At 44.5% G+C, this 142,335-nt stretch overlaps 8 protein-coding genes across 11 annotated transcripts; 3 read left to right on the top strand and 5 right to left on the bottom strand.

The window, feature by feature from the left end:
* Positions 1-29,630: 29,630 nt before the first annotated feature.
* Positions 29,631-55,409, bottom strand: stim2b (stromal interaction molecule 2b). Its single transcript, XM_079295924.1, has 12 exons — positions 54,272-55,409; positions 41,535-41,665; positions 36,243-36,354; positions 35,958-36,069; positions 34,988-35,103; positions 34,702-34,879; positions 33,986-34,163; positions 33,432-33,593; positions 32,659-32,759; positions 32,274-32,512; positions 31,947-32,187; positions 29,631-31,728 (listed from the first exon to the last, which is right to left on the bottom strand). Exons 1-12 carry the CDS (start codon positions 54,402-54,404, stop codon positions 31,179-31,181), a joined length of 2,253 nt encoding a protein of 750 aa, XP_079152050.1. The 5' UTR covers positions 54,405-55,409; the 3' UTR covers positions 29,631-31,178.
* Positions 55,410-57,110: 1,701 nt separating this feature from the next.
* tbc1d19 (TBC1 domain family, member 19) lies at positions 57,111-68,722 on the bottom strand. Of its 3 annotated transcripts, XM_079295545.1 has the most exons (21): positions 68,564-68,722; positions 68,337-68,409; positions 68,148-68,193; positions 67,292-67,367; positions 67,044-67,118; positions 66,750-66,813; positions 65,921-65,967; positions 65,709-65,819; positions 65,470-65,542; positions 64,709-64,747; positions 63,356-63,468; positions 62,550-62,624; positions 62,303-62,365; positions 60,352-60,436; positions 60,122-60,166; positions 59,819-59,851; positions 59,583-59,692; positions 59,376-59,467; positions 59,034-59,149; positions 58,861-58,931; positions 57,111-58,028 (listed from the first exon to the last, which is right to left on the bottom strand). In XM_079295545.1, exons 1-21 carry the CDS (start codon positions 68,657-68,659, stop codon positions 57,954-57,956), a joined length of 1,578 nt encoding a protein of 525 aa, XP_079151671.1. In that variant the 5' UTR covers positions 68,660-68,722; the 3' UTR covers positions 57,111-57,953. The 3 variants fall into 3 exon arrangements, with proteins under 3 accessions (XP_079151671.1, XP_079151670.1, XP_079151672.1); XM_079295544.1 differs by having other exon boundaries at positions 59,583-59,851; XM_079295546.1 differs by lacking the exon at positions 64,709-64,747.
* Positions 68,723-70,254: 1,532 nt separating this feature from the next.
* cckar (cholecystokinin A receptor) lies at positions 70,255-74,572 on the top strand (the record flags this gene model as incomplete). Its single annotated transcript, XM_079295035.1, has 5 exons — positions 70,255-70,375; positions 70,936-71,187; positions 72,626-72,887; positions 73,103-73,230; positions 73,968-74,572. The coding sequence occupies 5 exons, from the start codon at positions 70,255-70,257 to the stop codon at positions 74,570-74,572; spliced, it is 1,368 nt and encodes a 455-aa protein (XP_079151161.1).
* Positions 74,573-79,550: 4,978 nt separating this feature from the next.
* rbpjb (recombination signal binding protein for immunoglobulin kappa J region b) lies at positions 79,551-105,822 on the bottom strand. Of its 2 annotated transcripts, XM_079295023.1 has the most exons (11): positions 105,737-105,822; positions 89,192-89,230; positions 85,212-85,307; positions 83,621-83,786; positions 83,279-83,453; positions 82,606-82,743; positions 82,191-82,303; positions 81,517-81,657; positions 81,245-81,400; positions 81,036-81,139; positions 79,551-80,346 (listed from the first exon to the last, which is right to left on the bottom strand). In XM_079295023.1, exons 1-11 carry the CDS (start codon positions 105,754-105,756, stop codon positions 80,004-80,006), a joined length of 1,491 nt encoding a protein of 496 aa, XP_079151149.1. In that variant the 5' UTR covers positions 105,757-105,822; the 3' UTR covers positions 79,551-80,003. The 2 variants fall into 2 exon arrangements, with proteins under 2 accessions (XP_079151149.1, XP_079151148.1); XM_079295022.1 differs by having other exon boundaries at positions 81,036-81,400.
* Positions 105,823-126,356: 20,534 nt separating this feature from the next.
* Positions 126,357-128,221, bottom strand: smim20 (small integral membrane protein 20). Its single transcript, XM_079295658.1, has 3 exons — positions 128,073-128,221; positions 127,556-127,612; positions 126,357-126,882 (listed from the first exon to the last, which is right to left on the bottom strand). The coding sequence occupies exons 1-3, from the start codon at positions 128,179-128,181 to the stop codon at positions 126,839-126,841; spliced, it is 210 nt and encodes a 69-aa protein (XP_079151784.1). The 5' UTR covers positions 128,182-128,221; the 3' UTR covers positions 126,357-126,838.
* Positions 128,222-128,355: 134 nt separating this feature from the next.
* man2b2 (mannosidase, alpha, class 2B, member 2) lies at positions 128,356-133,766 on the top strand. The gene is made up of 19 exons (XM_079295145.1): positions 128,356-128,555; positions 128,728-128,874; positions 129,114-129,219; positions 129,303-129,475; positions 129,682-129,797; positions 129,941-130,118; positions 130,211-130,409; positions 130,515-130,705; positions 130,798-130,969; positions 131,104-131,240; positions 131,422-131,696; positions 131,790-131,981; positions 132,071-132,314; positions 132,404-132,514; positions 132,590-132,782; positions 132,876-133,022; positions 133,128-133,240; positions 133,343-133,460; positions 133,548-133,766. The coding sequence occupies exons 1-19, from the start codon at positions 128,439-128,441 to the stop codon at positions 133,649-133,651; spliced, it is 3,033 nt and encodes a 1,010-aa protein (XP_079151271.1). The 5' UTR covers positions 128,356-128,438; the 3' UTR covers positions 133,652-133,766.
* Positions 133,767-134,915: 1,149 nt separating this feature from the next.
* LOC306796806 (uncharacterized protein) lies at positions 134,916-136,882 on the top strand (the record flags this gene model as incomplete). The annotated part of the gene is made up of 7 exons (XM_079295874.1): positions 134,916-134,949; positions 135,197-135,268; positions 135,362-135,433; positions 135,514-135,701; positions 135,885-136,135; positions 136,407-136,604; positions 136,758-136,882. Exons 1-7 carry the CDS (start codon positions 134,935-134,937, stop codon positions 136,880-136,882), a joined length of 921 nt encoding a protein of 306 aa, XP_079152000.1. The 5' UTR covers positions 134,916-134,934.
* A 361-nt stretch (positions 136,883-137,243) lies between these two features.
* LOC306796624 (uncharacterized protein) lies at positions 137,244-141,533 on the bottom strand. Its single transcript, XM_079295662.1, has 3 exons — positions 141,408-141,533; positions 139,061-139,795; positions 137,244-138,947 (listed from the first exon to the last, which is right to left on the bottom strand). The coding sequence occupies exons 1-3, from the start codon at positions 141,418-141,420 to the stop codon at positions 138,859-138,861; spliced, it is 837 nt and encodes a 278-aa protein (XP_079151788.1). The 5' UTR covers positions 141,421-141,533; the 3' UTR covers positions 137,244-138,858.
* Between the last annotated feature and the right edge of the window lie 802 nt (positions 141,534-142,335).

Genomic DNA, 142,335 nt, shown 5'->3' with positions numbered 1-142,335 from the left:
ATGTCGAAAAAAGTCAAAAACGGTCATAGTATAGCATGTCGGAAAAAGTCAAAACGGTCATAGTATAGCATGTCGGAAAAAGTCAAAAACGGTCATAGTATAGCATGTCGAAAAAAGTCAAAAACAGTCATAGTATAGCATGTCCAAAACAGTCTAAAACAGTCATAGTATAGCATGTCGGAAAAAGTCAAAATCGGTCATAGTATAGCATGTCGAAAAATGTCTCAAACGGTCATAGTATAGCATGTCGAAAAAAGTCTCAAACGGTCATGTCGGAAAAAGTCAAAAACGGTCATAGTATAGCATGTCGAAAAAAGTCAAAAACGGTCATAGTATAGCATGTCTAAAAAAGTCAAAAACGGTCATAGTTTAGCATGTCGAAAAAAGTCAAAAACGGTCATAGTATAGCATGTCCAAAACAGTCTAAAACAGTCATAGTATAGCATGTCGAAAAAAGTCAAAATCGGTCATAGTATAGCATGTCGAAAAATGTCTCAAGCGGTCATAGTATAGCATGTCGAAAAAAGTCAAAAACGGTCATAGTATAGCATGTCGAAAAAAGTCTCAAACGGTCATGTCGAAAAAAGTCAAAAACAGTCATAGTATAGCATGTCCAAAACAGTCTAAAACAGTCATAGTATAGCATGTCGAAAAAGTCAAAATCGGTCATAGTATAGCATGTCGAAAAATGTCTCAAACGGTCATAGTATAGCATGTCGAAAAAAGTCAAAAACGGTCATAGTATAGCATGTCGGAAAAAGTCAAAAACGGTCATGTCGAAAAAAGTCAAAAACGGTCATGTCGAAAAAAGTCAAAAACGGTCATAGTATAGCATGTCGAAAAAAGTCTCAAACGGTCATGTCGAAAAAAGTCAAAAACAGTCATAGTATAGCATGTCGAAAAAAGTCAAAAACGGTCATAGTATAGCATGTCGAAAAAAGTCTCAAACGGTCATGTCGAAAAAAGTCAAAAACAGTCATAGTATAGCATGTCGAAAAAAGTCAAAAACGGTCATAGTATAGCATGTCGAAAAAAGTCAAAAACGGTCATAGTATAGCATGTCGAAAAAAGTCAAAAACGGTCATAGTATAGCATGTCGAAAAAAGTCAAAAACGGTCATAGTATAGCATGTCGAAAAAAGTCTCAAACGGTCATGTCGAAAAAAGTCAAAAACGGTCATAGTATAGCATGTCGAAAAACGTCTCAAACGGTCATGTCGAAAAAAGTCAAAAACAGTCATAGTATAGCATGTCCAAAACAGTCTAAAACAGTCATAGTATAGCATGTCGGAAAAAGTCAAAATCGGTCATAGTATAGCATGTCGAAAAATGTCTCAAACGGTCATAGTATAGCATGTCGAAAAAAGTCTCAAACGGTCATGTCGGAAAAAGTCAAAAACGGTCATAGTATAGCATGTCGAAAAAAGTCAAAAACGGTCATAGTATAGCATGTCTAAAAAAGTCAAAAACGGTCATAGTTTAGCATGTCGAAAAAAGTCAAAAACGGTCATAGTATAGCATGTCGAAAAAAGTCAAAAACGGTCATAGTATAGCATGTCGAAAAAAGTCTCAAACGGTCATGTCGAAAAAAGTCAAAAACAGTCATAGTATAGCATGTCCAAAACAGTCTAAAACAGTCATAGTATAGCATGTCGAAAAAAGTCAAAATCGGTCATAGTATAGCATGTCGAAAAATGTCTCAAACGGTCATAGTATAGCATGTCGAAAAAAGTCAAAAACGGTCATAGTATAGCATGTCGGAAAAAGTCAAAAACGGTCATGTCGAAAAAAGTCAAAAACGGTCATGTCGAAAAAAGTCAAAAACGGTCATAGTATAGCATGTCGAAAAAAGTCAAAAACGGTCACAGTATAGCATGTCGAAAAAAGTCTCAAACGGTCATGTCGAAAAAAGTCAAAAACAGTCATAGTATAGCATGTCGAAAAAAGTCAAAAACGGTCATAGTATAGCATGTCGAAAAAAGTCTCAAACGGTCATGTCGAAAAAAGTCAAAAACAGTCATAGTATAGCATGTCGAAAAAAGTCAAAAACGGTCATAGTATAGCATGTCGAAAAAAGTCAAAAACGGTCATAGTATAGCATGTCGAAAAAAGTCAAAAACGGTCATAGTATAGCATGTCGAAAAAAGTCAAAAACGGTCATAGTATAGCATGTCGAAAAAAGTCTCAAACGGTCATGTCGAAAAAAGTCAAAAACGGTCATAGTATAGCATGTCGAAAAAAGTCTCAAACAGTCATGTCGAAAAAAGTCAAAAACGGTCATAGTATAGCATGTCGAAAAAAGTCAAAAACAGTCATAGTATAGCATGTCCAAAACAGTCTAAAACAGTCATAGTATAGCATGTCGGAAAAAGTCAAAATCGGTCATAGTATAGCATGTCGAAAAATGTCTCAAGCGGTCATAGTATAGCATGTCGAAAAAAGTCAAAAACGGTCATAGTATAGCATGTCGGAAAAAGTCAAAAACGGTCATGTCGGAAAAAGTCAAAAACGGTCATGTCGAAAAAAGTCAAAAACGGTCATAGTATAGCATGTCGAAAAAAGTCAAAAACGGTCATAGTATAGCATGTCGAAAAAAGTCTCAAACGGTCATGTCGAAAAAAGTCAAAAACGGTCATAGTATAGCATGTCGAAAAAAGTCAAAAACGGTCATAGTATAGCATGTCGAAAAAAGTCAAAAACGGTCATAGTATAGCATGTCGAAAAAAGTCAAAAACGGTCATAGTATAGCATGTCGAAAAAAGTCTCAAACGGTCATGTCGAAAAAAGTCAAAAACAGTCATAGTATAGCATGTCGAAAAAAGTCAAAAACGGTCATAGTATAGCATGTCGAAAAAAGTCAAAAACAGTCATAGTATAGCATGTCGAAAAAAGTAAAAAACGGTCATAGTATAGCATGTCGAAAAAAGTCAAAAACGGTCATAGTATAGCATGTCGAAAAAAGTCAAAAACGGTCATAGTATAGCATGTCGAAAAAAGTCAAAAACGGTCATAGTATAGCATGTCGAAAAAAGTCTCAAACGGTCATGTCGAAAAAAGTCAAAAACGGTCATAGTATAGCATGTCGAAAAAAGTCTCAAACGGTCATGTCGAAAAAAGTCTAAAACAGTCATAGTATAGCATGTCGAAAAAAGTCAAAATCGGTCATAGTATAGCATGTCGAAAACGGTCATAGTATAGCATGTCGAAAAAAGTCTCAAACGGTCATAGTATAGCATGTCGAAAAAAGTCTCAAACGGTCATAGTATAGCATGTCGAAAAAAGTCTCAAACGGTCACAGTATAGCATGTGGAAAAATGTCAAAAACGGTCATAGTATAGCATGTCGAAAACAGTCTAAAACAGTCATAGTATAGCATGTCGAAAAAAGTCAAAAACGGTCATAGTATAGCATGTCGAAAAAAGTCAAAAACGGTCATAGTATAGCATGTCGAAAAAAGTCTCAAACGGTCATGTCGAAAAAAGTCAAAAACGGTCATAGTATAGCATGTCGAAAAAAGTCAAAAACGGTCATAGTATAGCATGTCGAAAAAAGTCAAAAACGGTCATAGTTTAGCATGTCGAAAAAAGTCAAAAACGGTCATAGTATAGCATGTCGAAAAAAGTCAAAAATGGTCATAGTATAGCATGTCGAAAAAAGTTAAAAACGGTCATAGTATAGCATGTCGAAAAAAGTCTCAAACGGTCATGTCGAAAAAAGTCAAAAACGGTCATAGTATAGCATGTCGAAAAAAGTCTCAAACGGTCATGTCGAAAAAAGTCAAAAACGGTCATAGTATAGCATGTCGAAAAAAGTCAAAAACGGTCATAGTATAGCATGTCGAAAAAAGTCTAAAACGGTCATAGTATAGCATGTCGAAAAAAGTCTCAAACGGTCATGTCGAAAAAAGTCAAAAACGGTCATAGTATAGCATGTCGAAAAATGTCTCAAACGGTCATAGTGTAGCATGTCGAAAAAAGTCTCAAACGGTCATGTCGAAAAAAGTCATAGTATAGCATGTCCAAAACGGTCATAGTATAGCATGTCGAAAAAAGTCAAAAACGGTCATAGTATAGCATGTCGAAAAAAAGTCAAAAACGGTCATGTCGAAAAAAGTCAAAAACGGTCATATGAAAGCCATTCAATCACGAGAGACTTCAATAGAATTTCACAATAATTTATGACACATTGTACAAATTTGAAAGATGCAACGTCTTTGGCAAATCGACTCCATCTTGAAGGAAGACAATCAAGGGCTGGGGGCGACCGTGGCTCACTGGGTTAAGAGGGTCGTTTGGGAACCGGAAGGTCAACAGTTCGATCCCCGACTGGGACGTGTCGAAGTGTACCTGAGCAATACACTGGCTCCCTGGGCGCCGATCAATGGCAGCCCACTGGTCCCTATATACAGGGATGGGTCAAATGCAGTTGTCAAATTTCATGTATATGACAATAAAAATGGTTTCTTCTTCTGGTGATGCTGAGGTCGGATAAGGCATAATCCCACTGGAGTCCAGTCACTGGTCGTAGTAGTGCATGTCGAAAATTATCACATTAAAGCCATTCAATCAGGAGAGACTTCAGTAGAATTTCACAATAATTTATTTCACATTGTACAAATTTGAATGGTGCAATGTCTTTGCCAAATGGACTCCATCTTGAAGGAAGACCAGTCTAAAACGGTCATAGCATAGCATGTCAAAAACGATCATAGTATAGCATGTTGAAAAAGGGTCATAGTCTAGCATTTCGAAAAAAGTCAAAAACAGTCATAGTATAGCATGTCGAAAAAAGTCTAAAACGGTCATAGTATAGCATTTAGAAAAAAGTCAAAAACAGTCATAGTATAGCATGTCGAAAAATGTCTCAAACGGTGATAGTATAGCATGTCGAAAAAAGTCTCAAACGGTCATGTCGGAAAAAGTAATCGTATAGCATGTCGAAAAAAGTCAAAAACAGTCATAGTATAGCATGTCGAAAAAGTCATAGTATAGCATGTCGAAAAACGTCAAAAACGGTCATAGTATAGCATGTCGAAAAATGTCTCAAACGGACATAGTATAGCACGTCGAAAAAAGTCATTGTATATCATGTCGAAAACAGTCTAAAACGGTCATAGTATAGCATTTCGAAAAAAGTCAAAAACAGTCATAGTATAGCATGTCGAAAAATGTCTCAAACGGTCACAGTATAGCATGTCGACAAAAGTCAAAAACGGTCATAGTATAGCATGTCGAAAAAAGTCTCAAACGGTCATGTCGAAAAAAGTCAAAAACAGTCATAGTATAGCATGTCGAAAAAAGTCAAAAACGGTCACAGTATAGCATGTGGAAAAATGACAAAAACGGTCACAGTATAGCATGTGGAAAAAAGTCAAAAACGGTCATAGTATAGCATGTCGAAAAATGTCTCAAACGGTCATAGTATAGCATGTCGAAAAAAGTCTCAAACGGTCATAGTATAGCATGTCGAAAAAAGTCAAAATCGGTCATAGTATAGCATGTCGAAAACGGTCATAGTATAGCATGTCGAAAAATGTCTCAAACGGTCATAGTATAGCATGTCGAAAAAAGTCAAAAACGGTCATAGTATAGCATGTCGAAAAAAGTCTCAAAAGGTCATGTCGAAAAAAGTCAAAAACAGTCATAGTATAGCATGTCCAAAACAGTCTAAAACAGTCATAGTACAGCATGTCGAAAAAAGTCAAAATCGGTCATAGTATAGCATGTCGAAAAATGTCTCAAACGGTCACAGTATAGCATGTGGAAAAATGTCAAAAACGGTCATAGTATAGCATGTCGAAAAAAGTCAAAAACGGTCATAGTATAGCATGTCGAAAAAAGTCTCAAACGGTCATGTCGAAAAAAGTCAAAAACAGTCATAGTATAGCATGTCGAAAAAAGTCAAAAACGGTCATAGTATAGCATGTCGAAAAAAGTCAAAAACGGTCATAGTATAGCATGTCGAAAAAAGTCAAAAACGGTCATAGTATAGCATGTCGAAAAAAGTCAAAAACGGTCATAGTATAGCATGTCGAAAAAAGTCAAAAACGGTCATAGTATAGCATGTCGAAAAAAGTCAAAAACGGTCATAGTATAGCATGTCGAAAAAAGTCAAAAACGGTCATAGTATAGCATTTCGAAAAAAGTCAAAAACAGTCATAGTATAGCATGTCAAAAAAAGTCTCAAACGGTCACAGTATAGCATTTGGAAAAATGTCAAAAACGGTCATAGTATAGCATGTCGAAAAAAGTCTCAAACGGTCATGTCGAAAAAAGTCAAAAACGGTCATAGTATAGCATGTCGAAGAAAGTCTCAAACGGTCATGTCGAAAAAAGTCAAAAACAGTCATAGTATAGCATGTCGAAAAAAGTCAAAAACGGTCATAGTATAGCATGTCGAAAAAAGTCTCAAACGGTCATGTCGGAAAAATTCAAAAACGGTCATAGTATAGCATGTCGAAAAAAGTCAAAAACGGTCATAGTATAGCATGTCGAAAAAAGTCAAAAACGGTCATAGTATAGCATTTCGAAAAAAGTCAAAAACAGTCATAGTATAGCATGTCGAAAACGGTCATAGTATAGCATGTCGAAAAATGTCTCAAACGGTCATAGTATAGCATGTCGAAAAAAGTCTCAAACGGTCATGTCGAAAAAAGTCAAAAACAGTCATAGTATAGCATGTCGAAAAAAGTCTCAAACGGTCATGTCGGAAAAATTCAAAAACGGTCATAGTATAGCATGTCGGAAAAATTCAAAAACGGTCACAGTATAGCATGTCGAAAAAAGTCAAAAACGGTCATAGTATAGCATGTCGAAAACGGTCATAGTATAGCATGTCGAAAAAAGTCAAAAACGGTCATAGTATAGCATTTCGAAAAAAGTCAAAAACAGTCATAGTATAGCATGTCGAAAAATGTCTCAAACGGTCATAGTATAGCATGTCGAAAAATGTCTCAAACGGTCATAGTATAGCATGTCGAAAAATGTCTCAAACGGTCATAGTATAGCATGTCGAAAAAAGTCTCAAACGGTCACAGTATAGCATGTGGAAAAATGTCAAAAACGGTCATAGTATAGCATGTCGAAAAAAGTCAAAATCGGTCATAGTATAGCATGTTGAAAAATGTCTCAAACGGTCATAGTATAGCATGTCGAAAAAAGTCTCAAACGGTCATAGTATAGCATGTCGAAAAAAGTCTCAAACGGTCATGTCGAAAAAAGTCTCAAACGGTCATAGTATAGCATGTCGAAAAAAGTCTCAAACGGTCATGTCGAAAAAAGTCAAAAACAGTCATAGTATAGCATGTCGAAAAAAGTCAAAAACGGTCATAGTATAGCATGTCGAAAAAAGTCAAAAACGGTCACAGTATAGCATGTGGAAAAATGTCAAAAACGGTCATAGTATAGCATGTCGAAAAAAGTCAAAAACGGTCATAGTATAGCATGTCGAAAAAAGTCGAAAAAAGTCATAGTATAGCATGTCGAAAAAAGTCTCAAACGGTCATGTCGAAAAAAGTCAAAAACGGTCATAGTATAGCATGTCGAAAAAAGTCAAAAACGGTCATAGTATAGCATGTCGAAAAAATTCAAAAACGGTCATAGTATAGCATGTCGAAAAAAGTCAAAAACGGTCATAGTATAGCATGTCGAAAAAAGTCAAAAACGGTCATAGTATAGCATGTCGAAAAAAGTCAAAAACGGTCATAGTATAGCATTTCGAAAAAAGTCAAAAACAGTCATAGTATAGCATGTCGAAAACGGTCATAGTATAGCATGTCGAAAAATGTCTGAAACGGTCATAGTATAGCATGTCGAAAAATGTCTCAAACGGTCATAGTATAGCATGTCGAAAAATGTCTCAAACGGTGATAGTATAGCATGTCGAAAAAAGTCTCAAACGGTCATGTCGGAAAAAGTAATCGTATAGCATGTCGAAAAAAGTCAAAAACAGTCATAGTATAGCATGTCGAAAAAAGTCATAGTATATCATGTCGAAAACAGTCTAAAACGGTCATAGTATAGCATGTCGAAAAAAGTCTAAAACGGTCATAGTATAGCATTTCGAAAAAAGTCAAAAACAGTCTAAAACAGTCATAGTATAGCATGTCGAAAACGGTCATAGTATAGCATGTCGAAAAATGTCTCAAACGGACATAGTATAGCACGTCGAAAAAAGTCATTGTATATCATGTCGAAAACAGTCTAAAACGGTCATAGTATAGCATGTCGAAAAAAGTCTAAAACGGTCATAGTATAGCATTTCGAAAAAAGTCAAAAACAGTCATAGTATAGCATGTCGAAAAATGTCTCAAACGGTCACAGTATAGCATGTCGACAAAAGTCAAAAACGGTCATAGTATAGCATGTCGAAAAAAGTCTCAAACGGTCATGTCGAAAAAAGTCAAAAACAGTCACAGTATAGCATGTGGAAAAATGACAAAAACGGTCACAGTATAGCATGTGGAAAAAAGTCAAAAACGGTCATAGTATAGCATGTCGAAAAATGTCTCAAACGGTCATAGTATAGCATGTCGAAAAAAGTCTCAAACGGTCATAGTATAGCATGTCGAAAAAAGTCAAAATCGGTCATAGTATAGCATGTGGAAAAATGTCAAAAACGGTCATAGTATAGCATGTCGAAAAATGTCTCAAACGGTCATAGTATAGCATGTCGAAAAAAGTCTCAAACGGTCATAGTATAGCATGTCGAAAAAAGTCTCAAACGGTCATGTCGAAAAAAGTCAAAAACGGTCATAGTATAGCATGTCGAAAAAAGTCTCAAACGGTCATGTCGAAAAAAGTCAAAAACGGTCATAGTATAGCATGTCGAAAAAAGTCAAAAACGGTCATAGTATAGCATGTCGAAGAAAGTCTCAAACGGTCATGTCGAAAAAAGTCAAAAACGGTCATAGTATAGCATGTCGAAAAATGTCTCAAACGGTCATAGTATAGCATGTCGAAAAATGTCTCAAACGGTCATAGTATAGCATGTCGAAGAAAGTCTCAAACGGTCATGTCGAAAAAAGTCAAAAACAGTCATAGTATAGCATGTCGAAAAAAGTCAAAAACGGTCATAGTATAGCATGTCGAAAAATGTCTCAAACGGTCATAGTATAGCATGTCGAAAAATGTCTCAAACGGTCATAGTATAGCATGTCGAAGAAAGTCTCAAACGGTCATGTCGAAAAATGTCTCAAACGGTCATAGTATAGCATGTCGAAAAATGTCTCAAACGGTCATGTCGAAAAAAGTCAAAAACAGTCATAGTATAGCATGTCGAAAAAAGTCAAAAACGGTCATAGTATAGCATGTCGAAAAAAGTCTCAAACGGTCATGTCGAAAAAAGTCAAAAACAGTCATAGTATAGCATGTCGAAAAATGTCTCAAACGGTCATAGTATAGCATGTCGAAGAAAGTCTCAAACGGTCATGTCGAAAAAAGTCAAAAATGGTCATAGTATAGCATGTCGAAAAAAGTCTAAAACGGTCATAGTATAGCATTTCGAAAAAAGTCAAAAACAGTCTAAAACAGTCATAGTATAGCATGTCGAAAACGGTCATAGTATAGCATGTCGAAAAATGTCTCAAACGGACATAGTATAGCACGTCGAAAAAAGTCATTGTATATCATGTCGAAAACAGTCTAAAACGGTCATAGTATAGCATGTCGAAAAAAGTCTAAAACGGTCATAGTATAGCATTTCGAAAAAAGTCAAAAACAGTCATAGTATAGCATGTCGAAAAATGTCTCAAACGGTCACAGTATAGCATGTCGACAAAAGTCAAAAACGGTCATAGTATAGCATGTCGAAAAAAGTCTCAAACGGTCATGTCGAAAAAAGTCAAAAACAGTCACAGTATAGCATGTGGAAAAATGACAAAAACGGTCACAGTATAGCATGTGGAAAAAAGTCAAAAACGGTCATAGTATAGCATGTCGAAAAATGTCTCAAACGGTCATAGTATAGCATGTCGAAAAAAGTCTCAAACGGTCATAGTATAGCATGTCGAAAAAAGTCAAAATCGGTCATAGTATAGCATGTGGAAAAATGTCAAAAACGGTCATAGTATAGCATGTCGAAAAATGTCTCAAACGGTCATAGTATAGCATGTCGAAAAAAGTCTCAAACGGTCATAGTATAGCATGTCGAAAAAAGTCTCAAACGGTCATGTCGAAAAAAGTCAAAAACGGTCATAGTATAGCATGTCGAAAAAAGTCTCAAACGGTCATGTCGAAAAAAGTCAAAAACGGTCATAGTATAGCATGTCGAAAAAAGTCAAAAACGGTCATAGTATAGCATGTCGAAGAAAGTCTCAAACGGTCATGTCGAAAAAAGTCAAAAACGGTCATAGTATAGCATGTCGAAAAATGTCTCAAACGGTCATAGTATAGCATGTCGAAAAATGTCTCAAACGGTCATAGTATAGCATGTCGAAGAAAGTCTCAAACGGTCATGTCGAAAAAAGTCAAAAACAGTCATAGTATAGCATGTCGAAAAAAGTCAAAAACGGTCATAGTATAGCATGTCGAAAAATGTCTCAAACGGTCATAGTATAGCATGTCGAAAAATGTCTCAAACGGTCATAGTATAGCATGTCGAAGAAAGTCTCAAACGGTCATGTCGAAAAATGTCTCAAACGGTCATAGTATAGCATGTCGAAAAATGTCTCAAACGGTCATGTCGAAAAAAGTCAAAAACAGTCATAGTATAGCATGTCGAAAAAAGTCAAAAACGGTCATAGTATAGCATGTCGAAAAAAGTCTCAAACGGTCATGTCGAAAAAAGTCAAAAACAGTCATAGTATAGCATGTCGAAAAATGTCTCAAACGGTCATAGTATAGCATGTCGAAGAAAGTCTCAAACGGTCATGTCGAAAAAAGTCAAAAATGGTCATAGTATAGCATGTCGAAAAAAGTCTCAAACGGTCATGTCGGAAAAATTCAAAAACGGTCATAGTATAGCATGTCGGAAAAATTCAAAAACGGTCATAGTATAGCATTTCGAAAAAAGTCAAAAACGGTCATAGTATAGCATGTCGAAAAAAGTCAAAAACGGTCATAGTATAGCATTTCGAAAAAAGTCAAAAACAGTCATAGTATAGCATGTCGAAAAATGTCTCAAACGGTCATAGTATAGCATGTCGAAAAATGTCTCAAACGGTCATAGTATAGCATGTCGAAAAATGTCTCAAACGGTCATAGTATAGCATGTCGAAAAAAGTCTCAAACGGTCACAGTATAGCATGTGGAAAAATGTCAAAAACGGTCATAGTATAGCATGTCGAAAAAAGTCAAAATCGGTCATAGTATAGCATGTTGAAAAATGTCTCAAACGGTCATAGTATAGCATGTCGAAAAAAGTCTCAAACGGTCATAGTATAGCATGTCGAAAAAAGTCTCAAACGGTCATGTCGAAAAAAGTCAAAAACGGTCATAGTATAGCATGTCGAAAAAAGTCTCAAACGGTTATGTCGAAAAAAGTCAAAAACGGTCATAGTATAGCATGTCGAAAAAAGTCAAAAACGGTCATAGTATAGCATGTCGAAAAAAGTCAAAAACGGTCATGTCGAAAAAAGTCAAAAACGGTCACAGTATAGCATTTCGAAAAAAGTCAAAAACTGTCATAGTATAGCATGTCGAAAAAAGTCTCAAACGGTCACAGTATAGCATGTGGAAAAATGTCAAAAACGGTCATAGTATAGCATGTCGAAAAAAGTCAAAAACGGTCATAGTATAGCATGTCGAAAAAAGTCAAAAACGGTCATAGTATAGCATGTCGAAAAAAGTCATAGTATAGCATGTCGAAAAAAGTCTCAAACGGTCATGTCGAAAAAAGTCAAAAACAGTCATAGTATAGCATGTCGAAAAAAGTCAAAAACGGTCATAGTATAGCATGTCGAAAAAAGTCAAAAACGGTCATAGTATAGCATGTCGAAAAAAGTCAAAAACGGTCATAGTATAGCATGTCGAAAAAAGTCAAAAACGGTCATAGTATAGCATGTCGAAAAAAGTCAAAAACGGTCATAGTATAGCATTTCGAAAAAAGTCAAAAACAGTCATAGTATAGCATGTCGAAAACGGTCATAGTATAGCATGTCGAAAAATGTCTCAAACGGTCATAGTATAGCATGTCGAAAAATGTCTCAAACGGTCATAGTATAGCATGTCGAAAAATGTCTCAAACGGTCACAGTATAGCATGTGGAAAAATGTCTCAAACGGTCATAGTATAGCATGTCGAAAAAAGTCAAAAACAGTCATAGTATAGCATGTCGAAAAAAGTCAAAAACGGTCACAGTATAGCATGTCGAAAAAAGTCAAAAACGGTCATAGTATAGCATGTCGAAAAAAGTCAAAAAGAGTCATAGTATAGCATGTCGAAAAAAGTCAAAAAGAGTCACAGTATAGCATGTGGAAAAATGTCAAAAACGGTCACAGTATAGCATGTCGAAAAATGTCAAAAACGGTCATAGTATAGCATGTCGAAAAAAGTCAAAAACAGTCATAGTATAGCATGTTGAAAAAAGTCAAAAACGGTCACAGTATAGCATGTCGAAAAAAGTCAAAAACGGTCATAGTATAGCATGTCGAAAAAAGTCAAAAACGGTCATAGTATAGCATGTCGAAAAAAGTCAAAAACGGTCATAGTATAGCATGTCGAAAAAATTCAAAAACGGTCATAGTATAGCATGTCGAAAAAAGTCAAAAACGGTCATAGTATAGCATGTCGAAAAAAGTCAAAAACGGTCATAGTATAGCATGTCGAAAAAAGTCAAAAACTGTCATAGTATAGCATTTCGAAAAAAGTCAAAAACGGTCATAGTATAGCATGTCGAAAAATGTCTCAAACGGTCATAGTATAGCATGTCGAAAAATGTCTCAAACGGTCATAGTATAGCATGTCGAAAAATGTCTCAAACGGTCATAGTATAGCATGTCGAAAAAAGTCTCAAACGGTCACAGTATAGCATGTGGAAAAATGTCAAAAACGGTCATAGTATAGCATGTCGAAAAAAGTCAAAAACGGTCATAGTATAGCATGTCGAAAAAAGTCAAAAACGGTCATAGTATAGCATGTCGAAAAAAGTCTCAAACGGTCATGTCGAAAAAAGTCAAAAACAGTCATAGTATAGCATGTCGAAAAAAGTCAAAAACGGTCATAGTATAGCATGTCGAAAAAAGTCAAAAACGGTCATAGTATAGCATGTCGAAAAAAGTCAAAAACAGTCATAGTATAGCATGTCGAAAAAAGTCATAGTATATCATGTCGAAAACAGTCTAAAACGGTCATAGTATAGCATGTCGAAAACAGTCTAAAACGGTCATAGTATAGCATTTCGAAAAAAGTCAAAAACAGTCTAAAACAGTCATAGTATAGCATGTCGAAAAACGTCAAAAACGGTCATAGTATAGCATGTCGAAAACGGTCATAGTATAGCATGTCGAAAAATGTCTCAAACGGACATAGTATAGCACGTCGAAAAAAGTCATTGTATATCATGTCGAAAACAGTCTAAAACGGTCATAGTATAGCATGTCGAAAAAAGTCTAAAGCGGTCATAGTATAGCATGTCGAAAAAAGTCAAAATCGGTCATAGTATAGCATGTCGAAAACGGTCATAGTATAGCATGTCGAAAAATGTCTCAAACGGTCATAGTATAGCATGTCGAAAAAAGTCAAAAACGGTCATAGTATAGCATGTCGAAAAAAGTCTCAAACGGTCATGTCGAAAAAAGTCAAAAACAGTCATAGTATAGCATGTCCAAAACAGTCTAAAACAGTCATAGTACAGCATGTCGAAAAAAGTCAAAATCGGTCATAGTATAGCATGTCGAAAAATGTCTCAAACGGTCACAGTATAGCATGTGGAAAAATGTCAAAAACGGTCATAGTATAGCATGTGGAAAAAAGTCAAAAACGGTCATAGTATAGCATGTCGAAAAAAGTCTCAAACGGTCATGTCGAAAAAAGTCAAAAACGGTCATAGTATAGCATGTCGAAAAAAGTCAAAAACGGTCATAGTATAGCATGTCGAAAAAAGTCAAAAACGGTCATAGTATAGCATGTCGAAAAAAGTCAAAAACGGTCATAGTATAGCATGTCGAAAAAAGTCAAAAACGGTCATAGTATAGCATGTCGAAAAAAGTCAAAAACGGTCATAGTATAGCATGTCGGAAAAAGTCAAAAACGGTCATAGTATAGCATGTCGAAAAAAGTCTCAAACGGTCACAGTATAGCATGTGGAAAAATGTCAAAAACGGTCATAGTATAGCATGTCGAAAAAAGTCAAAAACGGTCATAGTATAGCATGTCGAAAAAAGTCAAAAACGGTCATAGTATAGCATTTCGAAAAAAGTCTCAAACGGTCACAGTATAGCATGTGGAAAAATGTCAAAAACGGTCATAGTATAGCATGTCGAAAAAAGTCAAAAACGGTCATAGTATAGCATGTCGAAAAAAGTCAAAAACGGTCATAGTATAGCATTTCGAAAAAAGTCTCAAACGGTCACAGTATAGCATGTGGAAAAATGTCAAAAACGGTCATAGTATAGCATGTCGAAAAAAGTCAAAAACGGTCATAGTATAGCATGTCGAAAAAAGTCAAAAACGGTCATAGTATAGCATGTCGAAAAAAGTCTCAAACGGTCATGTCGAAAAAAGTCAAAAACAGTCATAGTATAGCATGTCGAAAAAAGTCAAAAACGGTCATAGTATAGCATGTCGAAGAAAGTCTCAAACGGTCATGTCGAAAAAAGTCAAAAACAGTCATAGTATAGCATGTCGAAAAAAGTCAAAAACGGTCATAGTATAGCATGTCGAAAAAAGTCTCAAACGGTCATGTCGGAAAAATTCAAAAACGGTCATAGTATAGCATGTCGGAAAAATTCAAAAACGGTCATAGTATAGCATTTCGAAAAAAGTCAAAAACGGTCATAGTATAGCATGTCGAAAAAAGTCAAAAACGGTCATAGTATAGCATTTCGAAAAAAGTCAAAAACAGTCATAGTATAGCATGTCGAAAAAAGTCAAAAACGGTCATAGTATAGCATGTCGAAGAAAGTCTCAAACGGTCATGTCGAAAAAAGTCAAAAACAGTCATAGTATAGCATGTCGAAAAAAGTCAAAAACGGTCATAGTATAGCATGTCGAAAAAAGTCTCAAACGGTCATGTCGGAAAAATTCAAAAACGGTCATAGTATAGCATGTCGGAAAAATTCAAAAACGGTCATAGTATAGCATTTCGAAAAAAGTCAAAAACGGTCATAGTATAGCATGTCGAAAAAAGTCAAAAACGGTCATAGTATAGCATTTCGAAAAAAGTCAAAAACAGTCATAGTATATCGAAAAATGTCGAAAAATGTCTCAAACGGTCATAGTATAGCATGTCGAAAAATGTCTCAAACGGTCATAGTATAGCATGTCGAAAAATGTCTCAAACGGTCATAGTATAGCATGTCGAAAAAAGTCTCAAACGGTCACAGTATAGCATGTGGAAAAATGTCAAAAACGGTCATAGTATAGCATGTCGAAAAAAGTCAAAATCGGTCATAGTATAGCATGTCGAAAAATGTCTCAAACGGTCATAGTATAGCATGTCGAAAAAAGTCTCAAACGGTCATAGTATAGCATGTCGAAAAAAGTCTCAAACGGTCATGTCGAAAAAAGTCAAAAACGGTCATAGTATAGCATGTCGAAAAAAGTCTCAAACGGTCATGTCGAAAAAAGTCAAAAACGGTCATAGTATAGCATGTCGAAAAAAGTCAAAAACGGTCATAGTATAGCATGTCGAAGAAAGTCTCAAACGGTCATGTCGAAAAAAGTCAAAAACGGTCATAGTATAGCATGTCGAAAAATGTCTCAAACGGTCATAGTATAGCATGTCGAAAAATGTCTCAAACGGTCATAGTATAGCATGTCGAAGAAAGTCTCAAACGGTCATGTCGAAAAAAGTCAAAAACGGTCATAGTATAGCATGTCGAAAAATGTCTCAAACGGTCATAGTATAGCATGTCGAAGAAAGTCTCAAACGGTCATGTCGAAAAATGTCTCAAACGGTCATAGTATAGCATGTCGAAAAATGTCTCAAACGGTCATGTCGAAAAAAGTCAAAAACAGTCATAGTATAGCATGTCGAAAAAAGTCTCAAACGGTCATGTCGAAAAAAGTCAAAAACGGTCATAGTATAGCATGTCGAAAAAAGTCAAAAACGGTCATAGTATAGCATGTCGAAAAAAGTCAAAAACGGTCATAGTATAGCATGTCGAAAAAAGTCAAAAACGGTCATAGTATAGCATGTCGAAAAAAGTCAAAAACGGTCATAGTATAGCATGTCGAAAAAAAGTCAAAAACGGTCATAGTATAGCATGTCGGAAAAAGTCAAAAACGGTCATAGTATAGCATGTCGAAAAAAGTCTCAAACGGTCACAGTATAGCATGTGGAAAAATGTCAAAAACGGTCATAGTATAGCATGTCGAAAAAAGTCAAAAACGGTCATAGTATAGCATGTCGAAAAAAGTCAAAAACGGTCATAGTATAGCATTTCGAAAAAAGTCTCAAACGGTCACAGTATAGCATGTGGAAAAATGTCAAAAACGGTCATAGTATAGCATGTCGAAAAAAGTCAAAAACGGTCATAGTATAGCATGTCGAAAAAAGTCAAAAACGGTCATAGTATAGCATTTCGAAAAAAGTCTCAAACGGTCACAGTATAGCATGTGGAAAAATGTCAAAAACGGTCATAGTATAGCATGTCGAAAAAAGTCAAAAACGGTCATAGTATAGCATGTCGAAAAAAGTCAAAAACGGTCATAGTATAGCATGTCGAAAAAAGTCTCAAACGGTCATGTCGAAAAAAGTCAAAAACAGTCATAGTATAGCATGTCGAAAAAAGTCAAAAACGGTCATAGTATATGTCAAGTTCTCCCCTTCTTTGTGCAATCTCCACTTGAAGGAGTTGGACATCTACCCAGAGTTGCTGGACTTCACTCAATAACCACACTTTTCTTTTCCTCTTATCTTCTTTTATTTTGTGATTTCAAGGTTTCAGGTAAGTCGGTACTTTGCAAGTAAGCAAGTAGTTTGCAAGCAAGCAGGTAGGTAGGTGAAAAACCTTTTGAACCAATAAACAAGAAAAGGGTTGTTTTTACAATGTTCTGGAAAATATACATTTTTAACAATTATTTCCTTTTCCCTCTTAAATTAAACAAAGTGCGACATAAATTCTCCAACTGTTATTATTAATGCATTTAGGGATTTCATTAAGTTAACTTCAGATTTTAAATATTTTACATTTACTTGATTTAAATAATGCCACCACAATAATATAATATCATAATCATTTTAACTAATTTCTCTGCTACATATAAGCTCACTAAACAATCATGACATCATTAAATTATGAATGAGAATCAAACATGACACACACTGGCATTTATAGGGTTAACGACCGCACTGCCGGTTCGGCCCCGTGGCTAACACTAGCGGCTATCGCCTGCACAAACATTTACATTCAATTGTCCGCTGGGTCTCCTGATGGGCTTGGTGTCTTACCGGCTGCCTCTCTGGCGTTTGTAGGTCTGTTTGCACGGGGTTGGATGTTTTTGCGCTAAGCATTGCTTCAGTTTGCGGCTTCGCTTCACTTCCTTCCTTCCTTATTGATGTTGTGTGCCACCTCATTTATAGTCCGTGCGGCAACTCGGACTGCCGAAAGGTTCCTTTCCGGTTTGCAACATGAGTTCATTAATTATTTCTTTAGTTTGACTTCACACCTCCCACTCGATCTTCGCCTGGAAACGGTGTGAAGATCGACAGCTTCAAAGGCAAACTTGGTTCTCCCTTCCCTGCTGCGTTTGACTTTCTGCCTGTTCCTCTGCAGGTAATAGGACAACGAGCCGCCTGACGTCCCTGTGAAGGACGGTGGCTTGGATCTTTTCCCTCCTGATTTTGGGAATTGACTTGCCTTTCAGAGCTCTCGTGACAGGGACACAGTAGCTCGGGAAAACTCTTACATTGACGTCCCTTACAACGCCTTTATCATCTGGGGTCGTGCCGATGACTCTGCCAAGCTTGAACTGCCCTCGTAGCGCATTCTGGTCACACAGCCACACAACATCTCCAATGGCAACATTTCTTTGTTCAGTATGCCATTTGCTTCGGACAAATAAGTTTGGACCAGCGAGTTGGCTCCAGCTCCTCCAGAACTTGGTCACCTCCGACTGCATAGCTCTCAGTCTTTTGTACGGGTAGTTGTGAAAGTCAAAGGTTTTCAAGTCCCCACTTTGAGAGGCCCGGCCCAGTAGGAGAGTGTTGGGTGTGACATACTGAATGCAGTCCTCTTTGCTCTGTACTCTTGCGTCAATTGGACGCTCATTTGCTAGGTTGGCTGCGATGTAAAGAGTTGTCTGGAACTCACTGTAGCTTAGTGAAGCCTCATTCCCAAGATTCTGGAATGCCCTCTTTACAATTCGCACAGCAGCTTCTGCAGCACCATTCCTGTGTGGAGAGTCGGCTGGATGGATTTTCCACTGCCACTCAGTTCCATTCCTTGCTGCGGTCTCTTCAAGGTTTGCTTTGTCTAGGTCCAAAACCCTGTAGAGCTCCTCCAGGACTGGTTTTGCTCCAATAAAATTGGTGCCTGGGTCCGACCACATCTTTCTTGGATGACCTCTGATTGCCGTGAACCTTTGATAAGCCATTAGGAAGCTTTCAGTTGACAGGGTGTTTGCCAGCTCGGTGTGAATGGCTCTGCTTGCCATGCAGCAAAAGACAACTCCCCAGACCTTAAGTGTCACTCTTTTCTTGACGTCATCTTTAACTTGGTAAGGGCCAAAGAGGTCAACTGATGTGAACTCAAATGGCGCAGCAGGTTCAGTCCTTTCTGGCGGCAAGTCAGCCATTACTTGTTGACACGTCTTTGCTTTTCCTCTCCTGCAGACCATGCAACCATCAACAACTTTTTGTGCGATCCTCCTCCCTTTGATGACCCATGCCTTCCTCCTCATTTTTAGGAGGGTTCCAGCTACTCCCTCATGACCTTCATTGTGGGCCTCTCGAGCTATCAGCTCGGACACCCAGGCGTCATAGGGTAAGAGGGGGATGCTAACTTGAGCTTCCTTGAAGCTTTGTATCCGGCCTCCACAGACCAGTAGCCCAGTGTCTTTGTCTTTGTGGACCACAAGCCTGTCTAACGTAGTGCCAGGGAAGGTTGTGTTTTCTTGCGCTGCAAGAAAAATGTCTCTCAGGGCATCCTCTCGTTCCCTTACAGAGATAACTCCTGTGGAGGAGATTGCCTCCCACTTTGGACTCTCCGCAGCTTGGCTTCCTTTGCCAAACTGTTTAGCTGCTCTCCAGATCCATGCAACTGTCTTTACCAGACGGCTCAGAGTGCTGTATCTCCTGACATCCACCAGCGTTTGGATTGCAGACCCTGCAGGTAGCCTCCGTTGCTCTGTTTGTGCCTCCTGTTTCAGTTTGTGTTCCACTTGCTGCTTCTTAGCCTGAGCTCTGGTCAGTGCAGCAGCATATGCCTTTTTTTTAAGTTTTGTGACGTTCTCCCTGGCAGTGGCTGCGAGTTCTTTGGCTGATGTGATTGGCCACTCCTCCACTGGCAAGCTTAGAAACTTTGGACCTTTTTGCCACTCTGAGTCCTCATCGAGATATTGATGGCTGGCTCCTCTTGTTATAATGTCGGCAATGTTTTGTGGGCCAGGAATCCACCACCAATCCTGGACCCTTGTGTTGCTTTGAATCTCCCCGATCCTATTTGCGAAGAATGTTTGATAGCCATAGCTTTCCCGTTGTATTGCACCAAGGATGGTCTGGCTATCAACAAAATGGTACCACCTCTGAATCTGGATTCGGCTGTGCAGTTCAAAGTACTTTTTCAGCCGTGAGGCAAACACTGCTCCACACATTTCTGCTTTGACAGCATCCCCTCCTTGATCCAAAGGAGTAAGTTTTGCTTTGGACTCCACCAGCCGGATGACCGGGCCCTGGTCTGAACTCCATCGGAGGTACATCACTGCTCCATAAGTATGCTCGCTACCGTCAGAGAATGTGATCGCCAGGGGACCATCAGTAAAGCTTGGGGGAGTCAGTGCTCTGGTGAACTTGACTTTGGCAAGTTGGCCGTACTCCTCAAAGAGCTTTATTGCGTCCTCCCTGAGTGCATCTGAGAGCGCAGTATCCCATGAGTCCTTTACAGGTGCACTTCCACCCTTTGCTTCCTGGAATGCCCTACGTACCAGGATAGCTCCCTTCTGCTTGATGGGAGTTACCAGGCCGACTGGATCATACAGCCCTGACACTTGGCTCAGCAGTGCTCGCCGAGTCAGGGGGTTGGGTGTTTGGGCTCTTATCTGCTCCTGCAGAAGGTTTTGGCTGAGTCTCATCTTTTTCTTTCTCTTTGAGAAGTTTATTCCCACCATGACATGGAGTTTGTCCTCTTCTACCATGTAGCCAAGGCCGAGTGCTTTATTATCCTCCTCTCGCATCTGGTTTGGTAAGACCATGGTCTTTTCCGCAGCCTTTTCCAGCTTGTCACTGCACTCTTTCCTCCCACTTTGCTCAGAATAAACCCAAGGTTTGAGCTCGAACCCGCCAGCTTTCAGAATCTGTTGCACATTCGCCGTGATGGTTTTCAGCTGGTCTAAGTCATTGTGGGACGTGAGAATGTCATCAACGTAGCTGTCTTCTTGAATAACCTGCCGTTCCTCTTTGAGGTGAGTGAAAGGTGGGAGGTTGGCAGTTTCACGCATTGCAAGCTGTGCGATGCATCCTGCTGGCTTGTCACCGATGTTTACCCTGGTGATTGCATATTCCCCCAGCTCTTCGTCCTCTGAATCACGCCAAAGGAATCTATGCAGGTGCATCTCCTTTTCTTCCAGCCAGACTGAGTTATACATCTTCTTTATGTCCCCCAGAGCAGCATGCACTCCACCCCTGAATCTCAGGAGCACTGCACGAATCTGGTTGAGGACATCCGGGCCTTTCATCAGTAGGTCGTTCAGGCTCACACCTCTGAACTTTTGACTACTGTTCCAAACAAGTCTCACAGGGGTTGTGACAGAGTGGGGGTTTGGAGCAATGAGGTGACTCACATACCATACTGGCCCATGCCAGTTGATCACTGTGTCTCTGGATAACTTGGTTGCAGCTTTCCAATCTATCATGTCATGGACTTGAGCAGTATAGGCAACTTTCCATTCAGGTTCTTTGGCCAGTTGCTTTTCCGTCCTGAGGAATGTGGCCTCCACAGTCCTTTTATTGTTCGGCAGGGAGTCTGGGTTCTCTACCCATGGATATCTGGTATGCCAGTGTGGTTCTTTGCTGTGGGCGTCTCCTGTGACGTAGGTGAGACCATCTTTCACCACTTGGAGTTCTCGCTCCTCGGCAAGAGTCATTTCCTTGCCACCCGGCTGACAGTTCCCACAGCGGCAGCCTCCACACTTTGGCTCACAGCCTGCGCCGATGCTGTCCCATCTCCACCACTTTAAAAAGTCTTGGTTGATGGCTGAAGTGCTTGATTCACAGAGCTGGATGGTGCCTTGATTATTTGCCAGCGGACCCTCTGGGACCATGCTGGTGAGTTGTTCCTCATATCTTGCAGCCGCTGCTCTCATCGACCTCGCAAAGTGTGTCTTCGACATGTGAGCTGACACGGTGAGTTCTTCAAAGAGTTCAGGATGCGTTCCTCCCACTGTTTTCCCCAGTGGACCGTCCCACAGCACAAGGTCTCCAACAGCTCTGATCCTCTGTGGCGCTAGTTGACCTTCTTTGTGGCTAATGAGCAGACTTATTTCTTTAGGTCTCCGGAGTTCATCCAGCGGTGCATCTGAGAAGAATCTCTGGAGCTCCTTTGGTTCCACATGTTTATGTATCTCTGCAATGCTGTCCAGTCCATAACACACCAATTGGTGGGCTCTGAGAGTGCCTTTTGGTGTCTTCACTCTGATCTTGAGGAGGTATCGTTTCGTCTCTACACGAACCTCCATGCCCCCAACTCCATGGACGACAAGTGCGACTTCTTCATTTTTGAGGTTTAGCCTCCTTGCAGTCTTGTGGGTTATGTAATTGGTGTCAGAAGCCAAATCGATTAATGCTCCAATTTTCTGCCCAGCGTTTGCTGTGACCTCGACAAGCATCATCAGTACTGGCAGCTCTCGAAGTCCGCTTTCCCCTAAAAGGCTTGGTTGGTCTTTGACAGTATTGAAAGCCCTGGATGCAGTATTGGAAAACACATTTCGGCATTGGTTTGCCAATTCAGGTGAGAGTTTCCCGAAGAAGCCCTCCTGCTCCTCTGTGTACTTCCTCCTGCCTTTATCCCCTTCCGGACCGAACCTGCTCCTCTTCTCCCGATCGCTGCTTCTCTTCTGACCATCGCTGCTTTTCTTTGCCTCAGCGTTGGGGCACAGATAGAAGTGATGCTCAGGAGTATCTGCATCCTTGCAGTCCTGGTTTCTGCACAGGAATCCAGGTTTGCACTGTGAGCCATCGCCATGAACCTCCAAACATCTTTTACATGCTCCCAACCTTTTTACTGCAGCTCTCTTCTCTGCTAGTTTCAGCGCTCGGAACTGTCTGCAAAAATAGATCTTCCACTTGTGTTTTACATCACTGCAGACCACACACCCTTCCTGGTCGTTGCTTGATTTGGTTGACTTGGTTCTGGCATATCTTGGCTCCACCTTGGTTTCTCTCTTGTTTGGCTCTTCCTCCATCAGTTGCTCAAGCTGTTCATATATGCTCTCCTGGTCTTTGAGGAATGCCAAGAGACCGTCGAACCGACCTCTTGAAGTCACATCATTCCTCCTGTCAGCTGCATACACAAGCCATTCCTTCTTGAGTGTCTCCGGGAGTTTACTTTCAATGGACTTAGTCACAAGGGGATTTTTTATAGCACCTGTGTCTCCAAGGTCACTCAAATCTTGAAGTGCTTTTTCCACAGTTTTAATTAAGTCGACGATTTTCCGTGGCTGGTGACTTTTGACAGCTGGCATCTTCTGTATCTCCTCCACTATTTCTATGGCAATGGATGTTTGGTTGCCGTAGCGGTTCTCTAGCACACGGAAGATGTCATCAGATGTGTTGTAAGCCGTGAGCCGAAGTTCTCGTGTGATCTTATCCTCCAGGCTGTCTAGTAGCTGGACCTTTTTCACTTCTTTTGAGCCTGTTGGCTCTCCCTGACTCTGCAGCGCTTCCCAGTCCTTCTTCCACCTGTGAAAATCACGTTTGATGCCACCAAACTTGGGGAGGGCTGTTGGCTTTAGCTTGATGGTTGGTATCCGATAATTAGATGTAGCTCTCACCTGGGCTTGTCTATCAGTATCCTCCTTTATGGTTGCTTGTATGAAGTCAGCCTTTCTGGAGACCATCAAGGGGACGTGAAGTTCGAGCTCTCTCACATGCCTCTGAAGCTCCCCCTGAGCCTCTGGTGGGGCCCACTGCTTCCATCGGCCATGCGTGTCCTTTGCTGTTCCTACCAACCCTTTCAGTTGGTCCAGCATGAATTGATACGCTTCCTGGTTAATGTTTGGTTGCACAGCAGCGACGCGTTCGCATGCTGCCTCTGCTGCTTGTAGTGCTATAGACATTTCCCTACTTCCAAAATTGACCCAAAGAGTCTTCTGGACCAACCTCTTGACCTCCTTCAGCTTCTCGTGGCACTCATTTGTAGTTTTTTCCAGGTCGGCTTTTTCCTGCTCCGTTAACATGACTTCATCCGTTTCCAGCTCTGCTTCGAGATCTGCAATAAAGCCAGCTTCCAGCTCATCATTTGCCTCCATGACGTTCTCTCCTAGTGCCTTGAGTTTGTTGAAACTGTCTCTGAGCTCTTCTTCAGACATGTCCGTATGTGACCGGGTTATACTGTTGACCAGACGGGAAAACACTCTTTTGGCTGTAGTTCTTTCAAGTTTCAATTGTTCAACTGATTTTCCAGCTTCTTGATTAGCCATGTTTACTTTTATTTTTAAGGTTCTTTAATTGTGAATTTGACAAGTGGAGTTTCCAATGGCGCCTTTACTGTTGCTTATGGTGCTTTATCCTCCACTCTTTTTCCTTTCCAGGATTCCAGGTTTTTTGCTCCTGCTGTTCCAGCTTTAAGCTCCTGTACTTTTTCCTGGCCAGCTTTATGGTACTACCGGTTTTTCACTGTCAAGTTCTCCCCTTCTTTGTGCAATCTCCACTTGAAGGAGTTGGACATCTACCCAGAGTTGCTGGACTTCACTCAATAACCACACTTTTCTTTTCCTCTTATCTTCTTTTATTTTGTGATTTCAAGGTTTCAGGTAAGTCGGTACTTTGCAAGTAAGCAAGTAGTTTGCAAGCAAGCAGGTAGGTAGGTGAAAAACCTTTTGAACCAATAAACAAGAAAAGGGTTGTTTTTACAATGTTCTGGAAAATATACATTTTTAACAATTATTTCCTTTTCCCTCTTAAATTAAACAAAGTGCGACATAAATTCTCCAACTGTTATTATTAATGCATTTAGGGATTTCATTAAGTTAACTTCAGATTTTAAATATTTTACATTTACTTGATTTAAATAATGCCACCACAATAATATAATATCATAATCATTTTAACTAATTTCTCTGCTACATATAAGCTCACTAAACAATCATGACATCATTAAATTATGAATGAGAATCAAACATGACACACACTGGCATTTATAGGGTTAACGACCGCACTGCCGGTTCGGCCCCGTGGCTAACACTAGCGGCTATCGCCTGCACAAACATTTACATTCAATTGTCCGCTGGGTCTCCTGATGGGCTTGGTGTCTTACCGGCTGCCTCTCTGGCGTTTGTAGGTCTGTTTGCACGGGGTTGGATGTTTTTGCGCTAAGCATTGCTTCAGTTTGCGGCTTCGCTTCACTTCCTTCCTTCCTTATTGATGTTGTGTGCCACCTCATTTATAGTCCGTGCGGCAACTCGGACTGCCGAAAGGTTCCTTTCCGGTTTGCAACATGAGTTCATTAATTATTTCTTTAGTTTGACTTCACAGTATAGCATGTCGAAGAAAGTCTCAAACGGTCATGTCGAAAAAAGTCAAAAACAGTCATAGTATAGCATGTCGAAAAAAGTCAAAAACGGTCATAGTATAGCATGTCGAAAAAAGTCTCAAACGGTCATGTCGGAAAAAGTCAAAAACGGTCATAGTATAGCATGTCGAAAAAAGTCTCAAACGGTCATGTCGGAAAAATTCAAAAACGGTCATAGTATAGCATGTCGGAAAAATTCAAAAACGGTCATAGTATAGCATTTCGAAAAAAGTCAAAAACGGTCATAGTATAGCATGTCGAAAAAAGTCAAAAACGGTCATAGTATAGCATTTCGAAAAAAGTCAAAAACAGTCATAGTATAGCATGTCGAAAAATGTCTCAAACGGTCATAGTATAGCATGTCGAAAAATGTCTCAAACGGTCATAGTATAGCATGTCGAAAAATGTCTCAAACGGTCATAGTATAGCATGTCGAAAAAAGTCAAAATCGGTCATAGTATAGCATGTCGAAAAATGTCTCAAACGGTCATAGTATAGCATGTCGAAAAAAGTCTCAAACGGTCATAGTATAGCATGTCGAAAAAAGTCTCAAACGGTCATGTCGAAAAAAGTCAAAAACGGTCATAGTATAGCATGTCGAAAAAAGTCTCAAACGGTCATGTCGAAAAAAGTCAAAAACGGTCATAGTATAGCATGTCGAAAAAAGTCAAAAACGGTCATAGTATAGCATGTCGAAGAAAGTCTCAAACGGTCATGTCGAAAAAAGTCAAAAACGGTCATAGTATAGCATGTCGAAAAATGTCTCAAACGGTCATAGTATAGCATGTCGAAAAATGTCTCAAACGGTCATAGTATAGCATGTCGAAGAAAGTCTCAAACGGTCATGTCGAAAAAAGTCAAAAACGGTCATAGTATAGCATGTCGAAAAATGTCTCAAACGGTCATAGTATAGCATGTCGAAAAATGTCTCAAACGGTCATAGTATAGCATGTCGAAGAAAGTCTCAAACGGTCATGTCGAAAAATGTCTCAAACGGTCATAGTATAGCATGTCGAAAAATGTCTCAAACGGTCATGTCGAAAAAAGTCAAAAACAGTCATAGTATAGCATGTCGAAAAAAGTCAAAAACGGTCATAGTATAGCATGTCGAAAAAAGTCTCAAACGGTCATGTCGAAAAAAGTCAAAAACAGTCATAGTATAGCATGTCGAAAAATGTCTCAAACGGTCATAGTATAGCATGTCGAAGAAAGTCTCAAACGGTCATGTCGAAAAAAGTCAAAAACAGTCATAGTATAGCATGTCGAAAAAAGTCAAAAATGGTCATAGTATAGCATGTCGAAAAAAGTCTCAAACGGTCATAGTATAGCATTTCGAAAAAAGTCAAAAACGGTCATAGTATAGCATGTCGAAAAAAGTCTCAAACGGTCATAGTATAGCATGTCGAAAAAAGTCTCAAACGGTCACAGTATAGCATGTGGAAAAATGTCAAAAACGGTCATAGTATAGCATGTCGAAAAAAGTCAAAAAGAGTCATAGTATAGCATGTCGAAAAAAGTCAAAATCGGTCATAGTATAGCATGTCGAAAACGGTCATAGTATAGCATGTCGAAAAATGTCTCAAACGGTCATAGTATAGCATGTCGAAAAAAGTCAAAAACGGTCATAGTATAGCATGTCGAAGAAAGTCTCAAACGGTCATGTCGAAAAAAGTCAAAAACGGTCATAGTATAGCATGTCGAAAAAAGTCTCAAACGGTCATAGTATAGCATGTCGAAAAAAGTCTCAAACGGTCACAGTATAGCATGTGGAAAAATGTCAAAAACGGTCATAGTATAGCATGTCGAAAAAAGTCAAAAAGAGTCATAGTATAGCATGTCGAAAAAAGTCAAAATCGGTCATAGTATAGCATGTCGAAAACGGTCATAGTATAGCATGTCGAAAAATGTCTCAAACGGTCATAGTATAGCATGTCGAAAAAAGTCAAAAACGGTCATAGTATAGCATGTCGAAAAAAGTCAAAAACGGTCATAGTATAGCATGTCGAAAAAAGTCAAAAACGGTCATGTCGAAAAAAGTCAAAAACGGTCACAGTATAGCATTTCGAAAAAAGTCAAAAACTGTCATAGTATAGCATGTCGAAAAAAGTCTCAAACGGTCACAGTATAGCATGTGGAAAAATGTCAAAAACGGTCATAGTATAGCATGTCGAAAAAAGTCAAAAACGGTCATAGTATAGCATGTCGAAAAAAGTCAAAAACGGTCATAGTATAGCATGTCGAAAAAAGTCATAGTATAGCATGTCGAAAAAAGTCTCAAACGGTCATGTCGAAAAAAGTCAAAAACAGTCATAGTATAGCATGTCGAAAAAAGTCAAAAACGGTCATAGTATAGCATGTCGAAAAAAGTCAAAAACGGTCATAGTATAGCATGTCGAAAAAAGTCAAAAACGGTCATAGTATAGCATGTCGAAAAAAGTCAAAAACAGTCATAGTATAGCATGTCGAAAAAAGTCAAAAACGGTCACAGTATAGCATGTCGAAAAAAGTCAAAAACGGTCATAGTATAGCATGTCGAAAAAAGTCAAAAAGAGTCATAGTATAGCATGTCGAAAAAAGTCAAAAACGGTCACAGTATAGCATGTGGAAAAATGTCAAAAACGGTCACAGTATAGCATGTCGAAAAAAGTCAAAAACGGTCATAGTATAGCATGTCGAAAAAAGTAAAAAACGGTCATAGTATAGCATGTCGAAAAAAGTCAAAAACAGTCATAGTATAGCATGTCGAAAAAAGTCAAAAACGGTCATAGTATAGCATGTCGAAAAAAGTCAAAAAGAGTCATAGTATAGCATGTCGAAAAAAGTCAAAAACGGTCACAGTATAGCATGTGGAAAAATGTCAAAAACGGTCATAGTATAGCATGTCGAAAAAAGACAAAAACGGTCATAGTATAGCATGTCGAAAAAAGTCAAAAACAGTCATAGTATAGCATGTCCAAAACAGTCATAGTATAGCATGTCGAAAAAAGTCAAAAACAGTCATAGTATAGCATGTCGAAAAAAGTCAAAAACGGTCATAGTATAGCATGTCGAAAAAAGTCATAGTATAGCATGTCGAAAAATGTCTCAAACGGTCATAGTATAGCATGTCGAAAAAAGTCTCAAACGGTCATGTCGGAAAAAGTCAAAAACGGTCATAGTATAGCATTTCGAAAAAAGTCAAAAACGGTCATAGTATAGCATGTCGAAAAAAGTCAAAAACAGTCATAGTATAGCATGTCGAAAAAAGTCAAAAACAGTCATAGTATAGCATGTCGAAAAAAGTCTCAAACGGTCACAGTATAGCATGTGGAAAAATGTCAAAAACGGTCATAGTACAGCATGTCGAAAAAAGTCAAAAACGGTCATAGTATAGCATGTCGAAAAAAGTCAAAAACGGTCACAGTATAGCATGTGGAAAAATGTCAAAAACGGTCATAGTACAGCATGTCGAAAAAAGTCAAAAACGGTCATAGTATAGCATGTCGAAAAAAGCCTCAAACGGTCATGTCGAAAAAAGTCAAAAACGGTCATAGTATAGCATGTCGAAAAAAGTCAAAAAGTCATAGTATAGCATGTCGGAAAAAGTCAAAAACGGTCATGTCGAAAAAAGTCAAAAACGGTCATAGTATAGCATGTCGAAAAAAGTCAAAAACGGTCATAGTATAGCATGTCGAAAAAAGTCAAAAACGGTCATAGTATAGCATGTCGAAAAAAGTCAAAAACGGTCATAGTATAGCATGTCGAAAAAAGTCAAAAACGGTCATAGTATAGCATTTCGAAAAAAGTCAAAAACGGTCATGGTATAGCATGTCGAAAAAAGTCAAAAACGGTCATGGTATAGCATGTCGAAAAAAGTCAAAAACGGTCATGGTATAGCATGTCGAAAAGTCATAGTATAGCATGTCGAAAAAAGTCTAAAGCCGTCACAGTATAGCATGTCGAAAAAAGTCAAAAGCCGTCACAGTATAGCATGTCGAAAAAAGTCAGTGTAGCATTAATTTAGGATTTTTTGTTACACATTTTCAATCTACTCTGCAGGTTTTGTTTTGAATATTTTCATTATTAAAATCACGATTTATTCATCCCGAAGCTTCTGAATGGCTTTAATATATTCTTTCACTCTTGTCATAACTGCTTTGGTGATTTGGATATGATGTACTATTTAAGGTTATGCTGAAACAAGATGATATTTTGGCTGATATGGTTGCTTTCACTTGATGCGCTGCTGACATCATGTGGCCTTCACAGTAACTGCTTCTATGGGGTGGGGGCATTAAGGAAGGGGCGGTGTGAAAGGCTGGTATTTGTTGCTGTGTACAGCAGTGCCCAAACACATTCATCACCGGCAGACTTCCCAGCTCCACTCCAAATGTGCCCGAATTGATGAACCATCACCTCAAGTTCCATCACGTTCACTTTCTATTGATAAAGCAATCATGCATGCTCTTCTTCTGTGTATCACCCCCACTCTCAAGACAAATGGGGGTGTCGGAATGATATTTTTCCCCACACTTCTGCGCTCGGCTTTGAGGAGGGTGTGGACTTGAAATGGACCAGCTGGTAAACATGACTCTACAACATCTATGATGCCTCCATTTTTTTTATTAATTCTTCTACAGTATACAAATATTCACACAGAAAATGTTCTCAAAAAAACCCCTAATGTCTCGTAAACATTCATATATGCTCGTCTTCCATTTCCTTCATTGTATTGCCACAACCTCATCAATATTCTAAAAAACACTGGATCATCGTGTCGTCCCGTCACCCAGACACACCTCGTACACGCATCGTCCCCCTGACATTTCCTCGCGCCGCCTCCGTCACGTGACCCCTCGTCGTGTTACGCTGCAGCAGTGACAGCCAGGTCACTGAAGGAAGGCAGAAATCACAGTGTGAAGCAGGGGCTCTCTTGACATCAGTGCGCTCGGTGCGGGCCCAGAGTTGAGGAACGGGACCGTATTGCATGGGTCTGCTTCGAGCTTAGGGAAGGGCAGGTGATCTGTTAAAATAGTTCCTTTATAGACATATGATTCTTAGTGTTTGTCTCGTAAATAAAACCTGGAAACAAAGATGATAGAGGCCACATCGTCACATTACATTAGAGACTGTTTTAGACTTCCTGGCACTCGTGTATCCCTTAAATGTAGTATGAATAAGGCCCTCCAACCACAAAAACAGATTTGACCAAAATCTGGCAATGACACCCAATTTTACAAGGGGAACCCATATTTAAGACAAAGAATGATATGTAGGTTTGGCTACAGGACACAGTTAATCAAGTAGTAAGGGACAGCTAGATTTTACAAAAGATTATTGGTGTGGGTTAAATCTGCATATTCAATAAACCTTCTCCAGTAAAGATCAGTTCATACAGTAGGAATCCCTATAAATCTTTTCAAAAACATCTATAAGAACATAATCACGTGAAAACAAATATATATATATGTGTATATATATTGAGAGATCCATAAGCAGTAGCATTGAAGACGCATCACATCATTTTGGCTCTGGCATCATGTGCTGCGTCTCCACTGCCGCCGGCCATGTAATTCCTCTCATCTCTATATGTAGTCCGCAAGCAGCGGCTCTTTCCCAAAATATCAGGAAAGCAGTAGTGCAACGAAACGTTTAGCAGGATTTCTTTTTTTTTTTCTGAAAGGAAATTTGTCAAACCCCTTCATCAGATGCAATCCATAATTTGAACAGTGAGGAATAGTTGGGACACAAAAGTGTGTTTGTTAAGATATCTTATGAGCTGTTTGTCTTGGTGATGTGCATGTAATGCTGTCCCTACTGAACGTGTGACTTGAATACCTTCAGGAGGAACAGCAAACATCATTCTGTACGGACTGCACCTTTAGACCCTTACACTTTTCGGCTGTCTGGATGACAAATAGCATGACCTTTCCCTGTGAGTGAACTAAAAAAAAAAGGCATTGTTGAAAAATAAGGCTCCCAGTCTGAGGAGTCTAAAGGCACCCAGACTGAGCTACATTCCATCTTTTGATGAACAAAAGAAGAAAATACCAAGGAAATGTTTCAGCTTACAGTGATGTCCATTTTTTAGTATTAGGGCTAAAACAACTATATATTAAATTTTTCTCTCTCATACACTAACCTCACTCTGCCACTTATTTTTTCTTCTTAAATAAGCTTTTGATTTTAGACGAGGAGCGCTTCATTTTCTCGCCATTGTCGCTGGAGTCCTGGGACGAGGTGCTCTGGAGCTTGTGTTCCCTTCCCACACTCCGGCCCTCCGAGTCCAGGGAGGTGAGGGACGGGTAACGGCCCACGTTGGGCAGCATGTTGGCGGGCAGCTGGCCGAAGCTGTAGGACTTCTCCAGGATGCCGTTGTACATGCCCTTGCCTGACTGAGACGACTGTGAGAAGGTTCGACTTTGGGACTCGGGCAGGACGCGGGTGATGTCGGGCGAGCACTTGTGCGCAAACGGGTGGTGCTCCAAGGCTGGGGAAGGCGAGGGGGTGGTGGCCGGGGTGGGAGGGAGAGGAGGAGGTGTGGAGTCCCTGAGACTGCTGCTGCTGCTGCTGCTGGTGGACGCAGGAAGCTCGGGACTCTGGGTAAACAGTAGCAGCTCCTCGCGAGAGATCTTGCGGTATGGGGTGTCCGAGCCCGGTGAGCAGGGGTTGTGCAGCTGCTTGCTGCCCTCCTGAGCCGGTTCCCTGAGGAGAGCAGATGCACCGAGGTCACAACGATGCGCGAACGAATTTCAGTTACTAATACATTAGTAAGGAAAATTGGGGACAAACTGCAGGAATTAAAGTAGGCAGAATATGCACTTTAATTATGTTCGACATTAACCCTCCACATACTAGATGGCACCCAGTAACAAATGGCAGTTTAACCCCAAAGCATCTGTGTGAATGTCTGGATAAAACACCTGTGAGTCCAAACTGTGAAACCGTTCCGCGGCGTCCCGGCCACCGCTACGTACCCCCTCCTATCCGAGCTGAACACGATATGTTCGTCGTCTGCCTCGGTGCGATAGGAGAGGGACGAGCTGGCCATGGACAGCAGGTCGGGGTCCGAGGACTGCGGAGAGCTCAGCAGGCTCCGGCGGGAACGACACAGGCTGCTGCTGCTGCTGCTGCCGGTCAGCGAGGGCCGGATCAACGTGGCCGCTGGGGGAAAGTCAAAGAGGACGAAATGGGGATTATACTTCATTTCACCACATTGATCTGCGTCGCAAAATCCTCTGCCGTCTTACTGTGGAACTGTGGAATGATGGGAGGCATGTCCTCGTCCAGGTCATCCACTCCTCCTGCGATGGGGTAGGGGGGCACCGAGACTCGGGGCATGACCACCCAGCTGTGGTCTGAGTAGAGGCTGGCCGTCAGGCTCGGCAGCCCCGAGTTATTGACGACAGGGAAGTTGCAAAGCTTCTCAATCTGCTGCCAGCGGTGCAGCCGCTCCCTCAGGCACGCCGTTACCTCCGACAAGGCTTTCCTGAAAAACACAATGTAGTGAGCAGCGGGTAGTGGATTGATCCTGTTTCTGATTAAAGGAGGTCAGAAGCAGTCTTTGCTTTGATTCATCAGGAATTAGACAGTTTTGGCACTCGAGCCTGTTTGTGTGTTGATATAGTTTCTTACTTTGCTTCGAGGATCTTGTGGTCCACCTCATCCAGGGATGAACTGTGGGCGACATGAAGGGTTCCAAAAACAGAACCTCTCTTCTTCTTTATTTTCTCTGCCTGGGATTCAAAAACACACAAAACACGGAGAAGATTATTTTAAGAGAAATGATCATTGATCAACTTTCACTCACTTCATTCAATTATAAAAGGTTTTTAAGGGTTACTGTTGTTTGGGTATTAAATCAAATTGGAATTTAGAACAGGGTGGAAAAGTGTTTGTTAGCAGCTCTCTCTGAGCTGAACATGAAGGAAGTCTGGCTGATATCAAGTAATTAACTTCAAGGCTTCCTGTGAATTTTCAAGTTAATCGAGTTTGGCCAGATGCAAATTACAATGAAGAATTAATGACAAACAAATGGAACGCTTAATACTATAGTCGAGCCAGATTAAAACATATCAAATAGAATGTGATTAAAACTTATTTTATTTTGCTGACGTGAATACAGCTTTCTACGTTACATAAACATGATTTACTGCTCATTTACCAGGTAGCGACAAGAAGAGATGGGCAAGGCACAGCTCCATGTACTTTAGTTTGTGACAGGCGATATAAAAAAAAGCTGTGGATACACGTCTTAGACTGTCAATCTGAAGCTAAGCTAATCTTCCGCAATGTCACATGCTTTAAATAAAATGTACATAGCAGCTGAAATCAAATGCATTTATTCCACAATTGGAATACGTCCAATTCAAATAACTTAAAAATCGAGATGAGTGAGATGACGCTACCTCGTCTCTGGCGACGCACAGCTGAAACTCTGCATTCTGCTTCTTGATGTTGTAGTATTGAACCTCCACCTCGTGCGTGAGCTGGAGCCACTTCTGGAGCGCTTCAGGCACCGACCGCTCCGAGTGCATCTCCTTCTCCGCTCGCTTCAGGGCCTTACGCACCTACGGGGGGGGGGGGGGGGGGGGACAACCACAGATCCAATCCACCAAGTCACCGATGTTTGAAAAGTCACCGATCAAATGCTTTAAGTGAGGGTGACTTTCACATGGATGAAGAGTAGAGAACTCATTAGATATGTCGCTGCTGTATTTCCTATGTGTGGGGAAATCTTGTGGTGATGCAAAAGAGCTATTTTGTGGAATTTAATAAGAAGAACATGAAATGAATCTCGTCATTTCAAGGTGTTTTAGCAGAAGTCATTTACATTCATATGCAGCGATACATTAGCCATTCGACTTGAATTTGTAGATACTGTGCATTTGAATATTTGAGTAACAATAAATCTCTTTTCCAAGAGGCATTCAGGGGCAGTGGGTAATCTGGAAGGCCCTACCTGCACGAGCTCTTCCTCGGCGTATTTGAGCCGGCTGAGCTCACATTCAGCGCCCTCCCGCAGCTCCCGGAGCCGGTAAGCCTCCGTTTTGGCCCCGTTGATCTCGTCCCTCATCTTCTGCTCGAGGTTCTGCTTCTCCACGGCCACCGTCCGGTTCTCCTCCTGAGCCTTTTCCAGCCTGGTAGATGAGGCAAAGTTTCGACTCAGTAAAATGTTGAACACGCAATATTTTTTTTAAGTGAGCCACGAATCATAATATATCTAGTATCTAGCACTGAATGTAATATCTTTGACGTTTTCGAATAAAGCTTTGAATGTCTGTCATATTTTATGATGTCTTCATCCGAATAAAATGTGGGAAAAAAAAGATTTTTGTGCCGCAAACAGGAGAGCGAGCACTCGTCTTTGACCGCAGTGAAAATATTGTTTTTGAAAGGCCAACAAATATGGATTGAAGCAGAATATTTTTTTTAGATTAAAAAAAAAAAAAAAACTAGGGCTGTCAAATTAGCCTATTTTGAATTAATCATAGAAAATAACCCCCCACAAATGCAACTGTGTGTGTTTTAGAGAAAGAGTAAGACAGAAGGTGGACTACTGTACGTAATGTCTCTGTAAGTTATGATTAACTCACAACAGCGCTGCTTTGCTGAACCTGTACAGCCGGTACAGCCTTCATTACATGAGTGTCCATCGGATGCATTTGCTTCTCTTACCGGCTCTGCAGGTCTAAGAGGCTTTGCTCTGCGTTTTGCAGGCTCTCCAGGTCCCTCATCATCTGAGAGATGTGCACCTTGCTGGATTTGTTCTGCACATACGCAAACCAGCAGCCCCCGACACCAATCACGATGGAGACCATGAGGATGAAGTCTTTCATCCAGTTATGCTGTGCACCTGCAGAGATGAGGAAGGAACAGGAGGAGACGGGTGGTTGTAGCAAACGCTGCATATTTTATTTAAGTTGATCCGCTTTTGATATTAAAAAACACGTTTCACACTTACGGAGAGGAGGGCCAAAAAGCACCGCATCTAGTGCCTTTAGGTTTAACTTTTGTTTGTGCCGCTGGTCTAATATCTTCAACTGCATCGACATGAACGACGGTTCATTTGCCGCAATTCTGAAATGTGGAGAAAAAGAAAAACCTGCATTAAATACTGAATGTCTATCTACACAGTATATTCCTCCAGGAGGAGAAAGTATGTGAGAGAATATTATTATGTTGTCCGTGCGACAAAAAGCTCAGTGATTTATGAAAATATGGATTCTTTACCGCTGTCACTTAGGTCTCACCACCACCATCTTAAAGGCTCAGACAACATGGCAGCCCGTGGAAACTGTGACATCACTTCATGAGTCAGCGCCCATCATGCCCAGAGGCGTAACATGAACCCCCACCGCCCACCCCTCGGTCTACTCATGCCGTGAGTCACATTCCACAAGCGTCTCACTAACGGCCGACTTTCTTCTGTGACGTCGGCACTGACATTACTTTGTGGACAGTTTCACCTTTACTAGGAATTTTGGATATATGCTGTGTGTGCTTTAAAAGACTAAATGATGAAAAAAGTCACGATGAATAAAAAAAACATGTACAGGTTATAATGGTTGCATTTAAAATCATGTAACGACAAGTGTGTGAGAAACCTTTTCTTATAAAACGAGGAACAAAGACCTCTTTTTCTCCCATGTGTTGCCTGTTTCGACCAGCAGAGGGCAGCATTACCCAGAGTAATGAAATCTAAAGGTGCCTTTGAGTATTGTAACAAAGATCTTAATAGTGCTGCTGTTCATGAACACATGTCCCTGCTCACCAATGGCACACAGCACAGCGTCTTAATTAGAGGCAAAGAAATTACACGAAGCACTGCAACCGCAGAACGACAACAACAACGATGCTCATCTTATTATCCGTATTTCTAACGGGGAACAGGGACGCATTTAACTGCTCCTGTGAGCGATCTATACACCAACCGAGGTAAAGTGTTCCCCGTGACCCGGAAGTCCCGGAAGTTCTTCTCGTACTGCGGCAGCTCCACCGACTCCTTCAGCCACTGCACCGAGTCCTCCACGGTCCAGTTGTGGACTGGATCAGGGGAGAAGAAAGGGAGATCAATACTTCACTGCTAACGCACTTAGCGGACGCTTTCATCAACAGCAACCAACAGAGTAACGGTGCACGCTCTTTTTAGCAGTGAAGAAAAACGTCATCGTCCTCTGTCTCCGTGTTATCTTTTCCTACTTGACCTCTTGCTTTACCTTCAGAGGACTTCCAGCCCTTCCACAGCTCCTCCACGGTGATGTGCTGGTCTTCACGGTGCAGGTTGCTGTGCTTGTTGGTTTGCTGCTGCTTCATGTCTTCTATTATAAACTAGGATACAAAGAAAGGCAGAGTTGAGTTTCCCCGAGGCTTTTCAGAAGGCGTCGCAAAACGTATAGATTCGTTGGTTTACAGCATTTTGAAGCTGGGGGAGACAACTTTGGAAGAACAAAAAACCCAGCAAGAGTAAAATCCACTGCACTGGCAGAGTGGATGCAGGTAAGTTGGGCAGGTAGGTAAATAGCCAATTAGGCCGTCCAATCAGTACAGTCCTAGGACAGCCACAGACGCAGCATATGGGTGTCATTGATTGCTGCAGGGAAGTAAAGATAATTTCAACAAACATAACAAAACAATGTTTTAAAATAAACTGCTTACCCTAGCTGTAAAATTGGTGTTTTGTTACTCAGAACTCTGTGCTCGTATGTGTGTCCATGTGTGGTTTTGACAGAGAGCTGTAAAGAGTTGGCTTTGCCTAAAAGTCTGGCTTTGGATCACACGCATGCTTTATTTTTTCGCTCTCCTTTCTTCCTTTTAGGGACTTCGAAAAGAGAAAGAGACCCATGGAGGAGGCACCACTTTCACCTGTGTGTGTGTGTGTGCGTGCGCGCGCTCTCTTTCAGTTTCCGGCTTTGGTAGCTCAGAACCAAATGCCCCTGCAGATAAAACAGCAAACCCACCAAGGAATTGCCAGAACAGCAGCAACAACAACAACAAGGGAAAGGGGGTGTGTGTGTGTGTGTGTGTGTCCTTGGCATGAACTAAAAACTTAACACCTCCTGTCTAATTCACACTCCCATCATGCCTTAGATAACTCATTAGCCTTTGATATCACTGCAGTGAAGTGTCATCTGCTATCCTGCTGATGGGTAAACAGCTTACGCTACATTATCTGTCTCGCAAAGTTAGCATCCATTCTGTGTTTCCCATGCTAAATAATGAACACTGGTCAAGAATACACTTTAGCTGGAGATACAAGTGCATTAGGAGAGACACAAAGAAGTTATAATAGAGTCCTAATTGTTGCTCGGGGACATTAAGAGACGCTTAGCTGGGAGAATGACTCGTTAAGATGCCTTCAGCGAAAGCGTCAATTCACAGAGGGATTTTAAAAAATCCTGAGTTTCCATCCAAGGTGTAACCAGTGGGGAGCTGAATGTGCTAACATGTACTGCCGGCTCGTGTCAGCAGCAAAACAACAAAAGGTGCAACAAACTCAGAGCCGTTAAGAGGAGAAACATTCAGCAGCAAGAAAGACTTTGAATCATGTGAAACTGAATGTCGCAGTCGCAGCCGAGGGTGTTTTGACATTTCACATCATCGTGAATCAAGATAGTCACAGATCAATGAGTTTCACAACCGACTTGACGGATCAGCGCACGCAGATTCCAACACGGCAGGAAAAATGTCGTTAACCGTCACACACTTGACTGCATGAAACGCCTTTGAAATAGTCCTAAAAACATCTGAAGACGCATCTCGGACAGCTGCATTCATCAGGGCATAACAATACACGCATCACACATCTGTACTGTGTGGACAGAGTCGGAGGGAGCACCGTGAGCTTGACATTGAATACATAATGGCAGTCTGGTGTTGAGAGGCACTGAAACAACAAATCTCCCTCTGTGAGACTCACTTCTGGCACATGCACTCGTACGTACATTCTAATCACATGTTCCAGAGATGGGAAGGGATGAAGTTGTCAAGAAATCATTTTTGGACGTTGCTCACATCCACTGGATTTCTGGACACGGTGAAAAGGGTGAAAACGTGTGTTTGTTCAGTGTCGGTATAATTCATGCCATGTCAGAAGATCCCCCTTCCTTCATTCGGCTAAATATCCAGGCTGTGGCATACGGGAGTGCCAACAATCTACAATGCTTTCATCAGCGTTCTAAATCAACCTTCACACAAGCCTGATGATGCGTGACGCAGGATATTAAACACACAATCAACCTGCATGTGACCCTTGACAGCCAATCGGTGTCCACGACAAAATATTTCATGGCAATCCATCCAGTAATTGCTGCGACATCTCACTCAAAGCCACACATGTCAGTCAAGGCAACCCATCCAATAGGTGTTCCAGAGTTCCTCTATGGGTCTGAAAAGCTCTTTCACCACATCAGTGGTGGACAAATAGTCTCCGGGGCCTGAAGAATTCTTCTTTTTTCATTCGTCCTCTTCTTACTCAATACAAATGCAAATTAGTTTTTCCTCACTGGACCCAACTAAAAGGACCCAACTGCCTGCTGAGTCACCGGAGGGACCACAGTGTGTCCAATGTGGTCCAAACAAATGTCCTGCAAAGCCTTTGACGCTCACTGTATTCATCAGAAATGAAGTCCTGCAGGCAGAGACGATCAAGGACATGAACCAGAGCCTGATGAATGAGAAATCATCTTTATGGCAATTAAAGAAAGCTTTTTTTGGGGGGGGGGGGATTCCTGTCCTGAAAACAATGATAGGAGTATTAAAAGTTTATGTAATTGGTGCAAAGCGATGCCATCTCATTATAAAACGTCTATTTGCGGCAGACCGGCGGAGCAGCTTTGCATACGGTCAAAGACAGCGTTGTGGAACATGTGGCGAGCAAAGACAGGTCTTTGTGAGGGAGCCGTGCAGACTCTCAGTGGTGAGCTGTGATAATTACAACCACGGGACGTCGCCGACTGAAATGTCAAGAGTCTTAAATGTCAGAAATTCAACTCTCAAAAAAGAACTTTGACACTTTGTTTGATTGATAAAGAGTATTGTAAACATGACGATAGGACAGAGAGCCTCAACTCTGCCTGGAGACCCAACAATCAGTCCTGAACAGACAACAATACCGACTCGTATTCTAGACAGCGGCCGAGCACAGACGGGGTGCGACGCACAGCAGCAAACAAAGACACGCGTGTTCCTATCAGATTCCAGACTGCAGGGGAGCTGGCCGAGTTTCAGGACTCGTCCAATGAGCCGCTGCTCTCTCCAACACTCGACGAATATTATACATGTTCAATATTTATTCGAACAGTAAAAAAAAACAGATTTTTCGAATATGTAAATTAATATTCGGTTGTGGAGGGAATAAAAAAAGTTCAAACTTGTTGTGCTTGACAACTGGGCAGAATCTACTGTGAAACCATCACTCAGAAGACCTTCCTCGTGCTTTTCACAGAGTTTTCAGCGTTACTTCGCCCTAAAATCATCCATCGCAGCACGTGTAATTGTATATTTCAGTATCTCTGGAGAATCATGTGGAAACTGACTGTGGATGAAATGAGCAGAATGTGTCTTCACAGCTTATTGATTCAACAGCTGTAAGCAGTTCCTCAAAATCGACGCCAGTTGTTAAATGTCTTTATCATCGTTTTGCCCTCAGCTGCAATTCAGACCAATGGTATTTCGTTGACAGCGCTCACAGAACGTATTCACTTGGACCAACCCCGTATTGCTGAAAGTCATCTCAATACATCTCAATTAAAAGTAGTACTTCATGAATAAAATGTGACCGTTGGCTGAACTTGAATGTTCCCGCTGGACGAGTCAACAAACACCTTCTTGAACCTCCTCTCGAGGACATGGGGCACCTGCCGTCCCCGGTGACTGTGCTCAGCAACAGACCCCCCCACCCCACCCCACCCCTGGCGACTCCCAGCCTCTGAGTAATCAGAGGCAGGATTATGTTTGACAGGATTTGATTCCTAATGAAATTCTTCCACGGTAGACGAGCACAGGGAATTTAAAAAGAAGAAAAAGTGGCGATTACTTTTGATTTTGAGACTATAAATAGATAGTCCGGGTTTCTGGTTTGTGTTTATTTAGGCTGATGTAGACAGGCAGGGGGAGGAGGATTTGACAGTTTTGATCTGAGACCAACTTCACAGGAAGAAAATCACTTCCTGGGACATTTCTGGGCACGGATTATAAATACACTTCATTTCACGCCACTCTTAATATAATCATGAGAGTGCATGGCGGTTCTGGTAAAGCCACCTACTAACAACCCTTTTACCTTCATCGTGCCAACTGATTCTGACAAAAAAAAACATGTCTGCTTCACTAGAGAGCCATTTCTAGACTGAACTATTAGTCACGAAAAAAAAACTCTGACGTGAAACGTCGGTGAATACTGCAATTGTAAAGGGTGCCGAGGTACTTGTTGGCCTCGGCACTTCCTTGTTTGCTCACCAATGAGTCAATACGTCTAAGCACACGTCTAAGCACCACGTGTCCGTGGTGGGTGGCCCATTATCACAAACACACAATGGTACTGTTAATCAGGGTGTATCAATAGGGAACTTGCTCCAGCTAGATGCTGTGGTGACCGATGAATCTCGTGTCAGCCTGTAAATGATCTGTGTGACGTGTTATCTGTGTGCGTGCGGCGATATAAACTGTGAGACATCAGTCGGTATTAATACGTCCGTGAGGGGTTCATTTCCCTGTAACTTAGCAACACCGTTCGCTGTTAAGTTACAGAGGACTTTTAAGGGGAAAACTAATTTTTACGCTTCAGCGCCACCAGGTACCTCGGTGATGAGGCCACTTTCTATTTGGTTACAGTCAGCTGTCTTTTCAAGTTACATTGCAAAGACAAACTACTTTATACTGCGTCACAGACGCTGCTATCCGATATGTCGAATATCGGCTCAATGCATGAATTAATGAATGTCTAGCGTTGTCCAGTTTCCAAAAAACAGATAAAGAGAAGCCCGTCCTCTTCACCGTCCATCTAATTGGCCTTTAATGAGGTTTATTCATCTTATATTTTGCGAAAAATGTTCATCAATCATTTCCTTTGCTGCTGTCGTTGTCACCATATATGGGGGGGGGGGGGGGGGGGGGTTGACTAGATCTCGTCCCGTAAAGGCCAAATAGGGGCCGACATTCTTCAATATTTTTAAAGACATTAAAAGTGTCATTAGCCGGTAAAGCATTAAACCCAATGCCGGTTGGTATTTATTCGGGTAAATTTGATTCAAAGTTGCATAAAAACTGTGAATCTGAGCCATTTTTTCACTCGTCCGTCTGAAGACATTCGTTGTAAGTGACATATTTTCAAAATGGCTTCACAGTTTCTTCGTTTATCTTCATGCAACAGACTTCATCACAACCCAGACAGCCCTGAATACAGTGTGAGACTAAAACAATCAACTCTTTATCAGCTAACCTGATGGTGAAGATCCACTTGCTTCAGTAACACACTCCCCTGTCACACGACAATGTCCGACAAAGCTCACCTCCACGCTCTCGTTGACTTCTATTCCCCCGTCGTTGTCGTCGTCCAGCTGTTTGTGGATCTGCCGCAGAGCATCCAGGCTGAAGCGGTCGTCCTTGCCTATGCATGGCGGCATCACTATGAGACAGGGGTCTGCAAGGGGGGGGACAAGTTCAGGTCAGAGACGAGGGCTAACAAACAGCCAGAAGACGCTTAATAAACAATGATCACATGTCTAATTATTCTGTGTCAGGTGCAAACAGATTAGAGCATGTTCCTCCTCTTTGTGTCAGTTTTAGTTCCAGCAAGATCACTTTAAAATGATCTTCATCACAGATGGTAATTCAAATCACCATCCAAGGAACTGCCGCAACTTGATAAACTGCATACTCGGCACAAAGATGACACATGCTGCTAAATGGCATGCTGCCATATTTGTTAGACGTTAATTTCTATTTTAATAATCTGACCACACCTGTCTTCCGGGCATTTATTAAAATGCATGCCACTTCTTTGTGTGATTCAGAACCAGAGCTGCTGCCTGCAGTGATACACGGGAGTAAAACAGGTCTTGAACCCACGAGTGCCACTTGTAAACACAGCGCTTTGGTGCGTCTGATTAAAGTTGTGGCTGCTATCGCTAAATATCCCAAATGCTGCGCATCCTTTCGCAGCAGCAGTCCGCTCAGCGCTCCTGATGGACTCCCGTGTGCTGTTGTCATTCCTGCAGCGTCCCCAGTCATAAACCCCCCCCCTTGTTTTTATTCATTCACCCTCCCGTCCCACTGGGGAAATCCAGCCTTCCTAGCTGTGGGCAGTTTGAGCTGGCCAGGTGCCAAACTGTCTCAGTGGAGCCACAAAACACACACACACACACACAAACTCAAAGCCACATTTCTTTAAAGATGGAAGTCACAATCTTAAATATATCACTCCATAAACTTGCATACAAAATGACAGGAACGATCTCTTAAACCTATAAGTGCCTATTAATGGCAATCCAAGCAGAGCAAAGGCCTTGTCCAAGCCCGACAAATAACGATTCTCCCTATTTGGCATCAGCTTCGGGACAAACACAGCAGCCGAGGGAGACGCAACTACAGCCAACCACATGGATCGGGCTCTGGCAACGAGCAGTGCCTCTCCATCAGTGGAGCCAAAAGGACGACAGAAAAGCCACCAGAACACGCCAAAAATGGGAACAAGGGACAATTAAAAATCGAATTGTCTTGTAGTGTCATATGCTTTTGGATGCTCAAATTATTTATTTATTTTCATCTGGGCAAACCACTAGAAATGCTCCGTATATTTCCTGAAAGATAAAAATAAAAATGTGGAAAATGCACAATTATTATGCTGTTAAAACAAGTTTGCCACTTTGAGGAAATAGAGGATACCACTTCCGCGTATGTACGGTAACTATGAAGCTGGAGCCAGCAGCTGGTTAGCTTAGCATAAAGACTGGAAACAGCTGGCCGAGCTCTGTCCATATGTTGAGAAAACGGCCAGCAGCACTTCTAAAGCTCAGGCTAGCTGTTTAGCAGTTTCCAGTCTTCATGCTAGGCTAGGTTAACTACTACAAAACAGTCCACAAGCAAGTACAGTTTAGTGACCGTGTGGCATTTTCCTGTGTGTTTTCGATGTCAGATCTGTTTACGGAAACAAGACTTGACACGTAAGTTATAGAGTTGCCACTTGGCAAAAGGAGACATCTGATTGGACGTGTGCCCGGGCTAAGTTTGGATGAGAGGACGCTGGGCTGGACGTCCGTGTCAAAAAGGAGAAACCAGCGTTGGCAAAGAACATGGATAAAAGGTTGGATAAAACATTTGTGTTCGTGTTACAGTAGTTTGTTTAAAGTGGGTGGGACCACAGCGGCTTGTTAACATAACGATGTGGTGGCGCTGAACTAAATATTTCACTTGTATTTTGACTAAGCTGCTGCTTAAGGGTCATACCACTTCCTGGTACCGCTTCCTCCGGCAAAATGTTACATACCGTAATTCCCCTAAACACCGCGCACTACAAAATTTGTGAAACACCGAGGAACCAAACAACCGCAAAACATTGCTGACACTTCATTTTCAACAAACCTCTTTGAGCTAACCACGCTAAATGTGTATCTATCAGCGACAGGAAAGAGTATCAACACGATAAGGCTCTCAGTAAGCCGCATTTCAGCGGTGTCCGTCTGTCTGTCCGCTCAAAAAGCATCAGATACTTGAGAGCGAGTTGGATAACGCATTTGCTTAGCTGGGAAGTGCAGTTTACATAGCCTGCTGTTTGCATAGCATGCATAACTATTTGGCTGTTTGCTTATTTAAATTAGAGACAAAACTCAAATACTTCACTTGTGTTTTACATACACAGAAACAAACACAGATGGCTGCACATCCTTTTAACTTTCTTTGTTTTGCAGAGACATCAGAATTGATAACGGCAAAACACATTTCTATGATGTTGATCCTTTTTTTTTCTTTGTCATTTCTTTCTATACTGGTGGCCTAAATCTGTTCTGCATGTGTGCAGAATTGGAACGCACCGGGTTATTTTTAACCCGTCAGGATCTAAAAACTCAACAATGGCAGAGGTCTCCCTTACTCCCTTACACACACATGCAGATGTTAAGTACACACGCGCACAAACAGCAAGCAGTCGTACCCGTAATTCACATTGCCATAACTCAAAAATATGCGTGCAAGCTGTCACAGAGGGCGGCGGGTTTTGTTCAAAAGAATCAGACAACAAAAGCGTTTAGCTGTCAGCTGCAGCCTTTAAAGTGAATCCCAACACTTCAAAAAAATTATTTTTGCACAATATATGCATGCCGTTAAGACGGCGCCGTCTTCATTTTAGCAGAAAAGCTCGTTAAGTCGGTGACAGGAGAAGCAGACAACGAGGAGAGTGCGTCTGATGTGTTTAGGGGGACGTTTTTGGGGGGAGTTCCTTGAACCCGATCCCTTGAGACACGTGGACGTGATGTTTATTCAACTGAATCCATACGGCAGACCTAACCCCACCGCAGTGTGTGGCGTGTTGACAATGTTGGAGAACGACGTCCTCACGAAGCGTCAGATGCAGGTTTGATGGGGTGATACGACAGAAGTGACAGTACGGGTGTGCATTCTGATCACAGAGCTGTATTTTATATTATATACACATGTTTCTCTGGGCTATAGACCTCGGATAAAAACACACCAATGAGATAAACCATTGCACTGAGCGAGATGTACCTTCAATACAACGAACAGTCACAATTTATTTTTAGTCAATCCCACATACACACCATCATACTTCTGTAAATACCCACTAAAACACTGCTTCTTCTTACAAACACCACATCCCGTACTAAAGAACTAGAGAGTGAGCTCACTTACACACAGAGGAGTGTCCTCGTATTTCAGCCTCCTGACAGTAACCACATCTCAGACAATGTGCTATCGTAGCCGGCTGGGGTCAAACTGTATTTGTCTGTCCCAATAGATATCTGAAGAAAATGTGTCTTTTCTCTTGTTGTCCCGTGCAGGCTAGTCAGAGTTTAAAGTCGACTCCAGGACTGGGGACTCTTGCTTTGCTCAGGGACACTTCGGCAACGCGGCCACTCAACCTTTTTTGACTTCATGACTCCTCGACCCCGACATACTGGGGCTAAAGGTTGAGTTGACCTCCTGCTTGGATGTCAAACACAATATGTTACCACACCGTGTCATGCCGTGTCAGCGATTCATCAGATCCGCTGTCACCGTGCCAAACTCCTCTCAGCTTCCACGCATTTACGATGTACGCGCGCTTACCATATGGATAAGTGAGATGTTAAGTGCATTCTTAGAAATCCCTGCTTTCCATTGATGCCATCAGCAGCCAGTTACAGCCTTTGCTCGAGGGGCAACCAATAAGTCTGACCGCATCTTGTGATACGTCCGAGTGTCTTGTAAATGAAGCAAAGAAAAAATCCTAATTGCATGGCATTCAATACACTAATTAGGGGGGGGGAGGAGGAGGGGGGGGGATGTGATGTCAATGTGTACCACACTTGTGCCCTGTCACCAGTGCCCATATGCCAGTGTCATAAATCAAGCTGACAGGTAATAAAGCAAGTAAATAAAGCTTCTGGAGAGTCTACCATTTCAGCTCATCAGCAGCCATTAATAAGACACAAATATCATTAGCCGCCTACAAATGCCACCAGCTAGTGTGAGAGAGCGAGTACCGGTGAGCTGTCTAACTCCCTCGGGTGCCATGGGGCATGTCGGAAGAATGTGGAAATGCAAAATCATCGACGAGCAAACATAAAAAGCGGTGCGACACAAACGGAAAAAAAAACATCCGTATGTCCTAAGAGCCACCGACACAGAGGCAGAGTCCCCATCCCAGACTAAACAAAGTCTTGCAAAACCTCACACGGACTAAGCTCCAGACGTTCAACATGTCACCCTGAACCGCATTATCCATGTCGCAATTCGCCGAGTGTTGGAAACAATTGATTACAGTCGGAGGTGCAGCTGGATCCGCTCTGGCAACAGCTGCATAAGGAAGGCAACGAGTGTGGATCTTCAGGGCGTGAATAAAAAGGTCTGACTCATTCATTTAGGCTCCACGGCCCTTTAAAGTATTGCTGCATCTTTATTGCGACGACCGGACACTGTAGAGTTTGGGACATCCTTTTTACGGGTGCTTTCCTGCTTTGTTTGCACTGCATCTGCCCTAAACAAATAAAAGCCTTCTACTTCCCTGTCATGTATTCAATCGGGGATAGGTATCTCTGCGTCTTTGATCTGTTTGAACACAGTCATGTCCACTGAAACAGGGTATTCCTCACCCATCTAAACCACCTTAAGGGGCATCAGTAATCCTCTGCTTAGGCCACAGCTTAAAAAGCGGGGAGGGGGGGGGGGGGGGGGGCAACTAGAGCAAAACGTGTGGCGGCCCACCAAAGTCTGATCTAAAAGATGTCCAGAAAAGGAGACGTTCTTTGCGCCCGGGCGTCCCAGGAATGTTTGAATAACAGCACCGAACCACGAGATGCATGTGGCCGGCCCGGGGAAGAGAAGCGAGAGGAGAGAGGATGAAAAGACAAGCAGAGCGCTCGTTTAATTAGCTCGCTCGGCCGCCGACATGCCCCGCTGGATGGAAGGTTAATAGATTGAATGTCTACGGAAAGCGAGACGGGGAGCAAGAGGGCCGAGATCACATGCTAGACTTTAAAAAGTTAACAATGGACAATGAAAAGCATGATGAGGACTTAACATGCATTGGCCACATAGTAATGGGATCCAATGTTCTTGCACAACTCATGAACATCAGCGATTACGAGGCAAAGTAAAAAGGTTTTAGTCCGCAGCCTCGATATCCCCGACTGGGATTAAGTGTTCCTCGTCTGTGTCTTTGTCTCGGGACAAGAAAGCTGAGGGTTGAGACTTTCCCACTGGAGTTCTGAGAAGCATCTCTTTCAGGGATTGGTACCCTGTGTTCCCTGACCTCAACACTAATTGGTTGAACAAAAACAAAATGGGGAAAAAAGTAACACACAATTGGACCCAGATGTGTGTGGAAGCAAACAAAAGCTGGAATCATTTGATACCGTTGAATTCACGGCATTGAAATATTTTATTTTGAAAAGCACAACAACTATGTTGTTCGAATAATTAACTTAGTAAGTAACTAGGTCTCCTCTGGCCGATTTCAACATGCATTTGTTCACAATGTAGCGTTATCAGAAAAATGTCACATCATCCCAAGGATGATGGTACGCCGTTACTCTTGAGCCCTGATGAGCCCGGTCCCTATTGTACCGTACAAAACCAAGTATGGTACCAATCTGATTTCATAGCATCGACTTGGTACTCGAGCTTAGATCGGGAACAAAACATAAACTTTCTGTTTGGATCACATGTTATAAAAGTATAACAGGCTTCTTTTCACTACCAAGCCTGTTTGTAACCAGCACTGACAACGTTATCGTCACTTCATCTGCATCTTGTCTGTGTGGCGAGCTGCTCTGGTCTACGTAAGTAAAATGAAGCCTGCCTGAATACGCCACAGTCTGTGAAACGCTGCGCTGTGAAACATTTGTATTTAGATTTGAATGTCAACATCATTAGAGGCTTAAAATTCGTACTGCCCTAAATTAGAGGTTGTATAACATTTCCGGAAATTGGCGTTAAACCTGATCGAACTCTAGCCCGGGGGGATGTTGAATGAAAGCTCTACTTGGTACCCAAGTATCAGTTCCAAATAGCTTACAGTATGAAGCGTCATATTACAAGTGCATTGTCGGAAACGAAAGCGGATCTCATCAGTGGCACGACAGCCGTGAAGGGAAAACATTTGCACCTTCAAAATTACAGAGGACACGAGCAGCAAAAGAAACTAAATACTGCACACTGCTCTTGCTTAGTGTACGGTTTTGTGCACGGTCAGATTTTTAAAACGGCATTAATGTGAAGGAGCAGCCTGTTCAAACTTTCACTGCTAACTTTAACCCGAATAGGTTTGTCAAAACCAGCCAGTGTCTGTGTGCTCGGCGGGCACCAAGTGATCAATTGGTTTTGTACACTTCCGTAAGTGTGTTGGCACGGGAATGTCTCGGTCTAACGCTTCGTAGCAGACAGCAGGTTTGGCTCTCTGCCAGCTTCCCGTGTATGTTTTGTTCCCGATCTGGGTGACAGGATTCTGATGGGTTGTGTTTTTTTTTTAACTTGGTGCTCCTAAATATGGAATAAGAATAAGTGCAAATCTGGAGAAAAGAAAGCAGCCGAGTTTACTCGAGTGATGCAATACCCACGCAGAGGATTACCAGCGGCAGTGAGGTACTTCTAAAAAGGTTACCAACTGCCTGCATCTCGCGTCAAAACAAGCTACTGGAAGCTACGGCCTCTGATGTGAAGCACTGCAGAAACAAATCATGTTCCTCGGGTTCCTTTGCCCTTTGGGAAGCAGGAGGAGAAAGCCAATGAAAGGCGTTCTGTTGCTACCAGGTCCTTTGATGTGTAATACAAACTGGGCCCAGTTTGGAGCAGATCAAGGGGAGGCCAAGTAGCTCCTCAGAACCCAGCTGTTGGGTCCGGACATGCTACTGTTAGCAGCACTAAGTCGGATTAGCAGTCAACTCAGCACCACACCCCCAAGGGGTTTACAATGCACTTGTAAACACTGTTTGTTTGATCAATGAAAAACAACCCTGGTAACTATATAAGGAGGACTTAAAGCCTGCATAACCATGTAGGCGAAGCGGAAAGAAGCTGTGAAACTTCTGACGAGAAGAAAAGCACATCGTCAATGCTTCCTGATGGTTTCTTCATTCAATCGCATTGGCTTCCGAGTCTCCTTGTCCCGTTTGGTCCTCTACTTGTATATTAGCTTGTTATGAGCACAGAGTGTTGGTGGACACGGCCTTGAGAGGGGACAGCATGCCTAAGAAATCCACACTGCTCTTTGCCCCTCGTGCCCAGGCCACTTCTTCACGTGCCCTCCGCCGAGGGGAAAGTCCCTGAAATCAGAGGGGACGGCTCCTCGCGTCCAATATCTAACTTTGAATCCTGCTCAAATATATATAGAGCCTTTTGCCTGAATGTGAGAATCAGCTGTAGACGTTCACCGATTTCATTTCTAAATAGTCAAACGTGTTCCACAGGTAACCTCACACTTAAGGTGGCGAGTATTATGGTATTAGCTGTGGCCCCTATTCGCCTTTTATTCTGCGTTTTACGGATGCAACTGACAGGGATTGTTGCAATAAATCCATTTCTTGTGAAGTCTATAACAGTGTTTCCCAAAGTTTCATTTGGGGACTCACTTTTAAAAGTATATTCTTGAAAACGGATACACGTGTTAAATACCGTATAAATGTATTTAGGCATTTAGTTAATCGCCTCTTGTTTGTTTGTTTTCTCTCAGCAAAACTTTCAAAATTGAAAATGAAAAGGAGCCGATTCTTGCATACGACGAGCTAAAACTTAACAAATGTTTAGCATTTTTCCACCAAAAATGACTTAAATGATGATCAAAATTGTTGACAATTAATTTTCTAACCGCTTCAGCACCACTCTGTGTTTGTACCAGACAACATTAAACTAAAACAAGGAACATATACCTTACATATCACTATGTGTTTTAGTGCTTTTTACTGCGTATTGGCATGTAGTGTTGCGTGCTTGTGTGCATCCATTACAAAGGGCTTAATCAGCCAAGCTCACATGTGTTGCCAGCTTGGGGCATCAACACCTTTAAGTGTGGCGGAGCGGGACAACAATAGTCCCCTCTGGGCTGGTTGAGGGCAGGCGGCGCCGCTACTGTGAGTGCACAGCAGGAAACGCTGTACAGCTGAGCACAGTGTCCACAGTGACTCAGGCGCTTTCTGCATGAATCAGCTTACTGGCTGCTACGGTTTGCCTACGAAATAATGAATTATCTCAAACATACCGGTGTGTGTGACCGTGAGTTAAAAGATGATGCGACTGGCTCCTCGTAATCATACATTTGGAGTGAGGTAGCTAATATGTCTTTGGCGATATTGAAAAAGAAATTGAAAATAAAAGAACAATAGCCACTCAATGGGGATTAGAGACTTAACAATGCCTCCATTCCAGGGAATAGGGTCATTGATTGTCTCAGCGCTTGTTAAGAGTTTAAATCCGATCTCTGCTCTCCGGCATGGCCGGTGACCGCCGGCACTGAAGGGTAAAACCATTAAACAAAGCCCCATTATCTCCCAAGTGAGTCCGGCTTTATAAATACTCCCGGGGTCTGCTCCGTTTGGTGACGGGACTCATTAGGTCGGACCACAGCCCTAAAGCCCCCGATTGAGATGGAAGACAGCTGTCCCAATTCTGGGGGAAGTCAACAGGGCAACCGAGTGGCGTCAGTGCGGTGCCCGGCCTTTCATTTTGAGGTCATTATCTCCGGCAGGCACAAGGCTTGGAGGGGATCATGCGCTCTGTTGTGTGTGTGTGTGTGTCTGTACGTCTGTCTCACATCGGCCTGATTCTACCACTATATGCTCGAGGACCTTTCGTGGTTGCGGTGATTCACAATTAAAAGAAAAACTATTTTATTGGCCAGTCCGTTGGATGCACACTCGTCACTCCTCTTAACTGTCTGGTTGGCCAACAAGTGATGAACAACTGCTTCGGTAGCAAAAGGCATTACCGGCGATCAGCTGGTCTAAAAACAGACCTTACCGACTCTGTCACATTTTGGCCTTTGCCATGGCTCTAAAATACCAGATCTCTTATGATCAGGCACGGTACAAGATGAATAAAGCACCCAATGTGTGCTCCGCGCCTCCATCTTGAGAGTAAGGGAGCCCAGGAGGGACAATTGAGAGAGATTCAACTCTTCTTTCTTTGGGAGGGACCTGGCAGAGATCTGCACTCGACTGAGTGCACTTTTCGAGTTAATTTTAACGGGAATCATGATCTCTTCGGACAGATGGCAATATTATTAACTTCTGAAATTGATACGGCAAACATTTGACTATGTTCCTATCGAGCAGAGCAATCATTTGTGTTTGTGGCCACCCGAACGACAGTAGCTCCAATATTCACTCTGCTTTTAGCTCAGTCTTTTACCATCAGCTTCGTTTAGACGTAAGAAGAGCTCTCAGTAATGGTTACATAAGTTCTGGTCTTTTTGTGTTTGGCTCATGAGGAACTCCTCAGAACAGTCTGTTCTAGTCAGAGAAAGGAAACAGCTTTGCCTGTTGAGCTGAACACCACAGAACCGGGACATTACGACTCGCTCCACGTTCGCTCCCGACACTCTGTCACAATTAGCCCCAAGAGTGAACCCAAAACTGGCTCTGAAGCCTGGCTTTCCTCAAGCGTTACTGGGACAGAACACGGGACGGCCAGCCAGCAGCGCCGGAAGTATCGCAAAATGCAAATTCATGTGCTCCCTGCAGTACTTAAGCAAGCACTGGAGAGATAGGCAAATGTTGAACCTCCTTTCCAAACAAATCCCTGCATTAATGCAGTCACTGTGCTCTGAGATAGCCACCGGTCACCTCTGATTTTGCTATATACACAAAGCAATATCCAGCAAACTGTCCCCAAACATTACAGATCATGAAGTCGTACGTGACAAGTGGCGTGTGAGAGAGATCTGCTCGTGTTTGCTTTACTGCTTTTGAGTCCGGACCATTAAACCTACAGGAAGATAGTTTGTGCGTCTGTAAATTATGTGAAGCTTTCGCCAAACGGGGGCCCTGTTTCTGAGAAAACTATCACGCAGCAGAGCACATTACTTGATAACTGGATGTTCCTCGCAGTCAGAGGGGAAGGGCTTTGTTTGTTGAAACGCCAAACGAGCTAAATACGCCATTAAATTGGGGGAAGACCACGTTCACGTCGCCGCTCAACCATCCCCGTCACGAGTGCCTCGTTCTCTTCTTGCTTTGGTCCCACGTTTTGCTCGAACACCGTCTTCTTCCTTGAGGTTTATAGAGGTGATCTATCATTCCTATTGTTTACATCTTCACTGAATTTTGGCCCATGAAACAAAAAGAAAAAAGAAACTGCAGCTACAAGATGATACTCTCCAAAAAGGATGAATCTTACGCCATATTGTCCATATTTACATTCACATTTCTACACTTTGTAGACCTTGTAAGATATTCTGACAAAGGTGCTCAAATGTGACAAATTGCACACTTATTTAATCGTCCTCCGTCACCATCCTCTGCTTTGGATCTGAAACCAAAGCCCAGCTTCTCTAAAATTCTGGCCTGGTCTTTTGAAGATCCTCAATCACATGGAGCTGCCCGACCCACCAAATGTTAAACCTAATCCGCCCCCACCACCCAGCCGTCACCCCCTCGCCACGCACAGCATGCAAAATGGCAGCTTTGAACCCTAAAATGCTAAGCTACAGTAACAGCACAAGAGACAAAGTCTCAGTAATGTCTGTTGTACAGCAACAGTTACCTAAAGTTAGCTTCCATAAGCTAGTAATGATACCAGACCAACTAAGGTTGCAGCAACAAGGGTATTGAATTTAGCAATGTTGCGTTTTATTTCATTTGTAAAAGGAACAATGCGTCTCTCAAAGGTCAGTCTTGCTTTCAAGCTTTGAAACTGACCTGTTTTAAAGTAGAATTGTTAGAAATATATCACACATTAAAACCAAGATTAAGTAGCATTCAAGTAGCAACACAAACATAATTCAAGATCACTTCGGCAGCCATTAATCTATCAAGTCAACTCTGCATAAACAGGGGCTACACGAACACACACACACACACACACACACACACACAGAGGTGTACTTTCTCTTGCCCGACGCCAAGATCAGTGAAAAGGGCAGCTGACCTTTCCACGCAGCCAGCTGGGAAACACTGCGGTCATGTTAACAGACACTGTATTAAATCACCACTATCCCTGCATCCACTGCACTTCATTGTTCACGGGGGGAGACGTCATCCCACGGCCCACTTTTCTACACCGTCATCAGGCTGTTGTCGTGTTAAATGTGCTTTTTACGCTCCTTAATAATCAATATGTTGTATATCCCCTGGTTTATTTCCAGGAGCTGCCTTTACACTTGTAAAAACAGGCAGCCATGAATGCTTAACAGCTGTCCCGGGACGAGGTTTATTACTGAACCGACGGGCAGAGGTTGATGTGTTAGATGAACACAAATAGTCTTGTAAGCGTCCAGTTACAAGGCTTTGTGTGAGTCTTAAGTCGCCACACCTTTCCGTCAGTGTCAACACGCAGGGATCATTTAGTATTTATGCACAGCCCGGAGTGCACATGACTCAAACAATACACTTGAAGTTAGCATTTCAAATGTTGCTTTAACGTGGAGTTGCATCAGCAAAGCTAATATTTGCATCAGTGACTCATGCGGGACAATCTGCCTGGAAGGCTTTCGTGAGCGGAGGACAGTTTGGGATCATTTGGGGTAGATGTTCGACACTTTTTGGTCGCCGTCGTCAGCGTGTGGCGTTTGATCAGATGTCATGGAGATGGTTCAGTTGCCATCAAATGACCAGAAGCATGGAATTTCAATCCCTTGAGCCTTGTTTGACCTTAGTCAACTATCAATTACGCCGTATATGTGAGAAGGACTGAGGCGGTCTCTGAGAGGATGAAACAGAGCGGTTTACATGTCGACTGAAAGCAGAACCTCAAAGAAGATGAAAAGAAACGAATCCAGATTTACAATAAATTTAAAATAAAGCCTGGTATCTGATTCAGTCAGGTGGGTTAAAGTAGCCTCGCACCGAAAACACGCGAGCAGGAATCTAAAGATATCAATGTAGAAGTAAAACTATGGATGAAACAGTTAAACGTATTTTATCTGTGGTGGCCCTCCGACAATGATCAACAAAACACCTGCCAACATCAACAGAGAATATTTAGATGGGCTTCCTGTGGTAGAAGGAACCGGTCATTACAAACTGCATGTTACTTCCTGCACTGCATGTGTGTGCATTCCCAAATTATTTATGAGTGTACACGTTTACCCTCCTCAGCATCCCCGGTGACACATGAAGGGCACGATTACCGTAAATACCCTAAAGTGAGGACGCATCCTGCATTCCTGTCATGTCATGCGTTTCCTCGGTAATGTACAGAGGAGGGAGAGAGAGAAAAAATAAAAAAATAGGTGAACGCATCACTATCCATTAAGCCCCTGCGCAGGTCATTCCTCGGCTTTCCCTGAGAAAGCCACAGGGTGCACGAAGAAGAGGAGGAAGAGGAGGGGTAACACTGTACATGGACACACTTGTATGTATAGGACATGGAGTGCGCTTACCTGTGGGGGCTACATTTGCAGCATCAGACGCGTGGTTGGGTAGATCATTCGAGTAAGTGCACTCCGAGCCCAGTACCGCATAGATGACGAGTCCACGTAGCAAAACATTCAATACCTTGTGGATGTAACTCATGGTGGAATAAAAAAAATAATTTAAAAAAAAGGAGGTGAAGAGCTAGTAATTCGTATCCGTGGGACCGGGAGTGGGGATGACTGGGGAAATCCCGTGGGGTCGGGGGTTAAAAAATGGAAAACACAGCAATAGCCAGTCGATAAATAAATAAATAAATAAAGAGTTGTTTTTTAAGCAGGTTAAAATATGAGGTGTCAGAAGAAAAAGAGACACCTTGAAATGCACCAATTTAAAAAGAGAAAAAATCCCCGCAGTAGACTAAGAGCTAAAAACAGGAGATTACCGTCACAGAAGAGTATAAAATACCCACTAAATAATAGTTCATCGTGGGTCAGAGACGAGCCAAACTACTTTGAAACGAGACCCCCTTCCAAAAAAATAAAAACACTAATATCCTCTAATGGGTTTACTGGCTGTGTCGGCGGGGTGACTGCTGCAAGCTACGACAAGCCAGTCCCCCATGTCTAATTCTACCAGTTTAAAATATATATATATGTAATATATGAGCTTATAATAAAAGACCGCGTAGTGAACACTGACGCCGAAGGAGAGAAGCACATGCAGCCTCGTCTGGAGGAATTCCCTGTCCAAAACAGACCACGCGACAGGAGCTTCTCTTTTTGTCTTTCTCCACCGTGGATATCCGTGGGCTAGAAATAAATACCAAGTGCTGTATTCAAAATCCTTACGTAGGCCTGTGAGTTGGAAGAAAACAGTCTGTACTTCCACGTACAGTACACAAACACCGGGGACAGCCTCAGCATATTGGACTCGCAGCGTCTCATAGGTCCGCCTCTTCACACGAAAGTAGCAAATCCCATCGCATCAGAAAAACACGCTCGCTTCTTCGTCCTCCGTTTCCCCTAATCCTTCTCCCGGCCCGTGTTGACCGCGCGCGACATCCGCCTACTTGTCTAAATGAAGTTTTTTTATTTTAATTTTTTTTAAGTCAGCTCCTCGCGGCTCGGCGTGATACCGTATCACTCTCCTGTCATTGCGGCTGCTCCCCGGGCCGACGCAGACCAGGGAGGGGAAGCCGAGGCGCGAGGGCGGAAGTCAGTATGCAGACTGATTTGACATCGGGGGGGGGGGGAGGAGGAAGGGAGGGAGGGGGCAGACATTTAGCTTTCATTTTGGTTTTAATTTGGCCACAACTACTGCTGCGTGCAAGGCACGATGGGAAGCATTTTTATTTATGATTATTATTATTTAGAGAAATTCAACAGGGTATCACGTCCATGCCACCCGGGTTTTCATGTAGTGTGAACGGGTGACGCAACTCTGGGTGTCTGTGGAGCTTGAGCTGGAGGAATCCTCCCCACTAATTTGCGTTTTTTTTTTATTTTTCTATTTTTTTTTCCTGTCATGATGACGCGAAGGATGAGACCCGCTTCATTGTTCTTCACTTCCCTACTCGAGGGCCACGCAAGTTGTCCTCCCGGCTCCGCGCTCTCATTGGCTGGATTGTCCCAACATGGCAAAACCTGATTGGCTGATGCAGACAGCACGTTGCTGGGTTTTTTTGGTCATTTTTTGAAGACGCTCAGCGCGGGAAATAAAAGTAAAGTTAAAGGGCAACGCTGGTGTTTATAATACACTATTTACAACACTATCAAGTGCATCATTAAGTTGTTTATTTTTAATCACCAAATGCAATGATAGATGACCAAAAAACAAACATCTAGAGATACAAATCACATCTTTCCATCTTTTACTTTTGTGGCTTTGTTATCTGAGAAAGCAGCTATTTTTAAGATAGGTTTGACAACGTGTCATTTGGGTGTATTTTGATGAATAATTAAAAATGAGCGTTGTAAATAAAAAGAAAAGCCTCCTGTGGACAGGTGTTGTATTTAGTTTTTTGCAACAATCACTAACTAAATGTAAAATAAACGAGTATAATTATAATTGGACCCAACGCAACTTTTTGGAAAAAGAAAAAAGGATGGGAAACAGCAGTTTGATTAAAAAAAATACATTTAACGCTCGTCCTCAAAAAATTAAGAACATTATTAGGCTACTCTTTCCAAAGTATTAACTTCCATGCATTTCCATGTCAAGTCCCAACACAAAGAAAAAACACAGGACTGTTAAGATGTCTTCAAAGGAACGTTAATTTCAGGGGAAGAACCTAATAGTTGTTCAAACACGTCGTGAGCTAACTGTACCAACAATAGATCTATTCAGCCTCAGAGCATTGATACGCAGAAGTCATATCTCCCTGCAATGCATCCCATCAGCCACCAGGAGCGACCTCTTATACGAGCGAGCCACACAGCAGGTAACAGTTGTCTCAGGAGGAGCAGACTTCTGGAGGCCAAAGGAGCTGCATGATAAAAGAGTCACCCGTGGGTGTCCTAGTAAACAGGTGGGGGATGTAGCAGGGAGAGAGGGAGAGAGGGAGGGGGAGACGAAAGAGAAGAACAGCATAATTCGATACGAGCCCGCGGAGGCAGCCAACAACGAGGGAGGAATAGAGCAGATGCTACATGTAGGAGGAGGGCCGGCGGGTCAAGTCCCTCAATGCTTCGACCCGTCGCTTACCGCTTCAGCTGAAAAATACAGTATGCCCTGTCCGAATATTCACCCTGTCACACAGGCCGTATGTAAATATGTAATTAAGGAGCAGGAAATGTACCGCAGCATGACCGACTCAAAAGCTGCTGGTCTAAGCTCTTAAAAAGGTTTTAATCAATAACCAGGAGGATGGATTCAAACAATTTTATTTCATTTAAAAAAAAAAAAAAGGTGTTATTTGAGGACATTAAATGGGGTTGGATGAAAGACATTGGCTGACAAAGAACACTGTTAATAATAGAGAAACATGATTTGAGTTCATTCAAATTAAAAAGGTGAAATACACTGTATATAGCTGAATACATTCAGGAATTAAATAAATATTCACGATGAAATGAAACAAACACTGGCACTAGAGTAATATGCATATTCTCGATAAACACAACAAATGATGCGTGTACACAGCAGCTTCTAATGTAAGTTACATGTTAATCCAGCTTGCGTCATTGCGACAACGCTCATGCTTCCGATCGCCACATTCATCAGCAGCAGCATTACCTAACAGCGTTCTAACAGAGCAAACTGCACCAGCTAATTAACACTTCATTAGCCAAGCCTGGAGATGTTACTGTTGTTCTCCCTCTGTTGCTATCTCAATACAATTACTGCTTCATGCAACGGAGCGTCTTAGCTGATCCAAGCACTGCTGCGCGTATCGTCTTTCCTGCAGAGCATATGGCTGAGGGAGGTTAGCTTAAGTAGGCCGTACTTACATACTGTATAATATCTAATATCACTATTTATGGTACATCCGTGCTAATTTGGCTTTTTTTTTTGTCTGAACTATAGTGCAAGAGATGCAAGATATGCCACCCTGTAGCCTGGTGTGTTTCTTGGTGGATGGTTGCCAACACTGTCGGTGTGGTTATAAGCATTGCAAAAGTGGCATTTTGGTAGCGTCTGTCTCCGTCTGCTCCAAGTGGTACGTACGTACGTACCACGACTCATATCCCATCGTTTTCCCAGTGCTCATCAGATGGCCGTGGCGAATAGAAAGATCTGGATGAGTGGCATGACTTTCAGAGTTGAAAGGTCAGCGAGGACAGCCTGCAGGGACAGCCTGCAGTGTGCACGTCAAACAAAACACAAATAAGATCGACATCTCACCGTAGCCCACTAAACCCTCAATAAGAGACATATTTCTACATTTTTAAATAAGGAACATAGAACGACATGCACGCTGATAGCGCGGGATCCTTCAGAGTCCACCGCTCCCCCAACCCTGTCCTTTTGGGATCGGAGGGAGATTAAATTTAGGGACCCTATCGTGTTTAGAGAGAGGGTTTAATATTTCAACGCTGGGCCTGAGGGGTTCTAAATATAAGATAAGGAGCAGTATGTTATGATATCTTCTCGCCAGCAATCTTAGAGCCTTAACATCAGCCTGTCGCCCCCCCGATGCGTCACATCGTAGTTCAGCACTCATCGTATGGTTTACTCATGGTTTTCGGTCATACGATAGTATGGGACCACAGTATGGGAGCGGGGGGGCGGTATACGGTGCAAGGCATGCACAAGCATAACATGACTGGTTCCTAGAATAATGCGACACAAGTGACCACGCTACTAGAGGAGGCGCTCGCTTCGCTACAAAGTTGGGTGTGTGCCAAATTTGCGTGACAGAAGATCAGACGTATTAAACGTGGCTCTGCGCAGAACGATGCCATCTGGCATGGCTTGTTTTGTGTCTGATCGGTGGGCGTGGAAGGGGTGTGGACTCTGAAGTGTCCAGCCAGGCATTTTTCAGACATGTGCATGCAGAAGACCGGGTTACTGGTACTGGCTGGTTATTAACGGCTATTTACAGCCGTCGAGGAGTATGCAGGGGGGGGGCACTGAAGTGTCAAACACACACAAGTCTAATGTGAGACGGACATACCTCGGCTGAGCCCAGGGACGTCACTTCCATCAGGTTCTCAGCGCGGAAGGCAAACACAGCGGCGGCTAGGACTGGAGGAGGTGTGTGTGCGTGGAGAGGTAACAGAAGAGAGGTGAGGCATATGGGGGGTAAGAGGCTCTTGCTGCAGAGGTTTGTAGTGCAACAACTCTTACCTGCAACTACCTCCAGCGAATCGTATCCCAGGACTCGGTCCCAGAGAAGAAGCAGCTGGTCGGTGGACAGATAGCCGGAAAAGGCCCGAACCATCCACTTGAAGGCTATACGCAACCTGGGGACCAAAGCGGCACGTCTTCAGGCTCCGAGGACAGATTACGTTTATTCTGATTCGGACATTGTGATTACAGATATTCACCACCAGATGGCAGACACGCATAATAGGAATAAGACCTGCGTGTGTGCAGGGTGTAGGTGACGCCTACGCTTTATAAAAAAAGAGAAGAGGATGCGGTGTGTGTGTGTGTGTGTGTGTGTGTGTGTGTGTGCAGGCTACTCACGGCTGCGCCCCAATCTGTCGCAGGTGGTAGAAGAGCTGAGGCAGGTGGGTCTGGAGCAGCCGCTCAAACTGCAGGCACAAAGACACGATCCCCTGCAGGAGCGCACGTTATATATACACAAGTTAAGCACATTCACGGAGGTGCAACGTACAGACACATCGCAGACAAAGCGGAATGTTTTGATCTGGATAATCGGCAGTGGTTTACCGAGGGCGAGGAGGAGATGGAGTGTAATCTGAAGAAGTAGCGGATGTACATTTCCCTGAATACACTGTACAGCTTGGACGGCTCGTTGTACAAGAAACACAAAGGTGCCACTGCAGGACAAAGCAAACATGCAAATACACACACACACACACACACACATACGCACACTGTTATATATTGTTGCGGTTTTCCTCCTGCAAGTTTAGTGTGAGAACTAAGGGGCAAAATATACTCACCATACATCGAAAACCCATGAAAAGGGATTACACCTGTGAAAATGAGATTTTTCAGTCAATACAGTTCATGCAATCTTATGCATTTAGGAGAAGCCCCTTCAGATGGAGTGATACACACAATAGAAACAATTTGAAATTAATACATTTCGTAAATGTGTAAATTATTGTATCATCAACGCAGATAAACAGCATATAATTTAGTCTTCATAAAAAATGTTCACAGGTGTGCAAAATACTAGAAAATGTCAACGCTTTTGTTGTTTTCTATATAAAATGATAGGATGTGAATGTTTGCAGGCTCACCGTTGGGGGGATAAACCACAGCACACTCCTCCTCTCCTCCCTTCCCTGTTCAACAGACACACAGGTCAATCAGTAACCAGTGTGTGGGGTTCGTGATGACTACTGCTGCCGTGCACGGGTATCCGGGTAAAGACATGGAGGTCACCAGAGTGCAGCGGCGCTCTTTTGAGTTCATGTGATGATGTGGCGTGTGTGTGTGTGTGTGTGTGTGTGGCCACACATCATCTCACCCTGGATGAAGGATCTGGGAGGAGTGGCACTGTTGTATTTGAAGTGCTCCAAGACGGCAGTGTCTCGAGAGAAACACAGCAACACCTGGCAACACACAGGTGTGGTATTAAACAGGCTCGCACGCACACACGTACACAGTGTAATATAATCCTAACCCTGACAACAGGGAATAAAGGAGTCACAAGTTAATACACTGTTGTTGTTTTGCTCGGGAGCCTGTGACGGCCCAACAGCCGACTCATCATTTAAATCCAGCCGGCTAATTTGCCTGTTTTATGAACGCCGCGTTTCAAACAGTGTGAGCATGATGGGAGAGAAACATGACTCTCTCATCATACGATGAGCGAGTCCCGCCCCTGCATGCTCTATATGAATGTGTGCATGTGTGTGCACTCAGCTGAGAGGCTGTATTTTCCATATATATGCCACGCGGACGTTAATGGGCTTAATGAATGAATTATCTGTGTTTACATTGTGCTTTTAGAAGTTGATTTGAATCAGTACTCGCATGATTTGAGTCAAGTGATTTGGCATATATGGTTTATTCTACAATTAATTTCATATAAAACCAATACATAGGCTCAATAAGACATGGGATTAAAAGCACGTCCCCCTTAAAATAACCATTTTCGTCAAATATAAGTGCATTTATGTCTCTAATAAAACAATAGGCTACATTAGACATAATTGTGGCACGTCTTGATCGACCTTACAGTGAATGTGTCAATTAATAATTAAAGTGTTGTGATTCGTAACTGCTTCTGAACAGTCAGGAATATGCAGGGTTTAAAATAAGACGAGCTCTTTACAGGCCGTGTGGGCTAAAACAGGACAAGAAGCCTTAATTCTCCCCGACAATAATTCTCCACATGTTTACGATCCGGTGAGAAAACCCGTTCAAATACTGCAATAATGGAGATGAGTGTTTATGATGGCATTAGAATGTGCCGGAGCTCTGCACCTGGAGCCATTTCAGGATGTCCCGATGCAAAAACAGCCCCAGAGGTCTCGAGAGGGACGCTCGCGTCGGAAAATACTCTGCAAGAAGAGCAACTCTTTCCATTACGGTCCAATTTCCGTGTCTTTTTTGAGAGCCGATTTCATTTCCACCGACCACTTCAGCTGAATTACATTGTGTGTGTGTGGGGGGGGGGGGGGGGGGGGGGTAATCTCTATCGGGCAACAAAATAAGACGGCAGGTTAATGAACGTTTAATGACTTTTCATGACGTTTAATGACGTTTAGTGAATTGATGTCGTCTGGAAAGCTTTTATTTAGTGCAGACTTGGTTTGGTAGAGGCGCCTGCTCAGGTGAATCAAAGTCAGCGTTCTCATACTTCTCTCGTAGATCTATGAATCCACGCTCACCCCACAGCGAGTGGATTCTTTCACTGCCTGGTGAGTTTGCCATCAGTCAATATTGAGGGCGATACCGGCGCTTTTGTTCTCGTGTGTGCTCATTGGACGGCCACCGAGGAAGCCCGACGCGTCGGCAGGCTGCTGAATAAAACCGGTTGCCGAGTAATATGCCGATCTGCAAACAGAGCGGCGGCTACGGGAGCCGCTAATAATAACAGCGGCGGCTCGTATCCTCGCCTGGGATGAATGCGGAACTGTAGGTACAGAGCTGTAAAACAGTCACCTGACAAATCACTTATGGGCGATGCTTCAGCTGCTATCTGGTGGAATGGAAACCTTTCATTTGGAGTCGCTCGTGGTTATATTTAATATCTGTGGGAGACCGTGTCGAAACGCCGACTTCTTAAAGAGAGGTGATAAAAAGCTATTACCCATAGGAAGATGAAAAAAAGGAGGGAAGGACAGAGGAAGTTCATGTCTTACATGAAAGGGCTCGACGCTGACTTTTAAACGTTGTGTATAAAAACTTTGAGGTACACATTTGGCGGTTTGCTGTCGCTATATTTTATATGTTAAAAAGCAGTGGAGTACCTGGTAGAGGAAATCTTCAAACACAAAGTAGTAGTCGTCGTTACTGGCAGTGAGCTTCACATCCTGGGAGGGCAGGATGTGACATTTTAGCACATTAAATACATATATATACACACAGAGATTGTTGTGTGTGTCAGAAAATACTTCCAGGAAATAGCCGGAGTCACGCAGGAGCAGTTTTTTGGAGATGGGAATCTAAAATCCACTCGAAAACCAAAGTTCTGAGTGTTTGTTTGGAGGCGTGTACCTTATAGATGAGGTTGTCCACCAGCAGGTCATGCTGTATGACTCCAGCCGTCAGCTGCTCGTAATGCATCACATCCTGAGAAACAGCAAAAGATCCGACATGGTTTATGTGTGTAATAAGCTGCGTAAAAGTCGTGTCCAGAGCCCGATACGTGTGGCCCTTTTTGATGAATGAACCTGTTTGTTTACAGAGTCTGGTGTTAATCCTATACTGGGGGTTCATCTGGACAAACTCTACCTCCAGTTCTCTGCAGTATGTTAAAAGATCGCCCCGTTCAACTGCTGAATCAAGTTTATGCGTCGTGACGGCGATGACAGGAGGATTAAACCGAGCTTAATGGATGGGTATCTGGTTTCCTGACGCACATGGTTAAACTCAAACCCCGTGTCTCCGGTTTGAGACGTGAGGGGAACAGGAACAGAGATGGTCATTTTTTTTTTGACAGCTGATGAGACACATACCGTCCTTCCAACTCTGACTGTTTAATGTGTTTGCCCTTTTGCCGTCCAGAGCCATGTGAACACTCTCCAGACCTCAGTCGGGTCCGTGCTCCTCTCAGATACAGTGAAGATAAACTGGTTCATACACAGATTATGTTGCAGGTCAGTGTTTTTACACAAGAGGTCCCCAAAAAAAAAAAGACCTGACCATGATCTGTGAAAACTTCATCTTGGAGTAAACATGCAGTTTGGGAATCAGCGCAGCTGTGTGTGCTCGGCTGCTTCATAAGAAACACGGACGGTTAACAGCCGCCACCAGGGTGCCACTCAGCTGTGTGTGTGTGTGTGTGTGTGTGCATATCGTACCTGTGGCTGGTTATTGGAGTTCAGGATGAGGGCCCACAGGTCAGCACGGAGCCCCGTGGAACAGCCCTGCCTGCTGTACTGCTGCGCTGCTGCACTGTCCTGCTCCATGACCACTGGTTCAAAGAGGGAGACATATTTCTATATTTCCTCCAGTTGATTCTGGATTCCTCCAGTTTCCGCCAGTTTGAGTGCTGAAAATGTTACATTCATTTTACTCAAATAAATCTGATTTAAAAAAAAAAAATGAATTTAATGAACTCAATAATTTAATTGAGTTAAATTAAAATAAATGTATTCATTATTTATTCATGAATTAATTGTATTGACTACATTTAAAATTCTATAAATGAATTCATTATGAATCAATCCAAACTAAATTTAAGTGATTATATTAAATTAAATCAAATGATTTTTAATTTATTAATTTAAATCAATTATTTAATTTATTTAATTAATTGATCAAATTAACTGTAATTGAATCAACCATTAAATTAAATGACATCAAAATAATGACATTGATTTTAATTTAATTTAATACAATACATTTGACCTGCCGACCGAGGTGACTGACAAGAATTCATAGAAAGCCTCGTGATTTGCCGGCAGAATGATATAATAAGTACAAACAGCAGCTGGGAACATGAACACCTGCACGTGTTGAACGGCCGCACAACAACAACGCCAGAACAGTTAAGAGGTTTGTTTTCTTCAGGAAACCTTGGAAAGGGCGCGCAGAAATAAAACATCTTCCGACGTCGGACTTTGATGCATCCAAAACAAAAACAAAAACAATAAGATAAGTTATGAAAACTACGACAAATACGCCACCGATTAATCTCACAGAGTGGGTGAGCTGCGGCTTCACAGCCACATGTTTGGGTTCAAACGTAACAATATATAAACATAAAAAAAAATGTATATAAAATGTATATAAAATGCAGCTTGTGCTTTGCAGACGCTTGATGTCTGATTGGTGTCCTGAACGAGGCCGGGGTTCATAGCAGAGCAACGACAGGAGACCGGTGTCTATCGGGCCCATCGCTGCACCTGAGACGGCAAAGAGGAAGATCCATTAACGGCAGAGGAGCTGACGTCACCTCTCTCTCTCTCTCTCTCTCTCTCGACTGACTCAAGGTCCCTCTACTAAATATGGAGTTAAATACTAATGATCTGGACAATAATAAAGTATTGATACTCCTGGTGCCCGGTTGGTGCTCTTGGTTCAGATTCGGGTGCTTGGACCTCGGTACACCTGCTTGCAGGTCTAATTTGGATCAATTTCCCTCAACAAAAGAATTAGAAGAACAGAAAGCCATTTAAAGCAATACATTAAGAAACTAACCACACACTGACCTTTTTTCCCGATTTGAACATACTCGTTTTCAAACAAGTCTGCGCACGAATGAATGAATGAATGAATGAATGAAAAAAAAATATATATATATATATATATATATATATATATATATATATATATATATATATATATATATATATATATATATATATATATAGAGAGAGAGAGAGAGAGAGAGAGAGAGAGAAAGAAAGAAAGAAAGAAAGAAAGAGCGAGAAAAACAGATTAATAATGGCCCGGTATGGGCTCAGTTTTTCAAACTAATGTTATCTCTGTAATGTACAAAAGGCAGAGCCGGTGGATACAAAGTCTATTTAAAGTCTAAACACCAGGCTGCAACAACGTCAATATATCTGGAACTTAACAGAGATATTGTTTGAGGAAACCCAGACAGCCATGTGGCACAGGAGCGGCCCGGAGCGGTAAACACGCCGTGCGACCCCGGTGTTCATCAGGTAAACACATTTATTTGGGTTATTTCTGATTGATTGCTGCTGGAATGAAAATGGGTTAAGGTATGAAATTTAAAAAAGAAAGCTGCTGAATGGATGTCTTAGCTCTCGTTATCACTAATCGTACACGACATGCTGGTATATATTTGATAGGATAGAACAGACTGAATATAAAGCTGCCGCCAGCAGCCGCTTCGCTTAGCTTAGCACAGACGTGTCGTTTTTTTGTCTGTAAATAATCATATTTCCCAAAATGTGAAACTATTACTTTAACTACGATGGTGCATGAACTTGTGCAGTAATACCTGGATGGATGTGTGCATGGTCATCGATCCCCAGCTGCCCAGAGGTGAGGTTGAGCTCCGAGTAGGCCCGTCTCTGACAGTTTAACACACACAAAAAAACACACATTATACATACATTGTGCATTTCCTGTGGCAGCTTAATAGGACATGCTGTCATACGCGTTGGAACTCAGCAGGTCACTCGTGGACAAAACACCTGCCGCTCGAGAAACAGATGAGTCCACATGTGGTCCCCCTACCAGCTGCGGGATGTCCCGGACGTTGAGGGGAACCTGGATGAGACCCCAGTGGCTCCTGACGCTGACGTCCTCGCTGCCGTCGTGATTCGGATTGCGCAGGCTGACTAACAGCTGTGTGGAAAGCGACAACGCAGCGTATGGGAATTCATTTTTTGTCTTTCACTGAATACTCTCGAGCTGCACACAAAAAAAAAAAAACAACATCTGCCTACCTCCAGGAAGTCTTTCGGGGCGTATACAGGCCTGACGCTAGCTAGATCTGGAGAGACACAAAGACACGAATGAATCCCTTCCAGCTGATACGTGCACGCAATGTGTTACATGTGTTGTTCAGGAACAGGTTTAGAAGCTGTGAAAACAAGACTACACAAACGAATCCACGCCTGAAGTCCCATTTAATGAACTGGAACTTGACTGTACTTCAGAATGCATTTGTGACACTCTCCAAAAGAAGAGTACAAGGACGGCTGAGGTAGATTCAGACAGCTTTGAGTGGGACTTCCACGCACTGTCGTAAATTAAAGTGCCGTGTCGTCCCCAGAACCAGGGCACGTTCAGGGTTGGACGGATACGGAGAGGGGGGGGGGGGGGTGCCGCTCGTTATCGCAGCTCTGGACAGCTTCTATGCTCACAGTCCAAAGTGTTTACAGCCGCAGGACGGCACATCCTAAATGTTATGATATGGCAGTGAGCTGCGATAGCATTGTTAGGACACAGGGTCACCGTGTTCTTTGTGAATGTAGCGGCTCGGCGTACAAACGAGAGACGTGTCTTCTGAGACTAAATTATGATAAATACTTGAGCTGTGCTTAGAATCTAGGCTGTGCTTTCAACCAGTGTTTCCCAGACTCTACATCTGGAAAACCCTCATTTTATACTTTACAGATGTTTCAGAGTGTGTACCCCGGTATGTAAAACATTCCCTGGATGACTCGGGCTAGATCTGGTTCAGATCTGGTTCAGAGATGCAAAACACACCGGCGAGCAGACACATCAACACTGATCTTTCATAAAAGGCAAGATGGGTAATGTCTGGAGGACCTGGTTCATCTGTGCCCATCTCGTTCCATTTGTTGGCGAGCTCCTTCTGCTCCGCCGCTGGCCTCTGCGTCGTGGGCGGGAAAAAAAAGGGGGAAGATTTCAACAAAACAAAACAGGAACCAATCTTTTGAAAAATGTCACATGAGAAATGTGGCCGGCGCCAAGCACCGCCTGTTTATTTTTTGAGTATCTCTGCACTGTGAAATTATTGGCGGCCTTTGCCAGAGAACCTGAAGTAAGAGCCGCTGTAATTACACTACTGTCCGTTGGCTGTGATTACAATACTGGAGTTACCATGCGAGCCAGAGGCACTCCAAGTTCTGTACTCATGCTGTTCAGGCTTTTGAGGACACGCTTCTCCCAGCCGGCCTGCGTAACAGAGAGCACACACACACACACATTCAGAACTACTTGGCTTCGGATACCGTGTTACAAATACCTGGGCGATGGAAAACAAACAACAACAACAACATGTCTCTGAAATCATAGAGAGAGAGTGAGAGAGAGTGAGGGGTGACGGAGATAAGAAGAGACAGACTGACCTGAGCCGCTCGCATGTAGGCCAGCGGCTCTTTGATATGCTCTGGAGGAGCTGGGGGATGACTCGGGGGCAGCTGGCTAGAATAAGCAAACACAAGAGAGAGGGGGGGGGGGGGGGCAATGTTACAGTACAATAAAAGAATCAAGTAAATACGCACGGTGTTGTTGAGGGATTGAAGCCACGGTGAACACAAACAACATAACGTTGTTGTAAAGAACTGCTGAAAAAGTGCTTAAGCTGTCAAACAGAAAAGGCAAATATAACATGTTGAGATTCCTCTTTGTTAAAACAGGCAGTCAGTCACCATATTGAATGACTCAAGGTCTCAGTGCGTTAAACACCTATAAGAGCGCATAGGGCTGACTAATGGCCAGAAGGAGGAGGCATTAGTCAAATGAGTATGTCATCCTGTTTTAAGAGCAGTAAGCATGTTTTCAGTGTGAGCCGAGAGAGGGAGAGAGGGAGAGAGAGAGAGAGAGAGCGAGAGAGACGTTACAATCAAAGGTGAGAGAGCTCAGTGGTGGAAACACCTTTCAAAAGATGTTTATTGAAGATGCAGAGTGTTTCCCAGCGGTTTGATTCTAATAAAGTTTCCTAACGAGGGCTAACAGGACGTAAACCCAGAATTATTGTGGAGCAATTAACAACGGTGTACGATGTCTTTCTTGATAGCCAAAATAGCTCGTGAGCACATGAAGCCAATGCTGCTGAAAGGTGAACATGACAATGTGAGGTACGAATAGTTGTACAAAGATGTGCGCAAGGCTACTTTGTATCCAAATGATCAATAATACCCAAAACTCATGGGAATGTGCGTATGTGCGTCACACAGATAACTGAAACTGCATGGAACTTACACTTGCAGTTCTCTGTACACTGCATTCTGTAGCTGTCTCTCCCAGCCTGTGTAAAACATAAAGACACACCATCACCACACACACATAAACAACAATACATTAGTTCTAGTTTTTATTAGAATAGGCAGGAGGCTCAGTGACCGTTTGTGTGTGTGCGTGTGGTGCAGAAGAAGACAGGAATGTGCCCACCTGACGTTTTGAGAAAACTGCGCACGTCTTCTTTTAGGGAATCCAATTTGATGTCAGGTTGATGTAAACACTCCTACATGACATGTGAGGCACAACACAAACAGTAGGATGTGCGTTATAGAGTGTGTACGCTGTGTTCTTACATTGACGGCAACAACCTGCTTCGTTATAGCCACAAGCTAACTAAGCTAGCCCCCCCCCCCCCCCCCCCCCTCCCTCGCGCTCACTTGGGCTCGTCTCTCTATCTGAGAGTGTAAATGGCTTCCTTTCAGCCGCTGGACGATGTGAGCGATGGTCAGCGATAACTCGGAGCCCTCGTCCATCCCTCCTCAACCCAAAGTGTGGCGTCTGAAACACGGCTCCGTTTTGCTGTGTCGTGCGTTAGCCAGCATCCGCCCCCTGCAGAGGTTACTTAGCAACTGAGGGACGGTGCGGGGGGGAACAAGAACCGGAAACTTTGGTTCCGGGATGAAGATCTGTCATTTTTCTAATGGAAATACTCAAATTAAATACAAGCACATGAATACTGTACTTGCAGTACATTACTCATGTACTGCAGGCCTTACGCTCAGTTTTGTTGTACTTGTACTTTACTTGAGTATTTCCATTTGTGCGCCTTCATACTTCCAAAATATTGCACTTTTTACCTCACTGCACTTATCTGAGAACTTAAGTCACATGACTTTTTATATGATCGGATAACAAAATCTAATTTATCATTGTTAGAAATAAAAACACCCAACATCTTATAATGTGGTAAATATAGCTCCACCTCAACTACATCAATGAAATGTTGCGTAGACATGAATATGCATCCGTTTTGACCATCAAATAATATCATATACATTCATGTTACTTAATAACAGAGTTTCTTTATGCAGAATGAATACTTTTACTGTTGATGCTTTGAGTACAGTTGATGATAATACTTCTGTGCTTTTATGAATGAGATTTTTATGCAGGACTTTTACTTGTACTTGGCCCTACATGAATTCCACATGTGCATTTTTGTATGGGCATAACTTCAAATCGCAAAGTCGCAAAGCTGCTTGTAAACCCATCTCTAGTGTTTGATTAACCACAGCTGGCCTTAAAATATCACCAGCTGTTTCTCTCACGCGTGTGAATATAGCTTCAAGCCCAACTCTTTCATCAGGGGTTTATAACAACATCACTCATGCTTTCTTGGCTTGTCTTGCAGGGACAATATTGTTCAACATGTGACTCATCCCACAATATTGGAGTTGGCGTTGTTTGGCCACTAATGACAAGAGCATCTCTGCACCTTTCAGAACAATTACAGCACGAGCCAATGGACTTGCCACTGCCGGCAATAGCATGCTTTGAAATGTGTCATGGAAGCATGGTCACAGTACAGAACACTCACTGGTCCCAGATATCTGAAATGCAGTTCATTTCAGTTGTCTTTTGGCCCATCAGTCCTCTCTTATAAATGATGCGGGGAATTGGACATATTCCAGGTATTAATAAAGAATCAAGAATGATGTGCTCAATGCAGACAACATACTGCCTACTTCTGTGCAGAATCTCTATTACTGCAATGATTTACGACTGTTTGTTTTATAAAAACAAAAAAAGGGGGAGGGGGGGAGGGGGGCGAGATGCTGACTTGCACAAACCCTAAAGGCGGGCTGAGCACTCAAGAATGCAACCCGTGCACATGTCAGTAGATGGAACTGCTGAGCACGAGTGGAGCGCAGCGCACCAGAGCGCACGGAAACTTGTAGAGACCATAATTGTTATTTTCCTGATTTCTTCTCTTTTTTTAAAATCGGCTGAGACGGACTGTTGTGACACTTCTCATTGTTTGTATTTTCGTGTAATACGCACGCTCTTCATACCATATGACTGCTTTTTTTTTTTTTTTTTAACTTGAGGCTATAGGAGAGAACGCGACATGGAGACGTTTACAATACACGACATGCTCATAAATTCAACTGACCTGAATAAGATTTTATGTAATTTTGGAATCAGGAATATTTCGGAGTGCGAACAGGATCATTCACCCGAACCTAAAGGTAGGCTACAGTGAATTGATCTATTTTATGCTACTCTGAAAAATCGTATGTAACATCCTGCCTAACAGCAGATAGTTGTATTCAGAAATGTGATATTTTCTTGTTTGTGCCAAAAGAGCAACTGTTTTTGGGCATTTCATTGCGTCAATGCGCATTGGGCCCATATGGCTCAGGACCTCCACAAAGCCAGTGACACATATGTTGCCGGTGAACACTGGTTTTGACAATGCCAAGTGAACCCAAATGCCATGAAACACGTTATGGATACAAGATGTAGGATTAAATGGCACAAGGCTTGTGGATTTATGAGGAGAAACATCTAAGAGGAAGGATGCAACATATTGAAATTTCAGTTTGACTTATTATGGTGAGAGATACCGTCCTAAAATCGACTGTGTATAAATAGGAATATTTTAGAAGTATTACAGTGATTTAAGGTAATTTCTAAATACAAAAGAAACCGCGTGAGGGAGAGTGTGAGTACAAATAGCACACATTTTAAGAATGACGTGCCCAGAGTTTATGTGTTTGTGCACCCATGTGTCTCCCACTGCTCTCAGACATCAACCACACCGTGCGGATCATCCTCTACGGCCTCATCTTCCTCCTCAGCCTCCTGGGCAACAGCCTCATCATCGCAGTCCTGGTGAGGAACAGGCGCATGAGGACCGTCACCAACCTCTTTCTGCTGTCGCTGGCCGTCAGCGACCTGATGGTCTCTCTGGTCTGCATCCCCTTCACCCTCATCCCCAACCTCATGAGGGACTTCATCTTCGGCGCCAGCATGTGCAAGCTGGTCATGTACTTCATGGGTGAGGGGAATTATGATATGAGATTATTTTTTGTGGTTGTCTTTAAACTGAGATATATGGAAATTGTTGTCTTTTTGTGGTCTTAAATGATCTTTACAGTCAAATTACAGTTTTCTGAACTTAAGAGGAATGACCATTTTGACCATATCACTCATCTACTGTTGAAATCTACTTAAAATATATCATTGTGATGCCTCAATTTATTATTATCCCCAAAGTAGACTTCCTTTCAAGTAAAGAAAATGCCATGTTGCAATTATAAGTTTTGCATCGCAGTTTGATTGAAATGTGTATATGTTATATATTTATGTTTTTATGGTATATCTATGTCGGAGAGAGAGGATATTTACAGCCATATTAGGCAATGTCCTGCACAAAGGTTCCTTTACGCGCATGTTGATGGTGATTTGGTGATTTAGTGAGTTAAAAATGAGCTAAAAGCAGCTGTAGTCAAAGTAAACATGTCGTCAAACAGAATGGATTTACCTCAAAGTACCCTCACCCTCATGAATATTTACAGACAGGATTCTTCGACAGGATTCTTCAACAAAACTTTAAAGTCCCCCCTCAAAGCATGTGTTTGAGCTCCGCTGTGCAGACGGAAGACGTATGTGCAGAGTTTGACACTAAAGGCTGTTTTTTTCACAGTCACATCTGTTGAAGAAGTTCCACTGCGCTCAAACAAATCATATGAGTTTGTTTGTTTGTGGTCAATATTTATGCCTATTACCGATTTAAATGACTTCCAAATGATTTCTCCAGCCATAAATAGCGGAGGCCGCAGACAGTTAATCAGAACAGGGATGTGAAACAAGTCCCCCGCGGCTTTAATTCGCTTGCTATTGTGATGAATTCCAGAAGTTCTTCTCTCGTAACGAGGTACAGCCATTACAGATGACGCACCTTCACTAATAGTTCACTCTCATCTAATTACAGGTCCGCTGGAAAATCAGATTTTGCATTTCTCTCCTTACTTCCTGTCGCTCCGTCGTCCAGGATTATTACCTCGGATCGCACACGCCGATTATCCGAATGTATTTATAGCTCTTATTGTTATTGTTGCCGAGTGTGTTAACACAGGATGTACCTGGATGTGCAATTTAATGTCACTACAAATGAATGTGCCGCAGTAGCCACGTGTTCTGAGAGGATGCTGACCGTCACAAAGCCAGAGGGAGAAAAAACTAAAACAAAGGCGGAAATGGTACCTAATTAAACGAAAAGTTGCATTTTGGGAAAGGCACTTAATTTGCTTTCTTGCCGAGAGTTTGACACCACTCCCGTGTCTTTCCGTCTTTATGCTGAGCTAAGCTTCTCTTGTTTATTTGATGGGCAGGTCCTTCTTCATCATGTATTCGATGATAGTTCTAATGTTTGAGGGGCTCAACACTGAAACTAAAAAAAGTCTATTTTTTTTGGGCTTTTCTGATCTGTGCAGGTGTGTCAGTGAGCGTTTCCACGTTCAACTTGGTGGCCATCTCCCTGGAGCGCTACAGCGCCATCTGCAACCCGCTGACCTCCAGGGCGTGGCAGACCAAATCCCACGCCGCCAGAGTCATCACCGCCACCTGGGTGGCGTCCTTCATCCTGATGCTGCCGTACCCCGTTTCCAGCGGCCTCAAGCCCTTCACCCGCCAAAACAACAGCACCGGGTACATGTGCCGCCTCGCGTGGCCCAACGACTTCATCCAGCAGTCCTGGTGAGCTGCAAACAAGTGCACGAGGGAGCGTGGTATACCTTACCCCGTCCCAGCAGAAAAAGATAAAAGGCTTATTACCCATCAAATACAATACAAATGTTGTGTTGTCATGATGATATCAGTCGAGACCCCAATGCAGGGGATTCTAATATTGGCTCCGTTGTTGATTTAACGGACAGTTAATGCTCTTACTCCCCTGAATGTGTCCCTTGCAGGTACGTGTCCCTGGTGTTGCTGCTCTTCTTAATCCCCGGGTTGGTCATGATGACGGCCTACGGACTCATTTGCCTGGAGCTCTACCGGGGCATCACCTTTGAGCTGTCCAGCAGGAAGTCGAGCAGAGGTATGGAAATAAAGCACAGCGAGCAATCAAAAGCAACATTTTTTTCTTTTTCGCATGACCATATATTTTCCTCTGAAAAGACCAAAACCAACGATATCTTCGTCCAATGTCTCAATACTTTACGACCTCCCTCATCTGTCTGTGGTGTTTAGCTCCCCGGCCCACTGGTTTGTACGAAATCTTTAAAAACACATCAGAAGCATAAAGTTTATTTTTAAAAGGTAAAAGAATTCCCGATGCCCGCTGGGCACCGTCGATTTTAGCAATCGTCTCTGGAACGCGAGCAAAAGGTGCATTTCTTTGGGACTACTTTCAGCTGCGGATTGATACACATTCGGTGCTCAAGTGAGAGCTTACAGCGGCACGTTTGTAAGACTGACTCAAAATGAGCAACAGGGCCAACGTCCGAAAAGCAGGTTTATGGGAAGAATGAATGAGCTGCATTAGGATTAGCTACACAGACGATGCTTCATAGAAGGATCAAGCCATTGATACATTTGGTCCTTTCTTGAGAAATAGAACATCACCAGACTTATCCCTCAACTTGACATATAAAATTAGTAATTTTGTTTTGGAAATGCATCCCTGGCTTTCAGGAAAGTCTGACACGTGTCGCTCTTAAGTGGCAGACACAACCTCAACTTTCCTGGTTGAGTCATGAGGGATTTTAAACTGCTGATAAAACTGCACTCTGACACTCCAGTCTTTGCTTCTCATATCCCCCCCCCCCCCGGCAGAAAGACAACTCAGCACTGGCAGCAACAAACCCGGTGACAGCGACGGCTGTTACCTGCAGCCGTCCAAAAAGAAGAGCATCACAGCGAGCGCGGGCCCCCCCAGCAGCAAGCCCACGGTGGGCCGCGTGTGCGGCAGCAGCTCCACCGCCAACCTGATGGCCAAGAAGCGCGTGATCCGCATGCTCCTGGTCATCGTCTTCCTCTTCTTCCTGTGCTGGACGCCCGTCTTCGTGGTCAACGCGTGGCAGGCCTTCGACCGGCGCTCGGCCTACCGCCTGACCGGGGCGCCCATCTCCTACATCCACCTGCTGTCCTACACCTCGGCCTGCGTCAACCCCATCATTTACTGCTTCATGAACAAGCGCTTCCGCCAGGGCATGCTGGCCACGTTCACCTGCTGCAGCTGCTTGGGGAGGAGAGGCGGCGGCGGAGGGAGCGGAGGCGGAGGCGGCGTGGGGAGGTCGGCTGGAATCTGGGATGCTAAAGGGGAGGCGGGCAGGTTGAGGGCGAGGCTGAAGGCCGCAGAGCAGAACGGTCACACGCGGCCGAGTGGAGCCAGCACCTACACCGGCACCCGGGCCTCGGCCTGGAGTGAGCTGACTTAAAGGGGATTCCTCTGCGTAAAAGAGCTCTGGCCTGAAGTGCAAACACTTCAAAGGGAATCTTGTTTGTTTTGAAGGCCCTCACAGCGCTTATAGGACTAGTTTAAGAGCAGCTGCTTTAGCTGGAAGTGTGACGTGACGTGGGTACAGTTGTTGTTCATGTGGAGCAGTAGAGGTGCACATCAACGCAGCCAGATGTGTTTTTCTAAAGCCTGCAGTGTCCAGGCGTTAAAGGGCCTAAAGTCTAAAATTACAAAGAAAAGTCATGATTTTTCTTACTTACCAGTTATGAAAGCGGTTCACACCGAGGTCTGCGTCACCTGAAATTACATTTTAAAAAAAGGTGAGTGACAATTTGCAAAAAGATTTCGGTGATATTCTTTCACGAGTTGACAAATGAGTCTCACCTCGAGGGCGATTTCATTTAGTAACTGCTGCGGAGCCTTCGGTCCTCCCTCATCTTCACCAGCCGATCGAGTTTGTCCAGTTGTCGTGGAAACGTTACAACTTGCACATTTCCGTGACAAACGGGCAAACTGGATGTGCAGATGAGAGGATCGTGCGATCGGATCAAACGCTGGTTTAACAGCAAAACTGCATCAAAACATCCTTTCACAAACTCACAATACTCAGTGCAGTTTAATCCAAGTGTCACTTATCCGTATGCTCACTTAACACACGCGCATCCTCGCTGAAACGTGTGTAAAAGTTGTATTAAATCGTAATAACATATAAATATATACGTCCGTAAACAGGCTTTTCATTTGTCTTTATGTCACGCCGCAGTGTAACCGTAATCAGCAGCATCAAAACAGTCCTCCAGTGCACAAACAGTTCTGCTCTTGTCCTTGACTCGCTCTCTGTGTGTGTGTGTGTGTGTGTGTGTGTGTGTGTGTGTGTGTGTGTGTGTGTGTGCCTGTCTACGGGAACTGCAGAGGCCTTATCATTGAGTGGGACTTTGAACAGCTGTATCACCTCTCCTTCAAAGAGCAAATAAGAGGGCATTAGGGCCCGGACAAGTGGCGGAAATCTGCTGGGACTTCTTCCCAAGGATAAGAGCTCCATTTGGGCTCGGTAGATGCCAAAGAGCCCTGGGAGATGCTTAGCCGTCACTGGAGGAGGGACGATACACAAGTCTGGCATTATAGTTTGTAAAAAAAAATAATACATGCTTACATCACCGATGACCATTAAAAACATGACACAAAGTGAGATTTTATATCACTTGTTTTATTTCTCATTTTTATGCCAATATTGCAAGTTTTATTTTCTCGTTTTTTTTTTTCTTCTTTCTTCTTTTTAATGACATACAGATTTGAGCATGATCTGGAGCTGCAATATGTACAAAAAAACTAACGTACGTTATCAAAAAAACAAACAACCGTCCCCATTTCTTTTTGACGTTATTGCTAAATGTTACAAACGGCACAAGGTTTTCCTACCAATCAGCAACCCTTCAAGCACTGAGTACACTACCACAATGACACCTCTGCTTACCAGTTACGAGAATAATACACAGATACAGTGAGAGGGAAAGAGAGCGAGAGAGCACATGGACAAGGAAGAGGCGATGACGATGGAAACAAGGGTGATCCAACTGTAGCAAAGCTCAGCGTAAAAAGGCTGTTAAAACTCCAAATGTACATAAACGTGAGCGGGTGGAAGAGCGAGGATGAAATGTGTGAGAGGGAAAAGAAAAAGGTCAGCGCTCTGTAGCGCAAACAGCCGAATAGTGTGAAGTAGAAGTGAAGGCTGAGTGCGACAGAGAAGGGGCTTCCACGCCGTTTGATTTAAATGGGTTTAAAGCTGCCTCTCACTCTGCCCCCGTTTCGTTGAGCAGTGCATGAAAACTACGTTATATCAAAAAGACATTTGGCATATTAGAGGATACGTAACATTGTTCAGAGCTCATTATATAAAAACAAAGAAAACACAAGAAACAGCTGCTTTTGGAAGAGTAGAACAAACGCACACACAGAGAGAGAAACCGGTTTGTGTAAGAAGGCGTGTAACATTTTCTTTTTACCCCTTTTGACGATGATTCGTCCCCTTTACGCGCTTGACATCGAGTTATCCTCCCTATCCCATAACGCTTTTATTAAGAGAGGAATATAAACTGCAAACCAGCTCAGATTGTCACATTTTGAAAAGCACGCAGCAGCCCCCCCCCCCCCTTCTTTATTAGTGACGAGCGACAAAAGCTGCTCTGTTCAGACTGGCATGAGGAGATCCAAAGGAGATCCAGAGGAGATCCAGAGGAGCCAGGGGTTGGTTTAGCCTTAAGAGGCGACTCAGCATGTAAACAAAAACCCAAAAATATCCAAGCTCGAGGGGGGGGGGGGGGGAGAACAGAGAGAGAGCGAGACAGAGACAGAGAGAGAGAGAGACAGAGAGAGAGAGACACAGAGACAGAGACAGAGAGAGACACAGAGACAGAGAGACAGAGACAGAGACAGAGACAGAGAGACAGAGAGACAGAGACAGAGACAGAGAGACAGAGAGACAGAGACAGAGAGAGAGAGAGACAGAGAGAGACAGAGACAGAGAGAGACACAGAGACAGAGAGACAGAGACAGAGAGACAGAGAGACAGAGACACAGAGACACAGAGACAGAGAGACAGAGACAGAGAGACAGAGACAGAGACAGAGACAGAGAGAGACAGAGACAGAGAGAGAGAGACAGAGACAGAGAGACAGAGACAGAGGGAGAGAGAGACAGAGACACAGAGACAGAGACAGAGAGACAGCGAGAGAGCGACAGAGGGAGAGAGAGAGAGAGACAGAGAGACAGAGGAGGGGGGGTGTGATGCTAGATGCTTAAAAAAAAAAAACTCACTGAATTTTTAGAGCCAGTAGAAAAAAAAACACTCAAAAGTTTAAAAATCTACAGCTTAAGATTGCGTGACCTCCATCCTGCAGAGTAAAGGGTTCAGGCTGACAGACAGGAAGTGGCCTCTTTGAACGGGAACACAAAATTAAAAAAACACACTCCCAGGCCACCCGAGGCAGCACGGGCAATAATGCACTTTTCTTTCTTTTTTTTTTGTTGACATAAGACATAAGGGGAGACTTTGTACCAATAATTTAAAAAATATCAATATTACAATATAAAACATTTAACATGAATGACTGACAGGTGGGCGAGCGGGCGGCGAAACGGGGGCATAACTTAATCTTTTTTTTTTTACAATGAAGGGGGGTGCAAGCGAATCCTTTTTTCGTTCCTATTTAATTTGTCCGTAGGGAACACTTCATTAAGCAGACATTCAAGTTACAGTATTGTTCTGTTTTTTTGTTGTGTATACAGTCGTACTGTAATACTAGATCACAAGTATTGCCTTCGAGCGTTTGATCGTGGTGGAAGACAGAAACACCTCCGTGAATAAAAAGTTACTTTCTTTTGTTGTTTTTTTTGGGAGAGAGCAGTTGGAACACACTTTTGAAATGGAGCGAGTCTGACTCGATATTCCATTACAGCAACTACATGACAGTTTTACACACACACACACACACGCACACACACACACACTTTGCTGGCTGGTGAACTAGTGCTCAGGCGGGACAGAAGACGATGAAATGACCTGTACAATATTGCTGTTCTGTTTGGAAATGCACATCTTTTCAAATAACACACATTTAGAAGGCCTTTTATACTCCTACAGGAGACGCGGTCACCATGAACACAGATGAGTGCAACTACTCGGCACAGTGAGTCAACAATGTACACAAGCTTCTGCAAAGATAATACACCACAGGAGATCCTTTTTTTTTTGTTTGTTTTGTTTTGTTTTAAAGGCTGAAAAGAGCCGACGGCGCTCGTGAGACGTTGTACCAAAAGTGGGAAGAAACAAAAACGGTTTTATTCTCACCGCATGAGAATAAAAAAAAGAAAACGGGCTTATTGTACTTGTACACCAAGGAAGACGAAGGCCGAGAGATCCTTCGGAAAGGCTGCCGTTTGCATGACGAGGTGGTTCCTGTGACGAGAAGCGAGGCGGTAGCTTGGTTCTTCCGAGGTGAGTAAACAGCAGATATATACGTAAGGTGAAGTACTTGTTTGTTTTTTGTAATTGAAGTTATCGGTAAGGCCACATCAAAATTCTCTTCTTTTTTCGTTTGGGGAAACCCCGCTGGAGTTAAAAATGCCACCAGCACACCGGAAGACCCCTCGCTTAGGTGCAGCTCTACATCATGATACGCCAACAGTGACCAGCAGAGCAACAGATACAGGATATTAGATATGTGAGCGACTGTGTACACGGTAAGAATATACAGTACTAAGGCTATCCTCTTGAAGTCAATGACTACGCTTTGTTACGTTAGTTTGAAAAAAAACAGACTTGCTTTTCGTAAACCGTGGAAGTTTTTTTGTTTCTTTTCACGTATTCTGCAAAATGTTGCTGTGGCTCCATGCGAGATGTACTGATGTGTATACTTTCCAAAAGAAGAATAGCGCACATAGAGTATTGCAGGCAAGGCAGAGGCGTTGCTTAAAGCTTTTCTTTTTAAAGACTTCATTAAAAACCAATGATAAAACATAGGCCCTCTGAGGTTCCCCCCCCCCCCGATTAAAAACACAAAACAAAGAAGCAAGAGTATCAAAAAAAAGGTTCAATCCAAAGACTGAAAAACAGGCGTTTTGTCGTCAGGTCGCAACAACATACAGGTTGGGATTTTGGACCTCGAAAAGGGGGGAAAAAGAAAACCCAAAGCTCAGAGGAAGAATAGAAACTATTTGGTAACAAAAGTGTACTATATGTTCAATACAAAAAAAGGTATGGAGAAAAATGTACCTTTACTAAAGCTTATACAAGATCCTTGGTCCATAAAAACGATGTGTTATCGTCACGTTTTATGTGTGTCCCTCTGCATCCTTTGTCCCTCCAACAACAATACATCCAGCCCCCCCCCCCCCTTCAGGAAACCACAAATCAATGCAAAGAAAAAAAAAGGAATAATTATAAAACAAGTGGTGGGAGGAGGTCGGGAGGAGGAGGAGGAGGAGGAGGACGAGGGGTGGCGCAAAAAACATACGTTCCTTTCAAGAGATTTTTGTTTTGTTTTTTTGTACACGGTGGATGTATTGTTGTTGTGGTTTCCATTCTCACAGCCGCAGAAAAGGTGCTGTAGCTCCGAGCCTGCAGGAATGTCACTCATTCCACACACCAGGTCCCTAAAGTAACCACAGGAGAAGGTTGGGGGGGGTCAAGGATTCCCATTGGCTGACAGCGCTGTGATGTCACTCCTCCCATTGGATCCCCCCCGTTTGCTCCTTTTCTCTCCCGCCAAAATTTCAGCTTCTTTGTATCCAAAATGAACACGCAGCACTTTCGAGTGAGTCTTTGTTTGTTACTTCCCCCCGTAGTCAGTTCATATACACCTTGTGGTACTTTGCTCTCAAGGCATATAGTAGCGAGTGGCCCCCTGTGTGCGTTAGGAGACCACGGCGGCGGCGGCGGCGGAGGACGAGGACGTGACTCCGGCGTTGGAGGTGCTGTTGGGGCCATAGACGCCGGGGCCGGCCTCCTGGCTGCCGCTGCTGCTGTTGTTGCTGCTGAGCAGAGTGGAGCTTCCGGCCCGCAGGATGGCCCCGGCGGCGCTGCAGTGCGGCCGCGGCCCCGGCTCCGGCGTGTAGGTGAAGGTCAGCGTGGTGGAGTAGATGATGCCGTCGTTCCGGACCAGCGTGACGGGCACCTGGACGGGCTGCCGCACCCAGCGCCAGCCCTCGCGGAAGGCCGAGATGTCGGGCACCACGCACAGCATGCTCTCCGCACACCTGAGGGGTTCGGAGGGGGGGGGGGGGAGAGAGACGTGAGAGTCGTCACATGAGCCTTAATCTGTGTCAGTATTTTAGCCCCAAGCCCAAAATAACTGAAGCCTCATTAACATCTCAGAGGTCTGTAGCAGTCAGGGAGGTCCCACTGTTTTTCGCTGACAGCGGTTATACTGCTCAGTGGGTGGTACTGATAAACACACGTCTAAAATATATCTGTAAAACTCAAGAGGGAACGCAAAGGGAATGGCTTTGTACAAAGGTGTAACACTGCAGTGCTTTGGCTCACTCGAAGCCAAATAAGCACTGGCCGGGTTTGAAGAAGCAGCGTTGTCCAACTTGAGTTATAGCGCTGAGGCCATTAGGCATTCAGAGGGTCTGACAGAGAGCCTTTTTGAAAGCTTTCATGAATTCAAATTACATTACTAACTTATTCATATCTCCATTATAGGCATTGAACTTAAAGCCCGTCATTTTTCTGCGACTGCATGATCCCTAATAAATCCTTAAATCAGTCGTAATAGACCATTCGTATGCTAATGAGGGGAAAAGAGAAACTCCAGCTAACGGGTCTCATTTTGGCCGAGAAAAAGGAAGGAGTCCATCATGAGTTACATTTAAAAAAAGTAAGAGGCACGGGGGGGAAACACCTTACAGAGAATCAGTCAAATTAAACACAAGTGAAGACACACCTGTACATGGTCTCAGCCTCAACGTCTCCGAACCAGACCCGCAGATTTGGAGTGAAGTTCTGTCCCGTCAGCTCCAGCATGGCGACATCGCCTCCACCGTTTAGCTGCAGACAAAGGAGATATGAAGAGGACTGTTCTGACACCGGGACCAGGTTTATGTTCGGGGGGGGGGGGGGGCTACGAGAGCACCACGGGGCTTCTGTGTCTACCTGTAAGCTCTCCACCACAGGCACGGGGGTGACGGGCGAGTGGACGGGGCCCATGCCCTCGTAGAAGGTGTATTCAGCCTTGTCCGTGCTGATGATTGTCCAGGAGGCGCCGTCGTTGATCATCTCCTTGCTTGGTTCCTTTGGGCATGGAGTGGCCTAGCAGTAGAAGGGGAGGAGTCAGGGCCTTCAATGCATATCCCCGGTGCAGAGACAAGCAGCTCAGAGATCGCGTTTTTTTTTTAAGAATGCTAAAACAATCATGAGACACTGACTTGAAACTGGATGATCCTTTCTTGGGAAAGGCACAGGTACATGCGTTCCGTGTCCTTCAGGTAGAAGGCACACTTGTGGAGCTGGGAGACGGGGTCGTCGGCGTCCAGCAGCGCCGTCTGCTTGTCCACTTTACGGATGATCTGACGGGGGGGGGGGGATTAGACGAGCGGGAGATGGACGGGAGGATGGAGAGACAGGATAAGACGAAGGTAAGCAGGAGAGCTTGATGGACAGAGGGAAGTCAATAAGACAGCTCAGTAGGTGCCTTTTGAAATCACTAAAAACTGTAAAAGAACATGAAACGAACTATATTCTATATGCTTTTATCTTCATGTCAATCACAATTGCGACATTTTGGGAAACACGTTTGAATGTTTTCTTGCCAAGCGTTAGACACGATGAAGATCGATGACAACACTCTCATCGTTAGCTTAGCATAAAGACTGGAAACAGGGGGAAACAGCTAGCCTGTCCACCGGCCGACACCTCTAAAGTTCAGTCACGAACATGAATCTAGTTTGATTAATCTTTATCAAATATGTCTTTAAATAGTTTGCAGTGTTTTTTGTGTTATTTTCTTTTGTTTTATTCTCTGAGCTGATGCTGTAACGAATCAACTTCCAGGTTTCTACTTCTGGTCTTTCTAATCTCAAAGGACGTGTTTTCTGTTTACCAGTCTGGGCAGCGCCATGCCCGTGACGGAGCAAACCAGCTTGACTGTCTGGCCGTAGTGGATGTAACCGTCTCTCACAGTGAACTCTTCTCCTTCTGACTCCTCGTCGTCCACTAGGAAACGCACAACAGGAAGAAGAAGAAGAAGAAGTCAGTGCTGCAGCGAAGAGCCCACAAGCCTCAACATTTCACTCAAACCCACAGTCGCTCAATCTCTCCCGTTCTTTGTCCGCGATGGATGAGCCGTGTGATCGCTGTAATACAGCGTGGGTTACATATACAATGAGCAGAGAGAGAGAAGACAACAGTGACGAGCTGTCAAACCACATTCCTGACTCTACTCGTGCAGAGCCCTCCGTGTGATTGGAAGCCTTTCATTGGTGCTTGTGTAAACCCTCGGGCTGACTGAGACTCACGCAGGTGGATGTAGAAGGCGCCCCACTGCTGGGAGCTGGCGTGGAAGTTGCCGCCCTCCACGTGTAGATAGCGCGTGCTGACCGTTTGGGACCGAAGCCGGTTGAACAGTGCCACCTTGGTCCCTGACGCAATGCACACTGGGAAAAAAAACACGAAGGAGAAGACACACACACACGAGACACAGACAGGTTACATACCGAGCCAAACACGTTGCTTACAGCTGTGTTGACGGTGTGTTAATCTCAGTGATGTGTACGCTACATGTGTGCTACATGTGTGCTACATGTGACATAACTGGGTTACTGGACACTCAGGTGAGGCTACGCTGCCCTCTAGTGGTTGGAAATATAACATCATAGCACTATTCTTATCAAGAATAAGAATTAATTAATTAATTCAAATTGACAATGTAAATGTAATAAAACAGAGTAATAAAACAAGATTTAAATTAAATAAATCTATCTTAATGAACATAGATTTTAATTAAATGATATATACCCAAAAAGTAAAGATGTAGGCCACATTTTTACACACACACACACACACACACCTACACACACACACACACGCACGCGCTTTTGACAAGCGAACGTCAGAACGCGTCAGCGTCCCCGGCATAAATAAACTAGACGAAAAAAAAACGTGCCGGACGCGGGGAAGCACAAAACTCACAGTCGGCGTTTTTGAGCGACTGCTTCTTTTTGGAGGGCTTGGAGATGACTTTGATCCTCTTGCTGAGGAAGACACCGATGTCAGCGCTGTTGCCGTAGAACATCTTGACGGACAACATGAAGTGCTTTCTCTTGTCGGAGTCGGATATGTACAAGGTTTTGGCTGTGCAATAGTTCTGGGTGGACACGGTGGTGGAGAGGGGGGGGGCAGAATAAGGACAGGATTTAGAATATATATGTATATATATGTATGTGTGTGTGTGTGTGTGTGTGTGTGTGTGTGTGTGTGTGTGTGTGTGTGTGTGTGTGTGTGTGTGTGTGTGTGTGTGTGTGTGTGCAGTACCTTTCCCTCTAAATTAAGCTGTTGCATTTCTTGGTCGCTGTTGCCGATGCCGATGAAGGCGCAGGGCTGCGACTCCTGCTCGGAGCAGCCGTCCCGCTCCATCTGCTCCTTCTTTTTCTTCCAGCCGCTGCCCATCAGGTACACGCAGGGAGGAGGGCAGAAGAACCTGAACACATGGAACACAGAACTATCAATATTTGGACCGACATCACTGGAACATCTGTTCTGTCCTTCATTGATATTCACTTCAGCATCTGCCGACGTAAAACCGCTTCAGTGTTCAGCTCTGCAGGTCAAAATATTTATAATTTTCCCCCTGAAACTAATATTTCAGTTTGTTTTTGTAGATATAAGTATGTTTTGACAAGATGACAAAGACATCTGCATGACTGGCAAACGTGCTCGGAAACCTCTGTGGCTTTAAGACTAACTTCTACATTATTTGTCCGGAAAAAAAGTCAAACATGTAAAGTACATTTCCAGTCTGGTCTGGATGTCAACAACTGAGAAAATACAACGTGCATCTCTTCCGTTCCACCAGCAGAGGGCAGACCTGCGCTACGCGCCATCGAGACAGTCAGTAACCTCCTTTTACCAACATACTGTTTGTGCACAATCGAACGAAGCACTCTTTCCTTCAACTGTCCGGTCTCATTTAGCAGATGTTGACATGAGCAGCGCCGCATGAAACCCATCTCTCAAAATACATTCTCCATTTCAGGATGTCATGTTTTTCCTTTGCTCCTACAGAACTCCATCAAGAAGAAAAAAAAACGTCAACTTTAGCCTTATCAAAATGTGAAAATCAACTCATGACCGAACCGGCCGTACTTCTAAATAAAAGCTTGTGTGCGTCAGTGTGGAACTGGAAAGCGACCTGTTTCGCAACACCGCCGCCTGTCTCTGTGGGTGTTTGTCTACTTTCACCTCCTATAAAAAGCGCAGACAGACAGACAGACAGCACATTTGCGTTCTCCACGCAACCCACTTTGTCGGGCTCCCCGGTTACGTTACATGCAGATGTAATCAGCGGTGCGAGACAGACGCACACGACCTGAGCATCATGGCGGTTTCTGCAGGCCAAAGGATGTTGAAACACTGATATTCACACAGATAAACCTGTGTGTGTGTGTGTGTGTGTGTGTGAGGTGGATCTAGTGGTTCTGACTGTGATACAGCAGAAATCCTTCGGCCAAGCACACTCATTCGGACTCTTTTTCTTGTGACAGCTGGACAGTCTATTGGTTGCAGACGCTGTGGTTTTTTTAACCGAGTCCTTTATCGTCATTGAGCAACTCTCTCGGCCCGATTTGCCAAAAGAGAGGCCTGATGAAATCGCAAGCGGCGCTGCAGCTCGGGCCAAGGAAGCGGGCGGAGGATGGAGCGCTGAAGAGAGCTGCATAATGAGCGGGAGAAGCGGGAGGAGGCTGCGCTTGCATGGACAGCATGCAAAGACAGCAACACTTAATGTTGCTCTGTGAGCCTCTGAGACCTGTATGCTCATGCCCTTGAATCCTTTTTATCTCCCCTTGTTTGGCTGCTGGCTATAGATTCTTATTCAGCTGGGAGCTGCTCTTTATGTTTCACTCACCTTTTCTCATTGCCGTAGGATTTCTGTGCAACTTTTGCGTGCAGGATCATGACAGTTTGGTCACCTCGCTCCTTCAGGTAATTCCTCATCGCTTCTCTGCAACAGAGAGACAGAGAGAGAGAGAGAGAGACAGAGAGAGAGAGAGACAGAGACAGAGAGACAGAGACAGAGAGAGACAGAGACAGAGAGAGAGAGACAGAGAGACAGAGAGAGACAGAGAGAGACAGAGAGAGAGAGAGAGACAGAGAGAGAGAGACAGAGACAGAGAGAGAGAGACAGAGAGAGACAGAGACAGAGAGACAGAGACAGAGAGAGAGCGAGACAGAGAGAGACAGAGAAAGAGACAGAGAGACAGAGAGAGAGAGAGACAGAGACAGAGAGAGAGAGAGACTAAGCGTGTGAACTGTGTAATAGAACATACAGAAACACACATTGTGCACACATTCAGTACACTCGCAACGACCTCTGGAAAGCCTCACAGCCGGCACAGTCTGCTCGCCAAAAGAAATGCTATGTTCTCCCCCAGCTGGGTCTGTTTGAGGGGGAGGGGGGGGGGGGGGGGGGCGTATGACCAGCTCAGGGGGACAGTGAGGAGCCCGGGGACTCGTTGTGATATTTGGGAGACCAGTAGAGCTCATGCTGTTGCTGAAAAGCAAGAGGTCAAAGGTCAGGCTTGGATGCACGATTAAGACGCATCACACACACACACACACACACACACACACACACAACGCACGGACATCAACACAGCCCGGCCCGGCATCAGCGCACACACACACACAGATGTCAGTGACACCGGACACGCCACTCAGACACACAGCTTTCCACTCTGCAACATGCAACAGTGGGCCGCACGCTCGGGTTAGACGAGACTTTTGTTGTTGAAAGCAAAAGGGGGGCCCTCACAGGGGGGGGGGGAGGAGGGGTGCAGAGGAGGCGGGTGCAGAGGAGGCATTTTGGTTTTATCCTTTCCATAATGGACGGGGAAGCGTTTCTGTCTCTCACCTCACCGTGTGATGAGACAATTATCTTTCGGTGTCGGAGCTGCAATTTGAGTCTCGCAGCAGAACAATTTGTTTGGTTGTTTTGCTCTGTTGTTATTTCAGTGTTTTCTAAATCGCGGATTGCCAGCAACTGAAAATGATGGAGGTACAATCCTAGAATTCCAATCACTCGAGGCCGTTTTTAACTGATCCGATGCAGTCTGATACCGTTTACACACCACATGGAGGAAATTATTCTATTTTCCTAAATCAAGCCGGGAGAAGAAAAAGAAAAGAAAAAAGGTGCACAGAACTGGAGCCCTTTCAAAAGTCCAGGTTTGATTAAAAAGGTATCTGGCTTTTCCTCGTGTTTACATTAAGTGACATAAACCAATCCAGACAATAAGCAACAGATTCATCAACAACAAAAACTAAAATCAGCTCTACACGCAAACCCATCCATCCCGTTTACTCCCACGTCCTGCTGGTATGCGCTGTGAAAGCATTCAAATGACAAATAAATTATATCATTTCAGGCAACGACATTTTATGAGACGAAGCGACAGTAAGCGAGCAAGATGGAGATTTGGTCTCTTCCTGAGAGCCGAAGATGGGAAGAAGAAGCGAGAGCGACGGTGACCAGCGCTCAACTTCCTATGCAGACACACAACATGACAACAACGCAGGTATTTGCATAAAAAGAACACCAACATGCAATTACAAAGAAGCAATGCATCTCGGGAAAAAGAAAGCAGCCACTGCAATCCAATTTACTTGTTACAGTGACCTCACTAACAAGACACATGCACAGTTATTTAGGCCGAATATGTGACATGTAGGTTAAAAGGGAAGCGGGTCAACACAGCACACGAGTGAACAAGCACCAAGCGGCGGCTTCCTTTTCTGTTAAATGTGCTAAAGGGTGTTCAGCAAACGCGAGAAAAAGAAGAGAAATTAGAAATACATGACAAGTGAGACAAAAATGTGCCGGACAGATTTACAAGAAGAGACAAATATTCAACAGCCGGCACTACGGGGGGTCGGGCGAGTGTGTGCGAGTGTGTGTGTGTGTGTGTGTGTGAGGGGGGGCTAGGCTAAGCCAGGCTACAGATGCAGCAGAGCAGACAGGCATCTGTCCCGTGCATCTGCCACAGCGTCCACAGCGACGCGCTGCCGTCACATGACCCCCTGTGAACACGCACGCGCGCACACACACACACACACACACGCGCATTGTGAAATAGCTCAATTAAGATGATCAGACCTGGAATGGGCGTGCGGCCCTGTGAATCACAAAGGGTAGATTACACACATCCGTGGCGTGTCAGGCTTGGGTTGAGACGTCAGCAATCAGCCCGTTGGAGCGGCTCGGCCTCCTTTAAACCTATGAGCTGACCTACTGCGGACCAGTGGCCTGTTCACTGTTGGATGTCTGACCTCCGGAGGGCCCTTGTGAGCCTAAAAACAACAGGATCTTGTACTAGATCTCAGCTGTGATAGTTTGAAAGTGTGTGCTGCCTAACGGGATGAAAACAAAGTTTATCATTTTAACACGGTGGAAGCTTATTGGCAGAGATTCGGCCGTTTGGTGAGCGAGAAAGGAAATTTTGATGTCAACCATTAGATCTCAATAAGAAGGAAATTATTATAGAACACAAGTGTACACAAGAACACAAGACTCCAGATCAAACGATAGCCTGGCACAAATTACCGGTCATCAGGGTTTTATTTTCGTCTGGATTTTGGCCTTTTTTTTTTTTTTCGACAAAGGAGTGGAGAAGTAAAAGGGGGGACTATTGAGCGTTTCCATCCGAGGCCATGGATTCTGCAGAGCCGGCCCTTCCCCTGTTGTTTGGGGGAATAAGCCCTTTAAGGAGCGGCTCCCCGAACAGAGCTTATCCAGCCTGTATGTTCACGAGTTGTGTCTGCTCGTGTGCAGATTTGTGCACGTGTCTGTGTGTGTGTGTGTGTGTGCGCTCGTTTCCAGTGTATGCGTGTCATGTATTGTATTTCCAGTCGAGTAGCCTTCCTGGCAAGGCGGCCCTGCAGGACCCACGAGCTTGAGCCGCCCTAAAAAGCCCCCAGCAGGACGGTGCGCTGTTGTAGCCGTCTGCGCTGCTGCCCGGCGGAAAATCTCGGGGGCTGTTGTTGGCTGCTGCGTGAAGTGGGTGCGAGTGAACATGCAGACAACAAGGACACCGAGCCAAATGCAAAGAGGGAAACACAAAGAACCCGACACCCTGATACAGAGTACAGAGTGTTTTGTGTCCGTCGTATATCTGGCCATCGGAACCATCTGACAAATGGAAGGGCCCGTGGAAGCCAGCGGACTGGCAGCACATGAATGAAGAGGGGAGGGAGGGGGGGGGGGGGGGGGGGGTGTACACACACACGTCCAGAAGCAAGCCTCAACATTGTGCGTTGATCCAAATGACTTGGAACAAAGATAAGAGGAGCGGGATAATCAGAAACGTGCCGCGCTGTAAGTAGAAGCTGCGCTGGACGCGGTGCAGACAGAGTCCAAGCGTTTGACTGAAAAGATGAATTATTGCTTTTCTGGCTTTGTTGTCTTTCAGAACACGGGGTTCAGTTTAACACATGCGTTTCAAAAGGTCAACAGATAACAGCTGTGCAATTACGGACGATCGGGCCGGAATCACACAAAGTAAAACACGTGATGCTGTTGCTTTGGGGAGTTGCTGTTTGGTTTGCTGTTGTTATTGTGGCAACAACACGCAGCTCCAACTTAATGTGCACCACCTTCCAAAATAAGCACATGAACTTGTGTGTGTTGCACGAATCCAATCTGTTGACCGATGACCCTCCACTGATGATGTAAAGAAGTACAACTTTCCACACCCTAGTTCTGTGCTACTCTGATTACAACACTAACATCGAACTGCTTTTGAAGAATTCTCAAACATCTAAATCATGTAGAGTGAGGACACGTAGTGTACACACAGGTAGACGTACAAACACACACACACACACACTCACCTTGTTAGGCGCAGTGGCTGAGGGCGCTCCCCGAACTTCCTGCAAAGACACAAAGTGAGAAAACAACGTGAGTGGGCTGGTTATCAACCACAAACACACACACAGAGTAAACACTGCATTACACAACGGTGCACGTATACACACACACACGCGCTTGTCAGTGTGGCCTTGAGCGTGGAGTGACAGGACGTGTCCGGCGTCAGCAGGCGTACAGACAGCGACCTTTATTCTAACATTTTTAAAAACATGTTGTGCGTCAACACAAAATGCTTATTGTTGTTTTTAAGTCCCAGACGGCCGTCGGCACATGGAAGCAAACAATAAAAAGGCGTGGACGGCTTGAGATCAGAGTCACGACACACACGTATCTCGGTTTAATAATAAGTCATAGATGTGGGGGGGGGGGGACCTAAGACACAGGACCTAAATGTTTGACCGTATGGTAAGCTCTGCCCCAAGAAGACGTTTTGGAAACCCACGACTCAGCAGTTTTCTCCATCAGTCTGCGGCCTGCCCACGCCGCACAGCTACCCCACATGAAACAGGAAACAGCTCAACTCTCTGCTCAGTATTTAAAAGCTGCAACGAGGCCCCAGACCAGCTAAAGAAAGTCACGGGGCAGTATCTACGTCACGTAAATGTCAGACTTGGGAGGATGACGCATGCATTACAGCTCGTTTCGCATGTTTAAACTTTCCCCGTGATCCTGGATGTCGTATGCAAGTCTCCGTGACGGCATCACATACCTTCACTCGTTACAAAGACGGCTGACTTTGACTTAAACTGTGATTGAGTCACAGCTAGAAACGCTCAGTCATAGATCGCATGTAGCAACCACTTCCAACCACGTGTAGAGAGAAGAAACGGGCCGTCGACTTGCAACATCGCACCGCTGAGGATGACGCGTGCAACCTGTTACAGGTGACACAGTCAGTCGCAGGGTACGGGGCAGGAAAAGCAGAGCCCAGAGCACTGGCACGTCACGCCGCACATCATTATATATTTACACAGATTTAAACAGCCGGCAGCATGAATGTAGTACGCATGAAGAAGGAGCCGTCTGTAGTCTGAAGTACAGCTGCTGAATCAAACATCAGGGGCGGTGAATTAAAAATATAGATGTGAAAAAGCCAAATATGATCATAATATCAGAACATGTAGACTTAGCATGCGTTTAACTTTCTCAATATAAAAAAGATGCACACTTAGCTCTGCTATTTTTACATTTAAAGTAAAGCAAGAATCGAGAACAAATTCTTGAATTTGAATAAAAATGGGGCCGCAAGTAACACTCATCGGCATCGTTGATTGATTTGTTGAGCAATCCGTTAAAGTAGAAAATGACTGTAGCAATCGCGCACAGACCAAGGTGACATCATCAAACGTCTTCTCCAAAAAAATCCCAAAGATTCAGAGGAATATCGTGTGTGACAAAAAAAAAGGTAAAATCCTCACATTTGAGAGTCAAAAATGACAAAAGTGATTGTTCCAATCCATCAACAGACAAAATCGAGTACTTGTCGCAGCTCGAAATCCAACCCTGTAAAAAAAGCATGCTCATTTGCATAATCTACATGTGTATTAATATTGGAGATATGTGACAATACTCCCTCATGGCCGACACATTCTTGAGCACCACTGTAATGTTCCTTTAGTGCACAAAGCTTTGTAGTAAACTGCAAATGACGGCAAAATACTTGTTTTTATTCATGTTGTCTCTGCCTTAATTGTTGCAGCAACGCACCGCCGCTCAGGGACAAGTTTGCAACAAAGGCATCGATCCTAAAAACCTCGTTACTCATCGACTCATCGGCCTGTGAAGGCTTTCCAGTAACACGCAGCTCATGGCACAAAGAGGAGCTACACGGACATGTATGCGGCACATGGAAGTAACTGTACAGAGGGTGTGTGTGTGTGTGTGTGTGTCTACAAGACACGAGAGTCAAGAGTGAGTCAGATTTTTCTCCTTGTGTCGGATGTGGTAGCCTTTGCATGCTGCTGATAAGTATGTCAATACATCTCACGAGTCATCAATAAACACATAATAAGGATAATGTGTCACTTGAAGTGAAGAGAGAAGAAGAAGAAGCACATACAGGGATGAAAATAGCACAGAGAAAACAGCAAAGATGGGGATGAAGGGCTGGAGAGAAAAGCGAGAGAAAAGCGAAAGCATGATTGGTGCGAGAGCCAGAAGGAGGGAGTCGGAGGTGGAATAATTAGAAAGGAGGGCGATCAATAAGGTTCCCACAGTGAAACACGGACGCCTCGACCGGCTAATGGATTCCAGACGGCTCTCTCTCTCTCTCCTCTCCCTCCCCTCTAAACCTCCCCCCCCCCCTCCCCTGCAAAACAGGGAGCGACAGAAGGGAAGGATACTGCGGGTAAAAGTGTTGGGGTGAGATTAAAGGCGAGGCCAGAAGAAGTAGATGGCGTGTTGTGGAGAGCCGAGGAAGAACGGGAGCACATGAAACGGTCACGGCTGCATTTACTCTAAACATTGTGAAACATCCAACACAACAGAGCCGTTAGGGATGCACAATGGTTGCGTTTTGTGATGCTTTAATGTGTATTAACGGTGTGTCTACTCTGAAGAAGCGATGTGTAATAAGGTGGTCGTAAATGTTGAGGTTTGCAAGTTCTGTGAAACCAAAAAAAAACGGTGTTTAGTGTCACCTCCTTGAGTTTACTTGAACACACTCGCTCACACAAAACACCAACAAGAAAAGAGGAGCAAACACAGGAAACCACAGACGGTAGAGTTGCAAAGGCAAAAGACGCCGACTGTTGCATCTGCAACAGGCCGGCTCGACTCCGAAGTCACATGCACGCGGTGGCAAAGTCGAAGAAAGTTCAAGCGCGGCAAGAGCTCAGACCGTCATTCAACATGTAACCGACTCAAAATAACCAATTCTAATCTCGGTTTTTTTTCGTCTCTCTGCCAAAGTGCTCTCACGCTCAAACATGTGTTCTCAGCCTTTTTTTCCTCCTCTGCAGAAGAAGCCCTGTGACGTGAGCTGCAGCAAACCAAAGCGCGGCCGACTGTGAGAACTAAAAGTGACGTTTATTGCCTCGAACAGACACAGAAACACCCTCAGGGCAGGCCGGAGGTCAACGGAGGGAAAGGGAAGCACTGCGAGGAGAGACGAGGAGCTTCGTCTGCTCTCCATCAGTTATCACTACTCTCCTTTCCTTCCTTCCTTCCTCCTCCTCACCGCCTGCTTACTCTCACTGATTCCACTGGATTCAATCTGCTGACGAAAACAAATGGAAACGTCGCCCAACATACTCCAGCAGCCTTGTTGAAGCTCAACCAGCTCGCATGCAGACGGACACTTCCCCCATCATCTTACAAAGCATCGGTACTTCTCTGAACCCCTAATGAGGTCTCTTTGCTTTGCCGTTATCCTATTAGGAACCCGATAGGCCCATTAAGCAGCTTAGCCAACTTGCTGGTAGCTTAGGCTGGCACGTACTGATGGGTACGTGTGCCAAGGCCGGCGGACTGGTTAGCGGGACAAAACAGTTGCTCCAGTTACAGTAGATGTGAAACAGGACGTCCGGACTCTTCTGGCCTTTCCACCGGGAAGTGAGAGTGAGGTCACCGTTGGCTGACCGAGGCTGACACAACGCGACCATTGTGGATGTGTGTATCGCGGTACCTTTATACAAAGAGCCCAAATAAATAAACAAATAAGTAAATAAAAAATCAAGTCAACAGTCATATTGTGGGGTCACGTTTTTGGAGTTTTAAGTGAAACAACAATAATACAGATGATAGTTTTTCCCACAAAGCTGCAAAGACTTCTTTGTGTTTTGTATCACTTTTATATTTTCTGTTCTCTGAAAACAAAGACGAACCGACAAAAGAAAAGATTTCGCCTAATTACTCCCTAAAATATGTCTTGTTTTCATTTTGGCTGCTTTAGAGTAAACACACAGATGTCCACAAATATGCAGACTGTCCGATTGACATTTTAAATTTCTCAAAAAGTCTGAACACAAGAGCAGCCGGCGGGTGACAGACCGTACTTCTGTGGTAACTTATTAAACCTCCACACCTCTAACCAGCAGCAGATAAGACTCCGAGACACAGGGTGAAACTCCACACCAAGACCTTCCCTCAGGCCTCTTTCACAGAGCGCACACACACACGCACACACACATGCGCAACCGCAAACACTTAAGTCATGGCGAGCATCTCTTAAGAGGAAGAAGAAGAAATATGTTTGTCAAATCCGAACCAGAGCAGATACGCAGTCATCTAGAAATCAGAGGAGAGCTCACGCAGTGATCAGGATTCACAAACATTCTCCTTCTCAAAGAAACATTGTTTTTTGTCCAGATATGCGATACGTCGATAAAGTTTTTACTTCAAAACCCTCATGCGGCGACCGTTACTTCTCCATCTCGCAGCACAACTCTGCTTTCAGACTGAAATGCCACAAAACCTACCGGCGCTACGAGAAAACACCAGAATAAAAATGTGACAAACTAGCCAACATTAAATTAGATGTACCTCTAATGTCTTTCTGGAAGTGTCTTTCAGCTAAAATACACGATGCAAGTACCTCTGCAGCGCACCGATATGTCGGCGTTGGAATAAAATGAACGTCTGCGTGGAGCGTGGAGGGAGAACTCGAGGGGCTCCACCTCTCATCGCTCTCTGACAGGCGGCGTGACACGCGAGGTGTATCGGTGACAGAGAAGGATGGCGGTTGCTATGAATAGAGCCGCCGACCACCCACCCACCTCCCTCGACGCTAACGCACGTCAACGCGTGCACACGCCACGGGGGGTTGATTGGGAGTGTGTGAACCCCCGGCCCCGCCGCTCATACGGTGATGTGTTTGACAGCTGTGACTGACAGTCCAAACACACACACACACACACACACACACACACACCCGAAGGCTCAGAAGAGACCGAAATACACACACACTCTGACATGTCCTCGGCACCAGACTTCTGAACACAAAGTGCACAAATACAGTTTTTTTTTTTTGCTCCGCTGCTCGGGCGTGTAGTTCATACACCTCTGATGAATCAAAGAGCAAAAGTTGAGTTTTCAGTGCCGCCGCAAACTTTTTTTTAATGGTGGCGCTTGTGCAGTAGGCGCAAAACAATATGGCCGGATTATTGTCAGGAGGCAATATCAGCTTTGAGAAGCAATATGCTAGAGCCTACAGTCTGAGCTATATTACGAGAACTATAAATCTGCAAAGCTCTGGAGCGACCTGACGGAGGAGCATAAATCCCCCGACTCGTCTCCCCGTAGACGTCACTAAACACTCTACTAAACCCTCCTCTTCGTGGGAACTGGGAGACATTACGCAGGAAACTATTGGTTCCCCTCACAGGAATTGAGGCAGTGCAACACCAAAATGTGCAGTGACTGGGCTTTTCTGTGTTGCTCGAGCATATACGTGACTTCTACCGAACACAAATACGTTCCATCGGTTAAAAGCTAAACTCTGGTGGTGTGATTAGAACAGTTGACACCTTTGGCCGAGCACTTTCGTGTGTTGTCGTCCTCATTTTCAGATAGCCAAACACACACACATCTATCTTTTGTAGGCCGGGTGCTTCCCAGGGGGGAGAAACTAACCCGCAGACGCCATCACTCATGCGCTCAAGGGGGTTAGGGCGTGACCTCTGAGGTCAACTGGCAGGCAGCGTGTGCACGAGGACGAGGCCTGAAACACATTACACTGTCGTACAGAGGCGGGTCTGCCCTCCGACAGAGCTGATGCTCGTGTTTAGGTGTTAAAATGCACTTTCAGTTAAATATAAAACGGGATTCTTCTCATTAGAAGAAACTCAGATCAATATTATTTTACAGCTATTCATCAGAAATGCCATTTATTTTTTTGTAGTTTGATTAAAATGTACTTATATTGTAACAATAAGATGTCATAATATAAAATGTGCTGGATTTGGGGGACTTCAATCTGCACTTGTCGGTAATTAAACCGTTCTTTCAGACGTCGGTCCCACCGACACACCGGGGTGGGTCGACTCTGACACAGGCCCTGTGTGTGAACATGAGACACTATCTGTGTATATGGAGTTGACACACACACACACACACACACACACACAGGGCTCCGGGACATTGCACACAAACAGCAGTGCGAGGAGGGAAGGGAAGAGGGATTAGGCCTATAAAAAGGTGTCTGGTTTCCCCGCCTGAGGGGCTGATAGCAGATATCGCAACTCCTCCGAGTGGCCGTACACCTCATTATCAACACGGCGCTCCCTCGCAGCCGCCACGACACCAAATATATGAACTCTGCTCCGACCGTACAGGTGAAAACAAGGTGACTTTGTTTCAATGGCGGATTCCTTTAAATGTTAGGAGGCATTCGCGTTGACGAGCGAGTGAGAGAGGGAGGAAACAGCCTAAACTGACACCCGTCAACAAGCTTATCGATATCAACCAGACACAATATGCAGAGCGACATCATGGGCCCGAGTTGCCATGCAAACCTGTTATGGAGCTTTATAGAAAAGCCTCCAACTCGTGCCTGCGAGCTTTATTTTGAGAAAAAAATAAATCAAACAGCAGTGTTCGAAAGACAAGAACAGGCTGAGATTGAGACACTGTGCTCCTTGTTGCAGTTACCTGTCTACGTCAAGACCGGACAGAGAAGAGAAAAATGGGGTGGAAATAACAACATGTCTCACCAGGCAAGCAAGCTCGTTTGTGTGGAGGAGGCTAAGTGAGAGAAAATTTAGAAATCCGAGCCCGCTGGCTGTCTATTGAAGAAAAGAAGAAAAAAAAATACCTGCATACTGATGTCACAGCCCCAGCACTCGCACTGTTACACAGTTATAACACACCGAGCGTAATCTGACTTTTTTGCCTCACTTCCTATGCCGTACCGCGCTGTGTGTGTGTGTGTGTGTGTGTGTGTGTGTGTGTGTGTGTGTGCGTGTGGCCTGCAGCAAAGGGTTATTACGCACACGTTAAATCATTGAGAAAAAGATGTCGCCCGCAACTATCCGCGAGGAGGATGAGGAAACAAGAGGGCGATCCGTTAAAAGACCAATGTGCAGATTGAGTTTCTTACTGAATAATCATTTTGGGGCTTTTTTAAAGCAGTGATTTGTCGAGGGAGGAGTATTTATGTAGTTTGAGAAAGAATAAAAGGAGGCCATACTTTTTATATGACAGTAATGAGAACCTTCTTAATGCACGGGTAGGACGAATACTGTCCACATGAAAGGGAATCAAAGGCTCGCTGCCTGATTGTGGCTATATGACTCATTATTGTTGTTAATATTAGTCATGTTTGCCTTACTTTCTACACTTCCCTCACATTGCTCCTCTCCGGTTGCCGACCCGACGATTGCAACGAGGGAAGGTGCGAGATGAAGCAAGAGAACGAAGGACGGTGTGATCAGAATCGCAAAAACGAAAATTATCTTCTTTTTATTTTTTATCAAGTTTAAATGTTGCATGAGCAGAAACGGAGAGGCGGGTAGCGGACTGCTGATGAGCTGTCCGAGCCTTCAGGCCGACTGGCTGCAGATGGCAGAGGTCTGGTAGCTTCCCCGAGACGCCCCGCTGGAGGCAGAATCAAGGGCAGGGCTCTATGGTGTGTGTGTGTGTAGTTGGGCGGGTCACATCAGTCTGCACTTGCAAGTGAACACACACACACAAACACACACGGGGCACCAGCTCCATCTGTCTTTGACATGGGAGAGCTTAATGACAGAGGCAGAAAAGCCAAAGAAAAGGCCTCCTCGTTCTCTCTCTCTCTCTCCCTCTCTACATTTTCCTTCCCTCCATCTCTCTCCCTCTTCACCGCACTCTCCAACATCAATGCTCCATCTGGACTAGACTTTTCTAAACCTCGTCTTGGTCCCGGCACACAATCAATACGGCATCTAGACGAACGCGCACTCGCACATTAACGAGTAATGGAATCCGGCGCAGAGAGGCACGCACGCACACACACACACACACAATACGTCCTGAAGACAAAGTTATGAAATTGACAGTGTGTGCCGGGGAGCCACCTCGACACACACACTCCCTTGATGCTTGTTCTATCTTTAATGAAGTCTCCTGACTCTGCTTTCTCTGTACTGCCTGCCATCTGGCTCCATTCAGTCCTCAGACAACATGTGTCCTAAATTGAGATACTTTGACATTTTCTGGATCTACAAAGAAGCCATCGCTGAACTTTTTAATCAATAGAGAACATGTTGTTGTGGACCGCGAGGTTAAATGACGCAGGTTTGACAGCGCTCCAGCTCTGGGTGGTGAATGTTGAAACTGAAACACTTCAGGTACCTTCACTGAGATAGTGAGACGCTAGTGTGAGGGTGGTTTATGTGCGAGGTCTTATGACCACCCTCTGTTGATGTCCTATTTTTTTAAAAACTGCTTTTTTTTAATCTAACCACAACAGTATTTCGTTTTAGGAGTAGTCAAACCGCAGTACCTGGTGGAAAAACGTCCCCGACCGTTAAAAGATGGAAGCAGAAGACACGAGTCGTGTGGGCCGTTTGAAGCAAACACAAGTGTGACTGCAGCCAAAGTCCCGCGTAGACCGACTGGGGTTTGGGGGGGTGAGACGGGTCATGTGCTTGGGGGGGGGGGGGGGGGGGGGAGTGTCAGAAAGGAGAGCGGGAGCCGTGAACCCTGAATGAACCACTCTGTCTCACTCCCCTTTCTCCCCCCTTCTCACTCTCTGCTGAGCTGATGACTCACTGCTCGAACGAGAGGGAACCCAGAGGGGGGGAGGGAGGGAGGGAGGGAGGGAGGGAGGGAGGGAGGGGAGGGGGGGGTCGAGATCTACCGCAGCAACACTACTGTGGCTCCCGCTCTCGTGCAGAACAGTTTGTAAATACGGGAGCAGGTAGCGGTGCTTGTTAAATATAGAAGCTAAGGAAATAAAAGATGTTTGTGTTGATAATCACGGATCGACTGCTTTAGCTTCAGTACAAAGAAGCTTTCATTCATTTATTTACAAAGAAAAGAAAATACAACAGCAAACAACTCAGCGAATGCTTCCTTTCTTTTCCTCCGTAAGTGATGTTCTGTTTTTCTTTCGCCCGTGTTGCGTCACAAAGAAAAGATCGGCCGAGCACGATTTCGGGGAATTGAAGCAAAATTCAGTTCCAAATGCGTTTCAATGCCAAATGTCAGCAGGGTTAGTTTGCAAAACAGTCTATTTGACCCTCATTGGACTGTCTTGGTTTCTTTATCTGGTCTCAGCTTCTCCAATGTGACGGTTTGGCTGTTTTCTCCTTTTATATTTGATTGACTTCTAACTAAATGAGCCTCTGAAGATCGAGCCCCCGGGTCACTGTAATGGACAACGTTCACATTTTCAGAGACAAATCAATCAATCAATTAAACAAGGAATAATTGTAGGATTAACTGATAAGGAGAATGATTATCAGTTGCAGCCCTTCTCTGATTGTTATGATCCGTGTGGAAACACTGAACGCACATATTTTCTGTGTTTTATGAAGTAGGAACTTAACTTCACAATGTAACCGGTGGGTTAACTTTGCTAAAGCATCACAGACTGAATGCCTGAGGTTAAAACAATATACTAAAGCTCTAAAGGCAACAACGCTGCAACCAACAACCAACTCCAATTCTAACAAACCGTGTTCATCCAAACAAGCCAAACATATTCAGTTTACAATAACATACAACGGAGAGAAAAGCAGCAAATCCTCACGAAGGGATAAGCAGCGACCAGACAAATGAGTAATCGATTGTCAAAATAGCCGACGATACATTTTCTGCCAATTGACAAACGTGACTGCCTCGACCCCGTGTGCACGCTTTAATTGTGAACCAGGACCGTCCAACTTTAAGCGCCGTCTCTCTGGATGTGTATCAGCTGAGGCGAACTAACCGCCGCCTTGCCCTCGCCTCAAAAACCACCCGAAAGGACCGACTGCACTGCAACAAGAGACAAAATAGAATCCCTGGCAGAGAGACAGACAGAGAGAGAGAGAGAGAGACAGAGAGAGAGAGAGAGAGACAGAGACAGAGACAGAGAGAGAGAGAGAGAGAGAGAGAGACAGAGAGAGAGAGACAGAGAGAGACAGAGAGAGAGAGACAGAGAGAGACAGAGAGAGACAGAGAGAGACAGAGAGAGACAGAGAGAGACAGAGAGAGAGAGACAGAGAGAGACAGAGACAGAGACAGAGACAGAGAGACAGAGAGAGAGAGAGAGAGAGAGAGAGAGAGAGAGAGCGAGAGAGAGAGAGAGATGACCTTTAGCCCACAGGCTGTGAGATGATCCTCAGCAAACCAAATGTAAAGACAGCGGCATGCTTGTGTGTGTGTGTGTGTGTGTGTGTGTGTGTGTGTGTGTGTGTGTGTGTGTGTGTGTGTGAGAGAGCGAGCGTGTGTGCAGTTTAGCAATGACAGCTCAGGACTGCTGTCTGGTTTCAGTGTTGTTGTCCTGATGAGGAAGGGGGTTGTTGTTCCTGCTACTTGTTCCTCTTCAAAAACATGCCATCTTTTCCAAAATAGTCCACTCGGTCATTAACAAGATCCTGGATCCTAACCACACACACACACACGGTTTTTAAAATATAATAAAGTGAGATACGTCAGACTCTCATGCAGGGTGGTGAATTATAAACGTCAGCTGGTAAATTGAGTTCATTTGTCTACCAGACACTTGGGCGAGTTGGGCTTGAGGTTAGAATATTTGAGGTTGAATTCTAATAAATCCAGTCGGGCGATGAACGGAGAGACTTCGCCGGTGACTTATCAGGACAAACCAGTAGATATAAAAGAGTTTGTTTCCTTCCAGGAGCTCATGTGAAACCTCGCGTACATACTTCAGCAGCAGCTTCCAACATGGTGGCAGCGGTGGAGAATGTCAAACTGCAGCCACGAAGCGCAAGATGATCAACCACAACATGAGCAACCCTGTCTTCAAGAGAAGAAGAAAAAAAAAAAAGCATTGTTTCCTGAGCCACATTCAATAGCCTGCTCTGCAGAATGACACGCGTCTATATTACTTGGTTGCGATTCAGAGCAAAGGGCCAAAAAAAACCCTCCGGACGTCAACAGCCACAGGAATGCCACCAAGCGGATTCTCCGGCACAACTCTCCGGAGCCTTAGTTAAACAAGCAGACAATGCAAAGAAACATTTGGAGATAAGAGCGTGCCTTTCCTGGAATCCAAACCCTTCTCTCTCGCTCTCGCTTTGTTCTTTTGCCTCAATATTTCCCCGACGCTTGATAAATGAATCGTTTCTGTGCCCTGAATGTATCTGTGCGTGCGTTGTTTTGGGGCATGAATGGTGCAAGATTTGCTCAAAAATAAGGCAAACCACCAAATATGACAGAATCTGATATCTAATACGGTGACAGTGGCGGTTGCTTTAAGCCGTGGGAGGTGGCTATGGTGAGGGGCTTTCCCAACACGGGAGATCCTGTGTATGTTTTGTTACCTTCCTCTGAATGGATGGAAGAACAGACGGAACGTTCTGACAGCAGCGAGACCCTCGAAACAAATGCTTCTGGGCCCTCACCGCCCCAGCTGAGCGCAACACGGCAATGATTCGAACCAGTGGAAGAAGAAGATAAAAAGCTTTTTTCTCTTCGAAGCTTTTCTGGTGAATTCTCCTAAAAGCTTAGAGCAGAGTCTTGTACAGTATATCAGAGGCATAAAAGACAACTTGCAGATTCTGTCGTCCCTGAGGAGGGAAGAAATGAAGAACAAAGAGGGAAGGACAAGCACACGAGTGTCAGTAGAGTTCATATTGTTTTCGATTTCAGCTGCCCCCAACATAGGAAGTAGGCAGGAGTTTGCTCACTGAGGCCGAATGAAAGCAAACAGGAGTCAGACAGGAGGGAGGGAGAGGGGGGGGGGTCATGTTTTCTGAATGAAACGTCCTGAATGTGGAGGGACAGCGGGAGCAAGAACCGCTGACACAGTAGAAAACCGAGATTCCCTCGGCGAAGCTGTAACGGCTGCAAAACAGCGAAGGAACGGAGGAAGTTCTCCTGGAAGAGGAAGACAAAACCCCAAAAAACAAGAGTCAGAGGATAGGTACGAGCTTCCAGCGGCCGCGGCCGCATTCGCCTTGGCTCTCCGGCTGTCTTCCTCCGAAGCAGCGCCGGCGCTGCCAACAACACCACCGAGAGGACTTGGGCCTCTATCAAACATGACGGCAGGGCTGTTTTCAAAACCACACTGGCTTCAGATTTACATCAGAATGTTCCGTCCCGTCCGCGGCGAAGCAAAAGAGAAGTATGAGCTCAGACTAGAGCATTCCAAGTCTTGCACAAGTAAATAAATGCCCCCCCCCCCCCTCGTTGTGGCTTTTGTGTGAGAAATCCACCCTCCCCTATCAGGCCCCGGGGGGCTTGGGGAGAAATTAGGTAAGGCAAGCCCCTCAAAAGGTCACTCTAAATGCATTACCTACACCAGGAAGTTACAATGAATCAGCAGGAGGGCGGTGTGAGTACAGGGACAGACTCTGATGGTGCATCTGGCTTGTGCACACTTAAGCACGTGGCCGAGGGACGAAGAATAAAGAGTGCCGAGCTGGCGGCGACCCAAGGCAAATTACGCAAAAATGTGCATTGCTATCCCCCTGGGTGTCTCCTGTGGTCGTTCCCCTGAGACAGACGGACACAAACAGACTGAATTGAGGGCTGGATGAGAGGGGGGGGGGGGCACAAGCGAAAGAAGATATTGAGACAACCAGGGCTTGTGGTGCTTTTAAGAGGCCCATCGTCGCTCCAGCAAACAAGTTAAATCTGAACCCTGAACGAGAAGCTATAGGCGTCGGGGGGGATATTTCAATCATGTGAAGTAATGGATATGCATGAACTTCCAAAACAATAGGCTACTGTACGCATGAGAATAAATCCCCCTAAAGATGTCTGGCGGTGGCACATTTGCCTGTGACTTCTGTACACACACACACTTTGAAGATTTTCACAGTTCTGGGTGGATATAGGGCAGCTTTGGATGCTGCTGGATACTGAGGTGACACGGGGATCAGATGGCTTGTGTCATCTCCGATATTAACCTATCCATCAGTGCAGCAGCTACGGTAGCGGGTGGGGTGTGGGTGGATGCTGCTGCTTCGGGGGTGTAGGAGGGGGGTAAACATGTCTTTTAACTCCAGCCGGAGCCTTTGCCACCGTAAAGGTCAGCGCTTCGACATCTGCTGCTCTCTCTGAACCTCTCCTTTCATGAAAAGGGACGCAGGGAAGAGGAGAGGACCCGGGGGGGGGGGGGGGGGGGCAAAGGATGCACGTCAACTTTTTCGCTCGGTACACGCTCTCTTCCACATGCACTCACTTGACCACCGTTAACACAGCCGCAGAGATCAAACTGCAGGCTCGGTTTGCGGTTTTTTTTTAAAGAAAGGCTCGGTAGCATCATCAGCACAGAGACGCTTGGCTTCTGGCACGAAAGACTCCATCGTTCTGTTTTTTTATTTTTTTTTGGCAGAGGGATGGAAGGGAGGGTGAGCTAAATGGAATCCCGTCCCTCGGGGCCACGGCAAAGGCAGAGCGGTGTTGAAATAAGTGATTCATGCTTTTTATCGTCCCAGGTGAAACAGTGCTGCTCTTTCAGCGATCACAATCAGTTTCTCTGGAAGAGAGGAGGGGAAAATTACACAAGCAACACTGTCGCCTTTTCAGTTGTTTTTGCCACTTTGCAAGCTACATTGTTCCGAGTTCTGTACCGGGGTAGGAACATTTGTGCGCTGCTGTAAACCCGTGCACAGCACACAAGAGGAGTTGTCATCGAGAGCTTAGTCAGTGCAGATTATCGTTGGGATTTTAGCGATACTAGTACTCCTATCGGTATTGATTATCAGGTCGGTTCCTTATTGATGATTTTGTGATTCTATTCTTATTCTTAGCAAACTCGCTAACGTTACCTGCAGTGGACGAGGATGAACGGCTGCTCGACGAACAGTAGATAACGGTGCATTTCTGCACATTTATGTTCTGCTTGGTCGCCTAATGTGTTGATAAATTGCTGGTGTTACCTCCCTTACTTGTGAGGGGTTTATTACATTAATGACAACTAATAATATCAGCATCCACTCAAGTGAAACGTAGCAACGCGTTCGATCTTTTTTGTTCTCTCTGCCATGATGCGTGTCTCGCGCTGCAGAGACATGTTGCAAAGAAACCTAAGCAAAGACCACTGTGACGTCGGCATGAAAATCCACTGTAACAAACATAAATTCAAGCTATTCTCCGCCCCCCTTCTTTGCAAAGAAGCTAACAAACTCTTCACAGCGAGTGGTTGACATGTGAAATATCCAGTCGATTTGTATGTCATAGCGGTCATGTGTTTTGTAATCCATGCTACAAAGCTCTTTGGCAATTACAGGAGCTGTACTTTGAATGAAATGGTCTACGCAGTAAAATACAGTGCTTCATAAAAGCCAATGTTTATGGTGAATTGATGTCAACTGAATAAGTAATTGCCACCTGCACAATCTAGTGCACATCTAGTATGAAAAACAGTGTCTGATTGCATTCAGACACAAACTCGATGATCTTCTATCTTTCTTCGTTTGAAGATGAATAGATTTCCAAGAAACGAAAAGTTACAACTTAAAGACAGTAGAACCAGTATGACCAGTAACTTTTAAGACAGAAACATAGAACTACAACCTCTCTGTAACGCTGTTACACCAGAGTCATAATACCATTAACAAGCCTGTGGCTGTGGAGCCCCTCCCTGTGCGAAGGCAGAACCAATCAACCAGCGCACGGGGCTGTGGTCAGGCTTCGTGATGCCTCCAACCGTTCATGTGAACACGGCTAAAAAAAAGAGCCCTTATGGCACTTTAATTTTCTGTTAAAGCTCTCACCCAAGCACACACACAGCATCTTCCTCCCATGCACAGCCAAACACACATGAATCTGCAGATATCATCTGGACAGGTGGCCAGTCACCCAGACCTGACCCGCCTGCCCTCTAGCTCCCTCCCTCCCTCTGCCTACACCCACCCCCCCTCAACTGAAATCAGTTGGAAAGCCCCAAATGAACATGCACAGCTAAACCCCACCCCCCGCCTCCTTCCAACATACACACACCTCCAACAAGCACAGCAAATGTCTGTCACCCACTGAGCTGTCTGTGGGGATTACAGCCTCAAGAGTGTAGAGAAAAATTAATAAATTAGGTTTGTGTCTCGTTAATGTGCAGGCAAATCATGTTAATCGGGGTTTACGCCACAGACCGACCAAAAGCGGTGAAGACAATCGGCTCAAACACACACAGCACAGAGTCCAGGCTACAGTGTGATTATGTTGAATAATACAGATGATGCAAAGGGTAACAACACAATGCAGCACTGCTCTGCTTTATGAGGGAATACATCATTGATATTCTCCAACTATCACTTCAATAAATGTATTTTTAAATGTTAACAAAGACCATTATCTCATTAAAATCCTTGGCTGACACACTTATCACATGTAGTAATTACTGAAGGTGCACCATGCATAATTAACCTTTATATTTGGATTTTTTTTAACAATCTCAAAGACAAAAAAATTAATAAAATGATGTTGGACAACAGCTAGTTATCTTAATATTCAGAGCTCAGCAAGGAAATAAGTTTAAGTTGTCTGGGGAAGAAAACGTCACTTTCATTATAAATAATAAATAAGATATTAAATCAAATGCTCGGGCGAAGTGAAATATTTGGATAATGTTGCAGTGATGTGAGGTTACGCACACATGGGTGGTAGGTCTATTTTGTCCTTAGATGCTCTGCAGTGTATGGTTAAGGTTTGATGCAAAACGTAGTTAAAAGTAGTAATAAATACTGTTTTCCCAGCACTGACGTCCACGTTACACGGAGCTGAAGTCGTAAAAGTACCCGCTATTCACTGCGGTAGCTCTGAGTTATACATTCACAGCAAAGCACGCCCGCGCAAAAAAAGCGAACACTATCTCACAAATAAAGAGTCAACATTATGAAAAAAACACAGCCTAAAGGGGGATGCCTGGCTCACAAAAGCCTGCAACGTGTTTCAGTCAGATATCTATGCTAGCTAGCATCCATTATCGGACAGCTATGAATCCGGTTCGTAAAGCGTGCTGCCCCGGCTGTGGGTTGAGCACGTTTACGAAAACAACACAACATGACCAGGAATTTGTAAAATACCGGGAGGGGAACGAGACGTTGCATATAAAACATTTTGTTAAAAAAAAAAAAAAATGTTAAACATGCTTCACTGGTTGTGTTTCGCTCGCTGTCTAGCCTGCTAGCTTAGCCGTTGTCTGGGGAAGAAGAAAAAAAAGACCACCGTGGGTGAAGTATCGCTTAGCTGTGGGGCTAGCTCACAAAACACTGCAGCAACAGTCAGCTCAGGCAAGTAACGATAACAAAAAACACTCTCACGGAAACACACGTTGAGACAAAGAAACGTCAGTGGTCAAAACACCGCAGTGCAACCAGGCTACAGCACAGGGATTACAATTAATATATGTATTATAATAACTTGTATTCGCTCTTCCAACTCCGCTCCCACAAACCGACAGACCCGAATCTCAGACTCACCCTGTCACAACAGGCGCCATCTTCCACAAACTCTCACCAAAACTCCAATACTCGCGATATCCTTTCTCTCTCCCACCGCCCAACAATCCGCCGAGACAACAGAAGCAGACTGGAGGTGTAGAGACTAGGGAGACGGAGAGAAAGGGGGTGGGTGAGGAAGAGAGAGAGAGAGAAAAAAAGGGGGAGGCGGCGGGGAGGAGAGAGAGAGAGAGAGAGGCAGAGAGAGAGCAGACGCCACAACAACAGGCGTGGGAAACTTCGAAGATCTCGCGAGAGTTCGAAAACTCTCACAATAGGCAAGCACAGAGGGAGCGTCTCCTATCGCGAGATGTGCGTGAAGTTGTTTATCTTGTCGCGCTGAGATACTATTCCCACGTGTTTACCGGATAATAAATTACAGCACCGATCGGTTTGGGGGGGGGGGGGACGCTCGTGGTGAGGAAACCCTCGGTTTTTCCCAGGCTCGCACATATTCTGCAGTGTGCATCCTGTCTCTGCAGTATTCTGCATTAACAGCTGCATGTAATTACAGCCAACATATCATTTTGTATTCTATACTTCCCAGTACAGACAACAAGCACGATAGATGATGAGACTTGCGAGGACACGCCGACTCTAAAATGAGAGTGGAAATTAAAGGGTTTTCTGCACACCAAATGTAGAATTCCCTTGGGTAACATTGCAGTTCCTGTTTAGAGTGTGGAAACAATGGTGTGAACACATGTGAATGGGCCATACAGGGCAGATTAGCGCATTGCCATCACATTGGGGAGCCCCATGACCACCCTCCTCACAGCCCAAAGAACAAGGGAGGCTATTATTGAGCATGATCATGCTCGGAAATGTGGCACGGGCTTTGTTGGCTTTTCTGTTTGCCTCGGTTTCTCCCCCAGCCAAGAGTGCATTTGCACACGTTTGTCTTGTTGTATCATCCCCAACCACAAGCGGGTCCTTCTTGTTTACCAGGGAGGGGTCAGAAAGCCGTAAACCTTCATGTAGGTCTGTTGGTTTTGTTGTCTCTGCTGCAGCCTTCATTTAAATCAGTTTGGCATCTTTGTTTCACCTTACAACTGACTTCTTGTGTGGGTGTTTTTTTCCCGACTTCAAAGAAAAAGTGAATGCTTCTGAGACCACACTGATGGCAAGTCAATGCTCTTGTTTGTTAGATGTTTTGTGTGTGCGTGTGTGTGTGTGTGTGTGTGTGTGTGCGTGTGATCCCCCTGCTGCTGTTTTATATGGGAAAAAAGTGGCTGCTGGCTGAATGAATAAAGACCAAAACTGACATACAACACAAATATTTGGCAGAGTTGCACAGTGTTTGAATTCATTAATTATCATAAATATAAAGAAGCTTGTTTTTTTTCTTGACATATGTGGTACTGGTTAAAGAGTCTTTTCGTTAATTCCGCTTATTCGCATTCATGCAGAGTTATATGAAAACAGAAATAGTTGTTTGTACACTTTCATTTCAGTAGTTATTAAAGAAACGTATAAATAACATAGTAATTAGTCATCATTAAAGGAGTTGGTCACCTTTGGACGGAGCCATGCTAGCTGTTTCCCTCTGTTTACAGTCTTTGTGCTAAGCTAAGCTAATCCACCAGCTCCAGCTTTAGACATAAGAGTGGCATCAATCTTCTCATCTTACTCTCGGCAAGAAAGATTAAAAACGCACTTCACAAAATAACCAACTGCTTCTTTCAGTTTATATGAACAAATCAAGCATTTGAAATACTTTAAAAACAATATATTTGCCTACCTATCCACACACACCAGACACTTTCTCTGTATTAAGTAGCAGATGCGATATTCTCCAGTGTGCACTATACACATTTCATATTTTTCGGACGCGTAATTCATTTTTATGGAGCTTCACTGTTCTGCCAGAAAGAAAGAGGGAGAAGAAAAAAAAAAAAAAGAATGGAGAGAAAAGAGCTGCGGGGATGAGGTTTTGCAGGAGAGTGTGCCTGGCCCGCCGCCCGCACCATGAAGACACAGAGACGAGGACCTCATCCTGCCCTCAACCATTTTTCCTTTCCCTCTTTCTTTTTTTTATAGTCGGTGGAGAACCTCCAGTTACACTCAGTTGAATGGGGAAGCATAAAGTTTCCTCAAATGTTTTACAGCTGAACACAGTAAAAAAAAAAGGAAGAAAAAAACAAGTGCAAGTACTTTTCAGAGAAATGAGCAAAATGGGGAAAAGAGAAGAGGCCTCTTTTTTGGAGGATATGTTAACTTTTACATTTAGTGGTATTCAGGATATGAACGTTGACCTTTTGGGCTGTTGTAAAACATACAACATGCTTTAAAGACCCGTCAAACTGAGGTTTCCTTGAAATAAATGGCAAGAAAATGGCAAGCAGGTCTCTTGCATCTGGAAACAGGATTTTTCTTTAAACAGTGTTCGTTGGCAGAACAAAAAGCCCCAAATTGTTCAGCAATGCTTTTATTTAAATCAATGAGCATACAGAGAGCTTCTACAGCTGTCTCAATTTTACCCAAGTCCCCGTTCTCTCATTAGGAGTAAAAAAAAAAACCATGTATTTTAATTGAGACGCAGCCAATTCAAGCAATCATGACTAAGCCATAAGCCTCAGGTCTATAAATCCACTCACTTGACTGCTTAAGCTCGCGGATCAGAAGGAAAAGGGAGATTGAGATAGAAAGATTCTTGTCCTCATGTGGAAACTGCACCCACCAGTAGGTCACTCTGTCTTATCGCTGATTCGGCCCGCTGTCAATTTGTCAAATGTATTGTTTGTCATCCGACACCGGTATCTGTTCAGAAAAAGGTGAAAGGGTCACCAAATGAAGGAACTTTGTGATCGCACAGATTGGACAGTAAAGCCTCAGAACTCCTTTCTTTTGAGCACTAAGCTGAAACTGCGGAATTAAGTTTCCCCGCGTATCCCGCCGAGCACTACAAGCTACTTATTACAAAAACATAAAGGGAGAAATTATTTTTATCCGCGGATTGGAGGGAGAAAGCGAGCCAATTAAGGAAGTTGAGTCCGGAGTTTCCTGATTAGCAGCTCTTTGACTCCGAGTCATTTGATACGGAGGGTGGTGAAACGTCCTGAAACCAGCAGACGAGAGTGAGAACCATGACAGACAGGGAAAGGTGGCTCGACGGACACTGGGTCAAATGTCAAGGGATGTCGAGCAGACAGCCGGGCCGGGCCGGGCCGGGTGCCAGACAGAAACAGGAAAATCTGAATTTGACATCGACGCAGTAAACACAACGCTTTAAGCCAAAGCGACGACGTGACGATATCGCACTCCCTCAGAGAACATCACAAGATTAATGAAACGAGTGTGTCTCGTGTGAGTCTGGGTTCACAGCAGAAGGGAAGGGCGTCCCTGTCTGTCTGTCCATCCGTCCGCTGTGTCCATCTGTCTTGCTCTCCAGCCACACGGGGAACCCCCCCCCCCCACCCCCCAGAGTGGAAGAGAGCAGACAGCTTGATGAATGGAGAGGACGACGGGTCCAAGAGAGAGAGAGAGAGAGAGAGAGGGGGGCCACGCCTTAACTCCCCCCTCTCTCTCTCTGTGTTCAAAGCAACCCGCTTTTTTTTTTTGTCATCACATGACTGTCATCACAATTAGGACCCAAAGACATCACAGAGCCTGCAAAAAGAAGAAGAAGAAAATGACAGGGTGATAAGTCTGCAGACTGTCAGGGGAGCTGAAGCGCCTGTTTTGCAAGCCCTATATACTCTTTTGAAAGACAGGCGTGAGGAAAGAGACGCTTCCCCCTTTTTGTTTTTCCTGGACCTGTGCAGGTTCACGGCGAGTTCAGGCTGCCACACGCACGCAGGGTGAGAACTGTGCCGGCACGCTATTTGGCAGCTCCGACACCAGCCTGTCGATGACATTGGAAAAATAAGCAATGTGATATGACTGACTGGAAGCGGCTTGGTAGAGTCTGTACCTTTAGATACAGACAGTTTATATAGCTTTAATAAAAGCCTTTACGATCTGTTCAGCTGTAGCCTGATAACTGATAACAGGTAATCAGGAGCAATCAATCCACAGCGTGTGTTTTTACGGGCTTTCATATTGTTGTATTATAACCAGATTGTAGGCTTTCACAAGCACGAGGAGCCATAAATCCATCAGGGTTATCAGCAGAAACAACAAGCACGGGCAGATACAAAAAGCAACAAAAGAAACAAGCATCGTTTTCAACTCCAGCACTTTTCAAATCATTTCACTCTCGTTCCCACCGGAGGGAAGCCTTTTCTTCAGAGTGCAGGTGTGGGCTGTCTTGGCTCTGTTTCTTGTCGCCATCTTTTAAAAAAAATCAGCCTCAGAGTATAGTTGATCCCAGGCTCTGAAAACATGTTGAATGCATTACGTTATGGAAAGTATGAAAGCAGCTCGTTGGCTTTACTTCTGCTCGCAAACTGTCCCTTGAAAAAATGTCACATTTTTTGGGGAAATTGAAAAATGCCAGCAGGCTTAAATGAAGTGAAATCTCATATTTGTGGGCAACATATATTCTGACTTAATAATAATATTGTATGACAACTATGGTAATTATACACTATGATCCATGCGAAACTAAATGTCAGGGAGTGACCAGCAATTATGAAGTACTTTGATACTTGACCTTATAAGTTATTATAGAATGTGCTGTGATTATTGTTAGAAAGCATTATGAGTATTTATGCTGTAATATTCATTTATACGACCAGAGGGGACTAGTTTATGGTAATAGGCTAACAATGTCCCGTCTCCAGCTCTGGAGACACATATGTTCATTTCCTCGTCTTACTCTCACAAATAAAGCAAATAAAAACTTCATTCTGATAGTTCAGATGCTCTTTTAGGAAATAGGAGCATTAGGATCCCACGAGAACAGCCAAAAGGTTGCCGGTTCCAATTCCAGGTCCACATGCGATAACAACGCCTCTCCAGTCCCTGAGCAGCGGTCACTGAGACTCCCTTACAGCAGTGTATTGGAGATACATTGAATTCCCTCAAGCGAAGCTGTTAACCGAAGAACTCAAAAAAACATGGCTGTTCTTTTCTCGGGAGGGGCGGTGACACACTCATCGACCCCTCCCTGAGATGAGATGGTGTGAGTCAGAGGACTGAAATGATCAAAACTCGTCATTTTATACGTCAGCGTGCCGTTTGTGGACTCGTCCTAAGAAGGCGAATAACGTCAGACGAGTGAGAGCGATACAAAAGAATCAAGTTAATCGCAAAACATGCGAAAGGGGGAATCGGAGTGTCCCCCCCCCCAAACAAAATCTCTCCTTGACCCCTTTTTTTTTTGTCAACGTCCGAGTCCAAGGCCTGATTTGGGAGTAAAAAGGCTGCAAAGAATCCTCAAACCTCAACACAAGTTATTTTGTTTGTTGTCAGGATGTGGTTGAAACATCATCCACCGAGCCCAAAAAGATTCGGTATCGCGGTGGGCTAGGCCGGGAGCCAGTGTTTTCAGAGAGGGTATGTCCAAGAACGAAACCAAAAAAGAAAGAGTCAAAACTCCTCCAAAAATTTCAAACCCTTAAGAGACTAATCAGGAACAGGGTCAAGATGTCACAACAATGGACCCTTCCAACAAAAGTAAAGCCCTCCACTTTGTGAAAACCCTCTCGGGATATTCACATCCAGTAAACTAAGAGCACAACTCGTTTAGCTTGGCCCGCCGCCCTCGTCAGTTAAGACTTCTAAAGCCGAAAGCTCCCGGCAGAAGCGGCCCGATCGTGTTGCAACACAGAATGTTGATGTTGTTTGAACAAGAGCGAGTGACAGGCGGAATTATATCATGACAAAAACAAAAAGATTGACGGACGGTGATTAGTGGGTAGCAAGTACTTCGGACAACCCAAACCCACAAAGAAATACAGTTCTTGTCCCTGGAGGACATCTCCAATTAATTGTGTCAGCGGAATGAAATGCAACGATACTCCTGTAAGTTTGCTCTCATTTTTTACTGCAAACTAACGCACTGGTGAACTTGTAAACCATGATATGTTGTATATTTAGATGACGTTTTTTCTAAAATGTTAGGCCGCTATTACGATTGTTTAACAGATAGTGTTTAGACAGTTTCACTTTGTTAACCGCAGCATATTTGGCCGGTGGGGGTTTAGAGGGAACAAGCTTGAGCCAAGTGAACCTTTAAAACCTTGACCGTTGTCTCTGTAACGCCCACTCTCTCCGTCCTCACACACACACACACACACACACACACTGACAAACACTTTGCAGCGCTTGCCTCGTCGGCGAAAAAAAAGAACTAAAAATTCTCTATGACACACACACAAAGGGCACGAGGTGATACAGTGCAAGATACACACGCACGCCCACACACACTCTCTGGCCAAGCGACTGCAGCGCCGAGGCCGTGACCCCTGCGCACCCTCCTCCATCTCCCAGGCTGTCTGTCTGGAGGCCGATAGAGGCACAGGAGGCGGGGGTCGCTGGGGGCCGGAGAGGAGGAGGAGGAGGGGGGGGGGGTGCAGGAAGAGGACTGGCGATTAGGACGGGGGGGGGGTTGAACATACCCCTGACCCTCTTATCCATTCTTGGCAGCCACCGCGCCGCTCCAGGAGAGAAAAGAGGGAGAGAGAGGGAATATTTGTGATGGATCCACACCCACGGACCAGATCGTGGACGTCCACACAACATGTCGGCCCGGACCGAAGTATCGCAACATATGGGATGGATTGCCATGAAATGTGGGACGGACATTCATGTCTCCCTCGGGAGGAATTGTAATAACTTTGGTGACTCTGACGTTACATCGTGCATCATCTGGGCAAAGTTTCAGTTTGTTTAATACTTTAGTTTATGGCCTGTGCTTTGTGTTTCGTCTTCTTAGCAAAGGTTAGCATGCTAACAGCAGCATTTAGCTCAAGTGCAGAGACTCACAGAGCCGCTAACGTGTGGACTTGTTATTTATTCATTCACCTCTGATACCGTATCAGGTAAACTATAATGAAGTTTACACATTTTACCCCATTTTCTCCCTCTTTAAACCGAAGATTTAATCTTATTTATTTAAATGTTCATGTGATCGTATAGGTTAAAATCTTTCCTACCTCCATAAAATGTAATCACATGACCATTAAGTCATGTGATTATATTTTATGGTAGGTAGGAATTAAACAGTTAAAGGCCAAATCCTCGCAAATTTAGATCAAGTTAAAATCTCTGTTTGGGTTTACGCGTCAAAAGTGGAGATTTGTGCTCGTTTTTATGAAACATTAGTCCTCATTGAAATGACAAATCCCACTTTTGGCCGCGTGCAGGTCACTTGAGCCTGCACCTGCACTTTCGAACCATTTTCCGCCAAGAAATGGTTCCCAATCGCGTGCGCCAGAAAGCAAGATTCTCAAAAACGCATCACATGACCAGCCATAAATCGCCTCTCGACAAAAACTCCCCATCCACCCTGCCATGCGAGACCAGAATTTTCAAATGTATCTACTTTTGGGGGGGCATTTTTGAAAAGCTCTCTTGAGGTCTTAGAATGGAAGACCAACACTCACTAAATGAAAAAAAAAAAGGCGTGTATTCAGATTTATCTGCATCTTCTGTGACCGAGCGACACGGAGGGATTGGGCCCGAGCCAGCGACTCTGTACGTGAGCGAGTGAGCGAGGCCGGGCGCGAGAACAAGTGAGCGAGTGAGCGAGTGAGCAGTAGTAGTAGTGTGAACAGACGGGTGAGGAAACGGGGAGGCAGGCATTCAGCGGGGGAGCTTTAGAAACGCAGGTGCCTTAATTGTCCTCCAATAAAGCCTCGGCGAGTGGGCCAACCTGTGAATGAGTGTCTGTTGAATGAAGGATGAATGAGGCGCACGTGAATACATGAATGGGTGAGTGAATGACTGAATGAGCAAACGGGTGCCTGGAAGAGTAAGCACTCTGTGGGGAAGCCGGAGGAGTGGATGTAGTGGGGGATCAGAGGGGGGGGAGAAGGAAGAGACAAGTGATGTATGGGAGGTAAAAAGACCCAGAAGAAGAGGAGGAGAGGGGGAGGGGGACAAGAGAGGAGAAAAACGATTAAAGCAGAGAGGAATGGTGAAGGAGCTGAAGAAGAAAGGTGGGTAAGAGAGAGAGATGGATGTGGGGGAGGGAGGGAGGGTGCAGAAATCAGGATAGAAGTGGGCGACGGGGGGGGGGGGCTTTCAGCAGGCCCATCTCAGACAATGTGACATGGCACACGTTATTCATTCTGGCTCAGCGGAGAGACCCTGCCTCGCCATCTGCTCAGGGTCAGGGGCGTTCGCTGGGGTCGGCGTCACATCCAACTCCCCCCCCCCCCCCCCCCCCCCCCCACTCACACACACTCACACACACATACAGAGACACAGTACCCCCCCGCCTCCCCCTCCCTCCCCTCCGTCCTCGCCTGGCAGACACCCGGCCAGGCCCGCGCTACATTTCCATAAAACAATCGCAAGCCAACCTGCTCCCGTGTCGGGTGGGTGGGGTTAAGAGGGGAGTAGAACGCCGGCTAGCCTCCCTCAACAATGGCCTGTCAGATGAAAAGGCCCTTGGTGAACTTGATATACATTACAAAAGAGCCACACCACGGTAGGCCCCGGCGACCCTGCGGTTGAATTTGAGGTTGGCGTTCATTCGTTTGTTTGCAGTTTGCAGCCTGCTCAGCCCCACCCCGACCCCACCTCCTTCCTCTTAACCCCACCAAAATGACATACACACACACACATGGCGCGCGTGGCAGGCTGGTGTTCGGTGGTGGTGTTCACCTTCAAATGTGGTTGAGAAAAAAAGGGGAAAAAAGCTGTTTGAAATGTTTGTTTGATTCATCAGCAGGTTCAGTTTGAACCACAATTTTGACAACTGATGAAGTGGTTTTCATGCAAAAACGCCAAATATTCACGGGTTGCAGGATTTAAAAAGGGACAATTTCCTGTTTTACTGTTTTATATTATTGCACATGTAATATGTTTGTTCTTCGGACTGTTGGCCGGCCCAAAAAAAACATTTTCTTAATTTTGTACAATAAACCATTGATCAATGATTTTTAAAATGATAAATTCAGACATTTTACTAAAAGTAAAAATACCACAATTTAAAAGTACTCAAGAAGTAGCTCCACTGCTTGCTAACAGTAGAGCTACTGTTCTCTATAAGACAGCCATTGCGTGCGAGACCTGGCAAAGCCACGAGATTTTGGGTCCCTAATGCTGTTGGTGCTCACGGTTTGGGATTAGCACTAAAACAAGAGACGATCAGACGGCTGTAAAAGGTATCCCGGTGTCAACACATGACTTCCTGTCTTCCTTTCCCCAGCCCTCCATCATAACCTGTCCTTCCATCCTTCACCTCTCACTGCCGTCGCTTTTTATCTGAAACAAAAAGACAACTCCTCCATTTCTTTGACCTCCCGGGTAAATCCCTTAATCTGCTCTCGGACACGTCTGGAGGGCAAAACAAACAAATAGGATCGCCCCTCGTCTTCCCCCTCTTTTCTACCACCAAGCCCCCCCCCCCACACACACACACCAATACAAATACAGATCTCCTCTGAGCCCCCTCTCGAGCCCCATCACCCAATATGACATCACAGGGAGGAGAGGGTGACACTAACCCTCTCAAGGTTAATGAAGTGAGGTTGTGACCGCGAGGGCTGGCGATTTAAATCACCGTGGCAGACCAAATATTGTCCCCGTCCTCAAACGTGGTGAGACAAAGTGACTTAATGCGGCTCTGGGGTTTTTTTTTACCCAGTATGACAAAAGACAGTACCGTGCCGGCCTCTTTGTCGGTCGACGCAAAGCGGTTCATACAGCCGATCATTTCCTTCACATGCTTTTCTCATTCCCTCGACGGCACGGCAGTTATGGATCACCTGATTTATTTGGCAGACAGTAAAATATGAATTGAGTCCAGCGTTGACTGTTCCTGTGGCTGCAATGGTTAGATCTGGATACCATAGATCGCTAAGAATGAACGAATCGGCCTTCATCTTACATTCAAAAAGTAAATTCATCCATGCAAAAGAAAGAGAAGCCAATTGGACATTTTTTATCTCGCACACATGTTCATATGTCCTCGTAAATGTGTCACTCGGTGTGAACGAGGCTTACTGGCCGTTAAATCAAGTGTGCGTGTGTGCGTGTGGGGGGGGGGGGGTTCTCGGAGGGGTCAAAGTTGAAAGGTCAGGAGATCGACGTGAGGTAGTGTCATGAACACCAGCTGGTACATCTGCTGATGACCTCGGGGGGGGGGGGGGGGGGGGAAGCGAGGGAAAAGCAGGCGGACGCTTTGGGATGAAGGTTAAGACAAAAGTGCTCCAACAGAAAAATGTGCATCTATTTGTATACGTGTAACCGGCCTCACCCTCTCCTCCTCCTGACGATAAACCTTATTACCTTTGAATAAAAAAACATCCCCCCGCCTTCTCTTTCTATTCATTTTTAGCCTCTTCCTGCCTTCGCTGCGGGTTACCTCGGACTCCTGACTGGGTGGGAGCCGCAATGGGCTAAAAGCAGTGATGTCACCGCTGTTATTTTCAACAGGGGTGAGCTCATTGGCTGAAACCACAGAGGAGCTGGCGTCCAAGTGTCAGGGAACAAGCAGCCGGGGGTTTGCTGCTGGTCTGGCGCTGGCCTCCGTGTGCGCTGTATCTGGGGAAAGGATCTGGGACAAGTTGCGGTAGCTCTCAATATTTCTCTCTATCAGTCGATCTATCAATTTCACTTCTACGTCTTACTCTACGGAGCTATAAATGAGCAGGGAGTCATTAGGAGAGAATGGAGGTATTAAAAAGTTGGGGACACGAGGGGGAAAAAGAAGAGAAAAAAAGACGGAAAGCGACACAAGGCGAGAATAAATAACGCAGCTTTTCACGTTTTAAGAGTCTGGCTCGAAGGCCTCAAGCAGCAGATATGAGAGCGCGGAGGCCAGCAGCCACGCGCGAGCTGACCATGACACGCAAAGAGTGACACAGCTGTGCAAGATGTGCCAGAGGACTGATAAAACACAAGGAGGCCTGAATCTCATGTTTCATTTTATAAAAGTATTAATATCTGTTTGGACACGCCCACTGAGTCACAAAAAAACGAAAACATTATTACCGTCTTCCTCAGAATAATATATTTAAGGATTGTGACTTTTCCAGCCACCTTCTTGAACAAAGAGAAGCTTGATACATGTGATGATGAACTGGCATTATATTGTAGATTAATTCTAAATGACAAATTTCACGTTATGAAATCTAATAACCATAAAGAGTCACGTCTATTCTCCCAAAGCTGCCATATTGGTCCTATTAACTTCTAGTTGTTGCGATGAGGAGAAATAAAACCCTGCAGCAGCGACAGTGTTGTTGTCCTCTTTTATGACCCGTGGCGCGCACAGATGCAATCTCTCCGATGTCACAAATTGATTCTTTTTTAAATTGATTTCACAATAACTCTCAGAAGGGAAGAATGAAAATACAATAAAAAGGCCGGCGAGGCTGCAAGGAGTGAGCAGCCAGATCATGCTGATGATCTACCGAGCAATCCTAGAGAGAACAGGCTGAACAAGGGAGGTTGTCAAAAGCATTCTGGGAAATGTAGGACATCGTAAAGTTAGAGGTTAAAGTTTTCTGGCTTTCAAAACTACGGTCAAGAATAAACTTTGAGCCTCAACTTTTCTGCCCCCCCCCCCCCTTTTGTCAAAAATAAAAAGCAGGAAAATAAAAAGCACTGAATCAGAAAGTAACACTAGAAGGGTGACAGTTTTTCCCATATTGTGATAAAAAACAGTTTTTTGTATAAACAATTGAATCCAATGCAAACATCCTAAATTCAAAGGTATACACATCAATTTGTAGAACGGGAGTAGGTGGAAGTCAGACCCATTGTGTGTGTGACACACTGGCTGCCAAGACACACACACACACACACACACACACACACACACACACTGTACAAGACATGCATGCATAGTTCATAGAGGCGAATTGAAAGAGAGATAGAAGAGGTGACTTTCTGCTCTCCGGATATTCATGAGACACACTTGTGTGTGTGTGTTTATGCATGACATCTGAGTGCCAGTCAGGTTATCTGTTATCTGTTTGCCTGCCTGTGTGTGGGTGTGTGTGTGTGTGTGTGTGTGTCTGTGGTGTGTGTGCGTGCGTGTGTGTGTGTGGGTCAGTCTGGGCAGCACTCCAGACTGCTAAGAAGAAAAGGAGTGGGTTTCACCACAGGAGGTGGATCTGGGCACTGTGCCAATCAGCCTAGCACACACACACACACACACACACACACACACACACACACACAGCCCCGAGGCAGTGGCCCTGTGCTGTTGATGCCTGCAGGCGGGCCTGACCACTCGCTGCCCCCACAGACACCGAGGACACAGAGAGAAAGCTGAAAAGGGAGGGCTGGAGAGAGGCGAGGGGCGAGGGAGACAAGGGGAAAGAACTGTGGGGGAGAGCAGAGAGAGGACAGGCTGATAAGGTGGAGGCTGAGAGAGACACGGAAACAGAGGCTGATAATGATAGATGGAGGAAAACAGAGAGAGAGAGAGAAAGACAGAGAGAATGAGGTGTAAAGTGAAAAAAAATATGTCAGCAAACAAATGGAAAAGAGCGGTGGAAAGACGACTGGGGTGCGTTCTAAGTCGGTGTGTTTGTTGTGGGAGGTGCAGTGAGGGGTCCAGAGGGGGGAGGCAAAGGGGGGAGACAGATTGAGAGAAGAGAATCGCAGTGGAAAATGATTCTGAAAGAGGAAAGGGGGGGGGTGACAGAGGCAGAGGGCTTCAGGGATAGTGGAAAAGGGATAAGATAAAAGAGTGCAGGCAGGGGGAGAGTGCGAGTGCTTGAGCGGCGCAGAGACAAAGATAGCTAATGTGATACACTTTAGTGGTTTGAGGACATGCAAAGCATCTTTTAATTGAACTGATACAGAGATGAGAGCACTTGTAGGGAAGAGATGAGGCAGGAAATTAGAGAGAAGGGATAGTGAGAAAGAGAGAAAAAGAAGATTGAACCAGCAGGGCTTTGAATCCTGTTCAAAGTACCCCTGTGCTGGACAGGTAGCATACAGCTGGTTTATATGAGGGTTTATATTGATTTATGTATCTCTAATGTCATATATTATTCATATAATACAGAATACAGTTTTCTCTTGAAAAATTTAAATATAGGTATGTATCAAAGATGCCCCAGAAATCAGCGAAAAAAAGGAAAAAAAAGAGATTCGTGGTCTGGAAAAGTTTCAAACGCTGTCAAGGGTGGCTTTTGTAGAGTTGTTGCTCTGACTGCTGTTGCTTTCACTCCTCTTTTCTCCGATGCAGGCGAGCGGAGAGGGAAGAGAGGGAGATATATACAGCAAGACAGGAGTTGCTGAGAGAGAGAGAGAGAGAGAGAGAGAGAGAGAGAGAGAGAGAACGTCTGTGCTGGCGCCACAATGAGGTATAGGGTTTCCTCAGACTTGTTTTCCTGACTTAGCCATTCTGTAAGCCCTCCATCCACTTCCCCTGTTACACACACACACACACACACACACGATCCTCGTCTCTCCTCGAATCACACTACATATCGCTGGAGATAGAGGCTTTTGGAAAACTGAGCCCAGTTCCCCTGGGCTATTCCCAACCCAGCGCTCCGGTTACACCACCGCGTTCCACGGCGCAAATCCTCAGCGTTAGGCCGAGTTTACTTTGGCAGATGCCTCTCTCCTCGAAAAAATGCCTCCCAGAGCACTTAATCTCTGTTATTGGAACTCTGCTCCTATCAGTCCCCCTTCCATCTAAATATTATTGGAGGCAGAGACAATAAAAGTTGCCATAAATACGTGAAAATAGCATCGGGAGTGCACGGCAAGTCCGATTCCTCAGCAACCCTGTGGAATTGCTGAAACCAATGTATGAAAAAAGCACAAGGTCAGTTAAAAAAGCTCTCATACTTCAGAGTGAGGAGGCGTTTCATCTCGACGCCACTCGAATCTCGGACACACAGAAGTACTGCAGGGGAAGTATGAGACAAAGTGCAAAAATTCCTAAAAGTTCAACATTGTAAACAATAGAAAGAAGCAGTGGTTTGGTATAAAGTATAACTCATTACAGCAACCTCATCCTCCTGTAGCTCAGTGGTACTTCATATGGTGATTGGAATAACGGCCAAAAGTATTCGTCCTGGCTGTCTGTGGCGGATCTGATACGTTCCACACGACATACTGTCGGTAGCGGGAGGGAGACGGACATTACTGTGCAGTCGGGTGCGTTAGGAATCCAGAAGCCACAAGTACAAGTTGGCTTTCCTTCTCTCTTGTCGCCCCCCCCCCCCTCACCCCCCGAGCCAAACCACTCTTTCTGATACCTCAACCTCTGTCCAAATGATTCATTCAGCCATCCACCCACCACAGAAAACAAAGAGCGAGCGCAACATAAAACAGGACAAAAGACATTGATATTTACTCATCCGGATATCCACTCTTCTTCACCACATTCCACATCATTCCATCTCCATCTGTCTCCTGCCGCACCGACAGCCCAAAGGCAACACCATTCATGCCACCCCACAACATCCCGGCTCAGATCCAGCTGCACCGACCTGAGGTGACATCATCCCGCTAACCCCCCCACCCCCTCTCCCTCTCTCTCTCTCTTGCTTCCTGTCTTTCGCCTTCTGCATCCCATCCTACTTGAACAAAAGGGCTGCGTTCCAACAAAAATCATCCAACCCCGTCCTTAATGACAGGGTAGAGCTAAGTGATGCCATGGGGCAGGAGAGCTGGAGGTACTTTGGTCTGGGACGCTGCCCGGTCAGGATTCCTCCCTGAAACATGTGGTTTGTTCTCTCTCTCTCTCTCTCGATGGATGAGGAGTGCAGGGAGCAGGAAAAAGGGGAGACCACAAAGTAAGCTCATAGCCCGAAGGGAGAGATCATTTGTAGCTCAGGTGGGATATGAGTCCGCTTTCAAGTCCTATCGGACAGGATTACGTAGCATCACAAGTCATTTAAGACGACTTCAAGTCAAGTCTTGTAATGGCAAGTCACAAGGAGTTAAAGACAAGTCCAATTCAGGATTTAAGTCTTGCAATACCAAGTCACAAGTCCCAAGTACAAGTATGAATAATAAAACAAGTCAGATGAAGTCTTGTTCCAATCAAGTCTCATGTTTTGTTCTCGCAGTCTCAAATCATTTCAAGTCATTTGAGACACGCCCAAGTCAGGTCTTATTTCTGAAGTCTAAGTCAAGTCACAAGTCAGTCAAGAGAGGACCGAGTCAAGTCACTCAGAGCAAACCCAGGTTAAGTCAGATCCAAGTTGAGTCCTCATTCCTGTGACATGCATTCGCCTCAAGTCTCCAGCTCTGAAAGCTGAACGTGAATCATATCATATCAGCAGGTTTTGCCCGGAGAAGTTATTGAAATACTTCGCTTGTTGCAATCTAAAAAAGGCAGCGGAGTGATTCCTCGTGGGTTTTGTTTTTGACTACGTGAGGACGGTAGATGCATCGAGCAGATACAGTCGACTCCCTGGATCGGCAGAAATACAGATCACCAGAGTTACTAATTATCTGGACGATCCGGTTGTGTCAAATCTGCTACAGCGCTCAGAGCCATCCCGGTCTCCCTGTTTGAGTTTGGCCACATGTGAGTCCGCCTGCACTGGTGCTGTAAACCTGTCATTGTTCTGGGTCAGCTCCCCGAAGATGTCCTGAAGGCCTCACACACAAACGCACACTCTTCCTCCTCCTCCTCCTCCTCCTCCTCCTCCTCGGTGGGGATCGGGCCAACAGCGGACAGCCTGCGTTCCGTCAAGGCGTCCAAAATTCCATGACTTTCCCCCCGAATTCCCATCCGGAGCCAAGTCATATATTCTGTTGTCATCCACAAGGCCCTAATGAAAACCCAGGAGGAGCACAGAGGCACACCGTCTTCACTTCACACACACACAATGAACTTACACACCGAATACGACGCGTCACTGTGCATGCTAAACATCCATTAAAGCCGTTTCCTTCTATGCAGCTGCTGTTATGCCGTAGGATACAGGTTTGACTAATTGAATTAACGTGCAAAGCACTAATAACAGGATGCAGTTCGTCGGGCTGCATGAAAATAGCAGAGTATTTTCAACACTGTGAACCATCCAGCCCACTGGTACATTGAGTCCAACTAAAACCAGACTCAACGTGTCACATTAGATCATAATATTACAGATTTTTTTTGGGGATTTTTTTATCAATCTTTACTGCGTAGCCTGCTGTTTAACAGCTCTGTGAAATTGCATACCTTCTGTGTCGTTCACTCCGATATATAATTCTTAAATGCCGTCTTGGGGTTAAACTGTTTATTTTGACACAGTCCTCCAGACTGAAGCGCCGTGCCAGGAAATATGAATGAAAACTGGCCCGCAGAGTGTAGGAAAAAAAAAGATGCCGTTTAAAAGAGGCCTTTTTTAAAAAATGTAAGCGATGGCTTTGACAGGCCGCAGACTTGTTTTCACGAATGAACGTGTCAAGTATTAAGGTGCCTTATAAATTACTCTTCCTCGCTCGCTGCTCCCCTCTAGCCTCTCCGAGAGGTTCCGGAGGAGCAGCGTGATTGCTTACAGCTCTGGCCCTCTTTGTCAGTAACCTTGCCTAAATCAACAACCGGCGCTATTTTAGTGCATAAGAAGAAGAAAAAAATAATGAAGATTATAATGGGACTGTAAAACGGAAACCTGCCATATATAACGTGATTGACGGTCGCTCGGCTCGCACGAGCTCAGACGGCGGCGCTTTGATGCCGTGTGTTTAGCAGGGGTGACAATAATATCTCAATCTGTGTGTGTGTGTGTGTATGCGTGCGTGCGTGCGTGTGGTTTAGCAGGACTCCGTTAATCAAACGGTCCCCGAGTTAAATGTAATTGTGGTTTCAACATTTCATTAGCACGTTAGCATGTTGACGTTAGCGTTTAGCTCAGCGCACCGCCGTGCGCTGAGCTAAACGCTAACGCGCAAACGCGGTTTCAACATTTCACATAATCAGTGGAACATGGGACGACACGTTAAGGGAGGAAAAGACGGTCTGCCAGATTTGTTCCGTCCATAACAAAGATTTTCCTCCACATTGAGAAAAAGGACGGGGGGTGGGGCGAAATAATAGCTTTTCTTTTCCAACCTTAAACTCCGACTAATTGCTTAAACATTTCCTCTGCTGATCCATATGAGGACATTAGCCGAGCGACAGGCTTTTGGCACCCTTCGAAGCCACATTTGAGAGTTTCCTACCCCATTCTGAGGTGTTGCTTAATCCCATTCGCTGGCTACATGAAGAGCTGTGAAGAAAGAAGGCCACATTGAGTGGAGGCCACGTGTTTTGTGTGTCTCTAAAGGGTCTGTTCTGTAATTGTTTACTTTATAAAGCTGCATCTCTTTCTACTGGACACATTTTCTCCATGTGATGAACTGTGCAACAGATAGAAGTGTGTGTGTGTGTGTGTGTGTGTATAAGTGATTTTGAGTAATGCAGAGTCCTCCCAACATTCATCTTTTCCATTCGGCCTGTGATCTGCGCTCTAATTGCGAAGTGATCTCAGCAAAATGCTAATTGTCCACAGCCGCGCTAGCTGCTCTGTGAGGCCGTACTTGGCACGGCGGTGCGCTGAGCTAAACGCTAACGTCAACATGCTAACGTGCTAATGAAGCAGGTGTACTGTTTTCCATCCCTCATTTAGTTCAGCGTGTTAGCATGCTAACGTCTGCTAATGAGCAGAAAACGTAAAGTGCTGAGGCGGATGGGGATTGTCATCGTATTCGCAGGTATTTGGTGTGAAACAAAGATCGGACAAATGAAACATTTGACATGAATACAGTGCGGGATGAAAGCTTGAGGCAATCCAATGTTAGCATGCTAACCCCCCGTCCCAAAAAAGAAAGGAATGCTCAGCACCAGTAACGTGTCAGTTAAATAAATAAATTAAAAAAATTGTGCTAAATACTATTCTAGATGTTGTGGAAAATGACCACGTTACCTCTTAATCACTGGATGAATGTTTATAATGAGCTCAGCTAAAAAACAGATGTTTTCACACATTTCTGGGTGGCCAAGCAGCGATACAGACGGTTTCATCACTGCATCATCCGCCCCTTCATCCATCGACCCTTTATGCACACGGCTGTCGACTGAACTGCGATGGCTTCACGACTGGGCAGCGGAGACGCAGCCTAAGACAAACCCCATAATTATCTATTCGTGGTCCTGCTTCAGGCAAATATCAACATAATGCAAAAGCGCGCAAACACACACACGATGTTTGGAGTTCCAGGAAGTTCCACAACCACAGTTTAGTCCCCAGGGGATGCTGCGTTCCTCTTAGCGAGGAACTTCTTTGCCTCCTTTCCTGAATGACACACACACACACACACTGAAGGCACTAAATGTAACTCCAGCTCGCTCCCGACCACACTGTCACTGGGACACTTTGCCTCGCCTTCCTGCTGCGAGCCTGGCCGGAGCCCTTTTTTGTTTTGTTTTTTTCCTTCCTTTAGACATTGCTTCACACTTGTGCTATCTGTTTCCACAGCCGTGCGCCTGCTGACCCAAGAATGTGGACAGCACTCCGGTACATTGTTTTACAAGGCTGAGCAGCGGTGTTTGAGATGTGAAATGTCTTGCTTGTTTTGTGGGAGAAAACCTGACTTTGAGTGTGTGTGTGTTTGCACTCGTCCGCGTGCACGCTGAATTTGTTTTAAAGTCGCAATCTGCGATATTCTTGTTGTATATAAATTGCATGTATACTGTATATTTGTCCACTTTCTTGTAACGTGCACATATTGATGTTGGGGTGATTTTTATTTGCTATGAATTAGCTCTCTATGGACTGTTTTTAATGTTCATGTTTACTTCCATTGCTTTGAATCATCTGTACATTTAACTACCTTTCATCCAGCTCTGAAAAGTCAAGTCAACGCGGAAGTGTCTTAAACTTGCATTCTCTCTACTGGCCAGCAGGGGGCGACTCCTCTGGATGCTAAAAAGACGTCCGATTGTATAGAAGTCTATGGGAAAATAAATCTACTCCCTTGATTTACGACCTCAGTAAACATTGTAAACATGAGTTTGACAAAAAGAAGAAGAAACATAAGAAACAGATCACACAAACACAGCAGCTGAGCCTGAGTCTCAATCTCTAGTTTCAAGTCTTCGCTCCGCTCGTGTTTCATACAACCCCCCCCCCCCCCGAATGCTCTCAGCTGTTACTCCAACCCCCGTGGCCTGTCTGTCAACCCTTGTTCCCATGGCAATTAGTTAGGAAAACCCTGGCCAATTATCTGCCACTCTGGAAAACACACGCCCGACAAACCGCTCGGAGCGACTGCGTGCCACCGTCTCAATAGCTGGGGCAGATTTGTGTGATGGGTTAATAGTGGGAGAGTAAAAAGTGCTGTGGGGGCCACATTGTTGAGCTCATGTTGGTTTATAGGGCGCTCTGACCCTTTTGAACGTTTTATAGTGATGGGTGTCTATCTACATATTCCGCTGAATGGGACACAAAAAAAAGGAGGACGAGGCAACACAGAGCCATCAAAAGAAACCTCCGGTGCAGACGTAAGAATCACGTTTGAAATTAAATGTCACAGCGATTCAAAAACACTGAGTCATGGCCCGAGCGAGACGAAGGAGATGCTGCACAACCTGTTACATACTTTGCCAGGCGAAGTTAACAGAGATCGAGTGTCTCTCTCTCCTCTGTGTGTCGGTGACGCGTCCCCTCAAGAATGTGGTTCTCTTCCTCTCGCCGTTAGCTTCAATTTCCCCTCTGGTCGGTTACTTCACTCGCGCAGCCCGAGAAGCTGTCGCTTGAGGAATCTGGAAAACACCAGCGGGGAATGAGAGGAATTTCTGCTTTTTAACCCCCCCTCTCTCACCCCTTGCTCTCTTTACTTTGGACGCCTCTGCACAGCCGGGCTCTTGAGTTTTCTCTTGTTTCTGATTGCAGCCCAACAATAACAACCTCTCATAAACAATGGGGCTTGTTGATTGGGGGGTTGAGAAGGAGAGTGGCCGCTGCTGGCTCGCGCAGTAGTTTTTTTTTTTTTTTTTTTTCTGCTAGCGGTAGGCCTCACGAAACGTCCGAAAGTACAGGCTACATCAGGGGGACTGTAAAAGATTTATGGGCAACTTTTTAAAAAACGCACAGTCTCTGAAGGACCATAAACACATGCTTTAGCCCTCTCTTAATCTATGTTTCCTCCAAAGAGGACTTTGATGAACAAAACGCTGAAAAAAAGGGGGGGGATGCTGGTCAATGTCAGGAAACCACAAAAGTATGGGGAGGGGGGAGAAATGGTCGTTTTGGTATTCTCTGCTTTTTGCAGCACCCATGGACTCGTAAAGGGAGTCTGGATCGCATCGAGTCGACTTTTAAACACGACGACCACGGAGCTCTGCCCTCTCCTTTCAGCCTATGGGCGAAACACAGCTGGAGTCACATGCTGTTGAAACAGTTAAACCCTGTGTCTGCGACACAGAAATGATAATACAGAGTGATGTGTCCTGGAAGAACCACGTCTCTACTATTTCCATTTTCGGAAAAATGATACTGCACATTGCTGGACATTGTCCCTCATCTGCTGAACCGCTTTTTTTTAGGACTCTTATGTGAACTAAATCAAAATCAAATGTCAAAAGAGATTCTGGTGAAGAGGACGGGTAAACAGAACCGCTGTATTTTATTATGATTTTCCACAGGCTGCATACCAGAGCAAGGCTTTTTTCTTTTTTTTTTTTGGAAATGGAGAAGTTTTTCCAAAATATCTTAAGGATGCACAAACAAAACATGACAGGGCTCAGTGGCTTTTGTGGCGACAGATAAGCACGGAGCTCCCCCTAGTGGACAGAAGAGATCCAGCAGCACATTTGGGTCGAAAGCAAAACTTGTGCTTCTTGTCTCACGTCCACCGAGTCTGTCATCACAATACATTACACATTAACGCAAAAGTGCTTGAGTCGTAAGAGCTTTAAACTTTATTCATAGGATTTAAGGAATCCCTTACAACCCAAAGCACATTCTGGGAAGCATTCACTCACGCGCACACCAAGCACTCATCAAGCAGGCACTGTCTGTTCAAAGTCTTCATCAGCATCAGTGGATTTATCGAAGGGTTAGCCGCCACTGGTTGTCATTTGCCTGAAGTCTTGAATGGATCAGACCACACCTTCACACCTTTGGATAAAAGAATAAAATAAAACAAAATGAACAGCGTCAGCATGCGTGTAACTGCAACATCACACCACGGTTAAGGACCTGGAACACACATACAACTCCTCTTACTACGCTTGTTTCAACAGAATGTGCAATCAAATCTAATTTCCATTCACCAAACATCTGTTCAACATATTTAAAGTACTAGCTAAACCCCATTCATCTAATTAGAACAAACAAGAAAAGTTGGCAAGTACTGCACTAGACAAAAATAAAAAGGAATTAAAATAATGTGATAATCGATTCATCGTTGAAATAATTGTTTGATGCAAAAATGTCGGCTGTTTTCAGCCTCTCCAATATGGAAAAGCCCTGCTTTTATCATAACTGAATATCTTAGTGTTTTAAACCGACAACACAACATCACCTTGGACTCTGAGGAACTGGGATGGACCTTTTTCACGATTGACCAACGATTAATCTAGAAAATAATCCGTGAATTAATCAACTATAAAAAAAATACTCCTTAGTTGCAGCCCGAAAAGGAAACAGAACTTCATCAAACCAGTCCATCTGTGTCTGATAGATGCATGAGAGGTCTTTCTACAACAGTCTACACAACCTCCATCAGGTATATGTTACACCTGTTGTGTAGACTAAAAACATCACACATTGATCGACCGTGTGTCCTCACCTACGGGTTGGATATCTGCCTGGTTGACTCCTGTGCGGTTCACCTTTTGGACATCTCCTAGCAAAGAGAGAACAGTACAGAGTCATGAACACGATCGTCACATTGTGTCTTTATTGTTCTCCTTTGTCTGCACTGCATTGAGTTTAGTCTCAGTGTCCTGACTCGAGCTTTCCATCATAGCTGGCCAGAACTGGCTCAGACTAAAAAAAAAAAAAAAAGACAAAGACATACAGTGAAACCACAACTATGTGGCTGAATGAATTTTCCTGGCACCACTCTGTCTTTGTCTCGGTTGGTTTAGTTGTTTATGGTTTTGGAAAAGAGGAGAGGAAACCTCAGGGTGTCTTTTAAACTGCGCACAGAACATAAAACCCACAGTTCACTATGAACACATGAATGAGGAAAGACTGACACGGTACAAAAGAACAGGTTAGCTAACAAACTAGCTAATGTTAAACTAAAACAAGCAGTCTGTGCTTGTTTAACTGGACGTTTAGGAGAGCCGTTAGCCACTTACTGTACTCTTCTTTGTGCGTGAGCGGGTAGAAGAATATGGGGTAAAACGCCGCAGCGACAGCCGTCATAAAGCCTCCAAATACCAACGCTATTCTCAGATTTTTTGACATTTTTTATGTGCTCCACTTTCACCTCCAAGTGCTCGCAGTGTTTACATATAGTATTTCCGGTGTAAAGGTCACCAACACGCGAGCGTTGATAAAAAGCGGCGTCAAGCTAGTTTGGTCCTTTTGAGGTTCCGTAGCAAAGCGAGTCACATGCTGCAGCACAACAATAATAAGGAAGTCTGGGTGAAGATTTAAGATATGAGAAGAAGTTTTTTTTTAGCCTTCGGAGTTTTTTTACTCTACTTTCACGTGCTAGAAAGATGAGAAATTTAGCCGTTGTTGTGTTTTTTCTTTGTTGCTGTTACACAGCAGGAGAAATTCAAACATTTGTAATTCCTCACAGCCACATGGATGTTGGCTGGGTGTACACTATCCAGGTAAGTTTCTGTCACCAAACACTTCACACGGTGTTAAACTCGACAAGCATATAGTGCACAGCCTGCTGTTTAACTATTTCCTTTAACTAAACCACTCATATCCACATATTGAGGATGAATATGTGCATTTTTCATTTCACATAATATATATGCGAGTGTGTATTTCCCACAGGAGAGTATGCACGCCTATGCAGCTAATGTGTACACCAGTGTGACCGAGGAGCTGTCTAAGGCCGCAGACCGCAGGTTCATCGCTGTGGAGCAGGAGTTCTTTCGACTGTGGTGGGACACTGTGGCCACAGACTCGCATAAGAAACAAGTGAGGACACGTGATGTGTCCATACTCTGTACCGACAACATGAAATAATGCAAGACAAGTCTTGATAAACCACCTGCAAGCTAAATTCTCTTAAAGGGACACTCTCGTATTGCGCTCATAATTCATAAAGTTTGGGGACTTGCAAGAAATGTGACAAGAGTGCATCAGAGGTTGAAACCTCTGAAACCAGATATCCTGGTTTCAGTACTTAACATTTTATGGCTTTCTTTGCTTTGTAGGTACGTCAGCTCGTTAAAGAGGGTCGACTTGAGTTCGTCATCGGGGGCCAAGTGATGCACGACGAGGCTGTAACTGATCTAGACGACGAGATACTACAAATGACAGGTAGAGCGCCGTGTTTTCCTGCGCCTGTAAATGTCAGTGTGAGAGAAGAAGACGCGTAGAAAACCTTTGTTTTTCTGTCTCAGAGGGACACGGTTTCCTCTACGAGACGTTCGGGGTGCGTCCTCAGTTTTCCTGGCACGTGGATCCATTTGGAGCCTCTGCGACCACGCCGGTCCTCTTTGCCCTGGCCGGCTTCAACGCCCACCTCGTCTCCCGCATTGACTATGACCTTAAAGACAGCATGCAGAAAAACAAGGTACGAGTTGATGCTACTGCCGCCAGTGAAGGGAGTACTGGTAGACATTCACAAATTCTACAAGCTTCACCGCAGTACACATTTAAAACTGAAAGAACACATTCCTTTTAAACACTATCGCCAGAAAAGTAGACTGGCATTGTGAAACTAACCGTAAAATGCTACTAAATAGTCACAGCTTGTTTTATCTGTTTGTTTTTGTACAGAAACTTCAGTTTGTATGGAGAGGTTCTCCGTCTCTAAAAGAGAAGCAGCAGATCTTCACTCACACTATGGACCAGTTCAGCTACTGCACCCCATCTCACCTGCCGTTCTCCAACAGGTAATCCATGATTCGACTCTTTATTAGTAACAGACAGACAAGTCTTCAACTCTTGACTTACTCAGTTTAATTCATACCATACTTCTAAATTTATATTTAATAAAATAGTATTTTTGAAAAGGAAACATGTTCTTTTGTCTTAGCTCTGGTTTCTATTGGAATGGAGTTGCGTTGTTCCCCGATCCCCCTAAAAACGGAGTTTACCCCAACATGAGCCTGCCCGTCACCAAGGACACAGTCCAGGCCTATGCCAAGACGATGGTGGAGAACATCAAGCAGAGGGCCGCCTGGTTTAGGACGAACCATGTGCTCTGGCCATGGGTGAGTACAGGCACTGGTGGCCCTTTTTAAAAGAGATTGTGATATCTATCTATCTATCTATCTCTAAAATACCCTGCACTGTCATGTTTCAGGGCTGTGACAAACAGTTCTACAACTCATCTGTCCAGTTCAACAACATGGATCCTCTCATGAAGTACATCAACCAGAACAGCAAAGAGTTTGGGGTGACAGTCCAGTATGCCACTGTTGGTGAATACTTCCAAGCCATCCACCAGTCAGATCTTGTCTGGGAGCCTCGTGGGAGTGAAGATTTTCTACCATATTCCACTGGTAAGAATTTAAGCCCTAAAATATGCTATAAAGCGCCGCCTGCTTTACATAAAATGAAAGAATATTCTTGGGGATATTATCTACTGCGGCTTATTTATTTCCTAGAACCGCACCAGGCGTGGACGGGCTTTTACGCCTCCAGAAATGTTCTGAAAGGAGTGGCGCGCCAGGCCAGCTCCCGGCTGCACGCAGCCGAGACTCTCTTCACTCGGTACCGAGTCAGCTTCCCCGACGGACCTGTGACTAAAGACTGGGCCCTGGATAAACTGAAGGCGCTTCGCTGGGCTGTCTCAGAGGTAAAAAATATTTGACTCCTTTTTAAACAGAAAAATAAAGCAAATCTCGTCTGTTCGTGGTCAAATGGATGATAAAAATGAGTGTGTTTTAGGTGCAGCACCACGATGGCATCACCGGCACCGAGTCTCCCAAGGTGGCCGACATGTACCTGCGGCATCTCGTGCAGGCCGCGATGGGAGTGGATGAGCTTCTGGCCGCACTCATCCTGCTGCCCCACAACCTCGGATTACCCAGCATGCTCGGCAGCCGCTACCACAAAAAAGGTGTGAACATTGTGCAAGGGGACTGCGGCTTACATTGGCCTGCTACAACTTGCGCTTTAAGCTAAATGCTAGCACATGAAGAGTAGTTTTGGCCATTATTTAAAATAAACAAGTCCTTCATCTCCTCACGGCAGGTGTTCATCAGCCTTCGGAGCAACATGTCATCGTTTACAACCCGTTAGCATGGAACATCACCACCATCGTCAACGTCACCGTATCCTTCCCCACTGCAGCCGTCTTTGATGACGACGGACAACCAGTGCCTGCACAGGTTGTTTATTTTATTATTTTCTTTATAGAAAAACTGGCCGTAACAAACGTTTAAATGTGGTCTGAACTATGTACCTGTGGTTACATGCGGCAGTTGCAGGACAATGATAAATCACAGCGTAGCATTAAACGGAGACGAGAGAAAAGATGACGGCAGTAACAGCCGCCTTTGTCTGTTACAGATCCAGGGGTCGGCGCACTCCAATGCGACCTACGATCTTTTCATCGTGGTGGAACTTGGAGGCCTTCAGCACAGGAAATACCTGATTAAGTTCTCCGCGAAGAAATGCTCCGGGAGGAAGTGTGGCCGGACTTATGACGCCGAAGGGGTTTCGTTAGAGAGACGCAACATCTGTGACTGGATGAAAACGGGGAGGAGGCTCCTGCCTGTTATGAATGAGTGTTACATGCTGATGTTTGACCAGGATACGAATCTACTGCACAGCATCACTTATCTGTAAGAATCTACAGATTATGTTGCACCGCATGCCGAATTTCCCTCATGTCAATGTAACGCTCTGAACTTTTACCTCTGTGTCGTCCTCGGCAGGCCAGAAAAAAGGGGCGTAATGGTGACGCAGGATTTCTGGGAATACCACGCAAATGGAGATGCGAAAGCAGGGCCCATCTCGGATAACTACGTCTTCAGCGCTAACGGGTCAGCCGTGCGGGCGTACGAGGCTGTGGAGATGGAGATCATCCCCGGGAAGATTGTGACCGAGATCCGGCAGCGCTTCTATCGGTGGGTACGGTGAACCAGTTTGTCGTGCGGTTAAAAATGAACCCGAATATGTGACACGCTCTCACAATCTGACGCATTGCATCGTCTAGAGAGAAAAGCGATAAAGACTACGCCTACTCCATCACCACCCGAGTCCCAGAATGCTTTGGGAGCGGACCGCGGTGCCACAGGCTGGAGCAGACCTATTCGCTGGGGCCCCTCCGTCTCAACACGGAGGTCGTCCTCAGGACCAGCTCCTCCTTGAAGAACAACAGGACCCTGTACACGGACGACAACGGCTATCAGATGATGGAGAGGAGATACAGGAAGTACACCAACAACACTTTAGCAAGAGTAAGTACCTGGATTTCTAGAAGAAAAACACCGGTTTTATTATAGAATTATCTATTTATATATATATATTTATATTGTGCATGTTGCAGAACTACTTCCCCATGGTTCGGGCAGCCTATATTGAGGATGAGCTCAGCAGACTGGTGCTCGTCAGCGACAGAGCTCACGGTGTTTCCAGCCAAGCCGACGGACAATTAGAGGTACCAAAAGGCCCGCAACGCATATTTCTCATATGGTGTGTACTCGCACAAATACGCTAACGTCCGGTGTGTCAGGTCATGCTCCACCGCCGTCTTTGGAACAACGTGCCCTGGAACCTCGGCTACAACCTGACCCTCAACGACAGCTCGGTGGTGAGGCCCGCCCTGTGGATGCTGCTGGGCTCCATCGCGGTCACCTCCAAGCTCCACCAGAGGGAGGCGATAGAGCTGCAGCACAGACCTGTCATCATGCCCATTGACCAACCTCGTGAGTCATTTTAGGGCTCCGTGGCATCAAAGATTTCATTTTGGGTTGGGGGAGTTTGTTTTTTTTTAGCAGTTTTTCCTCATGCACACTTAGAGAGATCCTGGAAGGAGAAGGAACCCAGAGGACGTTCTCCCGTGCGTTCGGTGGTCCTGCCGCCCAACCTCCACCTGCTCAGCCTCAGCATCCCCGGATGGAGCTACAGCTCTGATCACGATGTTCACCTCAGCCGCTTAAACTCAGGCAAATACTGGGGGTTGTATTGTGAGGTTTTAAAGTCCTCTCTGAGTTGTCTGGGGATTCACTTCTGAAACGTGTATTCAGTTTCGTCGCGTGATGTACATCTAGGTAAGGATTTGCACTCGGCGCCGGACTACGATCGGGTCCTGTTGAGAATCATGCATCTCTTTGAGGAGGGAGAAGACCCTGAGCTTTCAAAGCCAGTCACAATAAACTTGAAGGTGCAAGAAAAATACTTTCTATGTATTAATGTCGTATTATTGCAAGAGGAAAGCCTCGGATCATCTTTTCTCTTTTTCAATGGTTCTTTTCTGTGTGAGCAGGAAGTCCTGCAGGGCATAGGGGAAGTGACAGAGCTGGAGGAGCGTTCTCTGACAGGAACCTGGGATATCAGCCGTCTGCAGAGGTGGAAGTGGAAGACTGCAGATAACGTAAAAACAAGTGAGAGACTTAAATATGTACACTCTATGCAACACGAGTCTCCTCATCCCTTTACATACCTCGTTGTTTGTGTTTTCGTCGTCTCAGACAACAAACGGTGTCGTCGTGGCGGCGACCAGGCGTTCACTGTGACCATCTCGCCCAAAGAGATCAGGACCTTCTTCGTTCACTTTGCCTCCAGGAGCTTTTAGGGTGAACCGTCTTCTGTGAAGACAGCCAATCGTTACACAAGATGACAATGTTTTTAAATATTTAATCTTTTGCTACACTGTTGATACTTATTTTTGCACATTGTGTTCGTTCGTTGACTCGCACTGAATAAAGTGATTCTTTTTTTGGCAAGTTTGTTCAAATGTCTGACTTCACTGGCCAACCAACAACACGGTAAAGTTAGTCTGATATTGGAGATTTGTATTAAATGAGAAATGTATACATGGTGTAGAATGGAATAAATACTAGACAGGAATAAATACTAGACAGAATTAAGTGTATCATTTTCATGGGCATATTTTCTACTGAATAAATAATAAAAAGACCTTGTGTTGCTTAGCTTAGAATAAAAATGGACGCAATGGAAAATCAGGAGCCCTGCTTTGTCCAAAGTTTAAAAAAAATATGCCTAGTGTCTAAAGTTCACGACTTAAAATATAATCTCATGTATTGAATTCAACTATAAAAACCTATTAGTTGGTTTCACAGGGAGTTAAGTGCCACAAAATGTCAAACTATTTCTTTAAATACAGAGACCTGAGTATACTTTACTTTGATGACTGGGGCCAAAAATACATTTTGGGATTTTCAATATCTTAGTATCACTCCATGAATCTGAAAATACTGTCAACAGCATGACCGTATGTCGTCTGTAAAAACCTTCAGAATATAGATATAAAACTGGAAAGTTGTGTCTACTCAAATGGCGAGATCTACTGTAAAATTACATATATTTTGCAAGACAATACAGGAGAATAGGGCAGAAAAATAACTAATATACATCATAATGAAACTTGAGAAATATTTCCTTAACTACAAGTTTCCTAAAATGTTAAGTTTAAATATGCAAATGAGGCAGTATCGAATAACTTTTGTTGAATTTAGGGGAAATCTACAAACTTCAAATAAACACAGAAATGTGTATTTTGGATGCTTTCTTTCCACTAGTCTGAAATAAGACATAATAGCCAAAATCCCAAATTGTTCAGTGATGAAAACAATGCCTGGTGCGTCTCCCTGCCAGATTGCAGCTTCAACCTGCAGTCCTCCAACATGGCCACTAGGGGCCTCACGTCCCCATCACCAAACCGACTTCATGCTGCGACGGTGAACGTCGAGGAGGCAACACCCGTCTGTGTGACTGTGCATAAGCACGGCATCACCGGAGCAGCTAATATATGAATCATGCCCAACAACATGTAAGGTGTTAGAATACAACACGCCATGGTCGCCTGTGGAGGACACATTTGCAATTTGGTACAAGATGAGCAGCGGCAGCGTGAGTTCGGTTTCTTTCATAACGTGCTCTTTTATCAGCTGCAGGCTTTTCATGATATTTGTCTGCCTGATGCATTACTAAACTCTGCATCGTCCAATCGGCCTATCGGGAGTCTTTATAGACGCTGGATGCTGCGAGGAGGCGCCGTTGCTAGGATACTAGACCGGGAAAAGGGTGCTGATGATGGGAGGGTTGAGCTTTGGCGCTAATGTGTGTGTTGCCCTTCACGTCCTCTGTGTGTAAACAGAAACGCGAGAGGGAGCAGAGGAGGAAGCTGCAGCACTTCCTCAGTGACCTGGCTTTACTTGGATCATTACAGGTCAGTGCACGCTCACATAGAGATGAATAAACGCAAAGTTAACTGTCGAACTGTTAAAACTACCATTAAACTATGAACTCATTTGTGTTGCAGGGCTTTAAATACTTCCAGCCTTGGCTGAGAGGGAAAGAGGAGTTGCTGCTGACAGTTGTTAATGAGGATCTGGTTAGTTTCTGGAAAAGAAAACACATTTTAGTATTTATCATAATATCATCACCCCTCTTACCACCTGTCCTGTCCTGCAGGGTTGGCGCTCCCCCGGCTTTGTGGTCTCCAGAGCCTCCTCCTCCTCCTCCAGCAGCGATGTCTCCCCCAGCAGCAGCTCCCCCAGCCTGGACAGCCGGGGCAGCTCTCCCCTGCCCGGGGAGCCTCCGGGCCCGCGAGACCCTCCGCCGCCGCGCGCACACACCAAGACGCAGCCACAGACTGTCAGGTGATGAGAGTGTCTGAGGGGGGAAAGAAACATGTCAGTGTGTTTAGTATTTGGGATGTTTTAGAAACTTGAAATTGGGCAACAGGCTTATATGTTGGCAGCATCTTGATGGACATCCTTTGGTGCATCACCCCCAAAAACAGAACAGTTAAGACACCAACACACTGGTCTCTCTGTCCTCAGGGAGCCCAGCAGTGAGGAGCATCTCCTCCCAGCCTCTCCCAGTGAAAGAGAGATCGCGGTCGCTCCACTTTGTCCCCCACAACAGGAGGTGAACTGCACTCTGTTTTTACTGGCCGGCTACGTCAAGTACGGGCGCCCCTACGCGTGGATACGCTCCAACCACGAGCGCCTGGTCAACATCGGAGGCACCGATTCGATGGTCAAGGACACGCCCATGAAACTCAAGTCCATCGCCGACTGGCAGACGCGAGGTATGGAAACAATGCGAGGAATCCAAACACGAGAGGGCTTTCGGTTCACTGCACAGATTCGATAATTGCGAGATTTTTCCATGAGCTGAAATCAGACACAGATGTTTAACCTTCTTAGAGACGACCGTTTGGTGTGGGTTAGGTTTGTGGAAAAAAGCTCCAGGCGCTTTACTTTAGAAAGATTACACTCTGCTAGACTTTTACATGTGTTGATTGCAATTTGAAGGAAGAAGCATTTCGGTCTCGTGTTTTCTGCTGTTGTGATTTGCAGGTATTCGCGTGTGGGACGTGATCAGCGAGCTGGTGTGTCTGTGCACCGTTCCCTCGCCCTCCAACCCCTTCGCCCTAGACACGCGCTACGTCACAAGCCTTCCCCTCCCCGACCGCTTCCTCGTCACGGGCGCGCTCCTCAACTTCCTGGACGTGTACGTGGTTTACGGGAACCGGGACGAGTTGCACTACGACAAAGGTAGGACACCTCGGAAAAGCCACAAGTACAGCAGATCGTTTGATTTGAACAAAACGCCATTGTTGAAGCCAGCAGGTGATGCTGTTTAGCTACATAACAAAAAGAAAAAGTAATTACCAGGGATTTTCTTTGACAATAGTTTTGTCCTTTCAGTGGTGGAGGAGGTGAAGCCTCTGAGGCGTCTGCACGTCCAGTCCCTGCTGGAGTTACAGCGACACAGAGAGAGCTCCGGGGGGGCCGGCAGCCCCCCAGCGCAGGCCTCTTCTTCAGAGGAGTGATTGGAATCGATGAGACGTCATCTGTGCACTTTGACTGACTTCTAGTGCAAATGGGGTCAAATGTGTGACATATTTAGGTGATTTATTGTGCGTTTGCGGTGCGAGGTCGCTCTCGTTCTCTCGTGTGGCGGACACACTGAACAAACCGGTTTCTTTCAAGGCTACACAGTCCGGCCGCATGTGTGTCTTTACTACAGTTGGGAGGTCGTCACATGTACCAGAGTTGTTGGAAATGTGAAAACACCGGGAGAAATAACCCTGGGAAATGAGTCGCATGACTGAGATTAAACATCCCAGGACCTCTCTGAATGTCATGACCCGACACCCCCAAAACCCTTCAATCCTGCACCCCCCCCCCCCCCCACACACACACACACACACACTTAACGGCTTCAGGCCAAATATAACATTTTAAAAGTTGAGCGAACCGGAATCATTCATCAGGGTCAAAGCTGCAGAAGTTAAAGCTGGTTAAATATTTGTCCTCTCGAAAGTTCCAGCGGCGAGAGAACAAACATGTACGGACAAAAAAAAATGTTGTATAAAAAGTTTTATTTCTTAAAATACACATTTAATTAAATATGCACAATGACATAGAAACAGTACACCGATAAAATACACCTTGGAGCAGGCACTTTAACCCCCATGTTCCGAGAGCGGGGGAGTGCAACGTGTTAAAATGAACGGATAAAAACCTCGCGGCACATCAGTCAAAAACACCCGTTCTGTTGAAAAGAACAAGGCGACATCGCTAGCTTAGTTTTGGTCAGAAAGCACAAAATGACACCACGAATCCTGAAGTCTCATCTGTGAACCCACAAGACAGAAAGCACCATCATGTCGCGCAACACGGCACACATCACCGCCGAGGCGTGAAAAGCACAGTGTAGCATCAACTGACGAGGCTGCTCAATATGCAAAAGTCATGGCTGGACATTTCTCAAATCCCCCCCCCCCCCCCATTTGGAATGCAGGTGCACGGCCGAGCATTCCCCCACAGAGGCGCCGCATGGGAACACAGCGTTCCCAGTGTTCGGACACAAACAAACCCGCAAGTCATGGCCGAGTGTGCTTTTCCCCACATAAATGCAATTAATTCATCGCAGTAGACAGTCGGGATCTGTTGTTTTGGGGGGGGGGGGGGGGCTGTGGTGCGTACAGGGAGGATTTTGTTGACCGTGCAGGTTCTGCTTGGGGTTCTTTTTATGATGCAGGTGCTGCTTCTACTGACTTCTTAAAACTGTAAGAAACGATAAAACTGGATTTCTTGAGCAGGAATTAAACTGATGTGTTCAGATGTCATATTTTACAGAAAGTGCTCAACACTGACTAACTGCATAATGTGCATTACGGACTATGATGACGTTTACGTCACGTTTGAAATGACGTGCCTGCATTTTTCTGTCTCGACATCGACGTCATCTCGGCCAAAACTCTCACAGCGATTCCAGAATAAAAGAGAAACATACCAGTGCCAAAGGGTTAACAACAACAACAATAAAATGAAATCATCATGACCTGTCATAAATGTCAGTTAAATAAAAATCCGCCTTAAATAATAAAAGCTGTCGTCATCTTTTTCCCAGTTTTTGGTTGTCATCTGTGGATCATTTGGCCGACAGCTGCTATCCTTGTTTTAATCGTCTCTTTCCAACAGGAAAAACTCCTCCGCGGCTAAAGTGTCAAGTAGACGACTTAAAACAAACAAAGCAAACCAAAAAAAAAAAAAAGAAAGAAGGAGCCACAGAAAGGAACCAGTCCCGTCCTCGAATGGCTTGGAACCAGTCACAAGTCCTCACATAGCCGTCAACAGCGTTCTGTTCTACATTAGACTTCGCTGCAAACCTTCAGGTCCATATGCTCACTGATTAAGGCAACATCCAGTCCTCATACATCCATTTATGGACTTTCCCCCCATTTCCCGGAGCTGGGCGTCAGTTTAACGTGGTTAAAGTTCGAAGGGTTAAAGCGGGGGTTCAGCTCCAGCTGTCAGAGGCAGACCCTCTCCTGGTGATGGCTCTGAGGGGGCTGCGAGACACGGAGCAGCTTCTCTTCTTCCAGCGAACTAGAAAAGAGAAAGACGCATCGGGAGATGAGTCAGCTGCAGATGAAAAGTGAACACCGGTGTTTAACAGTTCATTATGAACGGACAAGAGAGCAGTCGCTGTTACGCCTCACCTTTTCCCAGACCGGCAGGCAGCGTGGAGCTCTTCGCGATGGCGGGCGACGACTCCTCCTCCTCCGCCCGCTTCCCCTTCGCCTCCCCCGGCTGCAGCGCGGCCGGGACGTCCTGCTGCCAGTCGCTCAGCGCCCGCTGGAAGGAGTGCGCCAGGCAGGCCGTCATGTCCCGCGCCCGCTCCGCCCGGCTGCACCAGAACACCCGACACTGCAGCTGCTGCCCCTGGTGCTTGCAGATGTACAGGAAGACGTTGGGCCGGGTGGCGTCGGCGGCGCAGTACGCGATGTCCTGCAGGTACGTCTTGGTGAGCTGCCGGCCCGTGCTCAGCTCCTTGACCTCCACGTACCTCGGCCGCACCACCAGGGCGTGGTCTTTGCTCAGCTTCTTGCCGTTGGCGACGCCCTCCAGCAAGCGGCTGATTGCGTCCTGGGCCTGCTCTCGGTCCAGGGAGAAGATCTTCTCCATGCCCAGGTAGTGGACCTTGAAGAGAGGGTCACCGTGGGACAGGGACTCGGTGCGGTCGCGGCGAAAGCGGCGACGCAGCGCGGCGGGGGAGTTCTTAAGAGTCTGCATGAGGTGCAGCGTGCTGAGGGACATGGTGCGCGTCAGGCTCTGTTTGGAGGGAGTTGTAGCCGAGGCGCTTCCGCCGGTGCTCAGCTGGTCCTCTTCAGACGCTGTCCCACTCGTCCACCTTTCTTCTATAAAGGGAGCGGAGTTGCATCCACTGCTTTCATCTGAAATGAGGGAGACAAAGACGGTGACGTCAGCAGATGAATGAATAATTGAGCGGGACAGATGCTAAAGCTTTGTTCACACTTGACTAAAGGGAACGGCGAGGGTGAATCCTTGAAATGGATCGTTTTGACACGGGGTTTTGTTTGGTATTAAGCAACTCTTCGGGTGTTACAGCTCTTGTCCAAACTCACGCTTACGACTCTTTGAATACACACGCAGTCAGCACAACTTGTACTGCAGCATGGAAAAACAAAAAAAGGCCACCAAACAGGATCAGTCACCGATGTGACGCACGAGTGAGAAACATTCATTCACCACAGACAGCAGCCATTAAATATTGACTCTGGCTCTGGGCTTGGTCCTCACAGCCGTGTGTCCCTTAAGAGACACACTGAGGAGATTAAATGGAGGGTTACTCACGCTGATAATCACAGGTACAGAGCCCTCTTTAAGCTCAAATGCACCGACATGAAGGTCTGTGTGACCTCACAAACACAAGTGTTATGCAACGTCCACATCTGGCCTCCCATTGTCTCCCATCCTACCGACCCACAGCGCTGCCTGCTCTCCATTGTGTTCAAACTTTAGTTTTTCCCCCCCTCTCTCTTTCCTTGGACATTCTTTCAACGTGCGCCTCAGAAGTGAGTTTGCCGAGAGAACCACCGACTGTTCCCGAGGTGGCGGCCATTGTTAGTCAACCCCCCCCCCCCCCCGTGCAGGAAACCGCTTTGCATCCACACCCCACACACACCCGAAAACAATATTTCTCCGACAAACAATGGCATGCTTTTGCGAGTGTGTCACAGCACAAGAGGAGATGCAAGTTGAGCGAGACCCTCGGCCGACCCTATGGCATGCACACATGCAGTTACACGTGTGGGTTACACACATGTACACGTTCACTTAACACACACAGCTACATATTTGCATTAACCCAAGGCTACTGTACAACACTGACTTCCCCTGTCACCGGACACATGGCTAAGCTCTTAAATAAACAATGTAAAACACATCGGAATAACTCAACCTGGCACGTGCGAAGCGGTTTGGTATCCAAACAGTCCATCCTGTAGCTGTAGAAGGAAGTCACTTTGGAAGTGGACAGAATATGTCTGCTCGTTTTTAAACTTAAAACATCAAATAACCCCAAACTTTATTCTAAATGTGTTGCAAATATACAAATCCAGCCTACAGACTGATTCACCATACAAGGTAGAACTTGGATCAAACATTTGTTTTGGTTCATCTCAACTGAAAAATAAAACTGATGAAGACACAAACTCTTTTTTACTGCTTTTACTACTTTTCTTTCATTTATGTTCCACTTCCTTGCATGCCGAATTTACCAATGAAACCTAGTGATTACCTACACAGCTAAATAAACATGCGGTGCCACGAATAGTCTCCGAAATAAGCGAGATAACTTCAAATTGGCAGATTTTAGCGCGTGGTTCGGCGAACTCCGGAGAGTCTACTGCAATACTGCCAGAAAGCAGTAACACATGGTGCGCGCATGTTAACAACATGACAGAAACAATGATTAAAGTACCATCACTGTCGTTATATTGCTACTGAAATTATCCTTTGTACTTTTGTAAAAATGTGTCCTACCTGACAGTTTCATGCAAACGAAGTCCTCGTGCGTCTCAGGTGAACAGCAGAGTTTCGGGATGTTTGCTTTAAACACGCTGGTCAGGAAGTCTGCTTTCAATTAATTTAAGAATAAATCGATCAACCGCGCTTTCGGTATCGGGGAGAGACGACAGCTCATGTGCAGAGTGGATCATGCTCTCCTCTGCCTGGTCGCCAACGTTTATGAGTTGAGTGAATCAGAGCGCTCGCGGGACAAGCGTCTTAAAACCGCGTAGGCGCGAGCGCGTCACACGAGCACGAGGTGACGATTTACAATCGAAGAGAGATTTACAACAATGGACAAACATGTTATCTTTTACTGGCACCGGTGTTTTCTGCAAGATTTATGCCATACCTCGTTTATTTACATAATCACGTGATTATTCCAGTGAATGTTACCTGCAGCATGTTTAAGCTTGTCAACACATGTCCCACTGTGTGAGAGTATTATATGAGTATTATAAATGCTGGTTCTGCTCTCCGTGGAAGCAAATATGATGTTTACACTATTCAAACCCTGGACTCCGTATTGTTTCTTTACATGGACATGTTCCAGGTGGCTTGTGCAACATGTACAAATTTCACCAAAATATTCAGCCTGAGATATTCTGTATTGTTTTGGAAATGTTGGGCTTTTGACTAGAATTAAAAATAAAAGTTCTGTGGGTTGTTTGAAGAATGTTATGATGCCATTTAGCATGTGAAAATAAATACTGGTAAATGCTCTTGTGTACAAGGCGATTAATCCATCAGTACGATTTTAATTGAGAGTAGAGTTGCAATAAAGCATTTAAAGTCATTTAATTATTTAGTCTATCGAAATATCCGAGAATTTCCCCAAGCTGATATCAAATGTCTTGTTTTATCCAATCAACATTCTTTTTTAAACTGAGAGCCTATTTAGTTG

The sequence above is a fragment of the Melanostigma gelatinosum genome (assembly GCF_949748355.1).
Source record: "Melanostigma gelatinosum genome assembly, chromosome: 23".
Lineage (NCBI taxonomy): Eukaryota > Metazoa > Chordata > Actinopteri > Perciformes > Zoarcidae > Melanostigma > Melanostigma gelatinosum.
Note: the sequence above shows the minus strand (reverse complement) of the source record. Positions and strands in the feature narration are given on the sequence as shown.

Coding starts and splice junctions, on each gene's coding strand:
- tbc1d19 (XM_079295544.1), bottom strand. CDS start 68,659: ATGGACGAGGGCTCCGAGTTATCGCTGACCATCGCTCACATCGTCCAG. Junction 62,625..63,355: donor ACTCCAATAACCAGCCACAG/GTACGATATGCA, acceptor GCTGTTTCTCAG/GATGTGATGCATTACGAGCA. Junction 59,150..59,375: donor CGACAGATTGGGGCGCAGCC/GTGAGTAGCCTG, acceptor TTTGGTCCCCAG/GTTGCGTATAGCCTTCAAGT.
- LOC306796624 (XM_079295662.1), bottom strand. Junction 138,948..139,060: donor GCCTGCCGGTCTGGGAAAAG/GTGAGGCGTAAC, acceptor TCTCTTTTCTAG/TTCGCTGGAAGAAGAGAAGC.
- man2b2 (XM_079295145.1), top strand. CDS start 128,439: ATGAGAAATTTAGCCGTTGTTGTGTTTTTTCTTTGTTGCTGTTACACA. Junction 129,220..129,302: donor CGAGATACTACAAATGACAG/GTAGAGCGCCGT, acceptor TTTCTGTCTCAG/AGGGACACGGTTTCCTCTAC. Junction 129,476..129,681: donor ACAGCATGCAGAAAAACAAG/GTACGAGTTGAT, acceptor GTTTTTGTACAG/AAACTTCAGTTTGTATGGAG.
- smim20 (XM_079295658.1), bottom strand. CDS start 128,181: ATGTCAAAAAATCTGAGAATAGCGTTGGTATTTGGAGGCTTTATGACG. Junction 127,613..128,072: donor CACGCACAAAGAAGAGTACA/GTAAGTGGCTAA, acceptor TCTCTTTGCTAG/GAGATGTCCAAAAGGTGAAC. Junction 126,883..127,555: donor GGCAGATATCCAACCCGTAG/GTGAGGACACAC, acceptor TTTTATCCAAAG/GTGTGAAGGTGTGGTCTGAT.
- rbpjb (XM_079295022.1), bottom strand. CDS start 105,756: ATGGCGCCTGTTGTGACAGG. Junction 83,454..83,620: donor AGCTTAATTTAGAGGGAAAG/GTACTGCACACA, acceptor GTGTCCACCCAG/AACTATTGCACAGCCAAAAC. Junction 81,401..81,516: donor AAAGGATCATCCAGTTTCAA/GTCAGTGTCTCA, acceptor TTCTACTGCTAG/GCCACTCCATGCCCAAAGGA.
- stim2b (XM_079295924.1), bottom strand. CDS start 54,404: ATGAGTTACATCCACAAGGTATTGAATGTTTTGCTACGTGGACTCGTC. Junction 36,070..36,242: donor GGGCTGGAAGTCCTCTGAAG/GTAAAGCAAGAG, acceptor CCCCTGATCCAG/TCCACAACTGGACCGTGGAG. Junction 33,594..33,985: donor CCGAGGAAGAGCTCGTGCAG/GTAGGGCCTTCC, acceptor CCCCCCCCGTAG/GTGCGTAAGGCCCTGAAGCG.